We start from the raw sequence: 144,179 nt of genomic DNA on the forward strand, positions 1-144,179 counted from the left end.
ACACACACACACAGAGAGAGAGAGAGAGAGACAGAGACAGAGAGAGACAGAGAGAGACTGAGGCACAGACTATAAAAACTTATGAGAACGAAACAAAAACGTACAATGAAACCGGTGTTGTAAATTTTAAAAAACGGCAGAAGAAGAAGAGAGACATCATCATGCGACAGGGCTCACGTGGAGGGTTTTTCGGTTTGTTTGTTTTTTGTTTTTTGAGACAGGGTTTTTAATTTTGGAGCCTGTCCTGGAACTCGTTCTGTAGACCAGGTTGGTCTCAAACTCACAGTGATTCACCTGCCTCTGCCTCCGGAGTACTGTGATTAAAGGTGTGTGCCACGACCTCCACCCAGCCTGTGGAGGTTTTTTTTTTTAATTGGGGGAAGAGTATGGGTAAGGGGGGAGGGGAGGAGGGAGACTGGCCTCTGGAGACAAGAGCTGTTGAAGAGAAGAGGGAGAGAGAGAGACAGGAGGCAGGCAGGGCCCGCCTTTTATGAGGGGACATAGTGCATGTGCCATAGTTGATGTCGTTGATGATGTTGTCAGGTGAGCCGGTCAGAGTACTGCCTGAGTATGGCAAGTGCCTCCTGTCAGGTGCCAGGTGCCAGGCCAGCATAATGCATGGATGCTAACACATGCCAGAGTATCAGGGAAAACTAGGTTCCAGAACTTACTCTATTACCAGCCTGGCTGGCTGGTAAACTGGCTTTCTAGAGAGCTGCCAACCTTCTCTTACTAATTACCACCCAAGTATGCATGGTTTGGAAGAACGCCTTTAGTTTTCACCCATATCCTGGTCCAAATACAGTCAGTTCCTACAGAGACAATGCCAGCATCCTGTTTTTATGGAAGCCCCTTGGGCAGAACCTCTGAGCCACTACTTCAGAGCTGGGGAAAGAGGCAGCAGCTTTCTTTCGGTGCCTCTTCTGTCTTATGGGTACACTCTGAGAAGGCACCATGGTTCTGTCATTGTAAATTGGCTTACCATGTCGTCGAACTCCTAGCCTGTATGTGACAGCTGGGATCTAAGTAAATGAGGAGTTGCTAATTTCTCCAATCCCCAAGGCACACTCGCTTACTTCGCATTTAATTTCTCATTATGTAGCTATTTCCTTCTAAATGAAATATCCCCCTGAAAGGAATGGGCGGGGGAGGGGTCATAAGTCCCTGGAAACTAAAGGAACAACAGTCTCACAAAATGTGCAGAGACTCAGGAAGTGACATGATTCCCAGGCTCCTCCACGGCAGGAAATAAGCAATAAGCAATGGCTAGCACAGAGAGAGATGAGACTCTCTTTAGTGGAGATGACTGTAAGTCGGGCAGGGAGTTTGAGTAATAACCCATCCTGGGTTGTGGCTTTGTGATGTGGCTGCTTTGAGTCACTCGTGTTTTTGCAAACCCTTACTCATGCTCCTGTAAGTAAACCCAGTAAGCTACCGTTTCTCCAGGCTCCATTCAGGCGGCACCGTTTCTAAGGTCTGTCTCTGTAATCTGTGCCCTCTCTGCAATGAATAGACATTTATCACATCTCCTTCTGCATCTTCCCAGCTTAAGCTCAGGGTGATTAGTTATGTTGAGGGCCTGAAGTGTGTCAGTGGGTGTAGGCTTTGAGGTTTCTTTCAAACGTTATTCTCTCTTTCTACTGCCACATAGAACTCTTAGCCAGCTCTCCAGGCTCATGTCTGCCTGAGCGCCTCCATGCTTCCCGCCATGACGAGAATGGACTAAACCTCTGAATTGTAAGTCAGCCCCAATTTTATATTTAAGAGTTGCCATGGTCACGCTGTCTCTTCACAAAATAGGAACCATAACTAAGACAGAGAGTCTATCAGTGCCCAATGTAAGAAGTTGGTAAAATTTAGACCAATATAGATCTCAAGGCCTGGATGCGTAGGTGAGAGTTGGTAAATGTTGAGCAGGTCCCAGGTGACACTGGAATGAGACACCTTGCTCTCTCAGGAATGGCAGACACAGGAAGCCCATCAGAATGGTTCTCGGGTATCAGTCCTCTAGGGACTGTTTCAGTTCAGGAACTATCATGGCCTTGCAGGGCAGGCCACTATTGTGGAATATTTGTTTAAGTACACAGAGATGTGCTGTTGTTTCATCTTGCCTTCCTAAGGCACCTGACTGGTCTAATAAAAAGATGAAAGGCCAATAGCGAGGGAGGAGGCATTGGCAGGACTCCTGGGCAGCGTAAGTAGGAGGAGAAAATTGGGCTCAAGGGAAAGAAAGAAAGAGAGACATGAGGGAGACACCGGGGACAGCCAGCCAGACACAGATAAAGCAGGAAAGCAGGACATACAGAATGAAAGAAAGGTAAAAGTCCCAGGGCAAAACATAGATGACTAGAAACAGGTTAAATTAACTTAAAAGAGCTAGTGGGGCAAGCCTAAGCTAAGGCCAAGCATTCATGATGAATAATAAGTCTGTGTCTTTATTTGGTCGTTATTTGGAGGTCCAAAAAAAAAAAAATTCCAACTACCTTGAACATCCATGTTCCACGATGAATACTTAAAGAATGAAAAAGAACGGGATCAGACTGGGTGAGGTAGAAAGATAATGGTAGTAAGTGACATCCAGGGTTCCGGTTTCTGAGAATAAGTGGGGCTGCTCATCCTCTTCCTCAAGGGAGGGCTGCGAGAAGAGGGATTTGAAAGACACAGGACAAGGTAGCCTTGCTTTTCATTTCGTCGTCATCGCCCTTGCTATTGTTGATAGCAGCAGTACATGAGTGTGCTGTGGATATGTAATGTGTGCGCATGACTGTGGGTTTGTGTGTACTATGGGGCACATGAGGAAGTCAGAGGACAGCTTTTTTGTTTGTTTGTTTTGAGACAGGGTCTCTGTGCTGGCTAGTCTAAAGTAAACTTGACACAAACTAGAGTCATCTGAACTGAAAAAAACCTCAATTGAGAAAATGCCTCCATAAGATCCAGCTAAATGACATTTTCTTTTTTTATTTATCTTTTTTTTTATATTTATTGAGCTCTACATTTTCTCTGCTCCCCTCCCTGCATCTTCCCTCCCCCCCCTTTCAATCCTCCCCCAAGGTCCCCATGCTCCCAATTTACTCAGGAGATCTTTCTTGTCTTTTTCTACTTTCTACTTCCCATGTAGATTAGATCTATGTAAGTCTCTCTTAGTGTCCTCATTGTTGTCTAAATTCTCTGGGATTGTGATTTGTAAGCTGGCTTTCTTTGCTTTATGTTTAAAAACCACCTATGAGTGAGTACATGTGATAATTGTCTTTCTCGGTCTGGGTTACCTCACTCAAAATAATGTTTTCTAGCTCTATCCATTTTCCTGCAAAATTCAAGCTGTCGTTATTTCTTTCTGCTGTGTAGTACTCCATTGTGTAAATGTACCACATTTTCCTTATCCATTCTTAGATTGAGGGCCATTTAGGTCTTCTGTTAATTATTCCAATTTTAGTAGATGTGAACAGTCAGGGTTGATGATACTGATCAGATTAGCAAGAGGACAGCTCATGTAGACAGTGAGCTGGGACTTGCCAAATGACTACTCTACCCTCTGTCTAAGCTTTGCCTGTATTTGCTAGAGACTGTTGGGATAGCTTAGAGTGAAACAGCGCTCATTGTTCTTGCAGAGACAGGACCCGTGTTTGGTTTCCAGCATCTACCTGGGGGTTTACAACTGTCCTTTTCCTCAGTTCCTGGGGATCCAGTGTCCTCTTCTGAATTCCCTGGACACCAGGCATGCACAACGTACACATACACATATGCGGGCAAAACACTTAAACACATAAAAAAAAATCCTTGAAGGAAGGATTGGGAGGGAGGGAGGGATGGAGGGAGGGAGGAAGAGAGGGAGGAAGGAAGAAGAAAGAAAGGAAGGGAGGAAGGAAGGAAGAAGAAAGGAAGGAAATACAAACATTTGGTCCACTACAGTTGAAGGAGTAATCTGCTGGCCTAGTCTGTGACCTGGGTACCCTGTCCCTTTAGGAGACAGTGCCCGCCCATTCCCAATCTCCCTCTTCCAGTGGTCCTACCTCCTCTCTCTCTTTCTCCTCCCTCTCTCTCTGTCTGCCTTTCTTCTGGAGAGGCAGTTTCTGCCTCTCTTCCTTCTCCCCTTCCCTTTCCCTTTTCCCTCCATAACCCACCAAATAAACTCTATACCCAAATTCTCTCTGCATGGGGTATCTGCCTGTCTCCCACCTCAGGCCATCCGCCAGGGGACCCGCAGAGGCCTGGGGGTGATCCGCCTCCGTCCCTTGTGGGCTGGTACTCCACCATCTCTATATAAATGATAACAGAATGTACCTCATCCAGGGAATTAAGGACCCTGACAGCAGGCACCACAGTTTGAGATCATGTTCTTGTACAGTCAGTCAGTGAATGAAATGAGCTAGAAAATAGCCTCGTTCTCGCTACTTTGTTCCTAGGACTGGAATTCTTTCGGGTTCTCTCGTTACATAAGAAACCCCATCCCCCCCTTCAATCACGTGTTACCCCTCGTGTATTCCAAGTAGAAGGACGGTGAGACAATCAAGAACTCAGAGTTGAAGGGGTGAGGGAGGGGGACTGGTAATGTCCAAAAATCCTCTTAGGAGATTTGAGAGAGACGGGTGGGGGTGGAGGGGAAGGGAGTTAAAGAGGAAGGATCCAGATGTCCGCCCAGGTGACAGGTATATGCAGAGTAGCACCGGCCCATGCTGTGAAGTTCTCTCTGTAGGTTACAGGGATTGACTTCATTTTAAAGGTTCTGGGGCAGATTAGGAGTCGGGCCAGTTCACACTGCTCACCACACGGTTTGCATGCCTGTGAAAGATTTTGTGGTACTGCTGCATACAGAACCGTTTGAAAATCCGTTAAACAACAACAACAACAAAAAGCATTTGGAAAGGCTCCTCGTACAAAGCAGCGCAAATTAACTTGATTAATTCAAAGACTTCTAAACATAAATTTGACTTCACAGAATTCTAGCCTTCTTGTCAGGATGTATATAAAATTCATATATATGAACAAGATTCAGGTGCATGTATACACAGACACACGTATATATGTATTGATATAGATGCAATAATATATATTGTTCAGCTTTCAAAATATCATGACTTTGTGATAAATATTTCAGTAGACAATAGCCACTTTAAGATTTAAACATCCAAAAACCCAAAAGGTTCTCTTTAAATGGCGCCCACCTCTGCTGAAAAACGCGTGCTGCAGATCAGTTTTTATTAGCAAAGTATTTACAACACCTCAGCCACGTCTTTAAAAAACTGGACCCTTACGTCCAGTGAAGACACACGAACAATCCTAAAGGAAAGAAAATGCAAAGCATAGGGAGCAATGGCTATGCAGAGCCTGAGCAAGCTCACTTCCCAGCAAACTACAAACGCTAGGATTACAAGAGATTAAATTTAAATCCCCAAGTGCTTCCATAATTTGTAAACCCTTCTCGGTCTGTCCAACAAGATTCTCAATGATTAGCATAAGCAAAACAGAAGTGGGGGGGACCAAACCAAATTTAAAAATTTAACCAAACAAAACATACCACGTGGGGCAGCTAGAGTTTTCGTTGACTTAATCAGATATCCCAGTGCGATTTATTCAAAATAAGCTTAAAGGGCTGGGGCAGGGGGATGTTTAAGCAACTCATCTCTCTTGGTAGCCCAGACTGGCCTCAGCCTCTGGAGGGGCTGGGATTCGTGCCCGCTAGAATTTTTCATTTTTGGCTAGATTAGATAAAGACTCATTAAAAACTGCGATGATCCAACATGTTCAGAGGCATCGGAAATTTCTGTCCTTCAAAGGACAGCTGGCAGCCGAAAGCACTTGATAGGGACAGCCCAGGCCCCATCCCAAAGCGCCCTGGGATCTCGGTCGCCGCAGGCTGCGTGGGGACCGAGGCGCGGCTGCCCCCGCCAACCTAGCACATGCGCTCGTACACGTAGGCGGGAGCCGCGGGCGGTCCCGCGCCCCGCACACCGGCCGGCTGCAGCGGGGCGCTGCGCCCAGGCACGTACAGGGGCGGGGCCAGAGCGACCGAGGCCGCCTTTCCATCCGCAGCAGGTAGCACCGAGCTCGCCCGCCCGGTGCAGGAGTACCAGGCTCCCCGCCAGCCAGCTAGGGTCAGGCTGCGCTGCTCTCAGGCACCTGCCTTTCTCTGCTTCCCGGATTACAGCCAAAACGGAATAAAGGAAATTACATAGTAAGCGGAGATCGGGTGTCTGAACAGCGTCTTGGATAAAACCCACCCATGACAGGTAAGAATTAAATTATTCCCAAACCCCTGAAAGGTGTGAACACAAAGCTCCAGAAGGCTTTTAGAGGAGCGGGTGTAGTGAGGTGTCGCTTTTATCGGACAGGACACTATGTGGAATCATATTCTACAAATTGCTCGAACTCCTACTGGATAACAGGTTCAATGCTATATAAAGGGAAGAAACAAGAGCAAAATGGTCAGGGGGCAGATTTGAAACACTGCCATAGGTCTTTTACTTTTTTGTTGATTCCAGCCAGCAACATGTTTGTGGTTTTATTGAAGTAAACTTTAAGGCAAAGGCTCTCCACCCCGCACTCCCGTTCCCCTCTCCCCAACTCTTGCTTGACACGAGTTTAGAACTTTGAACTTTTAAAACCTCTTATCGAAGCTTGGAGGAGGAAGCTAGGATTCGGAATGGTAATTACGAGGTTTTAACCACGTCTTTTATGCCATTAATTCCAACAGCTCTGTGAAAGCCACATGCATTTTTAATAAGCCTTTTATATGTCAAGTGCTCTGTCATTCGTTACACATCGAATCACTTCGGTGTCTCTTGTATTGAGAGAACTTAAGTTTTAGTTCAAGCTCAAAACCCAGTAGTAGCTTTAAGAACACGTTGGTTTGTTTCTTGTCACCCCTCTTTGGACATGCCACTTTAGTTCTTCTCAAGTGACATCCAACCTCCATTTTCTACTCTCATTGTGTTTTCCTGTGTGCTAATTTTAAACATTCAGCAATGGGAAACCATTATGTTCCGCGGACTGGTGGTTAGGACTGTAGGCTCCGGGTTTCTGATGGCCAGAATCTATAATGTATAAAATGAGATACAAGCATAATCCATAGAGGTTGTGAATTAACGTGCAAAATGGTAGCATTAAGTCTAGCATGTGGTACCTAACAGACATTAAGGGTCATTTAGACGCAGACTTTCCAAAGCATTTTAGCAACAGTTAGTTAGCTATGGTAATGGTGACCATTTTCAGTTCTAGGCCTAACAGGCACTGAACAAATGAACAGAATATGTCAATTCCCTTTGCTATACTTTCGTCAGGGAAAAGTAATACTAGTCATGCATTCACAGCAGCACCGGAGAATGGGGCAGCATAGGCGGCTTAGGTCTCCTTGAGGGAGAGCAATGCTCAGGATGCTACAGCAGGGTTCTAAAGGCAGTGTAAAGAAATTCAAGATGGTGGGCAATGCTGGGACGGAGTGGCAGACTATCTGGAGTCTTTTCTGAGAAATCACATGTAAGTACTAAATTTTTCCTTCCAGCTCCCTTCTGAACCACTGCTCACAAGTCATTTCCTGATTTCTATTATATATTAATTGACAAATTTACAAATATTTGAAAACTGTACATAAATTTCAAGTTTTCAACTGAAATTAATTGGTTAAACATTTTTAAAATCTTGTGAACTGGGAATATTAAAGCAACCACTTTATCCTAAATTGTCACCTCTATAGCTGTCTATAATTAACTGTGGAAGCACGTTGGCTCATGGTGTGCTGTGCCCCAATTTTGGAACAGTTTTACTAAAGTGTTAACATTGTTATTTGCAATCACAGGTTCATCCTAAGATAAAGACAGCTCACTTTGGTTAGGATTTATACACAGCTAGAGGACAAGGTTCCCCACTGGTTATGTAAGTGTCAGCGAGGCTATGTTTCTGGGCTTGTAGTAGTTCAATGCTATATAGCGTTTGCTTGGTATGCATGTGAGGCCCCAGGTTTGACCCACAGATGTTCTCATGTAGCCCACACTGGCCTAGAACTCAGTGTAGTCAAGGCTGGCTGGAATTCCTGATTCTTCTGCCTCTGCCTCTAAGTGGTGGGATTACAGGAGTGCACCAGCAGTCCCAGATTCCATCATTTCTTACGTTTAGACATCTCTAAGACTTTCTGATCTTTTAAAACTTAGAATGCGAAAGCAAAACAGCTCTATTATAAAAGAAAACACAGGGGGAAAATAAAGCTACTTAAAAATGTTTTTAGAATACTAAAAGTGATGCATGATATAGAAAGATAAGCATATAGCTGGAGGATTTGTGGTGTTTATTTGGAAGTTTCTAAAATTCACAATTACAGGATACTGTTTTTTGACCTAGAAAAGTCAGGTAATGTACAATTATCTGTAAAACACACCTGCATATTAATGTGTCATGTACCCCTATCATTGAAACCAAACCTACCAAGATAATGTCCTATGACGTAAGATTCTTTGACCTGCCACTTAGGCTGGGAAACGGTCGTATTTCAGCTCTAGCTTTGTCTGCTGATGGGAACAGGTTAGAAACTCAGAGGACCCGAGACCCTTCCAACAGTGCATGATTATGATGTTTCATGGTTTGCTTCGCTTATTCCATTCATACTGAAAATATTGAAGTTTTGTGTTTTATATTTTAATAGACTATAAATTTAATGGCAAATTTCTAAAAAATTTCTCTTTACAGTGCAATATTATGATTTGTCATTATTTAACATGACATTCGGGAATACATCATACATTAGATAATGGCAATAATGAATGGAGAAATGCACAATGTAATTTTTATAAAGAACTTAAACTTTTGAGAAATGAGCTGGAAATGTTGAAACAAATGTTAATTTGAACATAAAAGCTGACCCAAGGGGGCCTGGTCCACAAAGGATGTTTATTTGATGTAACAAAACAGTACAGTTAGTGTTAGACCCAACCACAAAGAACAAGGGAATGGAAAATTTATACAATGTACATAGAAAAAAACAAGATGTTTGCTATAACAACTCTATATTCCTAAAATAATGCTTCTAAAAAAAAAATCACTCAATTATTGAAATCTATATGAAAAAAAGATGTTAATAGCGACAAAGTGCATAAAACCAAACATCATATTTTGAACAAATTAACAGACTAGGCAATTTTACTAACAATTCATGATTTTTTTGTTGTTTACAGTATACTCAAAATGTCTTTACACCAATAGGGTGGGCAGAACATTTATGTTTAATATTATTACACAATATTAGCATAAGCTTCCACAACTACATAGGGAATTGTTTTCTTTTGAGCTGGTAAAGTAACTAAAGAAACATCAGATAATTTCTCTGAATTGAGAATTTTATCCAAATAAATGCCACATACCTTCCGGATATATGCATATCTCTCTATATCATGTAAATGGCTTTACCCATATAAAGAAACCATACAGTTTAAGAATCATTACAAGATCAACAGTGTCATGATCCAGGCTTAGCAATTTCATAGGCCAAAAAAAATTTCTTCTTAAAAACTAGTTTTATAAATGCAGAATATATTGCATGATTAACTGCTGGTATTTTTAAGAAAATATATTGTGCAATTGTGGCTACCATATACTGCTGACAAAGCATTATTTTCATGTAAAACATGAAAAAAATGAGTAAAAAATTTTCAACTGCCTATGATCATGATGAAGAGTTACTGCCTTTTTAAAAAGTTATATTGGCATATCATTAAAAACAATTCAATAAGGGACAAACTCCCTCACCAAAAATAAATAAATAAAAGGTGCATTTTAAATGACTACTGCATTGCAATGGTGGAAATACTGCGGAGATGTGAACGCGCTGCGATCTGGCATTAAAAGAACATACTAAAAAGGGCATTAATGAAAATTAAGTAGAAAGGGGATCAAAACTAAACTATCTGAGTTTGTGCAGTATTGTAGCCAGGCTTCTAAACTTAGATATAGAAAATATAAATAGACTGCTGAGCCACCAGTGTCCAAAAATAACCAACAGAAACAAAAACCCAAACAAACAATAATAACAATAACTGAAAAAAAAAGAACACAAAAAACAATCAAAAGGAATGAGATTATAAAAAGCTCAGTTAACTTGATCTAGAGCTCTGAGTAGTTCTTCACCCTGCAGTAGGTTTCTGCTGCCTTGTACGGGAGCATTAACTTCACAATCATAACTGGTCAGTTGTGGTAATCCACTCTCATCCATTGATTGCCCCAGCAGTCTACATGCTAAGTCTGAAAAACAAAAAGATAGCTAAGTATCATTAAATTGATATTGTGTAGTAGGTATTGGGTAAAATAAAACAAATTTCTGGAAAGGTTTTTAGCCTATGGGGTAAACCCTTCACTAGCAGATAAGTGTAATCAAGTTTATTTCTGCTGTCAGAATGATTATATGAAGTCTGCTCTGAAATACCCAATCCCTGAATTTCAAATGTGGCCAGCAGACAAAATGCTACTTACTTCATCTTTCTTTCTTTCTCTTCCTTTTTCCTTCCCTTCCCCTTCCCTCCTTTCTGTGCTCCCTCTCTCTTTCATTTTGAGACAGGGTCTCAGTTTGTATTTGCAGACCTTACTGGTGTGCCACCACCACCTGACCAATTTTTACTCTTCCTAAGGAAGTGGAATCACTATCACTTGGGGACAAACTCCTAAAATCATTTCATATTTAAGCTCTTCCTTATGCTGGTTAAGAACAAATTATAAACTAACCAGAGGGTATTAAAATAATTGTCTTTTGCTCCATCCCATTCTGTTCACTAGATTTACATCCTTTCACGCGTTTCCAAGAAAGTGACGTAGTAGGAGCACGGTCACCTGGCTGCTGCAATAAAGTTCCCTATAAAAAAATTAAGTTAATATTTAGTATATTGAATTTTTTACAGTAAAAAAATCTTTGTAGTCAGTATACATTTAATACCAACCAATAAGCCAGTGTCTTAAACAATGCTCTAGAATTTAAAATTGTCTTATTAATGTAATTTTTTATTTATTCTTATAATACTATGATAAAGTTATTTCCTCCCCATTATTGTTAATGTGTTTTTAAATACTTTACAATCGATTTGTTCTGACCATAAGCTAGCCTCAACTGTCCTTAAAACAGTGTGTCTCTTAAAATTATTTTAGATTTATTTTTATTTTATGTGTGGACATCATATGTGTATGGTGCCAGCAGAGGTCAGAAGAGCGTATTGAAACTGGAACTGGACTGACAGAGGGTTGTGAGCCTCCATGTAGGTGCTGGGATTTGAACTTGGATTTATTGGAGGTGCAGTCAGTATTATTGACTACTGAGCCATCTCTTTAGCCCAGTTCTTTAGTAGTAAGGAAAATAATTTACTGAGATGAAAATGAGAGTGCTGTTGATACTGAGGGCGGAGTGATACTGCCATGTTTAGGTTTTTCATACCAGAATTTATTTATTAAATATAAGGGTCTTTCTTTGTTGTTTTGTTTTTTGTTTTTAAAAAAATGGGGCTGGAGAGGTGGCTCAGCGGTTAAGAGCACTGACTGCTCTTCCAGAGGTCCTGAGTTCAATTCCCAGCAACCACGTAGTGGCTCACAACTGCCTATAATGAGATCTGGTGCCCTCTTCTGGCCTACAGGCAGGATACTGCATGCATGCATGCATGCATGCATGCATAAATAAATAAATAAATATTTATTAATGATAGCTTTTGAAAATACAATTTTAGTATTTATTCAGAAGACAACACACCACTCACACTTACAATTCCTGATGCTTGGAAAAGGGAACCATCATTTTCCATTTTCCGCTTCCTCTGGGCATTCTGCAAAGCTATTATCTTTGGGTTTAAGTCTTCCTCAGTAACAGTATTTCTGGAAAAGGAAAAGCAAACCATTCTCGCTAAGACCACCATTGTTCACTGGACTACTGAAATATAAGACAACATTCATTTCTGTATAGTATTTTCAGTTTATAAATGTTTCAGCTGGACACAGAGCTACACACCTATAATCCCTGTTTGAGTCCAGCCTGGCTACATTTTAAGTTTAAGGCTAGCCTGAACTATATATTGCGAACCTGCAACCAAATAAAATTTATGTTCATTTAAACCTCACTCTAGCACTCGAGGATAGATATGACAGGTACTTTGTACCTTTCATAAATTTTATAAATGAGAAACTGAGGCCAGTTAGGTAGCTTGCTCTAAGTCCCACTGCTAATTATTTGTAGCTATGGAAGCAATGCCAGCCTTCACGTATTTATCTCCTCCACAGTGACCTTTGCACTCTGCTGGTTTGGCCTCAGTACTGACCAATATATACTCAATATATATCTGAGTTGCTGTACCTGAAAATATTAGGCAACAAGGAACTATTATAAAGTCAATTAAGCTTGTTGTATTTTCAGTTTCCAACAGAAAGCCAAATGGCTAAGTCATATATGACTCTTCTATAAATATGGGTTCTTAATTTTAAAATATTTATAAATCATGTCGTATATAAGCAAGCTAGTTTAAAATTTTTATCAAGTATGTTATGTTTACAAAATATAATTCAGTCTATCATGTAAATATCATCTGTAGTTGTGCTTCTGTTAGGTTTATTTGGCGTGTGTTTACACCACCACACTCAGCCTTGGTCTTAAGCTTGTAATTCTCCTGACTCAGCTGCCTGAAAGCCTGGACTAATGGCATATTTTACTATACCCAACTGAAAATACTGAATTCATCTAAAGACCCAAGCTTTTTTCCTAGGTCAGGAGAATGGCAGGCTTGTCCTAGTACTTCAGGTGAAGGGGTGATAAGAGGGAACAAAAGTCCCAGTTACAGCAGAGTTTTTTCTTCTGCTATCAGAGGCAGCTTGCTGACTAGGCCCAGAACAGAAGGAATCATTTTTCTTCCACTAACTAATTAGCAAAAATTACTTTCCTGTAGGTGTGGCCTCAAATTTAAAACACATCAAATACCATTATATACTATATACAGAAATTCTAAATATTTGCTCAAAGCAAATGAAATATTTGCTTCATTCCATAGAAAAAATAATGTAAATCATTCTAGGACTCTTGGTAGATCTAAACAAATCTAATTTTTTTTATAATAATGACAACACAAAAATATGTAATGAAGAATAGAAGTTTGAGACTCGCAATTATATGCAAGATTTTAAAAAGGTCTGCAAACATCCATATTTACCTGTGAGAACTAAACACCACCAGGCTCAGTTTGGGATGGGAAAGAACCATTTAGCTAAAGGGCTTTCCTTCACGTATAGAAGGATCTAAGCAGGGAAGAAGCTATTTACCATTCTAAATGGAACACGAAGAAATGCCTGACATTTATAACTTACCAACTGAACTTACTTTGATGTTCCTTAAAGTATATGTCAGAAAGATGGCTGTATGTTTAGAAATCATTTAACATCACCTATGTACTAGAACATGACTGAATGTTCCATATAAATACCTTTGACTCAAAATGACAGACACATTAGGGCTCCTTGGATGAGCTTTCTCTGCCTGTTCTCTGACTCTCTTTCCTGCTCTGTCAGGTGAGGCTGTCCGACTGTGAGGAGCACTGTATGCTGATGCTGTAGCAGCTGTCGTTTCTTGAGGTACATGGGCAGAAGATGGAGATGCAATCAGTATTTTAATGTCTTCTATATTGTCCTTCGTCACTGTTTTTAATTCATCAGTGGTGGTGGCAGTGGTGGTGGCGGTTGTGGCGGCAGCGGCAGTGATGGTAGGTTTCTGCAGCTGGGTCTGCTGGAACACTGTCACTGTGCTCACACTTGGAGGACTTGAAGAACTGCTCTCTAATGGTGACAACTGGTCAAAGGACCGCAACTGGAAATCATCATCCATCGGGATGTAGGGGGCCAGCATCTCCAAGTCTAAATCGTTGTCCTTTCAAACAATAAATAAATACAAGAGTTTTTTATAATGACCACACTTTGTAAAAGAAAAACAAGTTAAACTCGGTCATTTCAGCTTAAAAATTAATAAAATACAAAATAAGCAAGGCAACACACCTGAGTTGAAAATGGGTTCTTTGCTTCTGTGTCTTCGGCAAACAGTTTTTCCACCAGTTCCAACTTGAAGACATTGACCATATCGCTATCCACATCAAAACAATATTCACTGGGACTGTTAGGCTGTGAAAAGAGTTAGGAGTGTTTACTTTTTCCTGAAGAAGTCGCTAGGTTTGCTTGTTAAGAGGTTTCTGGCTCATACAATGGAAAGATATATTTGGTAGGCTGAGGCAGAAGAATCTCTGTAAGTTCGAGGTCAGCCTGGTCTACAGAGTGAGCTCCAGGCCAAAAGGGCTAATAACAGTAAGATCCTGTCTTAGAAAATCAAAAACCAGCCGGGCGGTGGTGGCGCACGCCTTTAATCCCAGCACTCGGGAGGCAGAGGCAGGTGGATCTCTGTGAGTTCGAGGCCAGCCTGGTCTACAAGAGCTAGTTCCAGGACAGGAACCAAAAAGCTACGGAGAAACCCTGTCTCGAAAAATCCAAAAAAGAAAAAAAAAAAAAGAAAGAAAATCAAAAACCAAAACAACAACAACAAAAAAAAACCAAAAACAAAAACCAAACCCTGCCCCTCAAAAGAAATTTATTTATTCTAAAGAATAAAATTGACCAAGCACTCAAGTTCTACAATGGTACCAATTAACTAGATGATATTTTCCCTGGAATCTTAAACGTCTATTCTATTATGTTAGGAGTTATAGGCAAGAATTTAATACTGTAGCTTGGTATGCTAGACGTAACACTTTGCTCTTCCTCATTTTTCATTAGATTTACTTTGTTACCTCAATGACAAACACTTCTGTGCTGGGCAAACCATCAAAGCAAAAAACATATTCTTCAAAAGGCTTTGAGATACCATATTGCTTAACTTACACATGCCAATTTTAATTCCTAACAATTTAATGCAGATCCAGACTTATTGTGCTTCACTAAGCAGGTTACAAAGTTCAGATCTAAACTGTCCTGCTCTGAAGTTCAGTGTTAATAGTAGAAAGCTCTGAAATGAATTGTTCTGGATTTGGAAACAGCTGTTTGTGACACTTTCAGCCCTGGTCCAACCTAGAAACCATTTCTGTTGGGTTTCAGAGAACTATCAGTGCCGGGCATATTTCTCCTTGACCTTCTCCTCTGTCGTAGTACCCACCTCAGGTGAACTCTGTCTGGTGCTTCCATCAGAAGGACTCGCTGGCTGATCTTGAATCTGGGGCATCGTAAAGGAGAGTTCCAGTGACTCCGGACTTGGCTCTAACTTTAATGCCACCTCTTGATTTAGTGCAGGATCAGCACTACTTCGAAGTGGCTTTGGAGTTTCAGAAGCAGGTAATGGAGACATTGCCAGATTTATATTTGTTAATTTTTCATTAGAAGAGGGGAACATTACATCATTATATAATGGGACATCTTCAAGTTGTTGGTCTTCAGTTTCTGTGTCTGCAAAAGAAAAATCTCTTCATCAATCTGGAGAACATTAGGATTTTAACAGTCTTTAATGGAAAAGTTTACAGACATTAGGGTATGACCATTAGGTCTGAGCTATCTTCTTTGTCCACACTGACAACTCCTAGGATGTGTAACTAATCTTTTTATATGCTAAAAGTTAGCCTAATTTGAAATAACATTTTTCATTTTCATGTTTGTTTTATGGTAAGACTGCTTTTTTAATCCTTTATCATTTACCCAATTATATCTACTGCAGTTTAACTCTACTGAATGGGTGCAGTGAGGAGGCAGGGAGGCTAGTAGAAGGTATCGAGAAATACCTTCACGATACTCTTAACTACAATTCCCAACAGAACACAAAAATAAAAGCAGGAAGGCTATGAAATTTCAGAAACAAACATTAAATACTTTTGAGAAACTATACAAAAAGTGCAAGCATCATACAAATGCTTAAGTCAAGAAATGTAGCACAGTGCAGGTCAGCTGGGACAGGAAGCAGCAGACATAGCTGAAGAAATGGATAGACTCACTAAGCACCCACCATCACTGCCAAAATCCAGAGATATAATCGTGTCCCCAGCAGCTGGGGCCAGCAGAGTTAGAGCATCAGGTTCTTTCTTAAGCTTATCAAAAAGGCAGCTTGTATCCTCTGATTCAACTTTGGTGAACAGCTGAGTCATTTTCATATCTGAAGATTCAACTGGTTTGAGGACACATTCTGTTTGTTGAAGGGAGAAAATCAAGTCGTGCTGAATAATACCACTGTCAAAAAAAAGGAGATTAGTATTTGTAAATTAGCATTTGACACAATGACAGTGAAAGGGACTACAAAATGACCCTGTCTCTTAAATTATATTTTATATGAAAAAAGGATTTTTACATATCTTAAGATGAATAATCTCTCATGCATATTTGTCACATTTCTTTTTTCCCCGGTGTTGATGACTGAACCCAAGACCTTGTGCATGCTAGGCAAGTATTCTAATACTGAGAAAATGTACATTGTTTTGAAACACCAATATGAAAATATAAAAATTTAAATAAAATTTACTAATTAAAACATTGAACTTCTTTGAGAACACGAGTAAAGTACATGAAGGACACAAGCAGAGTAAGACGTGCTGACGCACACAATGAGAAGGACACAACATTCTCTTCAGCACTAACACACGAGGTATGGTCTACAGATACTAGAATATAACGATAACGACCACAGTCTTTATGCAGGGAGTCATATTTTTTTTTTGGTGGAAATGATATAGTGATGTCATGTACAGGCTAGGAAAGAAGAAAGAAAGGGATGAACAACCACCCAGCTTCATGTCTGGCATCAAGGTACTTTTAGCTAGCATATTACATGTTTAATATGTGAAATGAACAAAGAACATAAAGACTGACATATACAACCCGTGCCTTCCAGTAGTTTATAATACAATTACAATACACTGATCACTCCTAAAATGGAAAAGGGGTCTTTCACAGAAAACTGAACAAGCTAAAACTTGAGCTCAAGTAACATTCGTGAGGCAGACTGGGGAGAGGAAGAATAGCTTTACACAAAGGCAAATATCACAGAACTCTTTAGAACTAAGATGATTCTTTGGGGTTAGAAGTGGTAAGGCATGGAGTTTGATCCTAGCACTAAAATCATCCCCCGAAGGAAACAACAGAAAACTAAAAGTTGTAAGAACAAAACAATGGCCAAAGTCTTCATAAGAGGGGTAACCTGGATTTTGGTGGCACCTGTGAAAGCTGTGCTGGAGACTGCGGGTACAGCCCTGCAATCCTACACAGGGCAGCTGAAAATTCAAGGCTGGCCTGGTCTAAAGTGTGTTCCAGACCAGCCAGGCCTACTCAGTGAGACAGGAAAAAAAGTAAAGGGTATAGAACATAAAAAACGAGCTATCCACACTAGAGAGCTCTGCCTGGCAATTAAATTAGAATGTTTTGGTAATGTTTTAAGAGTGACTGAATGGGGCAAAGCCCACTAGAGTAAGTTCCATAGTTCATGAATGTAACAACAGCCCCCGTGTCACAGCATACAGCCTGTCATTGTGCCCTCACAGAAGAGTCATTTAACCTTCACAGAACCTTCTTGGCCATAAGATAGTATCTGCTTAAAACTGAACTACCAGGAAAACAGATTCATAGACTGACTAAAAAATAGATTCTGTTTTGTGGGATCACTAGAATAGCTAGTTTGGAATAGTGGGCCAGAGTATAAATCATAATCCAGTAGAAAAAGGAAAATAAAAATAAGTTTTCATAAGATTATTTCTTCTTAATGAAGTCACATAAATGTAAAAGTGTCTCTTCCCCATCTCACCTCACAACGTAGTTCACACACACAATGCACTGTGGCTGAGAGTTCTTCGTATTATATATGACAGTGGCTTGAGTTTCAACCCAGACATAGCCACCTCTTTTGGCAAGCATCCTGTACTGTCCTGTGGTGACTTGTCCTTTTGTAAACACTAGGGATAAGAAAGCATCACAAAAAAAAAATTAAATAAATAACTGAATATTCAATCACAGAAGTGTTGAATGTAGATTGTTGGTTTTTATTTTCTTTGTTTTTTGAGGCAGGGTTTCTCTGTAGCTTTGGAGCCTGGACCCTGTCCTGGAACTAGCTCTTGTAGACCAGGCTGGCCTCAAACTCACAGAGATCTGCCCGCCTCTGCCTCCCGAGTGCTGGGATTAAAGGCATGTGCCACCACCGCCCTATGGGTTTTGTTGTTTTGTTTTAGGACAGGGTCTCTCTATGGAGCGTTGGCTGTCCCTATGTAGACCAGGCTGGCCTCAAAGTCACAGATCTGCCTGCCCCTACCTTCCAAGTGCTGAAGTTAAAAGCTTCCACTGCCATGTGTGACTGGATCATTGCTTTTTGTTTGTTTGTTTTTTAAAGGAGAGATATTTAAATAAAATTGTCTGACTGTTTAAACTGATAAACAAAGGCCAAACACACTTGAAAATAAACTCCAAGCCGGGCGGTGGTGGCGCACGCCTTTAATCCCAGCACTCGGGAGGCAGAGGCAGGCGAATCTCTGTGAGTTCGAGACCAGCCTGGTCTACAAGAGCTAGTTCCAGGACAGGCTCCAAAACCACAGAGAAACCCTGTCTCGAAAAACCAAAAAAAAAAAAAAATAAACTCCAAAGTAAAATTCCTATCTTACTATAAAAGAAGGAAAGCCAGGAATGAGGGACAAAGTAGTTGTAGTTCTTTTAGTGACTTATGGTCAAAGTGTCAGACTAGAGACTGATCACATGGTACATTCAAGAAAATGGTATTATTGTTTCCTTGTTCAGATAATCAAATCACTAAAAAAAGCTATATAGAGAACATTTGAATGTATAAGTTCATATCACACTGTAGTCTTGTAGCAATTCATGCAGTATAAATTAATTACTGACTTAAGAGAATATAATAAATCAACCATAACTGCTATCACGAATATCCATGCTCTGATTACGGTGTAGGCATACTCTGTAGTTCAAGGCCAGACTCTGTAGTTAGGTCCAGATTAAACAGGCAAGTGAGAAATTGTGACATTTGGCTTACTTTGGTATCATAGACTTCATTTGAGTAAAATTCAGAAGCCTAGTCAGGGTGACAGCAATCATGTGTGTATGATACTAATCCCATTCACTGATGCATGAAGAAATGCTTCTTACCTCCTATTGACCAACCACTGATTTCAGTATATAGACAGATATGTGGGCTAGATAATCTATAATATTTGACTTTTATGGGAAGCTTTATGTATCATTAAATGATTTTTTTTATAATATTTATAACAAAACAATAATTTCATGATCAAGACATCTTATGAGGGGCTGTAGAATGTTCTTGGTCTAAGGAGACTGGGTAGTTACAAACAGTAGAGACTGGAGGACTTGAGCAATGAAACTACCTCTTTGAGTTCTTCTACTGTACTTACTATCATGATGAGTTTTTGTCAGATGATCAGAGTCCAAAGCATGATAATATTCATAAATTGAGCGACCCAAAAGTTCTTCTGGCTCATAACCCATCAGCTCAGTAATTCTGTTTAAAAAAATTAAAGATTATTTTTTGCTTAATAAGTTTATAACTCACCCTTAACAATTCTATACACCAGCTAGGCGGTAGTGGGGCACACCTTTAACCTCAGCACTCAGGAGGCAGAGGCAGACAGAGCTCAGTAAATTTGAGGCCAGCCTATTCTATAGAGAGTTCCAGAACAGCAAGGGCTATGTACAGAGAAACCGTGTCTTGAAAAACAAACAAAAAAATACCCTCAAACCAACCAACCAAACAAACAAAAATCCCAATTCTATACTTAGTATAATAGCGAGGTTTCCATGTCATTTAGATCCATCCTTGATATTTGATATTTCTAAAAACACATTTAATTATACATAGTCACAATACCTTAAAATACAGTTTAAATCTATAGCAGTTTATTTTTCATTCAGCCAAATTCTTCACCTTATAATTTTTAAGCCCCTGGTAAGGTCTCACTTAAATATCAACTATAAAATTCACTTTCATTAAGCCAAGGACATCTATACTAAATGGAAAGTAAAACATTAACTATTGTGATGTTTTAAAAATAACTCTTAGTTGGTTTCCATATTAATTACCTGAAATTATAAGAATTAATTTCAGATGAAAGAATGGTATCTACATGAAAATGGGCTGAAAACTAATTCAGGTAGCCTGACTGGTCCCTGGCAGTTCCTTTAGGGTGGATACTCGACTCTCTGTATCAGCCTAGAAACCATGAGGACCCACTGTGTGCTAAAGAAGACTGTCCTCAATCACACAATGCCAATCACAAACATTTTCCTCTGAAGTCTTTCTGGGAACAAACATGAACCAAGTGTTAAGACTGTTCAGCTTAGATTTCAAAGGGCTTAAAAACAAAACAAAACAAACAAACAAAAACAAAAGAGAAAACCTGAGGCACAGGTAAGAGATACTCATGCCCAAAATGTAAAAAGAAAGCCCCTAATTACAAATGGGCACAAGAAAGGTAGCTTTGTTCTAACAGTATGTTAAATAAAATGGCTTGTGCTGTAACAGTTTAAGATCTGCTATTTACTCTAAAACCAATAAAACAGAATTTTTAAAACATAAATCAAACTCTTGCTTCTTCAAAAAAGAATATACCAAAATACACCAACACTAGGTGGCAGCATTACAAAAGGAAAATAAATTATGCTTCCCCTCCATCCCAGAATGGTAGGTAGTAGGGATTGGACCTAGAGCAGTAGTTCTTAACCTTCCCAATCCTGCCACCCTGTAATACAGTTCTTCATGTTGAGGTGACCCCCAACCATAAAATTATTTTCATTGCTACTTCATAACTGTAATTTTTCTACTGCTATGAGTTGTAATGTAAATATCTGTTTTTCGATGGCCTTAGGCAACCCTTGTGAAAGGGTGGTTCAACCCTCAGAGGGGTCATGACCTAATGGTTGAGAACCACTAATCTAGGGATTCACAAATGCTGGACAAAGTCCACCCCCTTCTCTTTTTTTGGTGCTGGTGGTGATGGAACCAAGAACCTTGTGCATACTAGGTTTTCTGTTTAAAATGTTTTCTAGGAACTTCTTGCTCAATAACACCTCAGAATCAAGAGGTAGAAAACATTTTGTTCAGTTTTAAGAAAATATTTATATCACACTTCTAACATCCAGGGCCACCAAAATGGGCTAGCAGGTAAGGCACCTGCTACCAAACTTGACAGCATAAATTCGGTTTCTGGGACCCACATGGTGGATGTACAGCATCTTCGATAAATAAAAAAGCAACTGATGGATTTCTAACAAGAGAATGGCATGATCTGATGATCATCACCCTGGAATGCCCTCTTTGGGCACATTGGATGTAAGAGTAAAAAAAGGCACAAATCTGTTGGTAGAAATGCAGCTCATAAGTTTATGCAACAACTCAGGCCAAAGGTAATGAAGTAAAGAATTAATGACAGGAGCACAAGGTAGAAAGAACGATGGGGCGGACAGTTGGACAGTGCATTTACAGAGACAACTAAGTATAGTTTATGAGAGTAAGGTATCAACAGAGCTATGTCAATAATGCTAGGCATCACAAGAGGAACAGCGAGTTGTGCTGTCGGGAGCAGCAGTGGTGCAGTTCAGGACAGAAGTATTTACTTCGTTATACAGAAAATGATCGAGACAGAAACATCAAGTTGGCAACTACATGAGCAGTAACAGATTTAGGAAATGGTGACAGGAACCATGGGTGGAGCTGAAGGTGCTCGAAGGTTAAAGAACAACATTTCTTTAAACTTTGCCTTTGAAATCTATGTTCTCGTTTCATTGTTAAGCAAGATTCTCAAAAGCAAAAGGAATGTCATGATTTTTATGGTTGCTTGCAGTACCAAGGTATAAACTCAATGCCTTTTGCATGAGGGACAAGCAATCCATCTCTGACTTGTGTCCCTAGTCCTTTACTTTTGTGAGACAGCTGACTGTGAACTCACCTTCCCCTGCCTCAGTCTCCCAGCTGATGAGATTATAGGATTGTGTCACCAGATCCAGCTACAAGTCTCATCTTAATAGATTTGTGTAACACTTGGCAGAGTATTTATAGTATACAGTCAATGCTTAATGTGAATTTACAAAGCTAATCTTATGTTTTTGTATCCCAGGAGGCATCTTCATATTCAGCTTCATGAATACATGCAATATACCATTGAGTTTTTACTAAAGGCTACGGAGAAATTTAAATTTTAAAAGTATAAAATAGAATTAATTTACCTTTCATCACAGTAAGAGAATTTCATATCCAGGCTGTGTCGACTGAGAAAAGTCTTGCTATCTAAAGGAATCTCAATATTTGATGGATGAGGAATGGGTTCACAAATCAGCACCAAGCATGTCATGGGTGGTTTCTTGTACCCACACTGAGATTGGTTACTGTTGGTGTCATATACATGAATATGGCCTGTGCAGTGAAGCACCTGTGTATGAGCAAGAAAATAAGCAGTTACCTTTTTCCTTTTTTAAAGGGGGAAAGAAATGCAGGTCAGTAGTTGAGTTAACCTGACAAACTTTATAAAAGTGTATCTTTGAAATTGAAAAGAATGTTTTCTCCATGACACCATCTATGATCTAACCTGTGTACCACAGTTATTATAAAATAAAAGGGGGTAGTGGGGAGCTGGAGAGATGGCCTAGCAGTTAAGATATAAGATAATTAGGTAGGTTTTTTTGTTGTTTTTTTTTTTAAAAAAAAAAAAAAGGCATTGTGAGGGTGGTGTTCTGGAGAGATGAGGCAGTGGTTATGAGCACTGAATACTTTCCAGAGGACCAAGACTTGATTCCTAGCACCCACATGGCAGCTCACAACCACTAGTAACTCTAGTTCCGGAGGACCTGATGATGCCTTCTCAGCTCTTCAGACAACAAGCATGTATGTATATACTGATATACATGGAGGCAAAACATCCATGCACATGAAAGAAAAACTAGGGCTCATTTATAATCCAGAGTATGGATCTAATGCCCTCTTCTGTCCTCTGCAGGCACTGCAAGCACATGGTACACTTACATACATCCAAGTAATACACAGAGAAACAAAAAGGTTCCCTGTGTAAGTCTGAGCTGTCTTTCCTTCTACAGTCATCATTATAGTTGACTTTGCTATGGTGACTATGGTTCAGTACTGAACAGGAAAATGAAACAGTGATGGATGGAAAAGTAAACTTAAAACAGGATTTAAATACTAGTTGCCAAAGCCAGCTGACTAAGTTAGCTTGGCATAGAAATGCTACATTTATATAATTTAAATTTATATTCCAAGCTGGCAAATTACTATGCTGTTTTGAATGGAGATTGCATAGACTGGATGCAAGTGCAAATATACAAAAGGGAACAAATATAATTAGCCACTAATAAATTTTTTATGTGTGTAAGTGTTCTGCCTGCATGTATGTGTGTGCACTTTGTGTGTACCTGGTGCCTGAAGAAGAGATCAGAAAAGAATATTGGATCTTTAGGAATTGGAGTTACAAATGATTGTGAGTTGAAACATGGGTGCTGGGAACCAAACCAGGTCCTTGACAAGCAAGTGCTCTTAACCACTAAGCCACTTCTCCAGCTTCCCCTCATACTGTAAGACTCCTTAGAGGGTTGAGACAAAGCACTGTTTGCTGTTTTCTGACATAGGGTTTGCTGTGCTTCCCTGGCTAGCAGGGAACTTGCCATGTAGACAAGGCTGCCATCAGACTTATAGCAGGCCTTTGCTTTCCAGGTGCTAGGGTCACTTTCGCCCCTCTTGGGGAAAGCTCATGATCTATAAATCAAGTGCCCACTCAGCGGACTTACCTTCCACGTTGCAGACTTTATGTTCATTGTTCTCCCCCGGCTAGTTAGGGTGCACTTCATTCTGAGAAAAAAGCTTCGCTGTGTGTTTTGTTCTTTACCTTTTTTCACTGGGCCTAATGAAAGCAAGAAACAAAGTTTTAAGTCATAGCTAAACAGAAATTTGTTACAAGAGTAGCAAAGTGATGATCTCAGCATTAATGTAACATAACATTTGCTCCCTTTTTTCACCCACTCCAACACATCCATTAGGTCTGACAGCTCCACCCTGAGGCAGTGTTTATAAGACTACAGAGATTCCTTAAACTGCAGGAGGAAAGTCCACACTTTATAGGATTAGATGACTGTTATTCATCTGTGCTGGTATAAAGAAAATATGAAAATGGTATGAGCTTGCCCTAAGTGTGCTGTCAGAATATAAGCATGTCCCCCACAAAAGAACCTGAATACTTCATGTCCTTTACCAAATATGATAATTCAATTTTGAATAAGCAGCAATATATTTATGGAACTTCAAATACCTTTTGGCAGTAAATAGCATCTGTGTGTGTGAAACCCAGATTATCGAAAGTTATAAAAATCATGCCATAGTGATACATGTCAATACTCTCAGAACTTAAGAGGTTGAGGAAGGAGGGTGGAGAGTTCTAGGCCAACCTGAGCTACACAGTGAGACCTTGTTTAAATTTAAAGTTGCAGAAATGGGGCTTGGGAATGTTGCTCAACGGAAGAGTACTTCCTTAGCACATACACGGACGCCCTGGGTTTGATTCCCAATGGCACAAAAAGAAAAAGTCACAGAAATAAATCAATTCAAGTCTATTTAGTCTTATGCCAAACCTTGTAATTGAAAAATAAGCTTACATTTAGAAGACTAAACAGCATCTTGATTTTCTACTTTCATTGCTTAGTTTGGTTCAAAACAAATGTTTCATTTACATGAAATGTCCAGAGAAGGTAGATAAGAGGTTGCTTAGAACTGAACAAGAAGTAGAAGGAGATAGATGACATAAAGGTATAGAATTTCTTTTTGAGGCAATGATAAATTTCTAAAATTGCTGAGTACAATGGTACATGCCTTTAATCCCAGAGGATGGGAGGCAGAGGCAGGCGGATCTTTGAGTTCAAGGATAATTTGGTCTACTTGGATTTCTAGGCCAGACAGGCTTAGATAGTGAGATCCTACATCCTCAATGCAAACAAAAAAATAAATTTTTATTGAAATATATCAAATTTAGGGTACATTTAGGGTATATAAAACTAAAATCTTAGAAAAAAATCAAACAAAATACTCATTATTCAGAATCTAATGTGTATTCTTTGAGTGATGCAAAGATAAATAATTAGATGTAATACCTTTAAGCATGTAATAGAGACAGTAGGCTCAATAGCAATAGAGTGTAAAGTAGTCAAGGCTTAGTAAGAATGCTTTCAAAGGGATTAGACGGTGCCAGGGGGAATTAAGAAGAGACCATCATACTGTGTAAGAAGGCACTAGATTGAAAAACCTTACTTCACAAAACTCAAGAGTTACAGGCCTCTCTTATTACTTTTGTCAATGTGAGAGCACCCACAATATAACACCTTTTTTAAAAAAAAAATATTTATTTATTTATTTATTTATTATATATACAATGTTCTGTCTGTGTGTATTGCAGGCCAGAAGAGGGCACCAGACCTCATTACAGATGGTTGTGAGACACCATGTGGTTGCTGGGAATTGAACTCAGGACCTTTGGAAGAGCAGGCAATGCTCTTAACCGCTGAGCCATCTCTCCAGCCCAACACTTTTGTTTTTGAGATGGGTCTCACTGTGTAGCCTTGGCTGGTTTGAAATTAGCCACATAAACCAGGTTGGCCTGGAACTCAAGAGACCTGCCTGTATCTGCCTCCCAAGTGCTAGGATTAAAGATGCTCAACACCACATGTGGGCCTTCCAATTAGTCTCAAGTTATTGAAAACATCCTGAGAAGGCAAAGCACTTAAAATTCTGGTCAACTCCCCCACCCTCCTTTGGCCATTGAGAAAGCCTGAACTCAAATTACTACTGTGTTTTCAGTTAACTGTCTAAAATCCTATTACCTGCCATTTGTACTATGACTTCTTGGCTTAATACTGTATTTTCTTTTATAACTGTCTTGGTCTTGTTTTTTAGTTTATTTTTTTATTTTGTCTACTTATGTAATTACTTATTAATTCAACCAGTTTTAAAACTTTTTTGTGGATTTTCTAAAATGTAGAATAACAGTTTTAACAAAGAACAAAATTAACATCAAATGTAAAGTAACATTCTCTCTTAAATCAGTACATTACCAAAAATATAAAATTAGTAACAGTGTCTGACTGACTGTCATATTAAATCAAACAATAGACTTTCCTTCTCACCATTTCTGTGTGTAAGCATTTCTCTCATTTCCTCATGGTCACATGGATGAGTAAAATCAAACACACTGTGTCCAGTTAGTTCAAACTGTAAACACATTAAAAAAAATTAGATCTATATCATACAATCATAAAGTACCCAGAAGGGTTCTTCCTATATGGGCACTTTACCTGAGTTAACCCCATGTATTTGTTCACGTTATCAGAGATGTAAATCATGTCACCATCATCTGTTAGCACCATAACAAAGCCATCCAGGGCTTTCAAATAAAAGCAGTTCATCTGCGCTTTCATTTCATCTTCAATGTCCAGATCGCCTACAAGGGCACAAGAGGAAAGAAACAAAATGAGGCTTTATTTAAGATGCTTTTAAATATCTATAGTATAAACATTTATCTCTGTATATTTTCATGAGATTTTTTCCATTGTTTTGCATGACTGTTTAATTTGCAAACAGGCATATCACTAAGGAAAAAAGGATATTTTAAGAAGAAGATAGGCATGCCTTTATAGTCAGCATTAAGGGGGAAGAGAGATAGGTAGATCTCTGTGAGTTTGAGACCAGCCTGGCTTACACAGCAATATATAAACCAGCCAGGGTTACATGGTGAGACTCCTTTAAAAAAAAAGGGGGGGGGGGGTACAACAGGAGGAAAAAGGTCAGTATCTTGAAAATGTCTGAATGAAGCTTCAAAAGCTAATAAGAAAAAGGATTCTGTCATGTGGAAGAATCGAGAACATGTTCTAGAGGATGAAATAGTGACAACTTTATTGGGTTATATCTATTTACTGATTATGTTAATGTACCAGGAGCTATAGAGTTATAGTTGCATGTTTAAAAATAAAGGGCAAATCAAAAGAACTTTTAGTACAAAAAGAACTATTCCCACAGGTAACTAAGAAAACCAAAGTTTGATTAAAGGTGTAAAGAATACTGAAAAGATTTAAAGTATACATATCACAACATAATTAGGTACTTTAAAAACCATTGTGTGTGGCAGCAGTTAAAAGCACTGAGGTTCAATTCTCAGACTCACAGCTGTCTGTAACTAGTTCCAAGGAATTTGACATCCTCTTCTGGACTCTGGAGGTACTAGATAGGCATGCAAATGTTGAAGGTCAAACACTCACGCACATAGTAAAAATTCAACTATATATACAGCATTGTGGGGCCAGAGAGATGGCTCCAGTTAATAATGGCTCATAAATACCTGAAATTCCAGCTCTAGGGGATCTGACACCCTCTTCTGGCCTTCATAGGCACCTTCATGAACATATTAACACATGTGCATGAACATGTATGCACACATAGACACATACACACAATCTCTTACAAATAATTTCTATTTGTCTTTAATTTCTAATTTTTAGGTCTATTATGTCCCTGTAGAACTCACCAGCATCCAGAAGCTTCCTCACACGTAAGTAACTGATGGTGAGCCTCATAACAGAAGCTTTATCAAGATGGGAGCTCACATTGTGAGGAAGTGGCAGCTGATGAGCAAGCTCATAAAAAACTTCCGACTCTTTGCTTCGCCGAGATCTTGCTGCATCTCTGGACTTTTCTTTTCGACGTTCAGAACTCATCCTACTTAACAGAAAAAAAGAAAAAAAAGGAAGAAGAAAGAATGTATATGTTAGTTTGCCTTAACTTGAATAAAACTAATTTGCATTTTTGTGTACTATATAAGAATTAGAAGAAGGCATGTAATTATATAAGACTTGTATGGGAGATGAACAAAATTTTATATAAGAAAGTTATACAAATTTTGGATCACTGAAAACATAATAAATTCTTTTAAGATGTCCAAGTTATGAACATTTCCAAGCAGATGTGTTCACACCCAAATTACAGCAACCTATGTATCTAATGTCTCACACTTATTCCAAAGTATTCTTAGCATAGAGAAACCCTAAGTAAGTTTGAAGAAACTAAAGTTGTATATAATAGTTTGAAAACAGGTAATAATTTTATGGGCAGTAAGATATCAATAGCTATACATGATTTTATTAGTTTCTTTTGACATCAATACTTTCCCACCTACTCTCTGACCATGAGATTTTACATTAGCAGCTATAACAAGCTACCACTTTCAGGTTACCCATATTCCTAAAAACTCCTTAATCTATTGCTGGCATAATGAATATCAAATAAATGCAGGAATGTGGCAGAAATAAAGATGCACCGTAATACCAACCCATGGGTGGGTGTGCTAGTAAAGGTGACAGAAGCATCAATACAATGAATGATACACATTGAGGAGTCTTCCAAAAACAGATTACCAGGTAAAGATATGTTACATTTGTTGGTGGTGTGGAATATTACTTTAACTGCGTGAAGGCATGTCACACTCATTTCTACTGCCTTTGTTAAGGAGGTAAAGATGTGTTATATTTGTTTGTGATGCATTTGTTTAATTATGTAAAGACGTGTTGCATTTGTTTCCACCTTGCCTGTTTACTGCACCGGATTTGTCTAATAAAAAGCTGCATGGCCAATAGCTAGGCAGGAAAGGGATAGGTGGGGCTGGTGGGCAGAGAGATTAAGTGAGAGGAGAAATCTAGGCTCTAGAAAGATGAGAGAAGGAGAGAATGATGAAGAAAGAGAGGGACACACCTGGGGCCAGAAGCCAGACAGTCACCAGTTAGACACAAAAAGCAGTGAAAACAAGATATATAGAAGGAAAGAAAGGTAAAAAGCCCTTAGGCAAAACACAGATTAAGAGAAACAGGGTAAGTTTTATATAAGAGTCAACAAGAAAAAAGACTAAGCTAAGGCCAAGCATTCAAAACTAATAATAAGTCTCCGTGTCATGATTTTGGAAGTGGTTGATGGGTCAAAAAAGAAAAGCCTGGTAATTTGTTTAAGTCATATCAAGCAGAGCTGTCTTCTTTGCTTAAATGTCTTCTTACTTGAATGTCAGGCTAAAACCTGGCTCTGTTCTTAGCTGCTTCTTTCTATACGTCTGCCACTATCAAATATTACTCTGAACAAAGTGCATATTTATCTCATAACTACTTATAAAGAAACTAAACAGTGTCCCCATTTTAACAAACTGGGGCTCCATAGATTAAAAACAGCAACTGTGTAGCAAACAGGATAGGAACACCAGTGTTTGTCTTTATTCTTCTACAATTTTCTCTATTAATGGAGGATGCTGCCTCAATTTTACTCCTAAGCTCCATTCTTATTAGGTCAGATATTTGCTAAATGTTGAAAAAAGCTCTTAGAATCTGCTAAACATTTAGCCATATACCAGGGACTTATTTTACTCAGTTCTTCTTGTACTCTGTGAAGGAAGCACAGAATCACCTCTTCTTCAAGTCTCCTTCCTTTGAATGTGAGGCTGAAAGCTACAAGCATAGAAATCACCTTCTTAAGCAACTGTCAAGAGCTCTCAGCAACTCTTGTTATACCAAGTTTCCAGAGTTTAATGAAGAATGTATATTTGTTATATTCTAAACTGTGATACAAAAAGTTCAATTCAGACATTTAATAAATGTGTCCAACTTTTTGACAATGGGACACAATATTGTCATGCTATTCAACTGAGCTACAAAAATTTTCAATGAAAACTCTAACTTACATTTTATGTAAGTTTACAATTACTTGAGTTAGCCACATTTATAAATATTGTGGGGGCACATGTAGTCTGCAGGCCACTAGTTGGACACACCTGGTTCTAGAGCAATTTCACTCAAGAACCTTAAGATTTTAAATAGGGCTATTAAGAAACTTGTCACCAATAGGGAGTGGATATGATTAAAATACACTGCATACAGATATAAAATTTTGAAAGAATAAAAATATTATATAAAGGAAACATCACTTGGAGCTACTCACCTAAATAAATCAGTATATTCTTAGAATTCTACAATAAAAATATACTGAAGCCATATGAGAGTGCCACAATGTCAACAGTTCGAAAATTTTTGAGTGCATTAAAAGTACTTTGTTTTCCATTTGAATTCTGAAATAAAATGTGTAATAAAATAGCTTTTGAAACTCATTTCATTGATATGATACTCTGGGAGGGGGTAAGGGAGTTAGCAGAGATCTACTGGGTTATAATGGACACTAACAAATGCTGTTCTCTCTCTCTCTCTCTCTCTCTCTCTCTCTCTCTCTCTCTCTCTCTCTCTCTCTCTCTCTCTCTCTCTCTCTGTCTCACCGTTATCCATGGCTGACTTGGAACTTGCTATGCAGTCCAGGCTGACCTCAAACTCAAAAGATTTATCTGCCTGTGACCTTCAGCTCTGGGTTTAAACATATGTGCCATCACCTCTTTAAATTCATATGTAGTGGTAGCTGTGGGAAGCAGTACTCTATTTGAATGACCAGCAATCAACCTAAGTATTAACTCAGTCTAGGCATAGAGAACCTTATAAGCAACTTGAAACACTTAACTCCGTTTCCTTTCCTAAACCACTTAACCAACCTAAACTACTGAAAACCAGCCACTCAAATCACTCAAATCAAACACTTGAGGGGAAAAAAAATGATAAAAGCTTCCAGGATTTTAGAATCTAAACTACATACCTTCTTATCTACTCCCAGGAAGGCCCTGTATCACTCATCTACAGCAGAACTGCAGGGCTCACAAAGGAAATGGGCAGATTTGCAGCATGCAAAGTACCCTATCCAGCAAATGACCAACTCCATTTATGATGTTTTTTTAAGTACAGATCTTACTTCTGCTTCTTCTATGTCTGTTTGAAGTAGTATTTCAGCCAAGGATATAAAGTTCTGTCTTTTGAATAATTTGCTTATCAGTTTCCACAACTATTCTAGATATAATATAAATTAGTAAAACAGCTAAGTCTTTGTAGCATTGTGGTTTCTGTTTTTAAAAAATTATTTTGTATAGAACTCCAGGAAGTATTTTAAACCACTGCCTTTTTAAGTTTACATACAAAGTTTGTGAATAAATTTGTTATATTATGATGAGACCCTATTACTCTTTAGGCTAAGAACACAAAATAAGTACAGATGTTTTAAGACATATACTTGTATTGTCTATTAGCTACAAAATGTCTGTTGGCTTCCTTACTATAAAAGGATGTGACTTTAAGAACTGAAATTAGGAGTACTGGGTTAGAGTGAGTGCTGTTCTTGTGTTCTGTTCCCAGCACCTACGGAAGACAGTTCACAACTGCCTGTAACTCTAGCTCCACAGGAATACAACACTTGTTTCTAGCTGCCCACAGGCGCTTGCACACATGCACACACACACACACACACACACACATAAAATAAAATCTTTTAATGAACTGAAATTATGGAGACTGGGCCAGAAGATAACAAGTTTGCTGTCAGCCTGAGCTACAGAGCAAAAAATGTCTCAAAAAACAACAAATGAACAGTAATAGAAACCCTAAAGCTGAATCACAACATTAAAAATATTGGCAGATGATGAGGCTTATTACTAAAATAGTTGATGTATAAAAATTTTAAATTATCCATGAACTCTACTATTTGACATGAACAAAACAAAACGCTGTGCCTTTGAAAAATAAGTTGTTCTTTCTGTTTTGTTTTAAATTGTGTTTGTATTCCTACAGGACAGATTCTGAAATAAATGTTCAAGATAATGACTACTTCACTTAAATGAGTAGTAGCTTTCCTAAAAGGTCTGTACCCATTTTTGTTTCTGCCAATCCACAAACATACCTATGGATGTGTACTCACAATATACAACTTTCCTATGCACTCTGTAGTATCATATATTATGAATTTAAAATATATTGTTTTTTTTAAATCAAACTGATGTGAACTATATCTCATTTCAGTTCTCATAACCATGTATTTATGTGTGTAAGTATCTGTCTTGAGTGTATTTACATGTGTGTGGTGGATATGCATGCATGGAGGCTTGAAAAGGGTATGGAAACCCTTGGAGCTACAGTTATGCGTCTTGTGAAATGCCTGCCTTGTTATGTGGGTTTTGGTTCCTGAACTTCAGTCCTCATGATTGCAGAAGTGTTGTTTACTACTAAGCCATCTCTCCAGCTCCCTTCCCATACTTCTTAAAGTCTCAGTCTGAAGAAAATCAAGGAATTTCCATATTTCCTTTTTGGAATGCTTGCCTGTAGCTTTAAACTAAAATTCTACCTTGGTATTTATTACTTATGTGATGGTATTCTAAATATTTTCCAACTATTAACTTATTTAATCTTTACTCTCACCATCAGGTTACAGATGCACACTACACACACCCACACACAGAATGAGAGCTTACTAAGGTTACAAAGTTAATAAATTGTAAGACCTACCTATTCCAGGTTAAGCAGTCTGGCTGAAAATCTATATTAATAACAATAACTAAGACAAATTATTCATAAGTCTAGGCTATTATTACAAAGTTTAAACTCTGTTGACTTAAAAAATCCAAATGCAAACAATGAGGACACTAAGAGAGACTTACATAGATCTAATCTACATGGGAAGTATAAAGTATAAAAAGACAAGATCTCCTGAGTAAATTGGAAGCACGGGGACCTTGGGGGAGGATTGAAGTGAGGAGGGGAGAAGCAGGGAAGAGAGTAGAGAAAAATGTAGAGCTCAATGAATATCAATAAAAAAAGAAAAAGAAAAAAATCCAAATGCATAAATAAGTTACGGGGTTAGCTTTGGAGTATAGGACTGAACACTAAGCTATTCGGAGGGATTCATTACCAGACTCACAACCTAATTTGAAAAGCACATACTCTGATGGCAATCAGAGTGGCTCACTACTGACCACTCTTCAAAGAAAGACAGCTTTTAAAATGGGTACTGGCCAATATCTATGAAGAGAGAATCAGCTGATCTACACTATGTATTCCTGCATACAGGTATCGTCACAGTAAAATAAACATCTTATTTTACTAATTATTTGTTTTTTATTTGTTCAGTATCACTCTGTTACAGCAACGTCCTCATTCTGTTTGCACTAATTTTAAAGAGTTTTTCTTTACTATATAAAGCCAAAAGAATAAAGGCTAAGGTTTTCTTTCTTCCTTCCTTTTTTTTTTAATCCCAAAGCAATTCAGACCTTAAGATAATGAACACAATATAATTAAAAATACATTCGCAAATGAAGTGTATCCCTGTATCCTAAGTCTGGTATTTAAGCAAGGAGTCTGCTATTTTAACACCGAAAGGTTTTAATGCCATAATTTTCATAGAACAAGGGGAGTTTACCAAGTCTTTGGTCTGTACTTTACAACACATTTAAGGGGATTAAAAAAATACCACTGGTACTAAAGAGATGGTTCATGGAGAGTGTTAAGATGGTTAAGAGAGTGTACTGCTCTTGAAGAGGACCCGAGTTTGGTTGTCAGCACCCCTATCAGGCGGCTCACAACACCTGTAACTAGTAGAGAAAAGTGATCTGATATCCTCTGTAAGCACTTGCATTCACATATCTATATATACTCCCCCATACTTAAAAATTAAAAAGGAATTTAAAATAGTTTATATTTTGGGTGCATGTCTATGCACCACCACCTGTGTGCTGTGACCCACCCCCAGTGGCCAGAATAGGGGGTCGAATTCTTGGGATCTGGATGATTGTTATGCCTCCATGTGTATATTGGGAACCAAATCAGAATCCTCTACAAAAGCAGAAAGTGTTCCTAACGGCCAAGCCATCTCACCAGCCCCAAATTAAAAATAAACCGTTAAAAAAAATCTGAAAAAAAAAACCTGTAACAAAATCACTACTTGCTATATAACACCTCACAATCCATATGAGAATTAGTCAGCAACTGACTGAATTTGTGTTGCTGTTTGCATAGGACTGTTTCCTGACTTCACTGTGTGCTCTCTTGTAACAGGAAAACCAAAGCTTTGGATGATCCAGGAAGTACTCAATTTGGCACAGCATGACATGAAGATAAACTTGTTTTTTGACAGCTTACAATCTGCTCAGCTAATTTAACTTACTTTAATTGATTTTGGGTCTTTTATATACATTTCCATATTTTAGAAATATTAACCATTTGTCATATTAAAGTTAATTTTTCCAGAACCTATTTTCTCTCATTTGTTTCTTTTTCTCTAACTAGGCAGTTTGATCCCTTTTAAAAATTAAACCTTTTCCTTGCTTACTTTTGATGTCAATGTATTAAACTGTCACTTGCTTTTGGCACACATTATTTTGTTCAACTTTTTAAATGATTTTATTTAAAATTATTTAAATTAAATTATTTATTTAAAATTATTAAAAATTCTTACTTTGTACAGGTAAAATGATTTAAATATGTGGCAAGAAGCAGCAATAATCACTAGTTGTCTAATAAAACTATTTACTGAACACTTATATTTAGGCACTGTCTTAAGTACTTTCCATGTTATTAACTCATTTAGAAGCCTTCCTCCCCACCCCACCCCCAAGGCAAGTGGCCTTCTTGAACCTTGGAATGATAGAAATTGCTCTTTCATTCAAGAAATACAGAGAAGGGCTGAGGGATGGCTCAGCAGTTAAAGAGTCTCACTGCTCTCACAGAGGATCAGAGTTCAGTTTCTAAAACCCACAACTTCCTGTAACTCTAGTTCCAGGTATCTGATGCCTTCTTCTGGTCTTGGAGGGCACTGCATAAACACGGTACAATTACATACATACACGCAAACAATCATACACATAAAAACACATCTTACTAAAGTAGAAAGAAAACAGACCAGAAATTTAAAAATTATATGTATTCAATATACTACAGAATCTTATTATATAAATCTATTATTCCATCGCTCGAGATAGATAGATAGATGGATGGATGGATGGATGGATGGATGGATGGATGGATAGATAGAAAGATGCCAGTATTAGGACTGTGCTTAGGGACTAAGACTATATAGTGATAAAGGTTTATTAAGGTGATTTAATACAATATTCCCAAATGCTAGTCTAGCTATACCATCAATCACTTGGGAGATGATATAAATTTCAACTACCCTTTCCCCATCTTTATAAATTCTGACTCAGTACTAGATCTGAGGCAGAGATAATTTTTTATTTCAAAAAATATATATTTATTTGGGAGTAACCAACCAATTTTTGTCACTGTTAATTGACATAATTTTGCACTCAAAGTACCATGGCAAGGATTCTTTAAAACAAAGAAAAAATATATTATATCCTGTTTAAAGTCTAAATTATTTTAAAAACACACCTTTTCTAACTCCCTATTTGTTTAACTGCTTGCTATACAATTCTCAGCACTCAAACAGTTACTGAAAAGTGCCTCATCTCATCTCTTTGGGCTTGCTCTCTCTACCCTCTGCCTGGATCCCCTTTCTAACAACACATGACTGGGGAAATTTATGTGAGAAACTTTCAAGATTCAATTCAAACATCAAAATTGTTTTTAGTTTGGTATTTTCCCAAATTGCTTCTCCCTTGTTGACCTCTAGTTATTTGGGTATCTTCATTCATATTCTTCATAACACTCAAGCTTCTTCCAGAAGAAAACTTCTGTGTTTTGTGCACAAATATGCACAAATTTGACTTTGATTTCAAGCAAAGAACTAACTGCCTCTTCAACATTCCTTTTAAATATCTCGAAATTTGTGCTCTGTTAGTGCTCCTATGATCTTACAGCTTTGTGTGTGTGTGTGTGTGTGTGTGTGTGTGTGAGAGAGAGAGAGAGAGAGAGAGAGAGAGAGAGAGAGAGAGAGAGAGAGAGAGAGAGAGATCTCCTGTCACTCAGGCTGGCCCTGAACTACTGACCCTTCAAGCTTCAGAGAGAGAGAGAGAGAGAGAGATCTCCTGTCACTCAGGCTGGCCCTGAACTACTGACCCTTCAAGCTTCAGAGAGAGAGAGAGAGAGAGAGATCTCCTGTCACTCAGGCTGGCCCTGAACTACTGACCCTTCAAGCTTCCATCTCCTTAGTGCTGGAATGACAGGCATATGCCACCATGCCTGGAAGTCCAGTGCAACAAAGTCAGTACTAGGAACAAAGCGTTTTTGACTGGGATTCACTGGTATCATCTACTGATAAACCTTAAAGTCTTTCATTTCCTTTTCTACTGACTTTGTCTTCTTTTTTTTCATACAAGAGTTACCAGAATAATTCTTCTAACAGTAAAGTCATAAACTCCTTTGCTTAAAATTGTTTGGCCCTTAATAAAAATCAAAGTCTATATAGCAGCCCTGTGTGCCCCATGATTTGTTCCATCGCCTCTGATTTCACTTTCCACCTACCTTAGCTCCCTCCTTCTTTACTCTGCTTTGTCTCTTTTCTTTTTTTGAGACAGGGTCTCCCTATATATCCCTGAGTGTCCTGGAACTCACTCTGTAGACCAGGTTGACTTGCAACTCACAGATCCGCCTGCCTCTGCCTCCCAAATGCTGGGATTAAAGGTGTGTGCCACCATACTGGCCACTCTGCTCTTAACTACACCACAGTGGTGCTACTCACTAAGTAATTTCCCTAGCCCTGAAATTTTTATTATCTTATAAGTACACCTCCTAAACCCAGCCAGAAACATGACTGGATTTTGTTTTCTACAATCTTTTCCCAAAAGTGTTGCTAGTGTTCAGTATATTGATTCCATATCAATTTTTCACTTTAAAAAAGGGATACAGGTTACTCTTAAACAAGTATTTTATATTTGTTTTTAAGAGTATTTTTATTAACAGACTATTTTCATCTGTTAATGAAACTAGAATATCTCAACCTAATAACATTTAATAAAAAAAACATAAATGGGAAAATCTAGCAAACACAGGTACAAATTATAGTTTTGGCACTAAATTCTAATCAATAAACTTAAAAATGAAACCTTCATTGGGTATGGTGGTACATGCCTTTCTTTAATCACACACTGTCAAGGCAGAGGTAGGTGGATCTCTGTGAGTTTGAGGCACTGCAAGTCCCAGGCCAGCCAAGGGTACACAGTGAGACCCTGTCTCAAAAACAGACAAAGAGGGGGTGCTGGCTGAGTTTATTCTTTTTCTCCTCTTCCACTGCCACAAAGTAAAAAGAAGGCTAGAAAGATGGCTCAGCAGTTAAGAGCTGTACTTCCAGAGGATCAAAAGCCTGTGACTTCCAAGGGCAACATCATTCACATATAGCTATACCTACATGCACACACAGACAATTAAAAATAACAAAATAAATCCTATGAAGGGAAAGAGTGAGACATAATAGAATACTTCTCTAGTTATATGAATCATTTGAGTCCAAAGTTGGAAAGTCAGTCAGGTGACATAGTAAGACCCTTTCTGAAAAATACTCAATTAAGTAGTAACTTAACCTTTTTCATCTTTCCAGACAGACTAGAAATTTAGTAATTTTAAGATCTTGAATATATTGTATTATTTGAAATTAAATCTTTCAGAACTATTTGAATAAAAGAAAAATAAGTTATATATGCCAAAGGTCAATCACTGGCCAGACTTCCTATACTGGAGACTGAGGAGTAAGGTCCAGAAATCTTTTAAAAGAATTCCTTCAGGGGATTGTGATTCACGTTAAAAATCTGATTTCTTGGGCTAGTGAGATGGCTCAGTGGTTGAGAGCTGTTCAATTCCAAAGACCTCACAAGGCAGCTAACTAACCATCTGTAACTCTAGTTCCAGGGGATAAGTAAACCAGGGATCAAAGATTTGTTGAGTGATTCAATAACTATGGATCAAGAGGTATTTTGTGTCGCTATTTAGCAAGAACCTAAAAAAGATAATCTAACAAATCAAATTTCAACAGGCATAAAACTAAAAAGGTTGTTATTAACTAGGTAAGATAGTTACTTGCTGAGAACCAGTTTAATAGCAAATTGAACAAAGATAGACCATTAATTTTTGAAAAATGACAAAATACTTTTTACTATGGCAACTAAATATAAAATACTATGTAGTATAAAATTTAATTGCTGGAAATACACTACAAAAACACTCAATGATAAAAACAGTTAAGAATGTATGTGTATTTGATAAAATATATGAGGCAGTATTATTTTAAAAGTAGGGTTCAAAGGCAGTAAAATACATAATTTTTTTTGGGGGGGGGAAGATAGGGTTTCTCTATGTAACAGTCCTGGATATCCTGGAACACGCTTTGTAGACCAAGCTGGTCTCAAATTCACTGAGATTCACCTGCCTCTGCCTCCCAAGTGCTGGGAATAAAGGAGTGAGCCACTACCGCATGGCCTCAAATAAATAACTTTGTGGGTTCCTCCCCCTATTCTTTGAAACTCGTGTGTGTGTGTGTGTGTGTGTGTGTGTGTGTGTGTGTGTGTTGTTGGGGATGGAAGAAAGGGCTTTACACACGAAGATTTAAATTAACAACAAAAAAAAAAACACCTTTAAACACCTTTATGAAGGCTGCAACTGTCTAAGAGTTAGTGGCCCATTGGTAACAGCTGTGTTAACGGTTCTCCAGCTACTCCCCACTGAACAGTGGGAGCTCAGTAGAGATGCTACCTGTCCCCTAGTGTTTAAATTCCTGGCTGGTTGAATCTATAGATGTGCACCCAAGGCTACATAGTGCAAACAGCACCACCTTGTATAAGTCATCCTTCTATTAGTCTAAGGAATTGCTTCCAAAAACCCCTTCCACCTCCATATTAAAGATACCAATATCTGCAGAATTTCCTGCCTCATATAAAATGTTAACATTCTCTAGATGATTTACAATACCCACTAGTAGGTATCTAAATCTATTTAACTAATTGCCTCACTGTAGGATGACCAATTCTGTGTTGTTCAGTAGAAATGCTATTTTCCACCCAAACGTTTCAATCCCTAGTTGGCTGAATCTCTAGATACAGCACCCAAGGATAAAGAGAGCAAACAGTTTCTTTCAATTTATTTGATTATATACTATGACACAGTAATGGATTCAAATACAGATAAAAGAAACTAAACTTTGTGTATATATCCAAAAGGTATGTCCTTTAAAATTTCTTTGAATATAACGATGTTAAAAGTATACACACAGAAATCATGCCTTGAAGACCTCCCCCGCTTTTTGGTTTTTCGAGACAGGGTTTCTCTGTGTAACAGCCCTAGCTGTCCTGGAACTAGCTCTTATAGACCAGGCTGGCCTCAAACTCACAGAGATCCACCTGCCTCTGTCTCCTGAGTACTGGAATTAAAGGCGTGTGCAACCACCACCTGTTTCCCATTTTAGTTCTAAAAGTTAACCATGATGAAGATGTTATAAATGACGACAAAGAAGTTCTTATAATACAAGAGTCTCTCCTCACCGTCTACACTAATTGTTCCAAACCAATGTTAGTAAATTTTCTGAGTAATAACCCTCTAATCTCATTTCCTTGACTGTGAAAATGGTAACATTATCAAATGTAGTAGTCTCAGATTCCCTGTGAAAAACAGATGCTTCCACTGGTAAAGTGGTCTATGCCTTTCTACATTTCTGATACTTAATATGTAATTTTTTAAGTTAAAAGATCAAAAAAAAATTAGATGACTTCCCCCCTCCTTTAGCAATAAGGAACACAAGAGTTACCTTCAGACATTTAAAAGACAGATCTGATGACCTATGCGACTTCAGAGAATAGTGGAAATTCCAACATGTCAGGACTTCATTCAAAGAAGTTAAAGCAGTGTTAAAGGTGAATTTTATGAGAATTGCAAAACTGCTTTCATTTTGGTGGCAATTAAGTATATTCTGGATTATAAATAATCCCTATTTTTTATTTTATGTGCATGGATATTTTGCCTGCATGTATACATGCATGCCTGGTGCCTGAAGAGATGAGAAGGTGTCAGATCCCCTGGAATTGGAGTTACAGATGGCTGTGAGCCACTATGTAGGCAGTGGCAATCAATCCCAGGTCCTCTAGAAGAGCAGTCAATGCTCTTCACTGCTGAGCTGATGTGGGATTCCTCCTCTGTAAACTGTGAATACCACTGATTAATAAAGGACTGCTTTGGATCTGTAGGACGGAGCTTAGCTAGGCACGGAAGACTGAGCTGAATGCTGGATGAAAGGAGGAGTCGAGAGGAGGAGAAGCCATGTAGCCCTGCAGGAGACAGACACCAGAACTTTAGCCAATAGGCTACAGCCATGTGGTGATACACAGATTAGTAGAAATGGGTTAAATTAATCTGTAAGAGTTAGCCAATAAGAAGTTAGAGCTAATAGGCCAAGCAGTAATTTAAATAATATAGTTTCTGTGTGATTATTTCGGGACTAAGCGGCTGGAAACTAACTAGCAGCCTTCCTCCAACACTTAGCCATCTCTCCAGCCCGATTTCTACATAGTTTTATATCCCTGCCTTAAGTCTATTTGAGGTGATCTGACTAGTATCATTTACTAAGAAGGCTACTTTGTTTATTTAAGACAGGATCTCATAAGGATGACCTGAAATAGACTCTGCAGCCCAAAGTAGCCTTGAACTGGTGGCAATCCTTAGCCTCCCAAATTCTGGGATTAAAGACATGACCACCAACATCCATCCAGAGACTTTGAGACAGTTCCATGCTCTAGCCCAGGTTAATCTGGGATCCCCACCCCCATGCCCATACTTTTGAGATAGGGTCGCTTGAACTTGAAATTCTCCCAGCTCAGCCTCCTCAGTGCTTGGATTACAGTCATGCACCACTACACTCAGCTCAAGATTACACATTTTTTAAAATAAAGTATACTTAGACTCAGGGTCCTGGGCATGTATCAAAAATTCACAAGGATCATTTTTCTTAGAGAAGACAACTGAACATTCGTCAGAATTGACAAATATGGGAATAAACTTCATAGTAACAGCTTCCAAAAATGAGACTTGTCATATTAGAAAGCTTTTAATGTCTCTAAGAAAATTCTAATAATAGAGTCAACAAATTAGTAAATATGACTATTGACAATGCTTAGACCTGACAAATATATTTTGAAAAATCTTGAAAAATAATGTCAAAAATCTAAATACAGGTCATTATGTTTCAAGAAACTTAAGCTTAAAAATCAAACTGTGCTAAAAAGAACACAGTATAGTAAAAATAACTATATCAAAATTATTCCATTGTGGCCTGAGCCATCAAAATTATTAGTTTAATTATTAACTTAGTTTATCAATGAATCTGATACACAAATATCTGTAATATATGAGTAATTACATAGCTAATTACAGGCCTTAGTAGTTCAATGCTAGTTTTGTGATCAACAGCTATAGAAAACATTTGTTTAAAGATATGTGTCTGTGTGCACATGTGTTTGTGTTTAGGTGCTTGTGGAGGCCAAAATAGGATGTCAGAATCCCTGAAGCTTGAATTATAGGTGACGTGAGTGCCGGTAATGTGAATGCTGGGAACTGAACTCAGATCTTCTGAAAGAGAAGCAAAGCACTCTTAACTGCTGAGTCCCTAAAGAAAAATAAAAACACACAACAACTTATTCATATTTAACAAGATAGTATCTCTTACTCCATTCTTAGTGGAGACGGACTTAAGAATTCATTTAAAATACTATTGTAATTGTGTTATCTATAAAGACAGGCAATTTCCAACTTTACTATTAAGTTTAAAAGCTATTTGATGGGATTCTTGATACTAAAACAATACGGAAATATCTTTCTAGTTCCTGCCCTCTAACAGCCAAAAATCCACTAAGAACTTCCCTCCTTATTTTTATCACTATGGAAAATATTTAGGATATATTACATAACAAAACAAATCTTCATTTAATACACAAAACCTAGATATTTATGGGAAATGAATACTTTACCGTGGTTACAGTTAATTTTGACTTGGCTCAAAGAACCTCATTCTTTTGGGATTTGGGGGGGGAAAAAGCTTAATAATTTCAAACAGAATCATCAAAGTTCAAAAGAGTGAAACCCAAGAGAGACGAAGCACTGTATGCCATTGTCACTTTATTTCCGAAGAAGATGGAATAGCAGTAAAGGCTTGATAAGTCTGCTAATCATAAGAAAAAAATATTTAAAAAACCAGCTGCAGAATACTATGCTTGACAGACGCTTCGCAGAATATAAATTTGGCTCATTTGCGACAAAAACCCACAGCCCATTTTTGCAATGCCAGTACTGGTCACAGTCTTGCCCTATGTATGAGGTGATAATAATCTTACAGACAACCAAAAACCTACACTGAGACACTTGACTCATGTAGTCGGAAAATCCCATTCACACAGTTAATAATGAATAACTCAAGCAGGGCAAACTGGCATTCTTCCAAGAATCTGATATTCAAACACTAGGGAAGGAGTCTTTTCATTTTTTTTTAAATCACAAACTCTATGCATGTAGATGTGAGAAGGCTACGTTCTTTAATTCTACATAAGCAGTCTGTGAAGGGCAGAGTGACACTAACATGCAAATACAGAAGTAGTACACACGCCAAGTAACAATTAGATAAAGCCAGGGATTACATTCTGAAGACTCAGAATTTGAGATTCTCAGAATTTGAGATTCTCAATTTAACTGTTTCTTAAACCAAAGCTAAGCTGCGTTGAGCTACAACTTACATTAGCCCCAACTGCATTTCATCAATTCAATAAAAATACTGCTAAGATTTCAAATTTAATATTAAAGATGATAAAGTTCATGAAAATGGCATTCTTAAAGCTAGAGAGATGGGTTCCACCGTTAAGAACAGTCAATGCTCTTAGAGGGGGCCTGGGTTGGACTCCTAACACCCATATGGCAGCTCACAACCATCTGTAACTCCTGTTGTAGGGGATGCAATGCCCTTTTCTGACCCCTGTGGACCCTGTACATACATGGTATACTTAAAATATATACAGACAAAACACACATCAAAAAAAAAGTAAAGAAAGAAAATGGCATACTGGGGAAAGTGTAAACTAGTTCAAACTTTCTCAGAGGTAAATAGTGCAATTGGAACTATTATAAAATGACATGTTTTTGATCCAGTAATTGCACTTCTTAGAGTTAAGAAATGTAAATTAAAGGCTATTATTAATCCTACCTCTGTTAATAACAGGGAGCTTCAGATTTACTTTAAATATGTCAAACAGGGGAATATAAGGACATTCATACAATGTAATGACATTCATCTAGCCTTTCAAACAACACTATTTATTGGCAGTATTTGTTTACTATACACATCAAAGCAAACATTTTTAGTTAACCTTCAATAATCCCCTGTAAATTACATCCTAGCTACGGTTTTAGGAAGCATCTACCGTTGCAATGTTCTTGTCTTTGTTTTTTTTTTTTTAGAATTAGCTTTGCTATAAAGGTGATAACGATAAGCAGACTATATCAAATATCAAAAGAAAAGTGAGAGCCATATACTTGGCTACATACTCAACCTATTATCCTGTTTAACCCCCACCATTCCTACACAATTCTAAAATCTTCTCCAGTTTTAAGACTGAAAAAAAAATACAGATTTTTTTAAAGCAGACTGAAACAACAGACACACTCTTATCCTACATTTTAAACTCATATATGCACACACGTGAGCAAGGGTCTTTCAGTAGAGAAATAACCATAATTTCTGTGTATTTGTATTGTTCTCAAATATTTTCTATCCACCAAAACCTTTTAAGTTTCATTAAATATCCTTAAAATGGGTTAACGAAATCAAGTGATTTTGAATATATCCAGAGAATTCCTACTTAAATGTCAAAGGGAATAATCAAACCCCAACTTTATGACTTATTATAATATACCTGTACCTAATGTCCAGAGTTTTCTGTCTGTGTGTAGGTGCACATGTACGGGAGTAGACATGTGTGTAGAGGCTAGAGATTAAACTCATGTAGTTCCCCAAATACCATCCAACTTTTTTCTTTGAGATGTGGCCTCCCACTGACCTGGAACTCACCAAGTAGGAGACTGGCTGGCCCAGCAAATATCAAGGACCTTCCTATCTCTGTTTCGCAAATGCTGCGACTACAAGTACGTGCTGTATATCATAGCCAGCTTTTTATTTATTTATTTTATTGATTGATTGATTGTCGAGACAGGGTTTCTCCATAGCTTTTTGGTTCCTGTCCTGGAACTAGCTCTTGTAGACCAGGCTGGCCTCAAACTCACAGAGATCCACCTGTCTCTGCCTCCCAAGTGCTGGGATTAAAGGCACGCGCCACCACCGCCCGGCCATAGCCAGCTTTTAAACAGGGGTTCTGGGAATTAAATTCAAATTCTCTACAAAGAGTACTGACTAAGTTATCTGCCTAGCCCAAAGGCTTTTTTTAAAATATTAATTTTAATACCAAAGTATGGCTAGGGTGACAAATAAGTATAGTCACCCCCATGACTGGCTTAAATGCTAGCACAGTTTACTGAACAAAATCCTGAAACCAGCCATGAGACCACTGGGAGAAAGTAATGCTAATATCTGCTATGAATATAGGAGGAGGCGGTAGTGCTAGCCTTGCTATTATTTGCCACCCTTATCAGGGCTTAAGTAAATTTTGTAGAGAAGTTAGGAAGGAAGAGAACTTAAGTAAGGTCCAGCAGTATGCAAGAACTCCAGGCTGGGAACAGCTTGTGGACTTAGCGTGGTGATAGACAATCAATCAAAACAGAAGAAATGTTACACTTCAGCAGTTGCTGAGGTCATGTGCCATCATCTTTGTCTTTAGATAACTACATTACAGGTCTGAAACATGTAACTAATGTTCCCGAGTAGAAATACCACACTCCAAAGGCATTCAAAAGATTTATGTTACTATACACATTTAATAGATCTTAAGAAAACAGACTCCAATAGAGTTTAAAGCTTTATTCACAGTGGGTTATGTTTACTCATTGATAGAAATGAACTGATCTCTAGCTAAAGGTCAATCATGCTTCAAAGTAAAACTTCAACATTAAATATGCTGTATGGTTTGAAAGCTCAAAATTAGGAGTATAATCTCATATTAAATATTAAATGATATTTATTTGCACCATTTAAAAGCACATGTGCTTTTAAAAGTATAACTTCAAAATTGTATCATATTTACTCAAGAAGAGAGAAAATTCAGTGGATCAAATACTGAATATTAATTTTTGGGGGTAAAAGGTAAAAACTATTAAAGATTGTATATGCTTTAGGATAATGATGATGATATGTTAGTCTCTACTAAACATTTTTTTTTCTATTTCATGTCTTGATTTCCTGAGACAAGGCCACTAGATAGCCCAGGCTAGCCTCAAGACTTGGCAATCCTCTTGCCTCAGCTTCCAGAGTGCTGGACTATATAGGCTTGCACCACCACTTCCAATTTTTAAATAGTTTTTGGTAAATAATTTTATTCTCAACTTTTTCATAACTCTAAGTCAAAGTCTTTCTATCCTGTAAATAAATTTATAGTCATCTCAAAGACCTAAAATTAAAGGAAGAAATGATTAGGGGATTATCTCAAGTCAATTTAGTCTTTGCAGTCCCAGTTATGAATTACAATTACATTTAATCAGTTAATAGTAACACAATCTAGAAACAATGTCTAACACAAGGAAACTGCTCCTAATACCAAAATACCATCATACCACTATTAGGTCACACCAACTAGTTAGTAATAAAACTGAGTTTTAAACTTAGGCATTCTTTTTGTTTTGTTTTGCTTTTTTGAGACAGGGCCTCTCTCTATAGCTCTGGCTGTCCTATGTAGACTAGGGTAGCTCCCAGAGAACTGCCTGCCTCTGCCTCCTGAGTGCTAGGACAGGTGTGCACACCACCCTGCATAAACCCAGACACTCTTAACTGGAGGGCTTTAACTCATAAGAAATACCACCTCTATAGCATACCTACACTACAACATAAACAGGAAATGCTAACAAAAGTGAAAAAGGATATGAAAGTATATCAAATAGCATAATTTTAGCTAATGAAATCTTTAAAGAAAAAAAAGAGATTGGGGAGGGCTGGGGAAATGGTTCAGTCAGTAAAGTGCTTGAAATATAAGCATAAAGACCCAAGTTCACTCCCCAGAAGAGTCAGGCTTGCTTGGTATTGCATACTTGTAACCCCAGTGTTGGGGAGGCAGAGATGGGTAGGTCCCTGGAGCTCATTGACCATCCAGCCTAGCCTAATCTGTGAGCCCCAGGTCCCAAGTACAAGACCCTGCCTCATAGTTCCTGAGCTATGACTCTGGAGGTTGGCTTTCACATGTACACATACATAAATACAATAGCATACCTGCATTTGTGTATACACACATAAATATACATGAGACAAATATTAAGTGTTAACGGTAATATTTAAGTGACAAAATTACAAGCATATTTTCTATATACTTTTTAGGTATTTCACTATATTTTGCTATGATTTTGAACAACCATTTTAAGATTATATATTTAAATTTGGGGCTGTTCACTATGCCTTGTTCATAACAGCAAAACAATAATGGTACATCCATGCTAACTAAATATTATGGTAGTTAAAAGGAATAAAGTAGTTCTTATAACTAGCAATGAAAGATAGTTAAGATATAGTATTAAAGGAAAAAAGATTAAATGAAGGAATACATATAAAAAGCTGGGCAGAACAAATATTTTAAATTATGTAAATAGAGAATTATGTGAATTAAAATGATCTATCAGAGACACATTGAACATATTTTTTTTTTAACCCTAACCCAGAGACACACTGAACTTTAGGGGCAATTGCTTCATCAAGCTGGTAGTACTGGTAGTAATGAAGGGAATTTTTAGTTTTTCTTCTACTCTATAATTCTATATTTATATAATTACAATGAACACGAATAAATAGTAATCATGTAATTTTTTTTTTAAAAGAAAAAATGTTCAAAATGTTCTCTGAGAAGGCTTGCATTATAGTATGGTCATAAAAACCTAAAGGCCAGATCTGAAGTCTTACCCAAATTCTTCAAGACATTCTGGAATGTTCTTTGTTTACTATAGCAGAACTGAATTGATTGCCTTCTTGATGGCAGTAAACAGAATCCAATAGCAGCCTGTTAATTTTAAGCCTGTAACACTAAAGTTGTCCTATGGATGACCCATAGATGAATTTTTTAAAAGAGCAATTTTATTTTAGTCATTGTATTCCATCAACAAAATACTTGCACAGTTAGTAACAATCACTAATATTCTATTTATTATGTATCATATTTTCATAAGGCTATATATGTTTAATGCTTGTAATATGGCAAAAAGAGGCATGGGAAGTTAAATATCACTCAGTGGCACAAAATGGAATCCTTGGCAGTCAGGATCCAGAGAATACGCACTTATCCACTTGAGATGGAGGTGTACCACACATAACAAATGTCTGCTAACGATGAGACGAGAGTGACTACGTTCCACATGTTTACCTGGCAGACAGTCCTCAGCCACACACAGGTGTCTTCTTTACTCAGAACGCAGAGAACAGAGAGACATTTTTAACATACTTTAAAGGATACTAACTTACTTCCCAGGCCTTGGACATAATGCACATCTATGTTTATTAACAAAATATGTTCTTTAGTCTGGGTTTAATAAATAGAAACAGTATCAAAAAGGTGAGAGAAAACTAGAATTCAAGATTGAAAAAGTAGCATGAGGATTACAAATCATAAGAAAGGTTCCTATGAAAAAATAATCAAGGGATATAGGAAGACTTCAAAAAAGAAAACAAGCACCCTTTAAAATCCTCTGCATTCTTTTTGCTCATTCAATTATTCACTAGCTGTTTTATTTGTTCATTCAAATACTTAGGGCTCATGAATGACAGTATTTCCTATTAGATGTTTTTCAAACCTAGTCTATTTAAGATTTTGCCTATAGAAAAATATACCCAATCTTACAGTGGATAAAAGAATAGGTCTGTTTACAGGAACTTGTTTAGTGTCTACTTTTATAAGACCCATACAACAGATCAAACAATTTTAAGACTCCAATTTTCCACCCTTAAACTCTGCTTACTTTTACCAGTGTTTTTTAGCTGGACAAACATATCTTCACAAGCTATTAGGAAAAGGGGAGAAATAGAGAACACTTGTCACTCCTCAGTGACAACAGCAACATTAAAGAACACTTTTGATTTGTCTAAGTATGATAGCTCTAATCAACCAAGGACAGTAGACAGAAGCTATGTTCCACTACTAGCTTTTCCCCCATTAAATAAAATTTCAACATGATACCTTAAAATAATCTTTATATTAAGTATTCTAACCAAGAAGAATTTAATGGGAAAACATTAATAAACGACAGTGGAGATGAGCAGAACAATTAAATGAGAATATTTTGTTTTATAAAAATGGTACCATTTCAATTACTATCTTAAACGAGGCTTTATTTTCAAAAGAACAAATTTACACTAGTTGACACTAAATATTCCTTTCTGAGAAAACTCTAGTAGACCAACTCTTTCCAAGCTACTAGAAAAATTTCACTCCCATTTTAAAAGTATTTAACATTATTCTTTAAAGCTTTCTCTGTGCTCTGACATTTTGCTTTATTTTGTTGTAAGTAGAGTCATGTTTACTGACCATTCACAAGCCAAAAACAATCTCTTCAATATATTTATTTGGATGACCACCACAAAGAACAAATGTCCTGCCTCCTCTCCAGAAAGAAACAAAAAAACAAAACAGACAAAAAACCCTACAAAGTGCTAGGGAGGGACTAGAGAAATAATGTTTGTGCACTATTGAAAGGAATATTAAAAAGGTAGAAACTACTATTGAAAAGGTACGGAAGTTCCTCAAAAACTTATTTACTGTTTTATAATTTAGCAGACTGGGAACAGGACCTTCATGAGATATTTGCATATATGTTCTCAGCAACACAGCAGAGGCAAAGGAGAAGTAATCCAAGTGTCAGTGGACAAACAATGCAGCATAGTTATAAACAGAAAGTCTTCAAGGGAAACAGAGGACAAACCACTACGTGAATGAAAGGACATCATCAGAAATAAAATTCACAGAAAGACAAAACTCATATGACTCTAGTTTCATGCGCATTCAGAGCAGCCAGGTTTGTGATTCAGAAAGAATGGTGGCACCAGTGTGGGAAGCTGGGAGTTGTAAAATGGCTATAGATCCACTTTTGCAAGACAATTGGTCATATGACAAAATTTGCCATTGATAAATTTTATAATGGCTAGAATAGGATATTTTATGTTAAGTCTTTTTAAAGAACTAAATAAAACATACACAATCACTTCAAAGGCAATAGGGAGATTGTCTTGGAGTAATATCTTTAAATTTGCTTTAGAATTTTGAATTCTATATTTGTCTAAAAGATTATGCCTAGCAAACAGATGAGTTTGTTAATTTTTATTGGAGAAAGCATGAATGTTAAATCAAATTCAATGCACATACCAAGTATTTCTGTTTTTTTTCACTTCAAGAGATGGAGACAAAATTGTTATAATTAAAACCTATGGTTAGTTGAAACATTCTCACTACACTTTTATCAAAAAAACGCTGAGCAATGACAACATTGGCTGGTTAAATTCCTTTTTAAACCCTTCAGAATAAAGCAGAAAACATGCAAATAAGTATCTATACCACAAGCAACAAAAAACTAGATAAAACCCACCTGTTGCTATCTAGTCCCAAAGGGGGTGGGGGACTGAAACAAAGTACCTTTTTCCTTCTGAGTTAAAATCAGTTTCTTGGTAGGAAGGCAGTTCAGCCCCACATCTATATTTGGATTATTTTCTCCTGATAAGGAAAGGGACCTTTGTTAACAATCTTAGATAAAAAAGTGATGCAGTGCTTCAGATACCCATCTTTTTAAAAACTATTTTAAGAGGTTTAACCTAAAGCTTTAATATTCATGTATGGGAATAACATCTTACAACCAAACAACATAAACTATTCTAAATTCTTATATATAAAAAAGTCAAGAGACTAATCTGCCTTAGCCTCCTATACACCATCCTTGACATACAAAAACTTGGAATGTAAGCACAATATCTAAAAGCTTGAGCATGGACACCAGAGCCACAAGGACAACAGAAGCCAACCCACAGAAAGCTGGGGCACTCTCTAGACTGTAGTACAAGGTGCTTATAGGAGTGAACAGGAGTGAATGTCCAAATACCCTGTCAGCTCAGTAAACACTAAACGGGAGAGTGTATTAACCCACATTTCATACAAATGAGCTGCACGCAACTGACGAATACAAACTCAAAGCCTTGCCTTGAGACAAAGGCCAATGGTCGTAAATATTGAGGTAGGCTAAGCAAAGCACCTTATTGCTACTGAGTTCCTACAGAAATCAGCATTTATAATTGTCTACTCAAAACTAGCGCATCAGAACAGACAAAAAAAAAAAAAGGTTACCAGTTCTAAAACCTAAAGCTACATTACCTTGGGACTCTCTTGCTGAAATAAACAGCACGGCTAGAGTATGTGTTATGTCTAGAGCCCAGAGTAAATTCAAAATGACCTATTTAGGGAGGAAACACTCAGAAGAGGAATTGTGATGAGAGTATATCATATGCTCAGTGAAACAACTGATGATAGTTGCCATGGCCCAGGGATACTGCTTCAACAGGAAAGATCCCTTTTCAACCTTTGAATTCAATACTAGTCTTTTCAGTTTTTGAGCTATAGGGAAAAAAATACATAAAGGCACAGAAGATATATATATATATATGTACACACACACACACACATATATATATATATAGAGAGAGAGAGAGAGAAAGAAAGAGGGAGAGCGGTCTAAAGGTTATAGAAGTCTGAACTGTAACAATTAACACATATTTTGAAGTATACAGAATGTTACAAAGACTCCCATTCCATGTTGGCCTAAATACTTTAAATCCATTACCTCATTCCAGAAGGGTAGTATTATCACCTGGAGGGGGGGCATATAATCCAAAAATATTTGCTAACTTGCCAGTGATCAAAAAAAAAAAAAGAGTTGGGACTCCAACTTGTGGGTATCTATCCCTACCCTCTAAATCTTCAGAATGCTGATTCTTCAAACAAGGGAAAAAGCTAAATTGTAATAAGAAAAACTATGACTAAATGTGTTTGATTTTAAGTGAGCAAAGCTAAAAAAGGAAATTAAGAAATATTTTTCTTAGAGATTTTACTTTAGTGAGCCAATAACTACTTGAAGTTTGAAATAGAGAATGAGTGTGACGTGTTTTCTGAAATCTAAGAATCCATATGCACGCTAAGTGAGTCAAGTGCAGTCCCAACAACTAAGAAGTCAACACCCCATACCCACTGTTAAATCCATCGTGCAGTTTTCTGTTCTGTTTTCTTCCAAATATTCAAGGTTTATGTTTTCAATACCTTCTATTAAAAAAGCAAAATTCGTTCTCCCAAGTTTACTTGGGAAGCTCATTTAAGATGAAAAAATTGCAAAAAGAAAATCTTTACCTCCCAATATTTCAATTATGTTTCAAATAAATTATGATTTCAAAAGCACATCTTTAAAAAACAGCACCTAAAAGTTGCTGAGTGACCCATCACTTATATGTTTATTATCTTTTAGCGATATTAAGAATCTCTATATTAAGAAATATAATCCCATCTGATCTAAAGCAGCTAACATCTTCAATGAAAAAAATTAACAGATGGGTCTGGGGAAAAACCATTTAGAACTGTGCCCAATGCACAAAAGCTAATTCACTCATTCACTATAAAATTATTTTTGATTAAAAAAATAACACTGCATATAACCAGTGGGTGTATAACTGTGTACTGTATTAAATAATTCAGCACTTAATAAGGCCAGTAAGTTGGCACTACACAATAGCAATCTACCGAACGTTTAGAGCATAGCAGCCCCATCATTTCATCAAAATCATTGTAGTCACTTCTGCAAAATTAATTGCAACTAATTCTGGTAACTCGTGGTGCTTCGTCTCGACTTGTTGGCTCACTTTAAAACATTTTCAAAGTGCTTCCTTTGGTGCATACAAACTTTCTGTGAACCTTCTATGGAGTAAGGACCAAGATAAGGGGCCCACAGAACAGCAAGAAGACGAATCAATTCTCTTCTGCTGCTATGGATAAGGGGAATTAATCTCTTCCTGAAGACTGGAAGGATTTAGCAGTACATTAAGCCAGTCTTCTAACCACAGTTCTTACTATAAACCTTCACCTCCTTACACTGATTTCCTCAAGGTTAAAATCCCGAAGAAGACAGAACTGTGTGCTGGCGGCAGGGGTCGATCTTACTACCACTAGCTGCACTCTTCATTCTAGAAGGTGCTCCTCAGACTCCAACCACAAGATGTTTCATAAACTTACAGCAAGTTTTCACGGACAATTTCTCACTTCGGATACATTTCCTGATACAATTCTTTTCAGGTGTTCCAACACATTTGCAACATTGTAACTGATGTGCTTCATTTGCTCTTATTATACACCCCCCCCCCTCCATCTCATTAAATTACCGGCCTAAGTAGAACCAAAACTAACAGTAAGCTGTTTTCAGGAGTGAAAGAGGCATATACATATTCACAAGCAACGCCCGGCCTCTCCTGTCAGGCGATGCAAGGCACAAGTTTGTAAAAACTGCAAGTTGTTTAAAATGACGCCGTTTCCCCAAATTCCCGTTACTCCGGAGGCGGCAAGTTTTCCCAGATCACAACGAGAGCCGCACGTGCAAACTAGAAAGTTAGCATCTTCGGGCCCCCGGAGCAACTCCCTAGCGTACAAAGGCGGCGGCGGCGGCCGCGGCTCAGCCAGGCGGCTCGGGGGTGGGCGTCCCAGGTCGGCCTCGACCCCAAGAAGCTGGCAGCGCGCGCAGGGTCCGCCCGGGGCCGGCTGATCGCGGCGACCGCGGAGGACAGGGGCGGCGGGAAGGCGCGGAAGCGAGAGGGGCGTACTCGGCCCTGGCCGGCTCGGCCGGATAGGCGCGCGGGGCAGGCTGGGCTGCGACGGCGCGGGGCGGGCGTCCGGGGCGGAGACCCCAGCCCCGCCGAGCGCTGGGCCCGCGACTCCCACCCCCCGCGCCAAGATGGCGACGTGGACCGCGGGGGAGCCCGGCGCGCGAGGCTGGGAGGTTGGGGGGGGGGGGGGACGGGAGGGGAGCGGAGACAAAAAAGGCCAGCCCCCGGGAACGCGGCGGCCCGGCTTACTTTTTCTTCTCGTTCTCGCCGCCGGCGCCCTCCATGGCGAATCGGTGCCCGCGGTGCCTTCCCCCGCCGGCGGCCCCCGGGCTCGCTCACGGCCTAAGCGCTGGCTCGGTCCGCACGCGCAGAGAAAGGGGCAAGTCCAGAGGCGGGGTGCGAGGCGAGACGCCCCCCCGGGACGGCGAGGCGGGAGCTGCAAGCTGCGCTCGCCGGGCTCCGGCTCGGGCTCCCAGGCGCTCCTGGGGCTCGCTTGTCAGGGCCTGGCCAGCCACTGCCCACGACGGCAGCGAGGACAGTCCTCGCGTCCCCTCAGACGAGGAGGCTCTGTGCACTGAGGCGCTGAGGCAGCGGCAGGGGGCGGGCAAGGGCGGAGGCGCGCTCGGGCGCGCGGCGAGGGGAGGGGAGCGGAGCCCAGGAGGGCGCGCGCCTCAGCCGCCGAGCCCGACGGAGGCGCGCGCCCGCGGACCCGCCTCACCTGAGCAGAGGCGGGTTCCTCGAGAGCCAATGGCGAGCGACGCAGGCGGCCAGGCCCCACCCCAGCCCACGTTGCCCTCAGCCAATCGGCAGGCGGTCAGCTGAGCCCCAGCTGGGACGCGCTGCCCCGCTCACGTGCTTGTCTGTGTGCGGCTGGGGAGGGCAGAGAAAGGGGCGAAGGGGTGCGGCTGATCCCGGGGCTGGGGACTTGGCGACTTCGGCGGCGGCGACGTCTGGCTTTGGGAGGCGCTGCTCGGGAGAGGGGGCTGCCGAGGTCCGAGCCTGGCTCGCACCGCCCTGCTGTCTGGAGTCATCTGAGGCTGGCTCGTTCCTCAGCGACGGGGCTGGACCCGGTTGCCGCCCAAGCCCTCTTGAGTTTCCAGTTGCACAAAAATTAAAAAACCCGACTTTGCGTCGTGGCAGCCAGTCCCCTAGTGTTAGAGTGGGGTCCCTCCTTTCCAGGTGACCCGGAGGCGGCTCAGGCTCTGCGCCCTGCCACAGAACAAGGGAAGTCTCCACGTCATTACGATTTTTCTGGGCCGACGTTGGATTACTGAGCGAATACAATTAAAAATTTAAAACAAATCCTTCTTGCCAAACCTCTCAAAGGAAGTGAAGTTGCAGGGCCATTTTAAAACAAACCGTCTTAAGCATTAACAAACAAGTAACAGCTTTAATAAGTGACGCCTAAGCCTGAATTGGAGTGAAAGAGGAAAGGCTTTGAGAAGACTTACTTTGTTTCCACGTTGCTTTCAAAAGAGACAAAGATAATCTTAAATGGGTACAGAAAAGGTGCAAGAGTCCTTTGAGACTGCCTTTGGTTCACTGTTTAGACTACAGGAAGGAACACCGCGTCCCCTAACCTGCAGACCTAGATAGGGGACCGCCTACCTGCTATGCAAGGAGCTATGAAATAAAACAAGCACTTTTGGTCGAGTTTTGGGAGCATAATTTAGCTAGGCCATGTCAGTATGGGCTTCTATTGTTTTATGTATCCTGAGCTCAACAAGGAACACTGCACACACACACACACACACACACACGCACGCACGCACGCACGCACATGCATGCGCGTGTGCACACAGGTATTGGGGGTACATCTGAGCCTGGATGGGGCCTCTGCTTGAGACTCTCCACCTGACACTAAATTGTTTAATACCTCATCTTTGCCTTATTAGTACATTCTTCCAATCTAACTTTGGGTTGCATATTTATGTAGGTATCTGTGGTAGATTTAAATTATATTCAAATCTAAAAGTAATGACCTCTATAAATATACATAATGTCCAAGTCTAGTAAGACAATAAACAATGCATAACGCGTCTCAATCGACCCATGAAGAGACGATTAGAGCTGGGAATATATCTCAGGAGCTCAGCAGTTTTCTAGCGTGCACAACGCCCTCCCTGGCTTCAAACAAAAAGCTAAGACTATGTAGATTGATTTTAATACTATTTTTGTTTGAAGTCTAAAACACTATACCCTTCCAAAAGAGCTATAGGAAGTATCTGAAAAGAGGAAAAGACCAAAAATATTTACTTGTCTTCCATTTGTTTTTAATCATGAAACTATTTTTTTAGCGGAACACTCTGGACTCCAGAATTCAGAGTGAGTTTGGCTATGCACGACAGTCCTCAAAACCTGATAACCCTCTTTGTGCCCCGGTTTACTCCCTTGTGAAGTGGGGATGGTATTTGGACGGTTATGGCACACGGAAAGTGCTGGAAACAATAGATGGCAATAGGAAGCCATCAAGGGATGCTGGTGGTCTTCTTTTTACCATCCCCACATTCACGTGTCTGCTAGCAGCAATGAGTTGGGCTTCTGTACTTTAACCAGTTTCGACTATTCAAAAATGCCAATCATGTTAGTGGAAATGCTTCTAGACTCTCTGACATCATAGCTTCCCGGAGCATTTCCATCTGCAGAAATGACAGTTCTAAAATCCTCAATCATTTTCTTCCTTATACTCTTAAGCAATTGTCCCTGGCCAGGGAGCATAGCTGTAGAATATAATGTTTTAAAAATAAAAATATGGACATTGTGTATTAGCAGGTCTAACTCACTTAAAAGTATTTTTTATTATTTCAAAAAGTTTAAACTGATAATTCAGTGAACAAGATATTTCTGAATATATATTACATTTTCCTCAAGCTTCCATTTTCCTGTATAAAAACATATAAGATATGATATTTTGTGTGTGACTATAAATAGATACAAACATGAAGACCAGTAATATTTAACCAAGTAGTTTAAACACAATTACAAAGATGCCGGATATGATCTCCTCGTTCAGAAAATCCTACTAACAACAGAACCCTAAAAGGCAAATTTTCTTATTGAATAAAACTAAGATCACTCTTTTTATAAACTACCTATTAACGCACGCATTTAGGTTGCTACCAAATAAGTACATGTGTGTGAACAGTCTCATTTCATCACTTCACAATCTTTACCAGTGTCCAAGGTCCACTCCAACTCACTTTGCAGAATTTGCTAAGGAGTTTAAAAGAACATTGCAAAATGACTTCATTGACCTTTAACCCGATTTGCAGTGATTCACGAGGAGTCAGAGTAAAACTGGAATTTAAATTGCTACAAAAATATGGAGCAATGAGCCTTTTGCAAGTGACATATACCAGGAGTCCACAGTTTAAAATAAAACCAACTGTGTAGGGAAGATGAGCTTTACCGAATGATTCCTGGCTTAGCATTGCCCTTTGGGGCCCTTTTCCTCCTCCTCTAACCCCTCCCCTTTTCCTGCTCCTCCTCCTCTTCTCCTTCTATGTATTTGTAACAAGAATAACAATGATAAAAGTAAATGATTCAGAAGGGATATGTTTAGAAAATTGAGGCATTAAGCATTTTTTTCTTTACGAAAATCAAAACAAAGGAAAAGATGTATTTTGTCTGAATTTATAAACAATACAAATAGAACATATAGAACAAAGAGTAACACTTCCAAAGTAACGCTTTCTAATTCAGGTAGCGACTCTCATGGAGGTCAGAGGACAACTTTCAGGAGTTGGTTCTCTCTCTCCGTCCAGAGTCACTGGGTTTGCATAACAAGTGCTTCCCCCCCCCCCCACCTGAATAGCCCAGATAGGTTTCTTTAAAAGAGAATTCACTAAGAAATGCTAAGGGTATTTCCAGTTTTCTGCTCCAAGGGAAAAGGGCATAGAACCCATGCTGGGGGTGTAACTCAGTGGTAGAGCTCTTGCCTAACTGTCCTGGGTTTGCTATTCAGTACCACCAAAACCAAACAACACCGAAAGATAAAACCCACAACTGTCACTTCCATCTTCGTGACAAGGAAAATAGTTAATCAAACTGAAATCTTTAGTTATTTAATCACGATTGAAGTCACAGAGGAACAACTGTCGGAAAAGGTTCATTTGGCCTACACTTCCAAATCACTGCTCACCATTGAAGGAAGTCAGGACGGGATCTTAAGCAGGGCAGGAACCTAGAGGCAGGAGCTGATGCAGAAGCCATGGAGGGGTGCTGCTTACGGCCTTGCTCCTCATGACTTGCTCAGCCTGTTTTCTTAGAGAACTCACAACCTCCAGCCCAGGGATGACACCACCCACAATGGGCTAGGGCCTCTCCCATCAATCACTAATTAAGAAAAATTGCCTTACAGACTTGCCTACAGGTTGATCTTAGGGAGACATTTTCTTAATTGAGTTTTCCTCCTCTCAGATGACTTCAGCTTGGGTCAAGCTGACATAAAACTATACAGCAGCACACTGGGAGCTCACAGTTTACCTGGAACCGAGCCAGAACCACAAGCCACAGGAGCACTTGAAACTGGAGTCCAGGACTCGTCCAGGCTCAGTGTAAAGCAACTTGAGAACACAAGTCCATACGCTCTCACCTATGGACTTTCCTTAGTTTTACTGTTTCAACTTGGCTGAGTTTCCCCCTAGGAACACAACCAGATCCTGATACGAAAATCTGTGAGCAATATCCTTTTGCTTTTGTCAAAAGGGGCAAGCATGCACACACACACACACACACACACACACACAGTGTGTGTATAGGAGAGAGAAGAAAGAGATTTAAAAGGAGTCCATAAGGGACAAGGGAGGGCAATGCAATATGTGCACCATGGAAGCAGTGGGAGGATCTAGTGGGAAGGAGGGAAAGCAGCTAGGGAAAGGCAACGAGGTGCTAAACAAAGCGAGATGACGCATATGTACAAGAGTGTCACAATAAAACCCCTAGGTTGTATGCCTTCCTTTAAAACACAATAGAAAATAAAGAAATAAAATAAAAATAAGAACCAAATAATTCTAGGTTTCTCCTCAACTAGGCTCAACAGCCCTCCAGAAAAAAATGATTTTATCAGTCCCTTCCCAACTGGGGCCTACAAAGTCAAACCAATCTAAGCAAATGAAAACACCAGTTCTAGTCAGTTCTGACATTGCATGTTGGAGAAAGGGAATACTCAGCTCAGAGTAACAACAGGACTGAGACCCAAGCGCAGGACAGCAGGAGAGCACACCTAGAGGAACTCAAGCCTCTCACCCTACAGTAGAGTGTTCAGGGACACCCAAAGACATCATGGCAAATGAAAACATAGATACTGGAGGAAATTTTAGTCTCTGATTGCTACAGCAGATAGTAATAGCCTAACTCTCAGTCAGACTGAAACTGTAAACTATAGGCCTGTCTACTATGTTCCTAATATAGCACATCTGTTTTAAAATAAGAAGTGCCAAGGCAAAAAGGGGAAAAAGAAAGAGGAAGGGGTTGGACAGATAGCTCAGTTGGTAAAATGCTTATGGCTCAAACATGCGGAGTTGTCTTCAATCCCACAGCCCATGCAAAAAGTGGCTTCTGTAACCCCAGAGCTGGAAGGTGGAGATAGGAGGACTCTTGGGGTTCGCTGACTAGCAAGTCCAGTTAAATTGGTGAGAGACCCTGTCTCAAAAAATAAGGTAGAGACAGCCCGAGGGAGACTCCTAATGCCAACTCATGGCCTCTGCAAGCATATGCACACCCATGCGTGTGCATCCTCCACATGTATACACACACATGCACACACACACACACACACACATGCACACACACACACACCAGCCATGGTCTGAAATGACAATCCAAACAACAGAATCAGGCTTAAACGTAAAGGAGACCAGAAAGGTAAAATAACCTGTTAATACATTAAGGACTGTCATGGAAAATATGTACAGTAGGTAATATCAGATGAGCAATGCATGCACAGTAAAGAAAGCTTAGAATAACTGCAAGTTCTGGCGATAAAAAAAAAATGCCCAAGTTGGGCTCATCAGTAGACAGACTGGACCCAGAAAAACAAAAAAAAAAAGAGAAATCCATGATTTGAAGAAGTTTTATCAATACAAACTTCTAGAACGGAAATGCCACACCAAAAAAAATAAAAAAGGAATAATTCCCAACAACTAGGCAATGACAAAATATGAAACCAAACAATGAACAACTAGAACAATGACAAAATATGAAACCAAACTGTAACAGAAGGGGGATATCGGAAGCTCGGAAATTTCAAAACCTAGTGATAAAAATCAAAACATAGATGCTGGATTCTCAGAAAAATTAACCACAAAGATTGGGAAAAAAACGCTTTGCATCCAGGAATAGTGTTTTTAATCTGGAGAATCAAAAGAAGATAAGCTAGAAAGAAAAGACTGGGAATAAAGGATGTGAGAGGAGACAGCTTATCTACACAGAAGCAAAGATGACACCACACCAACCTTTTTGTCAAAGCCATTCTAGCAAGAAGACAGTGGAATGAAAGATTTTAAAACATTGGGAGAAAAAAAAAACTCCCAATAACCCCAAATCCTATGCTTGATGACATTATCCTTCAAAAGTATAGAAGAGTCTAAGTACCTTCCTTTCTTCGAAACGAGGTCCAGGAGACCTCCTTAGGCAAGCAAAACCAAGGCCAGCTGTTGCCAGCAGACCTGCCTTGTGGGAAACGTGGAAAGATTTTGAAAATAGCACGAATCAGAAACTCGAAACCTCATAAAAAGAAAAAAGAAAAAAAACAGCAAGGCAGGGAAGCACAGACGGAACCAAGGAAAGGAAAAGAAAAGGCTTTTTTCCCCCTTACCTTTAGTTGCTCTAACACCAGAACACTAATAGGGAAAAGTATTCTGCTTTCTTGCTTTTGGAAGAGCGAGTGGAGTGAGCGCCACTGTTGTGAAAATGGATGGAAGAGAGGAACAGGAAACTGGTACAAGCTGCTCGCGTTACCAGTGAGGCAGGATAATATTTGCAAGTGGACCCAGATTAGTCATAAATGTATGTTGCAAACTCTAAGGCAACCACGAAAATTTTTGAAGTAGAATATTGGACTGGGGATATGGCTTAGTGGATAAAGAGCTTGCCGTGGAAGCATGAGGACCCAAGTTTGGGTCCCAGAACCCATGGAACAGGCAGGCAGGGCAAGGTGACACACACCTGTAACCCTAGTGTAACCCTAGATTAGGGAAGCCCAGATACTTGGATCCTGGGATCTCGCTGGCCAACTAGCCTAGACAGACAGAGATTTCCGGGCTCAGTGAGAGTCCCTGTCTCAATATTCAAAAAAATAAAAGCATGGAAAGTAGTAGAAAAAGACTCCTGGTGTCAGTCTCTGGCCTCCAGACATGCATGCAGAGGTGGGCACACGCGTGCACACACACACACACACCACACAACACCACACACACACCACACACACCACACACACATACACACACCACACACACATCACACACAACACCACACACACCACACACACACACCACACACACACACACCACACAACACCACACACACACCACACACACACCACACACACACCACACACACACACGCACACACACACCACACACACACACACGCACACACACACCACACACACACACACGCACACACACACCACACACACCACACACACACACACGCACACACACACCACACAACACCACACACACACACACCACACACACACACACCACACACACACCACACACACCACACACACCACACACACACACACCACACAACACCACACACACACTCACACACACACCACACACACACCACACACACACCACACAATACCACACACACTCACACACACACACACAACACCACACACACACTCACACACACACCACACACACATACCACACACAGACCACACAACACCACACACACACTCACACACACACACCACACACACACACCACACACACCACACACACACCACACACACACTCACACACACACACCATACACACACACCACACACACACCACACACACACCACACACACACTCACACACACACACCACACACACACTCACACACACACACCACACACACACTCACACACACACCACACACACCACACACACACCACACACACCACACACACACCACACACACACCACACACACCACACACACACCACACACCACACACACACTCACACACACACACCACACACCACACACACATACCACACACACACACCACACAACACCACACACACACACACACCACACCACACACACACTCACACACCACACACACACCACACACACACACCACACACACTACACACACACCACACACCACACACACACACTTGAGCACACACACATATAGAGAGACACCCAAAACATATTAGCCATTATAACAAGGTTACAGAATACAATTAATATAAAAAAACAATCTCTTCCATGCATAGAAAAAAATAAGCAATTAGATTTGAGTTTAAAGCAGTATCATTTATGCGTGCACTGAAGCACGGAGCTATGCCAGAGAATAAATGTAAGAAAACATGTCTATGACTTACAGGAGGCAGGCTACAAAAATCTGATGATGTAAGAAAACAAAGGAAATCTAAAGACATGGAGAGGCGCTTCACCTTGATGAAATGGGAAAATCCACCATTATTAAGAAGGCAGGTTGTTTTACCCAGCTGGTCTGTAGATTCAGGGCAGTTTAGTAAAACCTCTGACAAGTTACTTCGTGATTATCAGCAAACTAGTACTAAAGTGAATGCAGCGAAGGCCAGGACAGATACGACAGGAGAAGATGAGCAGATTCAAGAGAGTGACGCTACCTGACCAGGACCATCTATGAAACTACTGTTATCAGGACAGTGCGGTGTTGGCAAAGAACGGACAAATAGAACGAGAAGACTTGACAGCCCAGAAACAGACCCACATGAATTAGTCACTCCTCTCTGGCAAGGGAACCAAGACAACTCAGCAGGGTTTGGGGCATATGAGAGAGAAGAGGGAGTTTGTAGGAACTCCACACTTTCTGCTCAATTACTGGGTAAGCTTACATTTTCTCTATGAAACTGAGTCTAATGATTAAAGGAAAAAAAGTGAGATATTCTTTCGAGGCCAGGGTTCAAATCTTGGTTCTGCATAAAGCAGAAGACTTAAATTTGCCAAGATGAGGTCTAATAAAGCGTTTCTTTGACTGGAGATGTAAATGGTACCTGGATATCATTCTGACCTCACAGTCATCCAGGGGAATCTCAAAAGCCACAGCTAGAGAGGATTCTAGAAATGGGAGGCATAGAGAAAGGGGTGAGCGTTCCATCTTTGAAAATCATAGGTGACGGCCCTCCTGGCCCAGACACTTGCAAGTTTTCGCCATATTTCTTCACTTATAGGTTTAATTTTAAATTGCTAAGTTCACCCATTTTAAAAGTAAACAACTTCACCGTCTATCGGGTAGCATGTGAACAGAAGGAACATGTCTGTGAGTCTCTTTCCCACTTTCTGTCCTCTATCCCATACCACACCAATATGTAGATTTAGATTATGGTCTGCTATTCTAGTAAGAACCTGTTCTATTATAATCAAACGTAAGTTTAGTTTAATCTGCAAGCTCACATGCCATTTGAGAATGACTCAAGGGCCAGAACACCCTTAGGATTAGTACCGGATACACAATGCAATCTTTTTTTTTAAAGCTTTCTAAACGTGGGGTATGCATTTTGCCCATCCTGTTTTTCCACCCAAGCTCCATGATAACCCTAGGAGGTAGGAATTATGATCAGAGTATGCATCAGAAGTTAATGATTAAGCAGGTTAAAAAAAAACTAAGTTGAGGGTTAGGGAGCAGGAGAAGCAGGGTTCTGGACCATGCCACACCCTTTCCTATTCAAGCTACTGTAATAGCTGTGTTGGAAAAGTTCAAGGCTCCAGGATGTGGGGGTGTGCCCTAAAATGGTTTATCAACTATTTGACACCACTAGAACAGCAGGGTGTATTTCTGAGTGTGGTGTGCATTTGGCTAGCGGCAAATCAAAAACAGCAAATGAACAAATTCTTTCAGGAAACCAATCCGGACCTCTCTAGCTGCTATGTCCAACTCATGACAGCCCAACACAAACTCAGTTTTTAAATATTTATTTTGTTTCATTTGTGTATTTTCCTCTCTCTCTCTCTCTCTCTCTCTCTCTCTCTCTCTCTCTCTCTCTCTCTCTCTCTCTGTATGTGTGTGTGGTGTGTGCGTGTGGAGATCAGATGGTAACTTTGGGTATTGGTCTTCCCTTTCCCACCTTGTTCAAGTCAATGTCTCTCTCTGTTTATTTGCCACTGTCTATGGCAGATTGGCTGACCTGCAGGTTTCCAAGGATTGTCCTGTCTCTGCCTCTCACTTGGCTATAGGAATGCTAAGATTATGGACATCCAGTATCACGTGGGGCTTCACAAGAGTTCTGAGGGCTTGAACTCGTGTCCTTATGCTTATCTAACAACCACTTTACCACTGAGCCATCTCCCCCTGCCCCACCTATGAAAGACTATTTTCCATTGCAAGCCACAATCCGCTGCTCACATAGAGATAGTTATCTTCACATAGCTTTCTTTCTTTTTTTTTTTTTTTCTCGAGATAGGGTTTCTCTGTGGTTTTGGAGCCTGTCCTGGAACTAGCTCTTGTAGACCAGGCTGGTCTCGAACTCACAGAGATCCGCCTGCCTCTGCCTCTGGAGTGCTGGGATTAAAGGCGTGCGCCACCACCGCCCGGCCACATAGCTTTCTTTAATTGGACACTTCTGACACCAGAGCGCATGTCAGCAGCAGCAGGAGGCTGCACAAGGCTATGCCAAGACCATATGTGCTTCTGAACATTGTATGCAGATTTGACTTCATTTTCATCTTTATGTTTATTTACATTTCTCTCCACTGTGGAAGGAGCCATGCATGGTGTCCATACTTGTTTAGGTTCATATGCTTCCATTAAAAAGTTACTCTAACTTTTAAACAAGATTTATACATGTGTATGGTAATACGTGATAAAATAGATCTTTGCTTAATTGTACTTTCTGCACTCATGACATATCTTTTGCTTAATTTCTTTAACATCTATGCAGTCTGTAAGTTTGTTTAAATTGTCACACATCTCACAAGGAAACATATACATGTAAGTGGATCTGAACATCAGGCCTGTGCTATGCAAGATTGATAGCATCTGTGAGTTGATCTAGAGATAGCCTATTAATCTGAGTTTCCTGCTCTTTCCTTTATGTACAAACGATAAGGTAATACACATCATCCACATGTGAACTGATTACACAACCATATTGTTGGGTATTATCTCTTATAAGTTCACGTACGAATATAATAATTTTTAGATCAGTTTCATGTAGTTCAGGTTAGCCTCAACCCTCTGTATAGACCAGGTTGACCTTGAACTCCTGATTTTTTCACCTCCACCTCCCAAAAGTTAGGCTCACAGCCTTTGCCTCCACACCTTGCCTCTGATGAAGTGAAGTGTGGAGCTTTGAATGTAACTGGCCCACATAATCTCGTAGGGAGTAGCATTATCAGGAGGTGCGGCTTTGTTGGAGTGGGTAGGGCCTTGTTGGAGGAAGTGTGTCATTGTGAAGGCGGGCTTTGAGGTTTCGTAGACTCAGAATACCTCTCATTGTGTCAACTGATTTCCGGTTGCTTGCAAAATGTAGGACCCTCGGCTATTTCTCCAGCACCATGCCTGCAGGCATGCCGCCACGCTCCTGCCGTGATGGACTGAACCTCTGAGCTGTAAGAAAGCCCCCATACTTAAAAGTTTTCTTTATGAGTTGCTGTGGTCATGGTGTCTCCTCACACAATAGTAAACCCTAACTAAGACATCTTGATATTTATAAACAACGATTGTTTGAATTTAATTTCAAATTAAAATATGCTCTTCTAGCTGGATTTTTACATAAGACATTTTTACGGAGAGGCAAAGCTGATATAGTTTCCTCTGGGCAAGCCATATCAATTTCCTTATCTAGTTGTGAAAGCTTTCAACCTTAAATGAGTTACAAATAGAGAGACTTGCTTTCTGCAGAGTTTAAAAATTAGCTTTTACTTTCTCTAGTCTTCACTGTCCATAGAGCTAAGACTCCGAGTTTGCATCACACACAATTTTTTCAGCTGAAAAGATGCTAAATTTTTTTCATAGCAGGTGATTGACAACTTCACAATGCAGTCTGAGTCAGCTTAAATTGAATCTGAGTTTTCTTACAGTGAATTGTAAAAAGCATACTACCACGCTAGGAATCCTTTTTTAAAATTTACTTTTATTTTATGTGTATAGGTGTTCTGTCTATATGTATGTCTGTGTATTCTGTACGTGTCTGGTGCCTGCGGAGGCCAGAAGAGTGTACGGGACCCCTGGGACTGGAGTTATAGGTTGTAATCCACTGTATGGGCTCTAGGAATTGAACCCCGGTCCTCTGAAAGAGCCACCAGGGCTTGTAACCACTGAACCATCTTTCTAGCCTTCCCTTCTAAAATTTTATAATGTAGGAGGAGTTTTAAAGAATCCAATCCATCTGCTAGAATCTGAAGATGTCACCGCCATTGTACAAATTAACATTACGTAGTTGACACCAACTTGAAGCCAAACTTGAAATTTGTTCCTGTCTGTAGAGGAAAAGCGTCTTCAAGCTTTGCAAACAGTCTGCTGAACATCTGGCCAGACAGCTCTGAAAAATAAACTCCTTGTTAGATGGTGCCTGCTCCAGGACGCCTGCGCATTTTCATCCATCTCTGTTTCCATGGTACAGAGATAGCCTCCCCCTCCCCCACTCCACGTCAGACGTCAGGCAGTCAGGGGATGAAAGGTTAATAAGGAAAACTCAGAAGGAATCTTAGGACAGAAATGCTCACTTTAATAAGCTGTTTGTGTGACATCATTACTCTCCCCAAAACAACTGTGGTTTCCCATCAGGGGGAAAAAAATACTACCCAAACATTAAGAATGCCAGTGACAAGAACATCCTGAAATATCTTTCCTCTAGATGCTAATTTCCACGGCAAGTCGCATCTTTTTCTTTTTTCCAGTCATCTGGGATTTTAGAATAAGCATTTAAAATAAAATTTGTAATAGAATAATTATAGCAGAAGTGAAAGAAGGGTCTCATATTGCTTAATATTTATCTTAGCTTAGTTTTCTTTCCATGCGCCCCGAGCCAATGGCAATTCATATTTTCCAAATATTGGGTGGATAAAGTTTCTCTTTGATTTTCTTCTTCTTTTTTTTTTTTCCCCCTTTTAGGTGGGTAATGCAGCCCCATTAGCTGTTTGGCTCTTCCGTCGGAAAACTTAAAAAGTTTCCTCTGGTTAAGTGTGTCAGAACTTGCCTGTGAAGAACCAGAGTCGTTCACAAGAACTTGATTAATTTTATACCAGGACTTGCAAAGACAGGTCGGTTCCTCCTGCGTAAGTGGCTGTCCCGAGGAAGCCAAAGCTCTGCAGAGTTATCTTATGGTCTTAATATTAGGATAGAGATAATAAAATTAAGAGTACGCTGTGTGCCGAGCTTGGGGGTGGACCTTGGGAATTATATACACTTTTAGCGAGTGCTTTCTAAGTTCTGGCTTCAGCTCCACATCTCACCTTTGGTCTACTCTTCTGAGGCCGAAAGTGACGAACGGAAGGAAGACTAGCCTCTGAGTTACCGACGTTTCTTGTTTTGGTTTTGCATTTGGAAGGTAAATGTCTGGTCCCTTGAACTGACTTGTCCTTTGTGTCACCAGGCAGCAGAAGCTCTGACTCCATCTGTGTCACAAACCCTGTCAGTCTCGTATCCCATTAACAAGGTCTTTGGTCACTAGGTTCAGGGTCAGGCGATTGCCTCTAGGTCTGGCTAAAGTGCTTCTTTGATATTTACAGCTGGAGTAAAGACAGTCCAAGAGTGTAGCTAACCTAGAGCCTGTAGGAAGAGGGAACCGACAAGAAAATGTGGTGAGGAAATGAAAAAGTGTTTCAAAATATGGTAATATTGGTGCTGTGATAGTAAGGATGTGCATACCTCAAATGCTTCAAACTCACATAAAGTAAAACTCGTTTTATCACATATAAATCCTTGCCTTCTCCTCACTGAGTGCTCTCCTAACCTCTGCTCTTATCTTTGATGTGAGCCATCAGGCTACATTTCGACTATGAGTTTGTTGATCACCCAGAGTTTGTCTACGCCGTAGCCTTTAGTTGTATATCTTGGTTTTGTCTGTGGCAGATTGACTCCTGGCACTCAGCATTTTTTTGTTTTTGTTTTTTTTTTCTTCAGAGCTTTTCAAACCCTGGTATAGTATCACTACACTAACCAAAATATTCAACTTGAATGATGTCAACAAGCAAGACGGAAAATTTGAGAGGATAAGCTAGCTGGATGATTTCTCACTGGGCGGAAACAGAGAAAACAGAAAGGTCAGACAGAAGAGGCTAGAAGCTGGCTCCTCCCTGCTCAAATGCTGGTGAAACCATATTGAGGGAGTGATTGCTGCTAATATTCCAAGGCAAATGGTCTGAATTGGATGTAGACACCTGAGACACACGGGAGGTTCTCCTGGTGTGTGTTAGCATCCATATAGAGAGACATGTTCTTTCGTGGTTTGAAAACCTGGCAACCACCTTTTGGAAATGTGAAGCTTGCATATTACCTCAAGATGGAGGAAAAAAAAAATCAGACCAGGCCTTAAAAAAAAAAGTAAATTTCAAAATGCTGTCACATTCAAAATGTTCTACACCAAGTACAGCTCCTCGCCATCCACTGCAGCTGCTTGTGATCTTGTTGTTTGCTTCATTGTGCTGCGGTTATTCAAAACTGGGCTCCACAAACACTATAGAAGCTTAAGAAATAAGGGATGGTGTAAGGATGACATAGTTTCCTTGGAGGTCTGATGAATAAGCACGTTGGACAACTGTTGGCTATCCCAGAACGTGAGGGAGAACGTCTTGGAGAGCACTAGTCTATGAGATAGGAAGTGAGCACTTGTGTGGACCAGGAACTTGTGTTCTGCCAATCACAATCTAAATGACCCTCCCTCCTTCGGGTCTCATTTTCCTCATTTGAAAAATAAGAGAGTTGAGATGAATCACTTCTAAAATAGTTTATCCTGGGTTAAAGGTGTGACTCAGTGGTAGAACACTTGTCCAGCCTGAGTGAACTCTGGGTTCAACCCAAGTAGCACTATATGAATAAGTACAGCAGTCAATAGATAGAGTAATCCCACATAGTCCTTAGAGGGACAAGACATAGAAACACACAGTAAAAAATCAGAGCTAGATAGGTGGACACGATTTCTTTTGTTAACCTACAAAATCCCAAATCTTTCACATGGGATCATAATACTTAATATTTTCATATCCTTTCATATTCATCACCCTGTTTGGTTTTCAAAGCAGCCTTGCTACAGTGTTTGACAGAGTGCACTGAGAAGTCGGATCACAGAAAGAGAATACCTGGGGACAGGGATTCTATATGTCTGGATCTTCTGCCTATTTGTTACAGTTTGTTTCCTCTTCTAGACATACATCATGCAAGACTATGAGAATGTAACAATGCAATCTAAGTAGGCTAAAGTTGAGATTCCAATACAGCTATGGACAGATATAGACAGCTTCCTTGTCACCTAAATTTATTTGCGTCTAGTGCATTTAATTTGATTTACGCAGACACTGATATTATGCTTTCAGGGAAAATAATTGGAATAATGCTAATTGTCAGATTTTAGACATAGATAGGTCCCTACATGCTAAGAAGAACCCAGTGGGAGCACCCAACTGACTCTCTAGGCAATTTATCCTATAGGGGAAAGTCTTGGTATAAACAGAATGCAGCTACAAAAGCTAAGGACTTGAGCAGAGTAATTCTGTTTCCTTTTAAAATGTGTTAGGGCTTAAAAAGCCTTGCTGAGGGACTCTAACAAAATATGATGCAGAAGAGATAAATTGTTTTCCTGTTTCCCTTCCCACTTTGTGGTCAGGACTGCTAAATAGTTAGTTACAATGAAACAAACAAGATCACAAGCAGCTGCAGTGGATGGCAAGGAGCTGTACTTGGTATAGAACATTTGAATGTGACAGCATTTTGAAATTTACTTTTTTTTTTTTAAGGCCTGCTCTAACTATGGAGATCAGGGCTAACCTGGAATTCACCACGGAATTCAGGCTTCCATAGAACTTTTGAGCCTTCATGCTTTGGCATCCTAAATGTTAGGATTACAGGAGTGAGGGAGTGAGCTGCCCGGCCTGGGGCAAGCAACACTAGAACCTGCTTCCAGCTGATAATATTTAGTTTCAGCAGAGCCCCTGCCTGGCCGAACTAAGGGATGTGAGCCATGCCTCTGCGGTTCTCAGGAATCCTTTGGAGGGTGGCACTTCTGCTAGTAAAATATTGTACTGGGTTATAAGACAGTGGGCACTTTTTAAGCCTTGCTATTCCAGCATGCTTTCTGATTAGAAATTCCTAAATTATATTAGCCATCAGCTTCTTCTAGTTTCTATACAGCATAAAATACTTTTCTCATCTGATTACTTGAATAGTTTTCCAATGAAGGTTGCTATTATGTACTTTCTCAAAATTCATTTTGCTTAAGTACTTCATTAACTGGATAAGAAATGCAACTGCAAACCTAAATGGTATTTTGTATTTGCTAATTTCCTCTGCTAAATCTGCATTTTCTTCACTGAGTAAAAAAAATGAATTATATCAAAAGATTTACAAATCTTGCTGACAATTGGTTTCATGAATTTATTTGACTTCTGTATGTTGAACAAGCATTGGATGGTGTTTTCTGCCAACACTGTATTTTCTATAAAACAGTCATATTTTCTGTCTACAGTACAAAAGTGACCGAGTTGTGAATTAATATTTTTTTCAATGAGTTGATGTACAACAAAGTTTAGTGCAAGAACTTTAGAGCACAGTCCCCATAGTTTGTTCTGGAACCATCTAGTTCCCTAGTCGTACTTCAGTTTCATCAAACCAAAATTTTGCTGTTGTCTGAGACAGGGCCAAGCTCAAGCTGGCCTTCAGCTCACAATCTCCTACCTCAGCCTCACAAGTGTTGAAATCACAGGCCTGTACCACCAAGCCTGGCTAAACCATACAGATGCTGTAGTATTGTTAGTTTCAAAAGAATTGACAGGACCCCATCCTTGTGATTTCAGCCATCTCTGGGTTAACAAACAGTTGTCATTGGAAAGCTTTTGTTGTCAGGGCTCTTTAATTGCTCTGAAGGGGACATTTTTCGTTGTTATGTTCCAGTTAGTTGCTTTTCTATGTTATCTGACAACTCGCAGACATATTTCCAAAGTCCGTTACAGACCAATGATGATTCTTTCAAAATACTGGATTTGCTTCATGATTGCATACTCTACATTCATACGGCAGTCTCAGCAATTGTTTGAGTATTAACAAGATTTATATTGATTTCTAAAAAACGTTAAGACCCATTATTCCAAATCATCATCATTGTGTGTGTATGTGTGTCTTTTAAACTAAGGAAATAGTGTTGCAATCTTTAAAATTATATCTAAAAATTTTGAAATTTTAAAAAAGATTTTCCAAGATCATCAGGATATTTTCATTTCAAAAGTTCCAAGAGTATTTCTTTCATCATTTTTTTTTTAAAAAATTTCTTGGTCTTTTGCCTGTATGTATTTCTGTCTGTGTGAGGCTGTTAGATCCTGGAGTTACAGATAGTTGTGAGCAGCCATGTGGGTGCTGGGAATTGAACCTAGGCCCTCTGGAAGAACAGTCAGTGCTCCTAAGCAAAGGCTATTTCTCCAGCCCAGATCAAAGCATCTTAGTGACTTGACAGGGTCAGATCAGTTAGCAAAGAAGCATCACAATATAAAACATACACAGTATCTTGAGCTGAATGTGCTTGCAATAAAGTCATTTGTTGATAGCAAGTTACTTTGAAAAGTTCCTTTTAGTACTTGACATAATTAATGATGAGTTAAAGGACTTACAGAATTAAATAAAACTTTTTTTTTTTGGAAACAGAGTTTCATGTAGCTATGGTTGGTCTTGAACTCTCTGTCTTGTTGAGTCTCTATGACTTTGAATTCCTAATCCACTGTGTCCCAAAGTGCTGGGATAGAGACATGCACCACCTGGCTAAAAGTAGTCTTATTTCGTCCTCAAAATCCAGTCCATGAGAAACAGCACAAAAAATTATGCATAGCGTCCAATAGGCAGCCAATAGTAGCCAACAGGCACACAAGTTCCACATCTTGCCTTCAAGGTCACAAACTGAGGCCGTAAGCAGGAGGAAGTCTGCTAGTCACAACCTCCTTTCGTCAGCTTCCCACACTGATTCTTTGTGCCTGTGTGCATTTTCCATGAGGCCCATGTCAATGTTGCTTGCTAGTCTGATGCTCAAGGAAATCCAATAAGAGAAATGAGATATGAAGAAATAAGATTATCAGATAGAGTTGCATTTTGGAGAGAATCACACCGTTATAATATTGAGAGCTATCTTTTTTTTTTTCCACTCAAGAATCTACTTTCGGCCTCTTGTGGTCAATATCACTATTAAAATGCCTACGTCAGAAATACTTGGGGTGGAAAAAGTATGATTTGAAGTTTATGACAAGTTCTGAAACGAAAGTCACAGCATAGATTTCCGGAGGCTCTGGCACAAGGCTGTGAAGAATTCAGGCCGTCTGAAAGGTTGCTTGGTAGGCTCGTGGCCACCGAGAAACAGACCATATGACCACTAGGCCTCAAGGGGTACTGCACTTGGAGCTGCCCACATGAAACTCACGTGGGAACTACTTTACACGATGCCCCCACCCCAACCTTCTCCATCCAACGATGGCACATTCAACTGTGGCTGCTGAGAATACCAACCGGAGGCTTCTGGCTGTCTCTAGCCATAGAAAGGAGCCTTGCCAAAATTTGCACCCCCTCCGATGGGGTAGACTGCAGCCCATAGCTAGCTGATGGCTAGTAGACGGCACAGCACAGCCTCCCTGGGCTGAACCAACTGGGAAAGGTCAACCCAGCCTCCAGCTCAGAGACAAACAGGCTGTGCTGTGGCTTCTCCCACTCCCCAGATCTGCCTTCCTCTCTTTGCAAGTACATCTCCTTACAGCTCTCCTAAGAAATCTTTCTTCCGAAACTTTCGAGCTCAGAGGATGCTGCCAGGAAAGCTAATCTCTGGAATTGCTTTAGCGAGTAACCCAAATTTCCAGACTAAGTGAGCTCACCAGCCTGGTGGTGGTTGTAAGTTTGTTGTCACATCTTAGTTGTTGATCTCAGGCAAATAAATGTCTATTGGTTTTAAGAAGTTTTTTTTGATATATAAACATACATAGAAGAGTTGCAGTGGGTAAGTGTAAGTATTTACTTCTAAGAGCAAAGTGGGTTGATTGCTTTTTCTCTCCCAGGAGGAAACTGGATGAAGAAGTGGAGGTGGACATGAAAGGGCAGATAGGTCACAAAGAAAAAGGTTTCCTTCACACGAAGAGAGATCTCTCGGAAGTTCTGCAGGCCTGAATGTCACCCACAAAGACTCAAGTAGATTAAAAAATTTTTAATACATTGCTACTATACATTTATATTAAGTGAAACTTTTAACTTCATATTTCAGAATTATCCACGCTAAAGAATTTAACTCACAGAAGAGATTACCCTAAATCCAATCCTTCCTTGTTTAGGATAGGGTGTGCGTGTGTGCGTGCGTGCGTGCGTGCGTGCGTGTGTGTGTGTGTGTGTGTGTGTGTGTTCTGCAATGAGTTCTTTGCCCTGGGGTTTTTTATGGCTTAGAAGGGGAAGCTGTGTCAATTAAAAAAATTCTTTGAATACTTCTCACAAAAACATCCTCAAAAACACTACTTTCTGACCAGAATTTCTAGCATACTACGTAGGTCCACGAAAAACCTCTTACATGTTAATCATAAAAATTAAGACCCAACTGATTGTGGCCAAAGCTGTTCTTTACACTTGGGGTTCTGAAGCTTAAGCCACGGGAACTCCAGATTCACACCTGTGAACAAGGGACTTGGTTACATAAAATATATATCTGGCCTCTGACCAGGTTCCCCTGGCAGAACTCCTAAAATCCCTGTAATTTCCTGAGTGATTAGGATCCTTGGTAGATCATTTGTTCTACTGTTTGGTCTTTGACCCTGGTGTCTGACACAGAACCACCCATCTCTTGGAGTTTCCTGGATCTCAGGAACATCTTGTATTCCTAAAACGTGACTCTTGTTGATGGTCCAAAGAAATACCAAGCAGTATTAGATAGAAGTCTGGGGTTTTCTGCCCCATACTCCTGGAAGGGGAGGAAGGGTAGAGGTTGAGCAAGTAACTGACCCTGCCGATGGGAAGCCTCCCCTAAGTCACCTAAAGTATGAAGTTCAGAGAATTTCACTGTGGGTGAGCACGCCCATGTGCCAGGAGGGCACCACACGATTTCAAGAAGCCCCTGCCTTGGGATCCTTCTGCACCTCGCTTTAATATACCTCTTCATCTAGCGGTTCATCTGTGGCACTCAAAGTATCTTTTGTAATCAGTAAGCAATAGTAAATGAGCCATTTTCTGGATTCTCTGGGCTGCTGGAACAAATTACTGAGCCAAAGGAGGGGGTTGCAGGAACCTCTGATGTGCTGAGGAGCGGCACAGATGCTCTGACAACCTGGGGACTGATTGCTTGTGGATGAAGTGGGGAGTGATCTTGTGAGGTTGAACCACTTCATCTCTGGGATCTGACAGCATCACACGGTATCCGAGGTGAGTGCAGAACACCCATCTAGTGACCTGAATCCGGCTGGCATGGGTGCATTCTCAGGCATTTTGGTCACAGATGTGTTCTTTGTAGGGTGTGACTGTAGAGAAGAGAAGCGGTGTGTTTTTCCTACATCTGATGTCAGAAGCAGAGCGCTGAGAAGAGTGGAGGAGAAAAGCATTTTTTTTTCCTATTATACCGGATGTCATTTGCTTACCGTGGAATGGTATGACTCTTTCACCCAGAAGCTTCCACAACCCGCACTTCCTGTCCTCCCTTTGCTCTTTCAGGCCACTTAAACTGTCATTGTGTTGATATTTGTAAAAATAAAAATGACCCACAATGACTTGACCCAGCTGTGTTTTGATTTTACAAAGTAAAATGTGTAAAAGTGATGCATATTCCAGGGGGTAGGAGATGGCCCAACAGTAAGAGTACTGGCTGGTCTCACAGAGGACCTGGGTTTGATTCCCAGGACCCACATAGTGACTCACATCCATCTGTAACTCCAGTTCCAAGAGATCTCCCTCTTCTGACCGCTTGGGCATCAGGCATGCATGTGGTACACACAAGGACATGCAGGCCAAACACTCATACACAGAAAATAAAATTAATTAATCTTTTTTTAAAAAAGTTTTTAAAACTAATACATATTTAGTGAGAATCACGCTGAGAATTTTGATCTTTCCCAGGCTAGTGGTTTGTAATGTAGCACTCTCTTGTAGGACTAGGTAGCATCAAAGCACAATTGCCAGAAAACCTCCTGGTCAGGAGGGGAACAACCAACACTCTCCAGTTTACCATGCCACTAGGTGTGACACCTGGCTGGTTGTAGGTAATAAATGAATTTATAATATAGGGTACTTCCAATTGCAATGGGTTTATTGGGATATAATCTCATCATAATATGAGGAGCCCCAGTAATCTACAGGCACTGGAAATTTTTTTAAAGATTAAATTATGGTCCATGTCATCCAGTAGAGCATTCATTGTATTTTACCTTATGGTTTTGTAATTCCAAGGAACTTGGTCAACATTTTCAGTATATAAAGAATTTATACTGTCTGAGTGGTTCCAGCCTCTTCAGTTACTGTCTCCGCTATCGTGTCCCGATTCCTATCAGAGGCCATGAGTGTCCGGGCGGTGGTGGCGCACGCCTTTAATCCCAGCACACGGGAGGCAGAGGCAGGCAGATCTCTGTGAGTTCGAGGCCAGCCTGGTCTACAAGAGCTAGTTCCGGTACAGGCACCAAAGCTACAGAGAAACCCTGTCTCGAAAAACAAACAAACAAACAAAAAAACCAAAAAAAACAGAGGCCATGAGTGCCAACACTTCACACAGAGACTTGAGCCATTTGGAGAAGAACTCACCAGACTTCCTGAAATCCTCTTGACAGAGCCAGTGCCATCTGCATCCATCCTTATCTTCCTTGGTCTAGGTAGAAACGCCATTCCTGCCCTCAGCATGTAACTCAGCTCTTGTGTTTGGACTTTGTCACCTCCCCTCTTTTCCAGAGATCGGAAACCATCATTCCTCCTCCTATCCCACCTTTTAAACCCCAACAACTTTTCCTTTAACCTTCAAGATCGAGTTATTATCTTCTCAAAGAAGTCTTCTCCAACCTTCCTACTACTTTACCACCACTTGGTCCAGGTGAGACATCCCTCACAGGGCATCTTCTCATCCAATCTTACACTTATGAGTTAATTAAATTAATAAGAGTTTTGGAGCATATGATATGCCCAGAACTATGTTAGGTGATTAAAATACACCGAATAAAACAGAGCTCCTGCTCTCAGGAAATTTATATACCACTTTGGGGATTAGGCAGTAAAAGCAAGCTATAATAAGGCTCAGTTAGCTCACAAAAGAGGTATGGATGAGGTTCTATGGGGACACAGAGAAGGGACACAAGTCCAGACTTGAAGAGTGACAAATGACTCCTTGGAAGAAGATTCATCTTAGATGCAAAAAAAAAAAAAGACTACATTAGGAGTAAGTAGTGAGAGGGGAAGCAGGTGTCTAGGGAAGAGGAAACAGGGAGATGTGAATTGGGCTGCAGGGTAATGACAGCACAGCTATTCAAAGTAGGGACCATCCCCTCACTTTTCCCAGGCACTACCTGATAGAGCAGGCACTGCATGAACACTTCTTTTTTTTTTAATTTTTTTTATTGATAAAAGGAGAATAAAGAAAAGAAAGAAAAAAAAAACAAATTTCCACCTCCTCCCAGCCTCCCATTTCCCTCCCCCTCCTCCCATTCTTCTCCCCCTCCTCCCACCCCTCTCCCTTTCCCCCCACTTTTCTCCCCCTCCCTCTCCAGTCCAAAGAGCAGTCAGGGTTCCCTGCCCTGTGGTAAGTCCTAGGTCCTCCCCCCTCCGTCCATATCTAGGAAGGTGAACATCCAAACTGGCTAGGCTCCCACCAAGCCAGTACATTGCGTTGGATCAAAACCCCGTGCCATTGTCCTTGGCGTCTCATCAGCCCTCATTGTTCGTCATGTTCAGAGAGTCCAGTTTTATCCCATGCTTTTTTTGGTAACAGTCCAGCTGGCCTTGGTGAGCTCCCAGTAGATCAGCTCCACTGTCTCAGTGGGTGGGTGCACCCCTCGTGGTCCCGACTTCTTTGCTCATGTTCTCCCTCCTTCTGCTCCTCCTTGGGACCTTGGGGGCTCTATCCAGTGCTCCAGTGTGGGTCTCTGTCTCTATCTCCATCCATCGCCAGATGAAAGTTCTAGGATGATATGCATGATATTCGTCAGTATTGCTCTAGGATAGGGTCATTTCAGGTTCCCTATCCTCAGCTGCCCAAGGAACTAACTGGGGGCCTCAGCTTGGGCACCTGGGAGCCCCTCTAGGGTCAAGTCTCCTGCCCATCCTAAAGTGGGTCCTTTAACTAAGAAATGGGGTTCCGTGCTCCCCTATCCAACCTTCCTTTATCCCGATCCTCCTGTTTCCCCAAGTCCCCCCTCCTTTCCTTCTACCTTTTCTCTCTCCATCTCCCCTTACCCCCATCCCACCCCACCCCCAACATCCCACTTTTCTCCCCGACAATTTTGTCTACTTTACTTATCCAAGAGGATAACTATATGTTTTTCCTTGGGTTCACCTTCTTACTTAGCTTCTTTAGATTCGCCTATTGTAGACTCCGTGACCCCTATTTATGGCTAGAAACCAATTATGAGTGAGTACATCCCATGTTCATCTTTTTGGGTCTGGGATACCTTACTCAGGATAGTGTTTTCTATTTCCATCCATTTGCATGCAAAATTCGAGAAGTCATTGTTTTTTACCGCAGCGTAGTACTCTAATGTGTATATATTCCATACTTTCTTCATCCATTCTTCCATTGAAGGGCATCTAGGTTGTTTCCAGGTTCTGGCTATTACAAATAATACTGCTATGAACATAGTTGAACAAATGCTTTTGACATATGATAGAGCATCTCTTGGGTAAATTCCCAAGAGTGGTATTGCTGGGTCGAGGGGTAGGTTGATCCCGAATTTCCCGAACACTTCTTGAATGAATGAGCAAGCAGACAAGGCTGAAAGAAGGGAAGAACTTTAAGCAAGAAGCTGACATCACCCAACTTGTTTTTTAATAAAGATCTCTCTGGGCAAATGAACTGTAAGGAGACTAAGAGGTGATCAGAACAGTGGGGGATGGGCAAGGAGCCTCTTGTTAAGATGAAAGTGTGGGATGCAATTCTGCATCTGTGTTGCTTTTATTGGTTAATGAATAAAGCTGCCTTGGCATATGGCAGGGCAGAATATAGCCAGGCTGAAATAGATATATATAGAGAGTAGACGGAGTCAGAGAGATGCTATGTAGCTGCCGAAGGAGAAAGATACCAACCACCAGCCAGAACCTTACTAGTAGGCCACAGCCTTGTTGTGATTTACAGATTAATAGAAATGAGTTAAAGATGTAAGAGTTAGTTAGAAATATGACTGAGCCATTGGCCAAACAGTGTTGTAATTAATATAGTTCCTGTGTGATTATTCAGGAGAATGAATGAGCAGTCTCTATATACAGAAGGTGACCTGAGAGGAGACTGTGGGGTTTAGAAGGAAGACAACAGACTGTTTCAGATTAAGGACACAGAGGTTGAAGGACTTGATGGCTCACTGTTAAAGTGAAGCCTTGAAGGAATCAGGGATGATATCCATGCTTCTGACTTGAGCATTGTTGGCAGCAATTTTGGAGCAGGGTCCGATAAAGAGATTTCTGGAAATAAGGCAGGGCTATGAGGAAGTAGGCTGCATTTCTGATTGTTGTGACTGCTTACCTGAAAGAACAATGTAAAAGAGAAAGTATTTCTATCAGCTCACAGTTTGAGGACTCCAGTCCATCACAGTGGGGAAGGCACGGTGGCAAGTGACTCCAGGGAGGAGGACCCACAACAATGACTTAAGTCATGGCACTCATTAGGGAGCAGAGACAGAGAACAGAAGCTGAGCTGAACTAGGAAATCTGAAAGCCTGCCCTCCAGTGACCCACTTCCTCCCACTAGTTTCTGCCTTCTGAAGGTTCACAACCTTCTAAAAGAGTACCAGTAGGAACCAAACATTCAAAGTCATGAGCCTGTGGGGCGGGGGGGGGGGGGGGGGGGAAGGGGGAGGGCATTTCACTCTCAAATGGAACACTCACATTTTGAATGTTTGAGGTGAACGTGAGGCTTGTAATGGCTGGGCCTGATGGCTGCAGATTATTTTCCTGGCTTTGCCTCTGCCCTGAGTGTGTCACTGGAAATCACTGCCTAGCACCAGGTTCTCATGTCAGCTGGCAATGAGAAGTCCTGGCAAGGGATCAGAGGACAGAAGGAAGGGAAAGCCCATGCAACTCCTCCCTTTTGACCTCAGGCATTGTCTGTAGCACTGCACGTCCCTTCTCTGTCTTTCCAGCTCTCGGGAGCAGCCACCCTTCAGGCTCCTCCAGGGACTCCTGATCTTGTGTTCTAGGGACTTTCAAGGTCTTTGCACCCTAGCTGCTTTTTTTTTGTCCCTCCACTCTTGGGGTGGTGATGACTCCTTGCTGTTGCTAGAGTGAGGGCTCCTTGGTGTTTCTTGGTAAGATTTTGAGCTCTTCTCTCCCCTGTGTGACATTTTATTTTATCATATATCTTTTGATTCTATGTTTGCTGTGATGGTGTGGGTGTGATTGTATGCACATGTGTGTTCATGCCCATGCGTGAGGAGGTCAGAGGTCCATGTTGATTGCTTTCTATTTCATCATTATCATCATCATCACTGCCATCATCATTATTTGATATAGTGTCTCTCCCTGGATGTGGTTCAAGAATTCGACTAGATTGGATGGCCAGGGAACTCCAGGTTCTTCATTTCCCAAGTCCTGTGATTACAGGTATGCATCACAGTGCCTGGCTCTTTAATGTAGGTCCTGGGGATCCAGGCTCACACCTCACACTTTCATGGCAGACACTTTACCAGTTAAGGCATCTGTCCACGCCATAAACTCTGCAGATACTCGAGTTTCTTCCATTTTGCTGAGGAACATGGCACATGGAAATTGTGGTGGTGTATGCTGGTAGGATTTGATGAAGGAGGTGGAGGCAGGAGGATCATGAGTTTGAGGGCAGCCTAGGTTACATATTTTAAAAAAATGCTGGGCGGTGGTGGCACACGCCTTTAATTCCAGCACTCAGGAAGCAGAGACAGGCATATCTCTGTGAGTTCAAGACCAGCCTGGTCTACAGGGTGAGTTCTAGGGCTACAGAATAATCCTGTTTTGACAAACAAACAAAAAAAATTGTGAAAATAGCTGAGTATGTGGAAGAAAGTTGGGGCCTGGGAGTTACTGGCACCAAGTGAACAGGAGCAACCATCACAGCATTTACTTCCTCAGAAGACAACTGTTTCCTCTGCTGTCCGTAGCCTACAACAGCCCTAGAGGCCCTGAAGTATATACACAGTATCTTTTCTACCTGTTTTACCAGAGTTTGCTTAGCACTTGGCACACAGACATGATCAATACAGTTTATCCAGAAGTCAGTGTATAAGCTCTATGCACTGCTTTAGGTGGCAGTAATTGGTGGAAGCATTTTTGTCATAAAACCGAGCTTATTCAATGTGAGACATGCCTTGTCTGAATCACTGAATACTCATTAACACGTGCGGCTTTATTACCTCCAAGATTGTTATAAGGCAAACAAACGGACAGCAGCAAGTCTCCTTGGTCGTTAAATCATTTACTGGGCAGATAAGAATAATCAGAAGTTATTGCAATTGTTTATACAGCTTCACACAAGGAAAGTATTACTAAATGAACCGTAGTTAAACGGGTTAAACATCACCCTGGATACCCTCATCTTGGGTATACAATGAACTCCCCCTGGCCATGATCTTCAGTGATAGCCTCAGCTAGTATCTATATTGTCATCTCAGCTGTGCCTAATAAATCAGGCACTGGGAACCGGGTGCTGGGAAGCATAGGTGTCTGCCTTGGTCAAGAAGAGAGTTTGGTGACCCTGAGAGATTCAGATGATGTACTCTGCTTTTGTCACCAGGGAAAGAGTCATACTGGACTCCAAGACTGTGTCTGTGTTGGCTACAGAGTCTATAGGTACAGAGGAGAGGCAGGAAGCCAATACAGCTCCCATGTATCTTCTGTCCTCTCCTGGTTGACATTTTCTCCCATTTCCTACTTCACAGAGTGGGGGCCGTCATGAGGCAGTAGGCAAAGTCAGTCCCCGGGACCCTACTTGGAGAAGCAGGGACAAATATTACTGCAATTTAGAGACATTATTTTACAATGCGAGCCTGCACGGTGTGTCACAAAACTAACTACAGATATGGAAAGAAATGGTAATAAAATTAAAGAATTCTTAATTTCACACTGTGGAGGCCACCCCTCCTGATGATTTGGAATAAAGCTGTCTTAAGTCATGTCCATGAAAATATGTATACTTATAAATGCCTTTGAATTAAGCATACCATCTGTAACCCACTTTTTAAAAGCAAAAAAAGAAAAGTCACGAATAGGCTTTCGTGACAAGAAGCAGACATGTGTTACATGGCCGTATTAAGGTATTCCACTTCATGAAGTCATCATCATTTATTTAACTAATCTCCCACTGAAAACCATTTGGATCAGCTCCAATTTTTCACTGCTGAATGCACACAAGGAGCCACGAGCAAATGACTTTTAAAGCAAATATTCAAACACTTGTAATGAGGTATTTTGGCACTAAATGAAGAAAAGTGGATATGAAAGGCGTCCAGGGGAGAGAAATATTTTCTAAGTGGAGGTTTCACCAGAGTGGGATGAGAGAGGGCCAATGTACAGAAGGAGAAAGCAGAAGGTATTTAATGACTGGCTCGTGCAGAGAGATACGTAAAGGGGGAACAGCCTGAGAGATAAGTCAATAGCATCAGGGGTGAGAGGAAGAGGGAGAGACTAGAACCAATACAATCAAATTGTCTTGTAGGCATCTTAAAATCACCCCTCCGCCCCCCCCCCCCCACACACACACAGAGAGAGAGAGAGAGAGAGAGAGAGAGAGAGAGAGAGAGAGAGATATTTATGGTAATCACCAGAGCAAACAGTAGTATTTATACAATGTACGTGATGATGTATCATGAGTGGTTCTTCTGTGAAACAATGTTCCAAAACCCAAGACTTTTTTTTTTGTTGCTGTTGTTGAATAGGGTACAATAGGAATAACTTGAATTTTCAAACAAAGAGAAATAGTCTAAAGAAACCCTATGCTCCATCACTTAGTACACACATGTGTGCATACCATGTGCTGAATATCATTTTTTAAAACATTTAGAAAATACTCTTTTTTTTATAATTCTGGCCATTAATGCTTTTAATTGCGTGTTCTTCTAGGGGGAGTGACGGGGTTTAAAATGCTTTGCATCCCCGCCTTTCATCATAGCTTCAGAGAAAACAAAAGGGGAAGGCGTTCGCTTCCTGTTTCTGCTACTCTGTAGCCTAGTTCCTGTTTCGGAAAAGGTGTGAGCGTTCACTTTCTCTAGACTATCATTCTTCTGTATACTTTGGAGTAGGGTGGAGTGTCTATTTCTGGGGATTTAGAGGGTGGCTTCTATTGCAACATTTCTTGTGAAGAGTTCTATCCACACCAGTGAAGAATAGTGAAAACTATTTAAATAGAGAATAATCCTGACTCATCTGATACAGAAATGATGAGACTAATATATAGCTGGGCATGGTTGTACAAACCCTTTAATCCTAGCACTCCAGAGACGGAGGCAGACAGATCTCTTTGAGTTGAAGGCCAGTTTGGTTTGCATAGTGAAACCCTAAATCCCCCACCCCGCCCCCCCAAAAAAAAGCCGGGCGGTGGTGGCGCACGTCTTTAATCCCAGCACTTGGGAGGCAGAGGCAGGCAGATCTCTGTGAGTTCAAGACCAGCCTGGTCTACAAGAGCTAGTTCCAGGACAGGCTCCAAAACCACAGAGAAACCCTGTCTCGAAAAAAACCAAAAAAAAAAAAAAAAAAAACAACAAAATAAAACCCAAAACAACAAGTTATTTATGTGAATGTGTTTGGTTGACGCTAAAGACTTAAATTAAGTTCAAGGTTTTGTTTTTGTTCTGTTTGCTTTGCTTCAAGATAGAATTTTGCTATATAGCCTAGGCTGCTCTAGAACTCATGGTCTCCTTGTCTCTATCTCTAGAGTGTGGGGATTATAGATGCCCTACAAGTTCAAAGCCTTATTAAGTCTAGAACTTTCTTATACTCTGGTATCTATAGGACCAATTCAAAGACAGAAGTAGCTAAGATCTTCCCACACCTAGAAGGTGAGCTGAAGGGTATGGTTATTGGCTTCCCCTTGGTTACTTCCCAGCGTTCTCTTTGGCATAGAAAACTTGAGTAGTTGAGTTTTCCTCTGTCAAACCTATAAAAAGTGGCCTCTCCTTTTACCTAAAAATAAGCAAACAAGAAACTACTCAAGACTGTCTCATACTAATCACATCCAGTGCGGAGCCCTGCCTGTGTCTCTGACACCCAGAGCAGAGAAGAGAGAGGGTGGGGCCTTGCTTTAAACACTCCTGAGGGCACTTTAATTAAATCAGTAATTCAACATGCCAGGCAAGTTTGGGATGACTCAGCAAGGTGAGTCACTTGGCACCATCCACCCCAGGAGTATATAAGTATATCCAACCACCGTGTGACCTGGGAGAAGGGCTAGCAAAGCAGAACATTCAGGTCTGTCCCTGAGCTGAGCGAGGCTGGGGGCCTCCTCAAGACATGAGCAGACATTCAGGGAGTTCTAAACCACAGGCAGATTCAAGAATGAAGAAAAGAAAGAAGCAGGACATAGTTTGTCAGAAGTGTTTTTTTAATGTTAAATACTAGATCAGTGTGTGTGTATATGTGTGTGTGTGTGTGTGTGTGTGTGAGAGAGAGAGAGAGAGAGAGAGAGAGAGAGAGAGAGAGAGAGAGAGAGAGAGGTTCTAATACAACAAAGAAGAGACTTGAATATGAACAGAGTTAAACCCCCTCCACATAGAAAGTGCAAATCCAAACATTTGGAAGGGTTAGACTCAGCTCCCTCTGCAGAGGTAGTTAGCAAACATTGAGTTAGACATCCAGTTTGTTTAATGAGCAACGCCAACTTAGTTACTGTAATAAAGGTACTTTTTTTATTCTTCTGAGGAAAAAGAAAACCAAATACCAAAGACACTTTTAAGTCTCAGTATCTAATACAGAAGATGCTGAGAAACCTGTTGCCACAACATCAGGGAATTTCTCAGACTCACTTTTCTGGTGTATGTGTTCTGGTTATGTATAGTTATAGACATGATGTTGCTGTAGCAGAGGGCAGCAGGCTATGTTTGGGGATCTGATTGACCATAGTCTCTTCATTCACTTTGAGAGGTTGAAAAGTGTCCAATTCAGATCAAGAAGAGAGTTAAGAAATGAATATTCGTGGTAAATTGCACATTCGTGCTCAGTTTTGTGTTTCAGGGATTTAATAGCATGAGATTTTAAAATGCCTGCAACTACCCTACAAGTTCTGATATGTGAAGTTTTTATTGATTTTCTTTTTATAATTGCTTTAACCTGCATGCTATTCACGGCAAGTCTGTAGGTTCTGCTTTGAGTATGAAAAACACGCCACTTGGCTCAACATACAAGCTTTATTTTTACTTCTCAGCATCTTTTTATTTGTTGCAGAAATCGTGAAGAACGCCTTTCGGCTGGCTCAGGCTGGGCTTGAACTTGGTAAGTAGTAGAGGGTGACCTGGAACTTCTGGTCCTCCTGTCCCCACTTCCCAAGAGCTGAGATTACTTCATGGGTGCATGAATCCACTGTCCTGTGTGACAGACACTTGCTTGATTTTCCCTAGGCAAAGAGCACACTCTCTCCCACTGGGAATGATTAGGCGCTCAGCAGGGCACTGCAGCCTCAGAATGCCTGCAGCTCTGTATCGGAATTGATTTCTGACCCCTTTACAATACAAGCCCGGAGAATTCTATGCTCTGTCAAGAACAGCATGTTCTTAGATTCAGCATGCTTTTTTGTTTGTTTGTTTTGCCTGTTTTGTGTTTCTTTTGTTTACGAAGCTGTTACTAGGAAATCATTAAGATGGTGACCCGGTCGTCACCATCTCCTGGTACCTCAAGAATGATCCATGTCTTCCTGTAACTTCAGACACAGCGCTTCCATCCACGGCTTTTCACTTTATTACCTATTTGCTTCCCAAGTAATGGAGAGTTGAAAGGAATCCTGTTTAAAATGTCTTCGCATATAGTCATCAATGGAGGGAACACAGTCTTTAAAAACAGGTAAGTGAGCTCAATTTTTCCTCCTGTCAAGTGTGTTCCTCACAAAAGCTTTTTAGAGCATTTTGATCCCCAAAGGACACCTCCAAAAGTCATTTAATCCTTCCTCAGACATCTGGAGAGACCGGCTAGCTCTATGCTTATCTTCGACATTTGGGGCTAATGCTTCTTATTCAGTTTATTGTGGCTTGGTTTTATTCTATTACTATTTTAGGGGTGGTAGTTTTTATCTTTTTTCCCTCTCAGTTGAACATATCTTATTCAGAGTGTTAAGTTAATGGTAGCTTCCACCTAGAGTAGTGTAGTAATAGGAGCGGCGTGGCTGTGTTCCCAGCACCCCGGCTGCCTGCTCAGCTAGCTTATGCCCCAAAATAATTACACGAACACTGTATTTTTTTAATCTCTGCTTGGCCCTTTATCTCTAGCCCTTACTGGCTAATTTTGATATCCCGATCAACCCATCTCTAATAATCTGTGAGCACCGGTCTTACTGGGAAGATTTTAGCCTAAGTCTATCCTGGGTCGGAGCTGGGGCATGGCGTCTCTCTAAGGCATCTGCTCCGGAGAGGAGAGCTGTGAAGTCTGAGCTCACTTCCTCTTCCTCCCAGTGTTTTGTTCTGTTTACTCCTCCCGCCTATCTTCTAACCAATGAAATGGGCCAAGGCAGTTCCTTTATTAGCCAATGACCTTCCTCCATCAGAGTAGTCAAAAAGAGAAGAAGATGAGCCAGGGCAAGTTTTATGGGAGCATTCATAATATTGAATTTTTAATACCATCTAATATATAAGCAGACAAGCAAATATTTATAGCACCAGCCAATTATGGCCCTCAAATCCTTTCTCCTGCTTCTGTCTCCTAGCCGTTGTTCTCTCTCCCACTTTCTAGAAAAGTCACTCAGAAGTGGAGTTTTCACTGTCCCAGCCTAAAACCTACACTTCTTGATCTCAGTTGAGGAACGTGGCAACACCCAGCACAAGCCACAGGCACCTAGACCAGGTGCTTCTTTAGGACTGGAGATGACAAATCATTGAGCGGGCAGCATTCTTTCTTCCTTCCCTGGTTCAACAAGTTGGGCTCGCTTGGGCTGTGACATCTGTGCACTTCTGAACTCACGCGTGTGGTTTCTTCTTGTCTGTTTCTATCCTTTCCAGCTTTTCAAGGTCCACATGTACTTTAGCACTTCCCTGGAATTATGTTCTTTGGAAAAGCATCTCTTTCACAAGTGTGGCTTCCTGGACTTTAGTAGTTTGGTCTATCAGATCCTTTCTTCCACTCCGAACCTAGAGACAGGGTCTGTTTAGGGTCAATTTACTTACGTTGGGGAAAGTTGTTCTTCTTGCAAAGAACTGTGTTTTTGTTGTGGGGAAAAAAAACCTATCTAGTCTATTCCTTTCATTTCAGGATTGAAAAAAATTAGAGCTCAGAGAAATTAAATGACCTTTTCAATTAATAGTAACAGGGACCATTGACAAGAGTTGAGACTAGAAACTGAATCTTTCTGATATTCAGGCCAGGATTATTTCCCTTTTGTGTTTCTGGGAAGGAGACCATTTCATCCCTTATGTTCACTGTTACCAAACTTTTGAAAATTATAATTAATTACATTATACCAACAGTCCTTTATTGATTTATGTCTTTACTTATTTTATTTTTTTTCTGAGATGAGGTCTCATATATCCCAGGCTGATCTCAAACTAATTATATATGTGAGGGTAGCCTTGAAACCCTTCCCTCTGTTCCATCTCTTAAATTCTGGGATTATGGGGAACACATAAAAAAAATTTCCAATTTTTTTTTTTCGAGACAGGGTTTCTCCGTAGCTTTTGGTTCCTGTCCTGGAACTAGCTCTTGTAGACTAGGCTGGCCTCAAACTCACAGAGATCCACCTGCCTCTGCCTCCCGAGTGCTGGGATTAAAGGCGTGCACCACCACCTCCCGGCTCATTTCCAAATTTTTAACAGCCTAAAAGGAATCCCAAATCTAGTTATTAAACAGAGGCAGTGCTTTTGCTTCCTTTCCACCCAGTCCTGAATAATCACACAGAATCTTAATATTAATTACAATCTGTTTGGCCAATTGCTCAGGCTTATTTCTAACTAACTCCTACTTTTAAATTAACCTGTTTCTATTAATCTATATATTGCCATGTGGCTTTACCTATAGTCTAGTATATCTTGCTGCTCTGGCGGCTGACTGCCATGTCTTTGACTTTGCCCCCTTTCTCCTAGTCCTCAGTTTGATTGTTCCACCTAACCTTATCCTGTCTTGCCATAGGCCAAAATAACTTTGATATCGACCAATGAGAGCAACACACATTCACACCATACAGAAGGACCAGCCCACAGCATTTACCCTTTTCTGTCTAATCAAAAAAGAAAGTTTTAAATTAACATAGTAAAATTACATACAGCAAAACAGTTATCAAGCAATTGTAATTTATAATATCCAGTCTATTTGTATTTGACAAAATCAGAGAAAACACTCAGTTATCTATTCTATGCTGGTGAGTCTAAAGTTTTATATCTAACTTACCTTTTATCATAACTAAGAAAAACTATAACTATCTAATCTTCAACTCCATCAAAGACCTGAAGCAGGAAATACAAGCAAATGACTTCCAAAACCTCTAAGAAATGAAAGAAAACTTCTTGCTCCCTAGACAGTCACCCAAGGTTCCTCTGTAAAGTTAGGGCATTCATCTTTGGCCTACAGGGCTAGCATATCTGACAGACTTCCTGTGAATCAGGAAAGTTGAAGGATTATCCTACTTTGTCTTGGCAAAGCTTGGCAGTTGCTTTACTTTGTGACCTGCTGCTCCAGATTGGATAATGTACTTACTGTCAGCAAATGAAGCAAGAACAGTTTCTTGCTCAATAGGTTAGTTTTTCCAAAAGGAAAAAAAAACTCTATATAGTCCTCAGTGCTCATCATTCTCTTGGGAGTAGATCGATGCTGCCAGGAGAAGATGTGTCTCACATCAAAAGATTTCTAAGCTATGAAAACATTTAAAATGTCATATTCTATAGGTCATTAAAGTGTTTGAAGATCACCTATTTGGAACATATCTCTGCATACCTAGAAAACCTAACAAATATGACTATAAGTTTGACAAACATGGGTGATTATTACCCTATGATTCTTATTAACCTACATAGCTTAAAGACTAAAACTTCACATTATAAATATATAATTTATATTACCTGTAGAGGTAATACCTTATGAAAAATAGAATTGTGTTTCTCAAGTACTCACTGATTACTATTATGATTTACCTCCTCTACACATTTATATATTCCTGTTCTTCCTCCTCCTCCTCCTCCTCCTCCTCCTCCTCCTCCTCCTCCTCCTCCTCCTCCTCCTCCTCCTCCTCCATCTTCTACATGGTGGGCATCAGATCCAGGGGGCATCTGTATGCTAAACACACTCCTTACCACTAAATGATGTATACCCATCTCTGTTTTTCTGTATGTCAAATTCATTAAAAGCATAAATGTGTTTCTTTAAAAAGAAAACCTCCCTCACATCTCTAAAGGAAAAACCAACATCATTTGCCACAAGTAGACAGTAATTGTAAAATAAGAATCATCCTTACCCATGAGGAAAATGAGAACTAAAACCACTTGGAGATTCCATCTCATCCCATTCAGAATGGCTATCATCAAGAGAGGGGAAAAAAACCAGCAAATACTTATGAGGATGCAATGGGAATGTGGGGGAAGCAGGACACACTTCTGCACTGCTTGTGGGGATAGACATTTGTGCAGCCATTATGGCATAAGTATAGCAATTCCTCTAAAACCTGAAGATAAAGCAATCTTATTGTGGAGGGATTTAAAAAGAAATATCCCCGCTCAGGCTGGTGACCTGGCTCAGTGAGGAAAGGTGTTTGCCGCCCAGGTGCTGACCTGAATTCAATCCTTGGGATCCACGTGGTGGAAAGAGAGAACCCAGTAGCACAAGCACACACACACACACACACACACACACACACACACTCATGTACACACACACGTGTGTACCTGCATGCGTGCACACGCACACCTGTACACATACAAGCACATACATGAGCAAACCTGCATGCTGAACAAATACAATGTAGCAACTAAGAGAGAGAGATACACGTGCAGCCTTGTTTATTGATGCATTATTCAAAACAGTTAAGAAGAGGGACCAGTCTGAATGTGCATCAGCACATGGATGGATAAGGGAAATGTAGTACACATGCAATGGGATTTTATTCAGCTGCAAAGATAAATGAAATCATGACTTTGGCAGGAAAATGGATGTTAAACAAAATAAGCCAGTTCCGGAGAGACAAATACTGCATGTTTACTCCATATGTGGAACCTAGATATGAAATTATGTATGTTTGCATTATTTATAAGTGCGTTTTAATATTCATAATGTTATATATGTGTATATGTACATGTGCTCACTCTATCTATCATCTATCTATCTATGTATCTATGTATCTATCTATCTATCTATGTATCTATCTATCTATCTATATTTGTGTATATAACAAAACTAGAAGGGGTATTCTGAAGAGAAGGAAGATACCTTAAGGGATGAGGCACTGGGTAATGGAATTCATGCGATGTGAGAATAGACAGGAAGCAGAATGTGGGAAGGGTACCAGCCAGAGGAGTTCAGGGAGCATTGGGGAGGACATGGGAGAGAGGGATAGATTGAAACAAAGTATTATAGCTTATATGTATGAAAATGCCATAGTAAAATCCGTTAGTTTGTATGCTAACTTAAGGATAACTAATAAAGCATACAATGCTATTATGTTATAGTTAAATACAATTATCTCAAAAGACTGTAATCCCCAAATCTATCTCCATGAAAAGTTAGAAATGCAAACTAAGAAGGGTTGAAAACTGGGAAAGAAAAATTTCCATTGGCAGTATCACCTGCAGCCTCCCTTGTCCATAGTGTCCTGTGCTGGCTCTTGGGTTTCCCTTGCTGCTGTCCAACCCTCTGGGCTCACTCCTGCCTCAGTACCGTTGCAAGTGTGTCTCCCTTCCAATCCACAGGCATTTTTCTCTGGATTCTCGCAATAATTCATCGCTGACTGGTCTCTGCTCCCATGTTGGTTTTTCAGGTAGGTTGCAGAACTGACTGAAGTTAATGAACACATTAACCAATTGTCCACCAGTCAGCCATTCTGGGATAGCATCCATTGTAGTCTACCCAATTCGCTTTCTTCTTTGTCTTGATCCTCTTTCACTTTGAGTGGCTGGATTCTCTTTGATACTCAAACAACTAGACAGTGTAACTTAGCTTTCTCTGGTTTCCGAAGCAATATGATTTGGAATATGTATTAGGATCATTTCTTTTTTTTTCTCAAAAAAATGACTATAAAAAATACAGAAGGGCACCCAGAATGTCTTAACTATTTGACCTTCAGGGAGCAATCACAGCGATTTTTATTTCCTTTGCTATCCTCTTCTGTATTGACTGATTTTATTTCAAAGACTATAAATCAGAGAAAACATTTGTGTTAGTCCCCTTGTAGAAAAAAAAAGCACTATTTAGTTTAAATCCTCACCATGTGACACCAGAGAGCCAGCAGGAACAAGGACACAGGCTTACTGTCTGTTTAAGAGAGTAAACTCAGCAAGAGAAAGCCTGCTATAGACAAAACAGACAGTTTAGATCCTCAATTTCAGGCAGCTATTCAGTAATGATTTTCTCTGGTCACTCAAGGAGGCGCTGGGTTAGTCAGAATAATGTTAGAAATACACATCAGAGTTTCTGTTCTGCCATGGGGTGGGGGTGGGGGGGTCAGATGTCTTCCTTCCCCGTGAAAGAGAAGAGTGTTCTAGAACGCTACTAAGCTTGCCAAGTCTGCAGCACTGAATACTTCTCTGTTCTCATCCTGAATTTTGCTTGAATCATTAGCACACAGACTGATAATCCAACAAAATGAATAATTTTCCCATCCAATGAATAAGTCCATCTTCCTTGTATTTTACATTCAGCAAATGGAACAAAAATTTTAATGCAGGAAAATATTAGTGAAACAAACTTATCATCTTTGTTTATATAGTTTGGAATAAGGTTCATTTATACTCAGAGAAATAATATCTTTCTTGGCAATCCCTCCTTTTCCTGGAACAGAAAGCTTAATCTCCCATCTGAAAATGATTCTATTTGGGCATCAAATCTCACATTGAACATTGCTCCAGATCTTGACTTATATAAACCCAGCAGATGGCATTTGCCTGGCATTGGCATGCCAGGCTGCGATCTGAGGGCATGCCGAGCAAGCAGCCCTGAGCCTTCCAGATGGGCCGGCAGATCACATGTGTGGGTGGGTCAGGTAAAGAACTGTCCTCTGACTCAGCTTCCTATGGTCTTCACCAAGGAGCAAATTCCTCAAGATCTTGTGAGAGTTACAAATGGTCCAGGTGAAGCTGGTGTGAACTGGACTGATGACCAAAATCAACAAATCTCTCCTGCGGGAGCAAGCCGAGATTCCAGGGACCGCTATGGAGAAGAACGGCTTAGATGACGGCAGTGGTTGGAATATCTTAGGCGGGTGAACCTTGACCTGGATGTACTCTGATTGCACTTTGGGCCATAGCATAAAAGAGTAAGAAGGGGAAAAACAAAACAAGCAAAAACAAACAAACAAAAAAAACCCCACACCAAACCAAGCAAGCAAGCAAACAAAAAGCTGTCTTCTTAGCTTGCAGTTTACTTCAGAAGAAAGATAATCTGTCACTCCATCAGTAAGCATATGAACACACACATGCACACACACACTCACAGGCACACCCATGCACACATACAGGGTGTCAAAGAGAGAAATAATGTCAAGAAAGAGTATTAAAAGTCTATATGAAAGTTTAGATTTTTTTTTAAATAAAAAGATGACATTTGAGTAAACATTCCCTCTAGGGGAAGCAGGATTTGTGTATCAGGGGGAAAAGCTTTCTAAAGACAGTCTATGGGGAACCTAACTGTTTAGCCCTTCAGTCCAAAAAACAGATGACACCCAGTGTGTCCGAGCCAGAGCGTTCAGGGAAGAGTCTTGGAAGATGAGGACTGGTTACTGGTCAAGCTTTTGAAGTCCATCACTTGGAAATCTGCCTTTTTTCAAAGTAAGATGGAGTACGTTAGGAGCAGACAAATGAGTCGATTTGAATTAGCGTCATCTAGGACCATTCCTTGTGAGCAGCAAGGGCAGAAGCTTTTTGAAAAGTTCCTGGAATTATCTAGAGGAGAAATAATTGTCTGGACCAGGGTTTGTCTGAGTGGAGGAGGCAAGAAATGAGAAAATTTTTCATGTATTTTGAAGGTAGAATCAATATTTCTGACTATTGGTCATGGAGAAAAAAAGAAACCCAAGAGGAGTTTGGGATCCTAGGGGGATGCAGTAGACCTGAGAAGATTGGTGAAAAGAATCTCGGGGCAGAAACGTGCTTAGGTATCAGGAAGTTAGCTTGGGATACATTGGGTCTGCCTTGACTGTTAGGCTGCCAAATGAGAGTACTCGGGAGGCAACTGGATGTGCAGGTGCCACGTACCAAGAAGAAATCTGGCTAAAGATATAAACTGGGGAGATGTCAGCATGTCCCTGGTTTCTCAAGCCACTAGGCCTCATCATTCCCCAAAGAATGACAATAAGTGTCAAAGCCAGAGGCACGTGGCTGGTGCCGCCTTTGCGACAGGGGTGGCACAGACAGAGAAGAGCTGGGACCAGGTGAGCTGTGTGGTCGGATGGGGAAGCAGCAGCAGCATCCCGGAGACGCAGCACATTTAGTGCAGCAGGAATGAGCAGGCAGTGGGTTTATTACGCACAGCTGAAGGAAGAGCCAGGCTAACTGCCCAGTAGGAGGTCTCTGAAGGTCCGCACCCTCAGGCTGCAATCATCCTGGAGGAAGAAGCTGTGGCTGATGTTTTCTGTACACACTATCAACATCTGTTCGCAGACCGGGGGAAGGTCTTGCCAGTCCCGTGGGTCTGAAGCATTGGAGTCCTTGACACGACATTGCTCAAGTCTATAACAAATATTCCCTCAGGACTTCATCTGCTCCCTGTGGACTAGCTGCCTTGTGGTCTGGCTGCCATGACTTCCCTGACTCTACCCTCAAACTGTGACCAAAATTAACTCTTTTCTGCTATAGGAAGTCTTACAGCTAGTGGTTACCCGCCCACTGGGGCGTGGCCTCTTATACTAGATATGCTGATGCAGAGCATGCGTCCAGCCTCTTTTCCGGCCTCTCTGTTCCGGTTGCCGGATTCGTTTTCCGGTCTCCATTCAAACAGAGGATTCTGATTTGTGAGTCTACCCCTAAATAAATAACCATCTATTTCTCAATTCTGAGCTAGTATGGGTTTCCTTTGAGCGTCCTTCACTTTTCCTCCCTTTGGTTTCCTCCCTTTTATCAGATATTTGATTATAGCAACAAGAAAATTGCCAACACAATATTGTTTGGTATCTGACTTCTTTGTCTCCATAGGGTACTTGTATCAGCCACCCATATTGCTTCCTGTAGTTATGGTTTTAATATTATATTCTTATAATAAACCCTTTATGTGAATGTGACAGGATGTATCTATCATTACACTATTGCAGGACAAGTGAGCACGTTCTAGGTTCATAAATAGTGCTACTATGAACATTCCAGTATATGCTGTTTTATGAACAAATGTGCATATTTTATTGAGTGTATTTCTATAAGTGGAATTGCTGGGGCATAGAATAATTTCCCCTCCAAATTATTAGACTAATATATGCCTTGTTAGAACAATAACAGATGCTATAGGCACAGGGATATTACTTTTACTGCCCACTCCTTTGTTTTTTTGTTTTTGTTTTTTTTTTTTTCAAGACAGAGTTTCTCTGTAGCTTTGGAGTCTGCCCTGGAACTAGCTCTTGTAGACCAGGCTGGTCTCGAACTCACAGAGATCCGCCTGCCTCTGCCTCCCAAGTGCTGGAATTAAAGGCGTGCGCCACCACCACCCATCCCACTCCTTTGTTTTATATCTCAATTTGTAGAGCATTACAGAAGTGAAAGGGGATAGTGCTTTTACAAAAATAGCTCTCTCTGTAACTTCCACTGCCTCCTTCTGTCTCATCTGATGTTTCTCAGGATCAAGATTGTGTGTGTGTGTGTGTGTGTGTGTAAAACATTTTCTTAATGTCTGCTACTACAAGACTCACCAGGATTGTCCTATGCACATGCTGACCCAAGAATCTGCAATTTCCCTAGGAAACCCTGTTTCCTGTACCTGGAGAATAGCATAAGAACTGAGAACCTCTTCTTGCTGGGGTGGCATTGCTTTCTGAATTCTCTCATTGACATAATGAGAACACACACACACACACACGTGTATATTAGCTTCTGCACATACATAAGTGTGTCTATTGTATACCTACAGGGAACCATATGCGTTAACATCTAGCTAATGTGAGTTCACACTGATATCTCCAGTTCTAATCATTTTCACGTGGACCAGGGTAGCCTATTCTCATTGCTCATCCATGCATTCTGTGAGAAATCTGCTTCTCAACTCTTCACCAAGCACACCTTTAGCTGCTCAGTTCCAGTATGAATGTGGACCAGTATTAGAAATGTTAACTGAAACAGGGGAAAGCAGCTGCGTCTATTCAGATATCTTATACGTCTACTCCTTGAGCTTTTCTGACTCTGCCTCACATCCCTTTCAGCAGTGTTGCTCCCTGCATCTTAATATCATTTGATGATGCTGTCGCTCTCTGCCTTCTGTCGTGGGAGCTCTCAACCTCCTACACGATTCTTTAGATGTGCACATAAGACAGTTGCTGCTCATGCTGTAACAGCCTAAGGGGTCTCACAGGTGCCCAGTATCAGCTATCCACAGCCACATATTCAACGTTCCTTCCCTCTTCCTGGGCTCTGGGAAACCACTGACTTTTTTTTACCACCTCTGTAGTTTTGTATTTTCTGGAATATCTTGAATTAGGAATCAAAAAGTGTGTAGCTTTCAGACTGGCCTCTTCCCTTTTAATGTCTCTTTGTAACTGGGTAGCTCACTTTTTAAATCATGAAATGATGTTTTATCATCTGGACATAACACAGTTTCTTATCCACTCCCTTGTTGAATGCTAGTTCTTTATTTTTGGCTATTAGAAACAGTTACGTGCAGAGGGTCTGTGTGTGTGTATGTGTGTGTGTGTGCTTATAAATTCTCAAATAAGGTGGGTAAACACCAAGGGGTTCAGTTGATATATCACATGTGAGACTGTTTAGCTTATCGATTATCTTTTGCTGGCACATCCAACTCCTCAAAATCAGGCAGACAGCTCATCCAGTCCTCCCTCTTTTCAGTTTTGAGCACACGGATATGTCCTATGTAAGAATAATTCTTTATATTCCAGTCGTTCTAGACACACTATCCCAGTAACAAACACTGCTGTTGAATGGAGAATCTTAGCTTTGACCCTAATCCATGGTCTCACCCTGGAAACATGTCCAAATCCTTCACTTACAAAAGTAGGTGCACCTATCCAACCTACCACTACATGCTGAGGAGAGCCAAGCGGGCTTAGTGGGGTGTCTTCTTTTGAACAAGCTATGCCTTTGTTTGAAGGCTCAACCAAGGTTAGAATTGTTATCTATCAATTTCTTTTCCTATGACCCATCTACTAAAGATGAGGGGTCCTCAACCTACCCCAACCTCAGAGTTGTACTGCCCAATTCACCGTGTGGGCCTCGTTGACATCCAAACAATTGATCAGGCTAGTTAGTTATGGAGAGGTTCTGGCCGGGCGGTGGTGGCACATGCCTTTAATCCCAGCGCTTGGGAGGGAAAGGCAGGCAGATCTCTGTGAGTTCGAGACCAGCCTGGTCTACAAGAGCTAGTTCCAGGACGGGCTCCAAAACCACAGAGAAATCCTGTCTCGAAAAACCAAAAAAAAAAAAAAAACAAAAAAAAACAAACAAAAAACAAAAAACAAAAAAAACCCCCAAAAAAAACAAAAAAAAAAAACTCAGATGGAGAGGTTCTGGTAATATTTTGGATGTACACATGGGATGTGTTTTTAATCAAATAGCACAATCCCAGAACCATTAGCAGAAATAGCTTTTTCTCTTCTTTAACTGAAATAAACAACAGGTTTGATTTTAACAATGACACTTGTGACTCTTAGATCAATGAATGGCCTAAGAACCAAAACAGTTTAATGAACCATGGATTGACCTGTAAGAACATGAATTAGTGTACTAAACTCGACAGACATAAAATGGAACTGTTCACAAACAAGTTTGGGCAGTCTTCATCAGGAACAGAGTGTTTCCAGAGTGAGGTTTAATTATTTTAAGATGTTTTAGCATTATGTATTCCCAGTCAGAGAATGCTTATCTGCTTTATGCTAGTTTTTACCTGCAGAGGTTTTGTCTCTGTGACATCATGTATTATTAGCTCCTGTGTTTTTAAACGCATTGTGCAATGTTGGGAGCTGATCTCCTGAGGTTAATCATACTCTGGCAGTGTTGAGCACGCTGGCGGCAACCAAGAAAACTTCAAGAAGGCCCTTAATGTGGGATACACTAGGTTTTCTTTTCTGTGGGTCAAGTGTTCAGCTGCTCATTCAAACAGAGGAAGAGGGAGAGGCCTGCAGAATTGACTGACAGGCAAAGGCTAATACTGTCGCAATAAGATAAGCAACACCCCAGAAATCCACATTGCTCACACGCGCGCTCACACACACACACACACACACACACACACACACACACACACACACTCATGCGCACACATGTGCATGTGCAAACACACCTTTGCTGCAGCTTAATTTGGCGTTGGCTAAGTGTATGTGTGAGACGTGACTGTAACTATCATTGAAGATCATCAGATTTTCTAATGACTCGCAAAGATGTCAGTCATCAAAATGAATTACCTCATTGATCTGGGCCACGGTAGCGTTTGGAAAACAGTGCAGACAAAATTGCATTCTAGTCATGGTAAAATTTAAAGATAGATATCTGTATAAAAATTTTCAGCTAAATGTTAATTACGGCAGACAAGGACAAAGAATGTCAAAGTCATGCGGCATTCTGTCTCCAGTGATAATCAGGGTAGGTGGGCCATGCTTGCAGGTTGAATAGGGGTGTCAGAATATATAAACATTTAATGACACACATCTCTACTGAAAAAGCAACAAACAACATTTTTTGCTCCTCGTTTCATTTAGTGCATTCATTTTACAAATGTTCAGCATTTGCTATGTACTTAGTGTTGGACTTAAGACTGCAGAATGGAAAACTCTCCTGAGTGTGGTAGGCACATCTGTAAACCCAGCACTTGGGAAGTTGACGTAGAAGTAGGGTTACCATAAGTTCAAGGCTGGTCTAGGTTACAGAGCATGTCCCCATCTCAACAAAGCAAAAGCACGGGTTGTGTAAACCAGATGTGTAACTGAGGTGTTGCAGATGTGGAGTTACCTGCATTTTAAGAACAGGAAGGCTGAGACAGGAGGATCACAAATTTGAGGCCAGCCTAGACTACACAGGAAGATCCTGTCCTCCAAACAAACAAACAAACTAATGTAAACTCACAAAACAAAAAACAAAAAAAATCAAAAAATATTTATTGAGCAAGAGATCTGACTGACTTATTAGATGTTTTTATTTAAATTTAAGATTTGATCAATTAAAACAACCAACAGTTTAGGCTGGTTTTTTTTACCTGTACACACTCAGTATGTTTAAACATCTTCCTAACCTTTCTTGTATCCTGGCCTTTTTTCTAACCATTGCCTATGGGCTCTTGCTCTAAATATTGCCCGTAGCTGGCCAACTTAATGCTGTACAAATGCAAACAATCTTCTGTTGTGCTCTTTGGGGCCCAAATAGAATGAGAGTCAAGTGTGGTAGTGCACTGTCACCCAAACACTTGGAAGGCTCAGACAGGAGAGGTACTGCCTTGAGGCCATTCAGGGTCACACAGCAAATTCTTGTCTCAAAAAGTAAAGCTATATTGAAATTTAAGTGAGGTACGAAGTTTTAAATTTCCACTTAAAACCATCAACTGGACCCAGACTTGGCCAGAGCAGAAACAGATTCCTTAGAACTTAAAAAAAAAGAAGTGTCCATGCTTCTGTTTCCTCATGCTATTTCTCTGGAACTTGTTCCTTCATTGGGATCACAGACAGCTGCTTGCTAAGCGCGTTCAGCTCTTCCGCAGTTAGGTTTGCAGAGTGTGGGATTTCATGCTAATGGAAAGGTTTTTGGATCACAGCCAAAATGCTGTGGGACAAGCAGATTTTGTTTTCTGGTAATTTCATTAGGAAAAAACGAGACTAGCAATATTGAAATGTCACAAATACAGAATTTTAAGTCAGACATCTGTGGTCCCTTAAAGAAGAATGTCATTCCTAAAGCCCGGGAGAGTGCGTTAGTGAAGAAATAAATTAAAGACATTTGTAATGGAAGAATGCCTATTAGTTTGGTCGACATCCCCTTCATCTTATTGTGGGTTTATTTCATTATTAAAAAGAGAAACATACACAAAATTATAGAAAAAAAAGAGAAAGGGGGATTCTGGGTCCACCAGTCAAATAATTGAGGTATGCTTCACTGAACACATGATTTAACCTGTGCCCCCAAGAAGCCAGTCACAACTCCTGGCTCCATACAGCACCTGCTTCTCAGAGATGCCCCCCAAAATACCCAGCCCCAGTGGGTTGTGTGGGTTCACTTCCGGTCATTGCATTACCGTTAGCATATCGTGCATTCTCTTCGCGAGGGATGGAAGTCTATGATATATTGTACATACTTCCAGTTGTAAGTATGCCCTTGGATCAATATTTAAAATCATAGTTTGGGCCTGGAGAGGTGACTCATTGGTTAAGAGCACTTGTTATTCTTGCGGAGGACCCACGTTTGGTTCCTGGAGCCCATAAGGTGGCTCATAACCATTTGTACCTCTACTTCAGGGCATCTGGCTCCTTCTAAACTCCGCAAGCGCTAGGGATGAACGTGGTACACAGACATACATACAGGCGAAACATGTACACAAAATAAATAAATCCATGACTCATGTTTAAACAAACAAGGAATAGCGCATCCGGTAGTTCAGAAAATTAATTGGAAAACAATAATAGCCTCCATTTTAATAATAATAATCAGTAACAGAACATACAATCCCCAGACAAAGGAAGGGACAACCGGTCTTAGCTCTGAGGACAGTTAGCTTCAAGAACTTCAGAAAAAACACTTGCGAGCTGAAAGCTTTCCCATTTTGAACACACAGCCTTTGAACGACGCACTCAGCAGAGGAGGCGCGCAAGTAATTGCTGGGCGAATGGAAGGAGACCAAGCAGAGGTGAGGAGCAGTTCTCAAACAGGACTGAAACAGGGTCAAAGGTTAAAGGAAATGAAGGGATTTATCTGGAGAGGAAGCCGCAGGGGACACAATAGTTCCGCCAAACGTATTTGAGAGACATTTTTATGCAGAGGATGTTATATTCGCTCTAAGTCACTCTAGGGAACAAGTAAGCAACTGCATAGAAAAGAACACACGACTGAAGCCGCCCTAAATGGGAAGCCCTGTATAACGCAACCATCCGCATTCTTAACTGGAGCCCTCATTTCCGTCACTGGAGGTGCCCATTCACTCAGAGACACGTTTTAGCACGCGGTTTGCTTATCTCTAAACTCAGCAAGTTGTAAAGATTTGAGCACGCCCAGCTTTTCCAGGTGTCAATCATCCCTGCATAAGAGCTTAAGAACTAGCACAGCCAACAAACACTATCAACAACCGTATTGAGCATTTTGGGGAAAAACAAACAGGGCCCTTGTCTCTCATTCGGTGTCTGAGTTGGTGAAGGAGAGACAAGGAAATCAGACACGGCAGAGCCAACCGCTTAAACTAACATTACATGGGCATTTGAAGAAAAATGGCAAAAATGGAAATTCTGAATTGCAGGTAAGGGTTGGGCAGAATGTGTAGTGTGGGAGGTCCTTCTTGTCTATGTGTTGCTTTTATTGGTTAATGAATAAAGAAACTGCTTTGAGCCTATAGCAGAACAGGGCATAACAGAACTAGGCAGGGGGGGGGGGCAGGGACTAAACTGAATGCTGGGAGAAGGGAGGTGGAGTCAGAGAGAAGCCATGGAGACACTGCTGGAGACAGACATGTTGAAACCTTGCCGGTAGACCACAAGCCTCATAGTAAAACATAAACTAATGGAGAAGGGTTAATTCTAGATGTAAGAGCCAGCTAGCAATATGCTTAAGTAACTGGCCAAGCAGTGATTTAATTAATACAGTTTCTCTGTGGTTATTTTGAGAGTCTGGGCAGCTAGCAGGCAGCCTCCCCACTACAGAATGTGTTCACTGGTCCTTGCATCATTTGAGAACCCTGGGCTATCACTTTCTCCCTACATTCCCACCTTCCTCAGTGGCTTTGTGAGAACCACAGGATAGCCTCCTCCTCACTTCTGCCTTCAGATCACCACTGGGTTTTAGTTTGTTTGTTTATTTGACAGGGGCTTGTGTATCCCAGCCTGGCCTTAAGCTTTCTATGTAGCCAAGGATGAGCTGGAACAGCTCAGCCTCCTGCCTCCACCACCACGCTCAGGTTTTGCAGTGGCAGTGATCAAGCTCAAGGTTTCCTGTGTGCTAGTCAAACACTACCAAGAGAGGTACATACATCCTTATCCCTCACCACTGACTTTAGAGCATCTTAATTCTAATCACCACACCCACAAGGTCATTGGTCACTGACAGCTCCCGACCAGGCCCAATCACATCTAGTAGTTTGCGGATGATAGGGTGTGACATTGCATGAGATCTCAGCACCGCTGCGGAAGTAAGATGAGTCTCAGTAGCAGGGTGAACGGCGCCACCCCCTCAAAGACATGTCCATGCTGACATTCTAGACACTGTGAATGTCGTCTTATTTGGACAAAGTCTACAACGTACATAATTAAGGATCTTAAGATGAGATTGCTCTGGTTTGGCCAGGTGAGCCTTCACTGTAATAGCAAACATCGTTATAATAGCAGGAGAAAGAGAAGCAAGGAGAAGGTGACGCAGAAGAGGAAGCAGAGACCGAAGGGATGTGCTCACAAGCCAAGGAAGCCACCAGAGGCTAGAAGTGGCAGGGAAAGGTTTTCTTCTTAAGCCCCAGAAGGAGTTGATCTCAGATTTCTGGCCTTCAGAGCTCCGAGAAAATACATTTCTGTTGTTTTAAGCCAACCAGTTCGTGGTGGTTTGTTCCCACAGCTGCAGCCAGGGGACAGCCCCAAGACTCTGACCCCGCCCCCACCAGGTCACCTTTGCTGTCACTCTCTAGCCTTTGGCAGCATTTTGTTTCCGTGGGTCCACTTGAGGTACGTGTGAAGTTCTCTGTTATTGTCTACCTCTCGAGCTTAAGAAGAATTCCTCTCAGGGTAGAACTGAAAGGGAACTACATAGGGATAAACACCCTCGTGTAATTATTGAGCAAAATGAACAAACAAAAACCAGAAAAGAGCCTATTTTGAACCTACCCCATGCCATTAGATTCCTCTGGAAACAACCTGGTAAAGATCTCTCGCCAACTGTTGGGTGTCACCTGGTCCCTGCCTGCTTTCCATCTTCTCCCCTGGAAAGCTATGGTTCAGCGGTGCCCGCTCATTTCCCCTTCCTGACACACTCACTTGCTTGGACGACTTTGCCTACACATAGTGCTTTCTCTTTACTTGAAATGCTCTCCCTGTATTAGCTGTCCTATGGATTCTTCTTTGCTGTGTGAAGCCAAGTTCATACCCCATTTGCTTCCACTCAAAGTCAGATAGTGGGTTCTCTTTTGCAATGACATTACTTTTTTAAAAATGAAATTCGAAGTCTTACTTTATTGTAATGTGCTGTTTTATAATTCTTTATATGTATCTATTTCTTTGAAGATCAAGTTATTTTAAACACATCTTATTGTTCTTAGTGCCTTGTGCATCAGGCAGTACCAGCCTACTGAAATATATTGATTCAGTTTTATGTTCTCAAATTGATGACCGTATTTAAGAACTTTGTTACTTCTTTCCTGATGGAAAGGTCATAAATATCAATACTTAATGAAAACTTCCATCATTTTAGGGAAGAATGCATGAGAAATTGGCAGAGAATATGTACTTATTCCTCAGAGAAGGCCACTATGAGGGGGCCATATTGGATTTCATGGAATGGGTTTGAGAATGGAGGCCATGACTGTTTTACCCAAAGCCCGTGCTGAAAGGGAATATTTTCATTTCTACAAGGAGAAACGAAAGTGACAATGAGTCCAAAAGTTCACTGGCTGTTTGTCATGCAGACTTGTCGTGGCCCTCCATGTAGCTCTCCAAGAACTACTGAAATGTCTTGTTTTTCCTAGCGACAGAGAAGGGTACTGAGGCGCAGGGTTCCTCGGGGGGTTTGGAATAAAAATAACACACTGGGATCGTGTCCACGGGTCCTCTAAACGGCATGGAGGAAGCCTCTTGCTAAAAGCAGCGCTCCCATCTTTGTCCTGAAACTGGGATTCTGCCTGAGCTATTTTCAGCCTTGTTTCCAGGTGCCTCGGGGCAGTGACAGGATTTCACACTCGGCTGCTGCCTCTTCTCATTATGGCCCCCTCCGCTTCTCCCCATTCAGAAAGGCTTCTCCCAGGCTGATGAGCTCACACTTCCAAACATGCTGGTGCACCAGGCCTGCCTCGCTCTGCCTGGGAGGCACTTAGGGCAGTAGGATGTGCTTGCATTTGCAGACAGGGACTCCTCTTGCCTTCCAGAGAGTTACTTCCTACCTTAGCTACAAGAACAGAAACTTCCTTTCTTAGGAAACTGCCGTCTGCAAATTTATTCAGCTAAATGGCAATGTAGCCAGCTCCCCCCGCCCCTTTTACTACATCAGTTCTGAGAAATGAAACCATGTAGACACTTGGAGAGGTCTCCATTGCACGCTGACTCCATCCTAGTATGATATTGGAAGAGAAAGGCTTATGGCTGGCTGTGGCATCACCTCGGGCCACTTTGTTCTCTGGTCTAAAACACTGCCTCTCTGAGACTAGGGTCACAGCTCTCTGATTCTGTGTCCCAGTCATATAGGGAACAAAGTGGTATTTCCCTTTAAGTTTTCAAGGCCAGGAGTAGCCACCCACCTCAGATTTGATCCTCAAGCTATTGCCCCCTTCCCAACGTTCTACCACAGCCCACGCGCACACACACCTGAACAAACAGGACCTTGTAAATCTTCATTATCCGAAGTTGCTCTCCATTCGCTGTTGGGCTCTTACTGACAGCTCCCGGGATTGCAGGGACGCGAAGACTCTAATTAACAGGATCTGGAGAGGTTTCAGTGGATTATTAGATTCAATGACTAGAGGCTTACTCGGAATGTCAATGAAAACAAGAGACATGGAAAGGACACAGGAGAATTCAAACATAAATGATGGACAATAAAGGCGAGGGGTCCCTTTGAGAGCCCGAAAGACTCCCTTTCTGATCCGAAGCATGGCAGCTTGCTGCCTGTAGCATCTGCTCTGCTTCCTCTGCCCAGCATCCTCGCCTGTTCTCTGATCCTTCCTTCACACACCTCTCCTCCTGACTTAATCATGCACACGATTTTGGCTTTGAAAGAGACTGACTTCAGACTTCACCTCTCACCTTTGCAGTTTCTCTCGCTAATTAAGTAGAAATTACTGAAGAATAAAGCAATTAATAAGAAAACTGACACGAGTGTCGTCGTTAATGAGCAGCTGAAAGCAAACGCAAATCTCTTACGGGAAACAGAGCGCCCATGAGCGTTCGGCAAGGGTAGAAAGGTAAATTGGCTAAGGTACCCACCTACCTATCTCGATAGAATTACAAATGCTGATTCTTCGAGTTAAGTTTCTATGGCTGTGATTAAACACCATGATCCAAAGCAGCTTGGGGAGGAAACGGTGATCTGGCATACAGGTTCCAGTCCATTTCCAGGAGAAGCCATGGCAGAAACTCACAGGAATCTGGAGACAGAAACTGAGGCAGAGACCACAGAGAAGTACTCCTGGCTCAACCCCCATGGCTAGCTCAACTGCTTTCTTATGGCACCCAGGACCACCTGCCCAGGGGTAGCCCCTTGCCCACTGGGCTGGACCCTCTCATATTAATCATTAACCAAGAAAATCCCCCATATAAACTGGGTGTGGTGGAGTACACCCTTAATCCCAGCACTCGGGAAGCAGGGGTCAATCTCTGAGCTGGAGCCCAGTGAATTTTAATTTTAGGACAGCCAGGGCTACATACACAGAGAAACACAGACTCAAAAAAAAAATGGAAAAAAGAATGTCGTACAGGCATTTTCTTGGTTGATGTTCTTCCTAGATAACCCTAGTTTGTATCAAGTTGACATAAAACAAACCAGGACAGTACTGGAAGTCTATTTATAAATCTGCAGTTCTTGGGAATGGGAGTCAAGTCCCATAGGTCATTGAAGAGGACAGTACTGTTCTTGGGAACAAACTTGGATGAAAAATCAAAGTTGTTTTTTCTTTTCTTTTTTTTTTCCCTTTTTCTTTTTTTAGTTTTCTGAGTCAGGGTTTCTCTGTAGCTTTGGAGCCTGTCCTGGAACTAGCTCTGTAGACCAGGCTGGCCTCGAACTCCACTTGCCTCAGCCTCCCGAGTGCTAGGATTAAAGGAATGCACTGTTCTGGAAGCTTGTGATATGATAACAAAGTTTTAGTCAGCCAGACATGGTGGTACATGTCTATAATTCTTCTAGTACCTGGGAAGTAGAGGCAGGAGAATCAGGATTTTAAGGCCATCATCAGTTACATATCTAGTTCTGTGTCAGCCTGGATATCAAGAACCTTGTCCGAAAACAGACAAACAAAATAGACCCCATGGGTACTACAGAACAGTTAAGTTTATTTGCCTTCAAAAAATGCTTAAGTAGACTGTAACAGGACCTCTGACCCTTTGTGCTGTGCCGTCATCCTAAGAAAACCTTCAGACCAAAACTCTCCTTCTCAGATAGACCTGGTGAATGGAAGTAAATCTGATAAGAGTAGAGGACCAAAACCTGGGTTGATTTCAGCTAGGATGATTTCAGCTAGGTTTTATTGTTAAAAACCGTTGACTTTAATGTCCGTGCTCTCTGTTGTAGCAAGCTTTCTCGTGGGAATATCTTTGGACCACCAGCCTGCAAATGATGACTCAGAGACTTATTACTAATTATGAAAGCTTGGCCTTTCGCTTAGATTCTTATAACTCAAATTAACCTGCTTCTGTTAATCTGCATTTTGTTACATGGCTTTTACCTTTCCTCGTACAGCATGGCTCCAATCCTCCTCCTAGTTTCTCTCCTTTTTTTCTGCCTGGAAGTCCCCCCTATTCTCTCCTGCCTAGCTATTGGCCATTTAACTCTTTATTAAGCCAATCAGAAGGTGCCTTAGGCAGAGATACGTCTTCACAGTGTAAACACATATCCCTCAAACACTCTACGAGCCAATTGAGGTACAGGAGAGCCAAGTAACCTCCTCAGCCACACAGAAAGCTGGAGGAATACACACACACACACACACACACACACACACACACACACACACCTCAACTGCTCTTTAGTTGATTAACTCTATTAACCAACTGTTTTCAAATTTTGGATGTTTAGGATAGAGGAAGATCTCAGTGCTCATAGAAAACCCTGGGGACAATGAGTTCCACAGGAGGTTGGTAAGAGCTAGAGGTAGTAGTAGCACTTAGTGACTAAACTGAGATCGTTGGGAGGATGAAAGACGTGTCATGAATAAATTAGACCAGAACTTTGTATCAATATGGGACTGTCTCTAGATAAGGGGCCACGGCACGGAAGTGGTAAAGACACGCGGCAGTAGTTCTGAAGGAACCCGGAGTGGACTGGAGAATGAGCGCCTGGCGCAGGTCTTTGTCAGTTGTGTTTGCCAGGTTCTCAGCCTCTGGTTACCAAACCATGTAGAAGGTGGGAAATCTGGAGCCTCGGGCTGAGATTCTTGGTATAATTGGGGGGTTAGCACTCCCTTTGATGGGAAAGGGGAACCATTTATCTCTCTAATTATAGACCATTAGTGTGTTGGACAGTTCTCAGAGGCACACTTGTCTCTTCAAATGATGGGGTAAAGCTTTTCAGTTTAATACTCGCGTGAGGAACAAAGAGTTTATGGGGTCAATTCCACCACTGGCTTTTCTCTGCTTGCTTTTAATTTATCATAAATACACAAGAGATCAAAGTCCTTTTTAGTACAGATCAATCTCCTCATTTGTCATTCTCATAAACAGAGAACGAAGCTATAGTCTCTGGCTTCTGGGTCACTGACTGTTAGTATTCGTTGTCATACGGCACCACCGCCAAAGGTATGGTACTACCTGAAGCTCTACGCCTAACTTATCAGAAGCTGAGATGAGAAGTCCCACTTAGACTCTACGAATAGGATCCGTGCTTCCAGGTACAGCAAAGGAAGAGTTTCTGCTGATGACTTAATCCCCCTTCTTTTCAAATGAACCTACAGACCAATAGTTTGTAGGAAGTTTCACAGCTACAGAGTTATAACGCTAAAATCTTTCCGTCGGTAGTCTTCCTCACTTCCTGGAAATGGGAAACAGCTATCCCATTGTATTAGCTACTTCCCTGTCGCTGTGATAAAAACACCCTGACACAGGCAAATTATAGAAGGAAGGTTTTGTTTGAGCGTATGGTTCCTGTGGTCTAGGAGTGGTGGGGAGCCATGTTGGCAGGCAGGTGTGGCAGCTGGAGCAGGAGGCCCAGAGCTCACACCCTCTATGAAAAAGGAGGAGTGGAAAGAGGGAACGGGAAGTGGCATGGGAATTTTAAACTGTCAAAGTATATTTCCAGTGTTAATACCGCAATAATCCCGCAAGGCCTCATCGCCTACCCTTCCTCAAACAGCGCTGCCAAGGACTGGGGACCAAGTGTTCAAATATCTGAGCCTATGGGAAAGAGTTCATTCAAATCACTACAAACAGATGGGTCTTTTATCCATTCACTTGGTTTTTTCCCCCACGAATAGTTGATGAATTCCTTTAGTTTGTTCCTTAGCATAATTAATTACCTCAGTTTGGGCACATTTTTTTCTAATGCATTTTGCTTCATTTTAGCAATAAATATCATGGAAAACTAGATATTTTTTCGGAAGACTTAACAAGGTTGTCAGTGTGTGTGCATGTATGCATTCATTCTGGTGTGTACCTGTGCTTTTACATGTGTGTGCCCATGCACACGGTGGTCAGAGGTTACCCTCTGGTGTCATTCCTTAGCAGCCATTCACTGTTTTTGTTTTGTTTTGTTTTTCTTTTTAAGATCCAAGGCCCACTTATTGGGCTAAGTTGACTGGCTAATGAGTACCAGAGATTTGCCCATCTTGCCTTCACCAGTGCTGGGACTACAAGAAGCGTACCAAAACATTCGCTCAGGTCCTTGTGCTTATGTAACAAAAAACCCGCACCCTAACCTCCAGCTCAGGTCCTTGCACACCAAAAACGTCCGCTCAGGTCCTTGCACTTGCGTAGCTTCACTGGCTGAGCTGTCTCCCTAGCCAAGTCAGTCACTTTTTACTATCTATTATTTTGTAATTGAAAGTACTTTCCCCTATACAGTATATTCTGAACACGGTTTCCCCTCCCTTGTCTCCACCCATCCAACTCCACCTCTCTCTCTCTCCTTCCAAAACAAGGAGCCCAATAAACAAGCAAACAACCCAGAATAAAACAAAGCAAACAGACAAATGGAAAGGAAAAAAAAACAAACAAAATCACGGATACACACAGAAAACCATACAAACACATAATTAGAAGCCATAATAGCTAAGCAAAATACAAGTAGGATTTTAAAAATGCCCAAACAAAGCAATATGAGACAAAATATCTCCAAAAATACCACTGAGTTTGTTTTGTGTTGGCTGTGTACTGCTGGACATGGGGCCTCATTTAAATGTGACTTGTATACCCAGTGAGACTCAAAATGTTTCCTTTGTGGATTGATGGTCAACTGGAGATAGCTTCTAGGTTAGGGATGAGGGCTCATGCCCAGTTCCCTTCTCATCGCCAAGACCCATCTGGCTTGTACAGGCTCTGTGCATGTTGTCACAGTCTCGGGTGAGGTCATATGTGTTAATCCTGTTGTCTGTAGAAGACACTGTTTCCTTGGTGTTATCCATCTCTGCTAGCTCTTCCAATCTCTCTGCCCCTTCTTCTGCATAGCTCCCTGAGCCCTAACAGGAGGGAAGGATTTGATGGAGGCATCCCATTACGGATTGAGTGTTCCAATTGTCCAGCTGCGGGTCTCTGTATTAGTTCCCATCAACTATAGAGGGAAGCTTCTCTGATGATGACTGAGTGAGGCATTGATCTATGGATATAACAGAAACAGAACATTGTTAGGACCATTTTATTGCTATGGGTTTTTTTTTTTTTAGCAGAACAGTAGTATCTGGTTCACCACTGGGATCATGGCCTATCTAATCTCACATCCTTGGGCATGTAAGAGTGCCAGGCATAGGTTCCACCTCATGAAGGAAGCCTTAAGTCCAATCAGATAGCTGTTGGTTACTCCTACAATGCTTGTATTACTATTGTACCAGTGTATCATGCAGATTGGTCACCACTGTAGGTCTTTAATACCTGTTCTTAATAATTGTTTTTAAAATAGGACTTTCTATAGTTGTCAAACCGAGTTCTACTCTAGATGCACAGCTAGATTCAAAGGATTTCTTTAAAAAACAGTGGATCGATATTTGTCTGATAGCCTCATAGCTCAGATCAACATGGAAGAGTAATAATTCTCTCTCTCCAACTTAGAATTACTATTTTCACTTTATTCCTGATTTCCCAAGACCCCAGTTAAGTTTCCTTAGAGGAAAAACTGTGACTCCACAGTTACAGGGTCACAAAATGCCTGTGAAGCATCAAAACTTTGAAAGTGGCAATCCAAGAGATGTTATTTCCTTAGTCTTCTAGAATCTAGACTCTAGTTAATTCCTAATTAATTTGTCCCTGGGCTGAGATAGCCCAACCTTCAGTCACAGTGCATCCACAAACCTCTATGCCTTCTGTGTAGTATGAGAGAGAGAGAGCCTATTTCTACAATATGCTTTTCTACTCACAAGTAGGACTTTTCCCCCTCCTAATCCTCCTAAGTCCAACACCAAAGGAGACTGCATCAGGGGAGACTCTGCCGGGAAACGCCAGGAGGGAAGAAGTCAACCAGCTGTAGACTTGGGACTTTTTGTGACGTAGCGTAGTAGTGTGATGTATTTCTGAGCCATTCCACTCCTCCGGGTTTGGTGAAATAGAGACTTATATTGTGCTACCCATTTTTATCTTAATGTTACAAAAGCTAAGTGGAAGATTCTACAAAGTCATCATTGTCATTGACCCTATGCGAAGGTTCGGATAGAGTTTAAGCTAAGAACCTGCCAAGGTATGGAGAGTCTTGACGGCAACACGTTTCTCTTTCTTCTTGAGGAAACACAAGGTTTGTACCAGTGGATTAAATTGGTAATGCTCAACCGTAAGTTATTCTGTTCCGCTCACATGAGCATTGAACATCAGCTCTCTAAGTGGTTCGATATTAAAGTTGAGAGGAACTCATGGAGATAGACATGAGTCCAAGCTACAAGTAGCCTGATACCAAAACTAAATGGCAAAGCTTTGCCAATGGCTTACAGCTTTCTAAATAAAGTCAACAACAGCCATAGCAATGCCCCCTTAATTTGCATTCTTGTGTGCTTTCTTGATTGAAAGAGAAAAGAAGGAAGGAGACAAAGAATTAATTTCAGGTGATTGTGAAAGTTCTGTGGCAATTTGTGAGCGTACACACACACACACACACATATCTGTTTTTGCAAAACCACAGAATCAGATCACCAATAAATAAATAAATAAGGGCCAGGCAGAGCGCTATAGACCTTAATTGCAGCACCGAGGAGGCCAGCCTTGTCTACAGAGCAAGTTCTGGGACAGTCAGGGTCACACGGAGAAACCCTATGTTAATGATTAATCAAGAAAATTCTCTATATGGGCTGGGTGTGGCAGTGCAAACCCTTAATCCAGCACTCAGGAGGCAGAGGCAGGTGGGTCTCTGAGTGGGCCAGCCTGGTCTATACAGTAAGTTTCAGGACAGCCAGGGCTACACAGAGAAACCCTGTCTTGTAAAACCGAAACAAAAGAGAATCAGTTTCACACAGTCTTCCCAATTAAATGTCTTTATCTAGTTAGAATTCAATTTTATGCTTTCAGGTTTTATATAAAAGGCAGAAGAAGTCCTTAGAATATGCTTAAAATATTAAAAAAAAATCTAGTTGACATTATGTTCCATTTTTTTAGGACAACGGAATAGTTCATCCTTAAATCTAGATACAATATTTTATGGTAGAGCAGTTTTAATTGCTTCCTTCTCTCAGACAAGGAGCACAGCACATCTTTACACACAGTCCATTATGTTTCTATTTTTGTCCCAGCTCCTAAAAACCTCCACATGAGGCTCAGTGACTAGCTGCAGCCATTGATTTAGCTCAAGTATGCAATGAATTTCATCTTTCTAATTTAAAAATAATTGGAAATTTGTTTTTTAATTTTGATAGCTTATGTTAATCAAAATGAAATAGGAAAGGCATCCATAGGAAATAGATTAGGGCAGGCAGTTGTATTCATAAACTCTGCTTGATTGCTGTTTTAAAAGTTCCACTTATTTGTGGGGCTGGAGAGAAGGTTCAGCAGTTAAGAACACCAGCTGCTTTTCCAGAGAATTAGGGTTCAACTCCCAGCACCCACATAGCGACTCACAACCTTCTGGAACTCTAGTTTCATGGGATATGAGGCCCTCTTCTGGCCACTATGAAAACTGCATGTATATGATGCCCAGACATCTAGGCACCCATACAAAAAACAAACAAACAAAAAACCTAAATAAGTTTTTTAAAAAATTGTCATTATCCAAGAGTTGTGAGACTCAACTGTTTTGGTTTGGATAGATGGGCATTATTTATGAGGCTGAAGTAACTTCTTTGATATTGAATGTGGTAGCGATTTTAATAGCAAGTTTAAAAACTATCTATTTTTTTAGCCAACAATTATGAGTAGTTATCACACAATCAATTTCCCTAATTCTTTACAAATAGATCAATCAATGGTCAAAATTATTGACTGTTCTATTAATGCTTTTTTTTAATCTATATGGTTATAGATTTTGTTCAATACTTCAGAGTTCACCTTAGTAAATGAACACATTCTTCCCCACCATGCCTTGGTGGGAAATGGGAATATATTTACATGAAGTATGTAGCATATTGCCTGGGGGAGAGATGAGCTTGAGTTAAAAAAAAAAACAAATCAGATTTACGTGGCAGCAGCTATGTTATGATATATGCAGCAATAGCGACCAATTTTGATTTTTGCAATAAATGTTTCCTCTTGTCCCAACTGAAGTCATGCTTAGGTAGGAACTGTAGTTCATCAGGACGTGCGCGTCATCCAGAATCCATGGAATAGTTACAGCTACAATACATGTGCCGTTTTACGATTTATAAAATGGATAGGCAGGCAGCCAAAACTTTTGTCAAATTCTACATCAGTCAAGACTACACTGGGATAGCTAGAACGGTATGATAATAAAAAAAATATGACCATGAAAATAAAACTAATACCATCCATTAAAGGTAATCGTATCACAGATGACAAGCAGATCTAAGATCAGCTGCTTTTGGTTCATGTGGCACCTCCGCCATCTCTTGTATCTGTTGTCCTGTGGCATCACTTTAATACAATAGCTACTTGCGTCCCTACCTTCATGTCTACACCTCAGCCAGGAGACAGGAGGAATCAGAGAAGAGTCTGCCTCCCTGGAGTCTAAGGAAACTCTCCAGCAAGGACCACCTGCAAGGATTAGTCCGAACTTACAGGATCACACCTGTCAGGGAGTGCCCCCATTTAGCTGGGGACACTGACAACTCAAATAAGTGTAGAGTTCTTTGCCTGTGACGGATATTATACTAGGCAGTGTTTGCATTCAGGAGAAAGAGTGTCACGTGATAGTTAAGGGCATAGACTTGGAGACAAGTCCTGTAGGTTTAGACTCTGGCTGTGTGCACACTACCTTTGAACCTGAATCAGATAATGGGGCTCAGTGACTCTGTTTATAAAGTAGAGGTGATGTTTTATAAACCTCTAACGCTATTGGAAAACTGTAAGTCACTTAATGCCAAGACAGATAATCAGCTGTTGATGTGTTTTCAATGTTCATTACTTTTTTGAAAAATCTTTTTAATGAAATTGTTTTCATACATTTTGATCATGTTTTCCCTTCCCCCAATCCCTTCAAGATTCTCTACACCCCCATACCCACCCAATTTTATGTTCTCTCTCTCTCTCTGAGTGTTCAGAACAACTCTGTGTTGTACAGATTCTTACCCCTGTTTTACAGAAGAGCATGCAATCCATGGAAATGAAATGTTTTCTCAGTGGCTTCCACCCAGCAAATGGCGAGGATCTGAGCAGAGCAAGGCCTCCTTGACTCCATATCCCCAATCTTCCTACCACACAGAATAGCGTGATTCCTGGATGGTTGCTGTGTGGTGTCTTAGTTGGGTTTTCCAGAAATTGAACTTCAAGTAAAATACAGATGTCACTTGGAATCAAGCACAAATGATTACCCAATCTCCATAGTTGTCTTATGGAAATAATATGACCTCACGTTGCTGCTAGTTTGAGGGTATCAGGGAGGAAACTGCATTCGTCACCTCCTGTCTGCCACTGATTTTCAGCTAACTTGGAGGTTTCAGGAGGAACTGTATTCACCGCCTCCTGTCTGCCACACTTTGCTTCCTGTGTGGGCAGCAAGTGAGTCTCGCGGCATCACAGTTTAAAACAGTGGCTCTCCTCTTTTCCACTGCTGCGACCCTAATATCATCCTTCATGTCACAGTGACCGCCAACCCTAAAATTATTTCGTTGCTACTTTATAACTAATTTTCTACTGTCATAAAACATAATGTAAATATCTGATATGCAGGATATCTGATATGTAACCTTTGTGAAAGGGTCATCTGGTCCCCAAAGGGGTTGTGACCCTCTGCTGGTTTAGAGCAACAAGCGAGCTCTAAGGTGGAAAGTGAGCCGCATGCATTGTAGACACCAGGTGAGCCATGGTCATTCTTCTCTTTCTGCAAAACTGGTGGAAGCCACAGGGTAGGGTTGGTGACACAGAAGAGGTGCAGGCACAAACAGACCAAGGGTTCTAAGGAAAGGGACGTCAAGGAGATACAGGAGTCCATAAAAAGTGTTCAGCCAGCACGGTAACCTTTACTCCCTTAATACGTCTTTCCTAGTTCAGAGCTTGAAGTGAGGCCAAGCAGGATATTGCTTAGGGGCAATTGTCTAGTTTATGCTTGCTACTTAGGGTTTAATAGCAATTAGACACAGACAACAGTAAGTGTACTATTGGCTAAGGCACTATGCCACCGGGGTTATCAGATAAGATAGGGGACACTCAGTTAACTTTGAGCTACAAAAAAACAAAGAGTAAGTACTGTTTCAAATATTTAGTGGGCATCATGTAAAATTTGACTTCTAAGGAATCAGTGATTCATTCTTTCAGTATAAATATGACTAGAAAATTGTATAGGTTGTGTGTTAATTTTTAAATATCTCCATTGTTTTCCAGGAATTTAAGTTTATGGCGGTATCTCATTTAGTTTTCTTATTTGTCACGTGACACAAGTTAGAGTCATCTGGGAAGAGGGAACCTCAAATGAGAAATGCTTCTATCAGATTGTCCTGTGGGCAAGTCTATAGGAGATTTTCTTGCTCAATGATTGATGTAGGAGGACCCTGCTCACTGAGGGCAGTACCAGTCCTGGTCAGGTGGTTGTGGGTGGTATAAGAAAACGGGCTGAGCAAGCCATGGGGAGCAGGCCAGCGAGCAGCATTCCTCCATGGTTTCTGCTTCAGTTCCTGCTCTGGGATCCCGCCCTGACTTCCATCAGAATGGATTACACTGTAAGGCCAAACAAATCCTTTCCGCAGTAAAGTTGGTTTTGGTCATGGTGTTTAATCACAGCAATAGCCACCTAACTAGAACATTATAGCTCGTTATTTTTTCTCCTTTAGCCTGACAACCTTAACGTTGACTCCTGTAGAGAACTGTCTGAGATTGACTGTCCATGAAAGTAGGCAGACAAACAGTGATTGCGATTGAAGAGGCTAACGGACATCTTCTGCTTAGAAAATCTTCCCTGGGGGTTTGCAATATAGGAGACTGTTCCACCTATTAGTATTTATTTAGTGGGCACTAGGGAGAGTTGGAGAGAGAAGGAGGTGGGTGGAGCTGATCCAAATAGATCATACAAATATATTAAATTTTCAAAGAATAAATAAAAGTATTGCTAAATAGCATGATTTATTTTAGGGCATTTTGTCTGCAGAGATTTTCAATTAAAAGGCAAGTTAGGTAATTTAGATGAGTTCCTTGTAAGCAGAGATTGTTCTCTCATTTTTCCAGCCACCAAAACCTGAATAATCACACAGAAACTATACTAATTACAACCCTGTTTGGCCACTGGCTCAGGCGCATTCTTAGATAGCTCTTATATCTCAAATCAACCCACTTCTATTAATCTGTGTATCACCAAGGCTGTGGCTTACTGGTAAGGTTCTGGCATCTTTCTCTTTTAGCAGCTATATAGTGGCTCCTTGACTCTGCCTACTCTATCTATCTATCTATCTATCTATCTATCTATCTATCTATCTATCTATCATCATCATCACCATTATTATTATTATTATTATTATTATTATCTATCTATCTATCTATCTATCTATCTATCTATCTATCTATCTATCTATCTATTTCTGTTTGGATTTCCCACCTGGCTTTACTCTGCTAAGCCATTGGCTGAAACAGCTTTCTTCGTCAACCAATGAAAGCAGCACATATACAGGAGGCCATCCCAGGTCAGTTCCTTACTGTTCAGTTAGAGCAGCTGAGTGACAGCTGCAACTGTGCTACCTGGAAGGTGCAGACTTCTCAGACCCACAGTAGGGAGTAAGAGATAGGAGACTGCATGGCCTGGTACTGTTCTGCCTCTCATTGACTAGAAAAGCCAGGTGGCTCCTTCCAAGAAGGCTACACCATACAGTTTTCCTTCATCCACACAAGATGATTGGACACTGGGGATGTGTTTCTCATAGCGCACTGAAGAAGGAACACTTGAATTTTGATTAAAGACTATTAGGAGCAATAGTAAGGGACCTTTACAACAGATGACTCCATAATTTGTGATACTTCATTATAAAATGCTAGAAGTTACACAAATGTGAGTAGTCCCATTTACTGATTAAGGATTTGAGTTGGGTGGTGGTGGTGCACACCTTTAATCCCATCACGTGGAGGCAGAGGCAGGTGGATCTGTAATATCAAGGAAAACCTAGTCTATAGAGTGAGTTCCAGGACAGCCAGGGCTACATAGAGAAACCCTGTCTTGAAAACAAAACAAAACACAAAACAAAAGAATTGGAGGCTTGCTGGGCAGCGGTAGTGCACGCCTTTAATCTCAGCTCTTGGGAGGCAGAGGCAGGTGGATCTCTGTGAGTTAGAGGCCATCCTGGTCTACAAGAGCTAGTTCCAGGAAAGGCTCCAAAGCTACAGAGAAACCCTGCATTGAAAACAAACAAAAAGAATTGGAGTCTTAACCCAGTCTTGGAGCTGTTGAGAGGATTGGATAGGCAGTTCAGTCTATGAAGTCTTGCTACAGAAGTCTGAGGAATCGAGTTCAATCTTCCAGAACCCATATGAAAAAGCCTGCAGTAGTGGTACTCACTTGTAACACCAGGGCTGGGGAGGCAGAGAAGGGTTAAATCCTGAAGTTTCTGGCCAGCCATGAACCCCAGGTCCCAGAGAGAGGCCTTATTACAATGAACAAGATAAACGAGTTCTGAGGAACAACACCAGAAGTTTTGGCCTCTGATCTCCTCAACTACACACACACACACACACACACACACACACACACACACACACACGAAAAGAATTAGAGGACAGATTGAACATGTATTTTGTAACTTGAGAGTTCCTGCTCAAATGTATTCAGGAGATAGAGCCCCTAAACATTCATTTAGGACATCTTTTATAAGACTATTTAAATGTAGTAGGATATGAAACCATGATCCGTCCCTATCAAAACCTGCTAAGATAAGAGGGAATCATTTGTAAGATTCCTGTGAACTCACTAAGGGCTTTAAACTGTCCTTTAATTAGTAGAAGAACACAGAGCTGTTGTAATCTGTCAGGAACAGCTCCAAGCTAGAGTTGAGATGGCATCTGATAAGCGCTTTACAACACTTCCGTGGAAGAGTCTAGTCTTACCCTCGATTTGAATACGGGAAATGGTTTGGAGAATTTAAATTGCTGACCTAATGGTGATGGTAAGATGGTTTCTGAATAATTTACACACACACACATACATACACACACACACACACACACATACACACATGCACACACACGCATGCACACACACACGCGCAAGCACACACACACACACATTGTCATTACATTTTCTCATTATATTCACCATCCCAGTGCCTTTGGCTTTTCTCATTTGTTTTTGAAACAGGAACTTGCTGTGTAAGCCCAGCTGAGCTCCAGACATTTGAGATCCCCTTGCCTCAGCCTCCGGAGCCCTGGGATTACTGTACAGGTATGGGCAGATACTCATAGGTCTCCCTTTGTTTTTATCCCCAGGGGTGTTTTAATCTGCTTTGTTACTAGCTCCCCCAATGAGGCTTTTTAATTCAGTTTTAGCCAGGGGCGGGTGTCTTAGCTCCTAGGTCTGTAAGTGTCTTGCTTCCAGGGGTTGAGAATGTTGTGCTGGAACTAATTGGGAGAGAAAGAGTGAAAAGCAGGAGGTAAAGCTTTGCAGTTCTTTCAAACCGTTCTCCTGTTACTGTAACAGAGGTCCTTCTGCATCCACAGGCAAAAACAATTACGCAAACTAAGGTGAGAGTTGAAGGTGGTGGTCTAAGTACCTTAAGGCTTTTATCATCCTCCTAAACAGCTGTGTGTGTTTGCCCAGCAGGAACCACACCAGATGGAACCTAGCTAGTTGAGAGCGCTTCAGGAAAGGAATCCAGAGAAGGGACGGGGTAAGACTGATGGTGAGGGTCCCTTTGCTGGCAACCCAGTGGATTACCACTGAGTTGTTCTCCAGTCCTAAAAGGCAACAGAAATGAGAGATAAAGCCCTGAAGTCCCACATGGGAACCTGACATTGGCTGGGAAATGCAGCCGTCATCAATCATGGCTAGTAGAAGAAAGCAATCCCTCTCTCCTTCCTCCTCATCCTTCCTTTGCTGATGGCTCTTATCAGTCAAACCCAACCAGAAACCTCTAACAGCAAGGAGCCCAAGACTTCAAGGAGGCAGCCTCTCAGGCCTCCCAGAGCAAGGCAGAAGAAGGTGGAGAACAGCTCTGAGTCAAATAAATGAAGATCAGCACATCACACACTGTAACAAAAGATTATCCTGTTTCAAAAACAGTGGAACGGCTCTCATTATGTTAAACACAATGCGTATGCTGAGTCTAACAATCACAGGTGCTATTTGTAACCAGATCTTACCTGTACAGCATGATTGAAGTCATCCCATAAAATTTCTAAATCCATCTTTTAAGAACTATGTTTTTATACATCCCTTAAAGAACCACATGAAAAACACCAGTATATTCATGAAAGGCTATAATTAATTTTGGACAACTTACGGGCTTTGAAAGGCTGTGTTGAAAGCCCAAAATTTCTATCATTCTTTTTTTTTTCCTGGAAGGAAAGTTACCTAACAGGCAAGACCAAAGATGAATTAATAGATATCTGTGTGGTATGATTCACCAACATCTAGAGAGTGCCTCATCACTGCACCCTAAGATGGTATATCAAATAATCAGAAGTTCATTTCCACGCCTTAATGGGTTAATGTTTATTGCTTCATTTTTTTTAAACTGAAAGTGCTCGAGAATTAGAACACCAATTCATTCATTTACTTAGTTTCTCCACCATGAAACATTTATTGCTATTATCTGTTAGGAGTTTATTAGACACCAGAGTAAAAACACAAACATGAATCCTTGTCTGCAAGGCGTTCAGAGTTGAATAGAAAGTGGACAAAGTATCCTAGAACTCTAGAACTGGATTATGAGAGAAGAATGAACAAGACCCTATGTGGGGGACATCTAACAGTCTCGGAAGACAAAAAAAGAGAAGGAGTCAGCCAGGGTCAAGAGAGATGGTTGATGGCTGCCTACCTGAAGATAAACAGAAGCGTACCAGCTGGACACAGTAGTGGTGACCAGAGAAGGCAGACTTTGCAGGTCACCTAGGTCCTTCATCATTTGACTCTAGCAGATACAATGCCATGAAAGGACCTGGGCTCCAGTGACAAAGGGACTTGAACTCTATCCTAGGAGGTCAATGGAGGATTAGGTAAAGGAGAGATTTGCTAAGATTTGCTCTATGGAAAAATTACCCCTGAGGAGTTTGTAGAATTAAACGAAGGAGGCAAGACGAGAAAATGAATCTGCTAAAAGGGCTTGGTCATTTGTCTAACAAGAGATGGGAAAGCTCCACCTAATGAGGGGCAATGAGAGTAGACAGGGCAGAGGTACTCAGAAAAATACCGAGGAGGTTAATGAGCATGGTTTTATTATCAATCTGCTGTGGTAAAAACTAGAAGAGGGTCTAAGAGAGTTAGAAAGTTGTCCATGTTTTGCCTTCAGGCCCGGGCAGAGCTTTTAGCCCCAGCTGACATGAAGAAGGTGGAAGAGCATGTTTGCATAGGGAAGTGACTGGGTTTTATTTGAACATCTTGAGAAGGAGTCTGTCTGTGAGAGTGGACTGAGTGACTGGTCAGACCATGGGTGCTGATGAAGCAACGGGCTGATAGGAATCCTCTTCAGAAACCGTGTGGAGCAAGCAGAGAGGAGATGTGTAAAGACCCAATCTTTTCATCTGTGTTTATTAGGCAATGGCATAAAAATGCATGAAGGCAGAAGCACGCTGAGATCTTAAGGATGCAAGGCCTGCAATAAGATGTGTACAGAGACAGGGCATAGAAGCTGGGCTTCACTTGGTGGTAAGTACCAGAATAAAGTGGCACAGGGTGCAGAATAAATGTCGTATCAAGAAGTCTGAAAAGTTGGCACAGAAATTAAGGAACGTTAAGGAGAGTTGGGACATTAAGGTCCTCTCCTGTGCTTTATTTCTTTTCCTGGGGGAAAACTTTCCACAGAGGACCCCATCAGATTTTTCCTGAGGTGTCCCTGACAAGGCTCTTACACACTCTCGTATCAGTGGCTAGGGCTGAACGTGACCATGGTCGTGGTGTCTTACTTGGATTAATCATGACTCATCTCTGAGGACTGGACACATAATAGGAGTCCTGTCATCAAGGAGGGTGTGAAAATAGCTACTTTGATGCTTCCTTTCATAGGAGTCTAGTAAGAGAAGAGTGAAGATTGCCCTTTGAATTTTGGGTGAAGGAGCGTATTGGCAGATGCCGTGAGTGGTTCCAGGAGGCATTTGTTAGGGAGAGACCAGTGTGCGGTGGGTTGAAGTCAGAAGGAGGCTACAGACTACTTTCCAGTTAAATGTGAGTATGTGGTACCAATCTCTTGTTGGAAAGAGTTTCTGGCCGGGCGATGGTGGCGCACGCCTTTAATCCCAGCACTTGGGAGGCAGAGGCAGGCGGATCTCTGTGAGTTCGAGACCAGCCTGGTCTACAGAGCTAGTTCCAGGACAGGCTCCAAAGCCACAGAGAAACCCTGTCTCGAAAAACCAAAAAAAAAAAAAAAAAAAAAAAAAAAAAAAAAAAAAGAGTTTCTGATGCTGATGAATGAAGAGGAGGTGTAGGCAAACGGAGGGACCAAGAACTAAGCAACTGAGCTAGAAGTTCAGACCAGGAAGACAAGCCCTCTTTGGGGCAGTGCTTTTGGAGGATGACTTTCTCCACTTTGAATTTTCAGTGTTGGCCTTGGCTACAGACTGGACTTTTCAGAAGTCTGACTCAGCAACAAGAGAGAAGTGCAAATGAAGCCTTCTTCCTACACCCACTGTGTACAGCTGAGGGAGAGCTGTGATTAAAAGGTTTCTACAATGCACTTCAATTACATTCGCTGGAAGGGATCCAATTTTGAACTCCTTCCAGGATTTTTAAATGAGAGATTATATATTTCATAGAAAAAAAAATAAGGGTAAGGTGGAGGGCGGGTGAAACGTCTAATTGAATAAAAGTGTAGATCTTCCGCCAAAGCCTTGCACTGTAGGTTTCCCCTGGTTCTTAAGAACAGCCTGTGTGCGCCCCTGAACACACCTCTCCTCTGCCTGTTGCTGAATGGAGTGGAGGACAGCCCAGTCTTCAGGAGCCATTCGCTTGAGGACAGTTGTATTCAGCTAATCTCTTGGCTCATGCGTTGTCTTGTATGCTGTCCTGGTCACCAGTCTCAGCTCTGGAGTTTAAGGAAGACAACAGCAAGCAGTAGGAGAGAGGCTGTGACTAGAAAATGGTAAGTCCCGATCAGAGTCATCTGAAGGCAACCATGACCTCTTTCTGGGTTGCCAAGCACTATCTATAAGCATGCATTTTCGAGAAAGAATTTTAAGTACAGAGAAGTTAAATACAGGGTAATTCCGTCTGACTCTATCTGGCTGGCGCCTTTTTGAGCTGCTTTACCCAGTTTGGAGCAGAATTCCCTCTGGGCTTTACCAATTTAGAAGCAGAGTATCAGCGATGAAGGATTCCAGCAATCCTCTGATTCATATGGGAACAGAGAGATGGGCTAATCCCTGTCAGGATACCTAGCCCCAGCCTTGCTGTGCTAGAACCGTGCAGTTACGCTTTTATAAAATCTTAGTAATTAAAAGAAAAATCCTAAACAAAAATAATCCCCAAACCCTTTGTATCTAGATTGCTGTCAACACTCCCTTTACTTTCCAGAGCTTAAAATAACTTAAACCCTGGGTTGACCTTGCCGCTTTTCTAGGCAGCGATAAGCTGCCAGCTCGGAAAAGCTTTCTGTGTCTGGAACTGCCAAGGGGAGGTTAAACTGTGATTTGCTTATGTGGTGGTTTGAATACAAAATGTCCTCCACAGGCTCATGTGTTAGAACACCTGCTTGGTGGCGCTGTTTTGGAAAGCGGAGGAATCAGTCAGTACACGGTAGAGGAAGGGAGGCAGGCAGTGAGTCTCGAGGGAGAGACAGGAGGTTTTGGTAGCCACGCCCATCTTCCTGTTCTCTGTCTCCTGAAGGCAATGAGCTATCTCAGGCTCCCGAGGTGACTGCTTCATGACAGTGTATACCCTTTAATCTAGAATATATATCCTTTTCTTAAACTGTTTTTTATAAGGGATTTGATGATAGCAAGGAGGGGCATGAAATAACTTATCTAATTCCTCAAGTGCTGCTCGCCGCTCCCCGCCTCTGCGCTCTATGTGCTAGAACCTAGTTCGCGAGCTTTGGGCAAGGGCTGAAGGTTGAGAATACACACGCAGAGACAGACCAACACACAGACCCTCCAACACTAGTACCAAAAGCCCCCTTTTTAATAGCACCATGGAGGCTTAAATATACTGCAGTCAATGGCCACCAGGTGAAAATCCTATCCTCTGATTCTCTAAGCTAGGCACAGCTTCTAGTAACTTCAATTAGAAGGTTCTAGCAGGGTAGAGCAGCTGAAGGCCAGGACTCAATTGGTCCCAACACTCAAGTTTCATCTTTTACATTGGGTCTGGAAAAGCCTGGGATAAAACCGGACTCTCTGAACATAGCGGACAATGAGGACTACTGAGAACTCAAGAACAATGGCAATGGGTTTCTGATCCTACTGCACGCACTGGCTTTGTGGGAGCCTAGGCAGGTTGGATGCTCAACTTACTAGACCTGGATGGAGGTGGGGGTTCCCTGGACTTCCCACAGGACAGGGAACCCTGATTGCTTTTCGGGCTGGGGGGAAGACTTAATTGGGGGAGGGGGAGGGAAATGGGAGGCGGTGGCGGGGAAGAGACAGAAATCTTTAATAAATAAATAAATTTAAAAAAAATCAAAAAAAAAAAGAAATTAAGACTTCTGTAATAGTTTAACAATAAAAAAAAGAAAGAAAGTTAAAGAGCATTTTATCTGGTTCTTCTACTTTCTTGTTATAATAGGGCAAGTTAGGCATTGTGCTGGTGAAGACTCTCAGGTTCAAGCAACAGGCCCTGAACTGGCTAATGCAAAGAAGCAAATAAAATATAATCAAAAGATTATTTTGATCATTCTTACACTCTCCAGAAGAGGTGGGCTCAACGTTAGAGCCTACATAAATAAAAAGTGATGTAAATACAAATAGAAAGTGATGAAAATCCTGTCGTATTGTTAGTTTTATGAATGCATAATGCCACTGTTGTTGGGAGGCGGGCACTCTGATTGGCTTTCCTAGCACGGCCAGCCCTGGGAACTGGCAGTCAGCACTCCCATTAGCATGGATCACATTCAAGGATTTGTTCCGTACCATCTTTGTACCTCTAGAGTCCAATGCATAATCTTGTGAAAGTACATCTGTTGGACAGAAATTGGTCAGACAGCCAGTGCTCTAGTAGCAAAGGAAGGAGGAACAGAGAGTGTGTATCTGGAACAGGTGGGTTCCACAGTAGAAAGTTTAACTGGGGTACTCAGGTAGCTAGGCTGGATGGGCAGCCAGAAAAGACAAAAGTTGGCTATGGAGACCTCATTTAATATTTTTACCATCTTCTATAGTTTTTAGATGATAGGTTAATAAGTTGCAAAATCCAAAAGAACAGATAAGATATCTAGGAAAAAAAACAACAGTAAATCCCTAAGTTGTCTTCTCTCCGGACTCCCAGCCATCTGTGGCCGAGCATTTACTGCCATCAGCATTATCTTTCCCTCCCTGGAGGAGGAGTTTATTTTCTTACCTATTGTAGTCAGGTTTGGTTGTGTAATTGGTAGAGGTCAATGATATGTAATTGTAAGTGGCCATATTATTTCTGGGCAGATAGAAACAAATTTTTGCTCAGCTTTGTTTTCGTTCCTTATATGTTGTTGAGTGTCATTGTTTCAAAGGACGTCAGTCTATGTTCCAGGATGTGTTAAATAGTTCACATTTGCCCAGGATCCGTGATTTCTATGATGCTTTTTGCTTTGAAGTCTTTTGCTTATGAACCCAATCAATAATTGTTTTTTTTTTCTTTTTCATTTTGTTCTCTGCCGTTCGTTTGAGTTCCACTAACCAAAAGAAGTAACTAGACCCGAATCCGGAAGGCAAACGAGAACAACTCTGGGTTATACCCACTGCCTTTCACCTTTCCCTTCCAAGCTGCCATAGTCTGGTTGCCTTCCTCTATCAAAGATCTCTAGTTCTTGCTGAGTGGTACCCACTCTTAATTTCTGGTCACTGATGTTGATTATCCTCCCCTTTGTAAATAGCCCATCTATCAACAGCTCCTATACCCCTCAGGTGAGTACGTCATCTGCTTCTTCCCAGGACCTTAGCACACAGAGCAAAAGACAAGAATTATAGCAACAGGCCCTTCACCCAGTCAGCTTTACTCATGAAGCGTGAACACTGGGACTTGGTGGTTATTATTACCATGGCAAAGCCTTGGCTCTTTGGTCTGATCTGAAGCCATTCTAGTTTCTTATAGTAGAGTGATCTCCGGCCAGCTGTTGGTGTCTGTCCTAGTCATTTCTTCTGCTGTTGTGATGAAGTCGATTGAACGAGGGAAGGGTTTATTTTGGCTCACAGTTCTAGGTGATAGTCTGTCATGGTGGGGGTGTCACAGTGGCAGAGCCTGAGCAAGCCGGTCACACTGCATCCACAGTCAGGAAGCAGAGAACGGTGACTGCTCATGCTCCGCTCACTGTCTCCTCTTTGTACAGTTCAGGACCTCAGCTTGGGGAATGGTGCCGCCCACAGTGGATGGATCTTCTGACCTCAGCTGACCTAATCAAGATCTTTCACAAGAATGCCCAGGCTCATCATCCGGGACATTCTGGAGCTCATCAAATTGACAACTGAGATTGACCAACACGGTGCCACAGTATGAGACTGAACAAAAATATGCTCGCCCAAGTTATATTCCTGGAAAATCTAATTTGGTAAGTTTGAGATAGAGCCTAGGTTTATCAAGCTTCAATAAACTTCAAACTATTGGCTTAAGATTTGTTTATTTACCTATCTCTGTTTCTGTATATGCATCTATCTGTGTTTATGTGTGTGTGAGTGTGTGCCTGGTACCTGCGGAGGTCAGAAGAGGGTGTTGGATCCTGGAACTGGAGTTACGGATACTTGTAAGCTGCCATGTAGGTACTGGGAATTGAACCTTTGTTCTCTGGAAGGAGTGCTCTTAACCACTGAGCCATCTTTCTAGTCTACTCCCCATTAAACTTTGTCTTTGGTTTTCTCATCTCTATTATGTTTTCTTTAGTATGGTTAAGTTGGAAATTGTATATAAAATACTTATGATAGAGCCTAATGCCTAGAAAACATTCAATATAGGTATGATTAAATACATACATTCAAAAAAATTTGAGTGGAAAACTTCATATCAGTTCATATAATCATGAAGAGACAACTGTAGTCTCTTCAATTAAAACAAGTTTTTTTTTTTTTTTTTGGACAGGCTCATTATGTTGCCTTGACTGGCTGGGAGGTCACAAAGATCCCTCTGCCTCTGCTTCCATGTGCAAATGCTCAGATTAAAGGCGTGTGCCACCATACCAAGAGTCTTTGCAATTATATATATGTATGCATATTGATGAATTAGTATCTGGGGAGATGGTTCATTTGGTAAAGAGCTTACCAGAAAACCATAAGAGTCTGAGTTTGCTGTCCAGCACATATGTAAAAGCTGGGTGTCATGGCACATGCCTGTAACTTCATGGCTTGGTAGGGAAGGGGAGGAAAGATGAGCAAGACTCCAGAAGTTCAGTGGTCATCTAGCTAGCCAATCAGCGAGCCACAGGTTTAATGAGAGACCTTGTCTCAAAAAACAAGGTGGAGCTCTACTAAGGAAGACGCCAGACAGACAGCAAACTTGGACCTCCACATGCGCGCGCACACACAGGAACATACACACATCTCTCTCTCTCACACTACACAAATAGAAAACAAAGTTGAGAAATGATGGTGTTCTAACTCATCTCTTCCAGACTCTCTTCCGACACACATCTGCAGGGGAGAGTTCCTGGAAGTGATGCAGAGTAAGGGGTGTGGCTGGGAGAGAAGAACAGCACAGATGTCAGCCGCACAAATCTCCCACGTGGGAACCGTTTCGGATTCAGAATTATTGTATAGCTGTATTGGCAAAGAGCTCAACTCTCTTTCAACCAGCGTGATGACTCATTTTTAACCTTACTGAGAGAAAAAAAATGAGACAGGAAGTGGAAGCCCTGGGGCTGGCAGGCGGTCTCTAAACACACTGCCTTTCACCTATCAGCCATCCCATCTGCGCTGCACCATGGAAATAAAAGGCTCTCTCTATATATTCTGTTGAGTGTAAGATAGGAGCACGGGGAGAAGTGACAGTCTTTCCTAGGCAGAGGTAGCCAGAGGAAGCCTCCCCAGTTCACACTCTTAACTTTGGACTCTTGGTTTCATTTTCTGGAGCATTTTCTGATAGGCAGCAACAAGTCCAAACTCATTAGTCTTGGGTGGTCACAAACTTTATCTTTGTTGAATTAATATCACCGGATTCCACTTAAAAGATAGCGGCTCTGAAACAGTCTTCTGTGCATGTCTGTGTACACACAAGTGTGCGGTGTGCTCACCTATGCACGCATAGGTGAAGCCCAGAGCGCTATCATTCTCCGGGTTATGCTTTGAGATGAGGTCTCTAACTGAACCGGGAGCTCTCTGTTTCAACTAGGCTGCCTGACCCTGGGAGTCCTGCTGTGCCACCCCACCCCCCAACCTCCCCAATGCTGCCGTTCCAATCTGTATCTCCACATCCAGATTTTATGTGGTAACTGGGGGTGCAAACTCAGGTCTCCATGTTTGCCCAGTGGGCACTTTAGCTGCGGAATCAGATCCCCAGCCCTAAATCAGCCTTGAGACATTTTAGGGTCATTCTCCACACTCCCTACAGTGCTCCGCAGCAGCCTAGAAGATCCCCCACCCTCCATATGCAAGGCCTGGCCCCTTTGCTTCTTTGTTTTGTTCTGTGGTTGCCAAGGTCTTGGTACCACAGGCTCTGGTGAGGTGAGTTTTGACTCTTTTGAGTACCTGGGAATCTTTGCCAAGTGTTCCATCCATGGACAGGATATTTTCAGTAACATTCCCATTTCACCACCACCCCATTCTTAAATATAGAAACACAAAGTGATGATTGCAGGAACTTATTGCAAGAGACTGTCAGTTGGGTGCAAATAGTTTACAGCTATATAATAGTCTATCATCTTTGAGAAGGTAACTTTTTTTTTTTTAAAGAAGTACCCTCATAAAAACATCAGCACTTCAAGTTTGCTTTTGCGCTGGAGTCTTTCTTCCTTTTTCCTTTGTTTGCTACCCATCACATCTCCAAAGACAATGTGATACAAGGAAACAAACAAACAAAACAAAACCAGGATGGGCCAGTCAATCAAGAAGGCTAGGAAATCAGGAAGACCCAGTTTTTATCATTCCCATGGTCTGTTATTTATACTGTAACTGTGACAGGTTTGGGGTGGCAAAGCCCTTCCTGTCTCTCTAGCTCCAGATTCCAGGACTTCCTGGAGTTATAATCAAGGGTTCCACCCTTTTCAAATGCAGACATGCCTGGAGTACATCAAATGTTTTATCAGCCTGGTGAGATGGCCCAGCAGGTAGAGGCGCTTGCTACCCACCAAGCTGGCGGCCTGAGTTTAATCCCAGCAAGCCATGTGAGAGAAGAGAAAGTGTGTGACCTCCACGTATGTGTTGTGACATGTGTGCCTGAACTTGCACAGATATACATATTATCTAAATAAATCAATGAATATTAAGGGAATGAATGTAATTTTCAATATTCTGTCATCTAAGGTGAAGATTTTCTTCATGGGACATAATTTTATCCCCATGTCGAACAATTGGTTATAAAGTAGCACTTTTAAAAAGAACTATTTAAAATATTGATATATAAAATGTCATTATATTATAGTAGTATCTTTTATTTACTTTTATTAATAGTAAAAACACAAAATTTATCATTTTTCCACTGTAAGTGTCCATCTCACATTGTTATGGAAGAACAAGTGTACAGAGCACATTCATCTTGCAAAACCAAAACTCTAGGTGTGTTCAGCCACACCACCAAAATCCCCATCCCGTCTTCTTTAAGCTCAAGACTGTTTCTGTGAATTTGACTTTTTAAGAAGGACCATATGGTAGCTCTCTTTCTTTCAATGTGTATAACTGTCTTATTTCTCTTAGAATAATGTTCCCCAAGCTTTAGTCATACTGAGTATATGACAGAATTGCCTTCACTTTTTAAGGTGGAATAGCATTCCACGGTTGATATATGACTCATTTTCTTTTCATCCATTCTTCCATGTTAAGATGTTAGGATTGCTTCAGTCTCTTATTATTATGATATTTTTGTGGTTTTAATATTAAAATTCAACTCCTTTTTGATTCCTGTAATGGATCTACTATAATACTCCCAGGAAGGTGATGCTGCAGTGGGGGGAGTGTATAGCATTAAGAGAACCGAGGTAGGAAGCGATGCGATTTTAGTTTGGGTTTCTATTGCTATGATGAAACATCATGACCGAAGCAACCTGGGGAGGAAAGGGTTTATTTGGGTTACGTGTCCATATCACTGTTCATCTTCAAAGGAAGTCAGGTAGGAACCTGGAGGCAGGAGATTGTGCGGAGGCCATGAAGAGGAGCTGCCTATATGACTTGCTGGGCCTGCTTTCTTTTTCTTTTTTCTTTTTTTTGGTTTTTCGAGACAGGGTTTCTCTATGGCTTTGGAGCCTGTCCTGGAACTAGCTCTGTAGACCAGGCTGGCCTTGAACTCACAGAGATCTGCAAGCCTCTGCCTCCCGAGTGCTGGGATTAAAGGCGCGTGCCACCACCGCCTGGCTCGGCCTGCTTTCTTATAGCACCCAGAATACCAGTCCAGGGATGGTCCCACCCATCACAGACTGGGCCCTCCCCCGTCAATCACCAATTAAGAAAATGCCTTACAGGTTTGCATATAGGTCAATGCTAGGGAGGTATTGTCTTAACTGAGGTTCCTCTTCTCAGATGACTTTAGCTTGGGTCAAGTTGACATAAAATGTATCTGACACAGAAGCCAAAGGAATGTGGATTATTTAAGATGAGGAGACAAAGCAACGCTGAGCTGGGAGGCTCAGTGGGAAGGGAGAAGCACAGGGGAAGGGCTTGTTCCCAGTGGAGACAGATGCATGTCAGGAGCTTTAGGGAGGCCCAGAAAGACAAGCAAAAGAACGCCAGCAGTCCCAGGCTCTCAGGATTTCTCTTTGCAGAGGAGGCCAGCAGGCTGACTCAAGTCATTGGGGGAGTGAGAGGAAGGACATGGGCGCTTGACCAGCACTCAAGATTAGATGTGAAGCCAAGACGAGATTGGGTGTCACTGTGGGGAGGACATAAAAGTTTCCTTTGGGAGTGTCAGCTTCTTTTAAAAAGTTATTCTTTGGTAATTTTGTGCATGTATATACTAAATTTTGGAGCATTCCACTCCCCATTACCCTCTCTCATCTTCTTCCCTTTCTGGCTGAAAAGCTTCTTTTCTAACAAGTTCCCCTCTCCCTGCCTGCTTTGATGTATTTGTTGCTGTTGGTGGTGGTGGTGACCCAGTGAGTTCAGTTAGGGTCTCTGGAATGAACATGGGGTTACTGTTCTTTCTTTTTTTTCTTTCTTTTTTTTTTTTTTGACTGGGTATCACCATGAAGACTTGGAACTGGCTATGTAGACCAGGCTGGCCTTGAACTCACAGACCTCCACCTGGCTCTGCTTTCTGCCGTGATGGTATTAAAGCATGCACTACTATGCCTGGCTATTGTTTCTTTTTTTAATTTAAATTTTATTTTATGCATATGAGTGTTTTGCTTACATGTATGTCTGAGTACCACATGCGTATCTGGTGCGCATAGAGGCTTGAAGAGAGTATTGGATCTCTTGGAACTTGAGTGGCAGATGACTGTGAGCTGGCCTGCAAGTGCTGTGAACTGAGCCTGGTTCTATTGGAAGAGCAGCCAGTGCTCTTAACCACTGAAGTATCTCTCCAGCCCCTGTTGTTTTGTCTTTTCTTTTCTTTTCTTTTCTTTCCTTTTCTTTTCTTTTCTTTTCTTTTTTTCCAAGACAAGGCTCTCTGTGTAGCCCTTGCTTTCCTGGAGCTCATTTTGTAGACCAGGCTGGCCTCGAACTCACTGAGATCCACCTGCCTCTGCTGCCAAGTGCTGGGATTAAAGACGTGCACCACTACTGCCCAGCCTTATTGTTCTCAAGTATTGATCTTAAGTATGTTTAAATTATTGTTTCAACTTAACTGTTGTTACATAAAACTATCCAGCCACTAAATTATTTTAATAAAAAAAAAAACACTCCTGATGATTTGTAGGTCAGGATTCAAAGGCTTAGTCAGGCCGTTTGGCTCTGAGCCTTGAGGAGTTACTGGTGGTTGGTATAGCACAGCCGGCCTGTTTCCAAAATGGCAGCTCCACAGGTATGTAGCACGTCAGCTCTCCTCGGGCAGTTCTTCCTTCTCCAGTGATCCTTATAGGAAGGCTGGGAACAATCGTACTCACTACATTGTGATTCATTTCTGAGCTCTCCAGATGGAGGGCACAAGGTTTTTATGTCCTAGATTGAAAGTCAGAGCTGTCACTTCCGCTACTTTCTATTAGTCCTGCACATCATGGAGGCTTGCACAGAATCCAGGGAACTGAACGGAACGACTCCAACTCTTGAAGAGTGACGTTTTGACCACTGAGGGGAAAGGACTTGAGGGCAACTATCTTGGAGACAAGTAAGGAGGAGAAAGCAAAGTTCCTGAGGTACCTGAGGTGGTGGGAATAGATGAGACCTGAGTTTAGAACAGCACCTGGGTTGCTTGCAAAGTCTCTGGCAAGAGGACGGAGCTCCCTTTATACTACGCATGCTCAGACCTCAAAGGCGACCTGAAATATTTTGCGCTGTCTTACAAAGTCCCAGTGACTTACCCAATTCCTTCATGTACCTGGCTCCTTCCGGGAGGAAGTGCAGGAGAAAGCTTGGGAGAGCACTGTGCTAAGCCAAAGGACACTACAGTATACATGGATAAATAAATAAATAATAAATACGGTAGGTGGTTCACTGAGGTGCGCTGGTCTTCTGGACTCTTCCGTCTGAAGTACACACCGAGGAAAGCTCTGGTCAAAGGTCTTTCTTTCTATCTTTACCCACCTACTTTTATGAGAGATCAGCTGCTGCCTTTAATGACCCCATTGTTCTGGCCCTTGGAGAGGAAGTGTGGGTCCCTGCAGGTAAGCCACCGATTAGACTGCTCCCCCTACTTGCTGTGTATGACCATTGTGCAAAGTTACTTGAAGAAACATTGATTTCCCCATCCATCGCAGAGGCACCATTAAGCTCCCTGTTACTTCTGAGGGTTGTGCTGAGAATAAAATAACATTATTCACACAAGGCGGACCTAGCTCTCGGGAAAGACGGGGTGGGTTTTTTGGCAGTCGCAACGCTGCATCTTCAGGGGCACCCCTCAGCTTCATCTCTGCATGGGAAGCAGAAGTTCAGCTTGGTGTCATCCCAGGGCTCTTTCTAAGAAGCTGGAGATGGTGGTGACTCACTTCCCACAAGCGGGGCACCTAGGGCAGGAGTGGAATTTTACTCCGTGCTTCACGTGGGTTTTACAAGCTGCTCTGGGTTTATGGGGAGAAAGTACCTTGGGCACTTACACAAGACCATAAAGTTCACTGAATCAGAGGTGAGAAAAGGGACTTTGAGCATTTATCTGCTTTGCCTAAGCCCTCCTGACATGTTATTCTGTCCATGTGAGCAGCTCATGGGACTCCTCATCTGCTCCATTTCCAGCCACCTCCTGTCCCAGCCAGTGCTGTCCTCTCTGGACCCAGATAGGTACCTGAAGCCTGGTCTGGCCTGATTTAGAACCTGGCACTTCCCTTTTACCCAAGAGAAACTTTGGAACAATGCTATGTATCTTCCTTTGCCTAACACTGTGAGTGGCTTCTTTGGGACCAGCTCAAGAATTCGGGGTACCACGATGGCAAGCACAGGGATGTGGGATGTCCTTCTGCATATGTGTTGCTTTTATTGGTTGATGAATAAAGATTTCTCAGCCATTGGCTTAGCAGAGTAAAGCTGGGTGGGAAATCCGAACAGAGATATAGAAAGGGAGTAGTCAGAGTCAAAGAGAGGCCATGTAGTTACCGAAGGAGACAGATGCCAGAACATTACTGGTAAGCCACAGTCTTATGGTGATACACAGATTAATAGAAATGTGTTAATTTGAGATATAAGAACAACGTAAGGATATGCCTGAGCCATTGGCCTAATAGTGTTGTAATTAATAGTTTCTGTGTAGTTATTTGGGTCTGAGTAAGGAAAAGAAAACACAGTCTCCACTTACCACACAGATGAAGAGCTGACATGATCTCTTTGTTTGGGCTGCCAAATACCCAGGCTGGCTAGAACCACCTTCTCGGTTCCTCCGTCTGCTCTTTGCCCTTCACAGTATCCACCCTTTGCAACGAGAATCAATTCCACCCATGATCTCTGCACACCCGCACAGCTGGTCCTTTCTCTGGAATGGACTAAAATAGCCTGGCCTCAAAGCTTCACACAGGGCCTGCTCTTGTCTCCCATGCTTTTCACGAAAGCACAGGGACTTGATGGATCCTGGATGTCCTCCTTCCAGCCTTCTCACGACTCTCTCTTTCTCTTTCTCCCTTGTCAGAAAGTGTCTCCTCAGCCATTCCTTCATCCTCACACTCCCCAAGCCCTACAAGTCTTGCTCTGTCCTTTCTTCCCAATTTCTGTGGGCCTTGGAGAATTAATTTACTTATTTGACAGGGTCTCCTGCAGTCCAGGCTGGGCTTAGAACTTGCTATAGCCAAAAGTGAACTTGAACTAGTGATTCTCCTGCCTCAGTCTTCAAAGTGTTGAGGTGTTGTGTACCACCATGTAATGTCCTGTGAATTATTGACCCCTCGACAACACAAGAAAATTGCGTACTCCATGTATATATTCACGTTAAGTATAAAAAAGTAAAGTTTTCCCCTCTATGCAATCAACTTTCCCCATTTAGGGATTATATCATGCCTATTGATTATGAATATCCCCAAACTAAATGAACATGAGGCACATAGTTTATTTATGAAACAAAGATAAAGCTGGTAGGGGGTGGTAAGAGGTAGTTGAAGCCTAGAGGGGAATATGGTAAAAGGGAGCAGTTTACTACCTTAGACAGCCAGAGTTCAGTCTAGCTGGCTTTGCAGGAAGCCCTCACTCCCAAGTCACCTGGCCCTGAGGGACCAATTACCCTTGGCCATCATCCTCAGTCATTTGCCTGAAGTCACTTGGAGGATAGTCATTCTCTAGAAATTTTGTCTTCCATGAGCAGGATGGACTAAAGAAGACAGAGAAGCCCTTAGTGGCTGTGTGAGTGTTGACAGTAGTCTTAGGTGCTGGCTGAGGACACAGAAATAATCATTGTGAGAGGACATGTCCCAGGGACATGGACATTCGTGACATTATTTCTTATGTTTCCTTCTCTTGCTTATCCCCATGACATACTATCTTTATGTAGCATTATTCCCAGAAGAGATGTGATTTTTATACTGTGTTATCCCCCCTGGAAGTATACTTTCAGATTGATACAGTTTTTATAACGATAACTTATTAAAGTTACATAATTGCACCTCCTGCATATTCCATAGTATCCATAACCATCCCTCCATCGACAAACATAATTTTATTTTCTGTTGTTGGAAATTGCTAAAAACCAAACAAAACCCAGCTAACAGAATTAGAATACAGCAGCGTGTTAAAAGTGGTTGCCTTGAAGCGACAGAATTATAGGCATTTTTTTGTTATTGTTCTATTTTCCTGTAGTTGTTTATATGGATAGGAAAATAATAGTTTCATGAACTAACTTGGAGAACTAGTTGTTCAGACTCTGTTCTAGGTGTTGCTGAGAAAGCATTTAATGGCTGCGATAAAGGTCTACAATCAGTTAACTTTATGACAGGGGGTTATCATAAAAAAACTCGTATTGCTGTGATCCAATTAGCTGAAAGGCCTTAGGAACGGAACCAGAGGCTTTGACTCCAATGATGCCTCATTTCCTGCCTGCATTTCTAGTCTGTGCTTCCTGATGACCTGTGCTATGGATTGTGGACTTGCCTAGCCAGCTTCCACGATTGCATAAGCCAGCTCCTTACAAAGAATTTCGTGTCTGTTTCTGTGGAACTCTTAATAAACCAACCCTTTTTCACTTTCCACCACTAGAGACTCCGTGAAGACCAGTTTAAAGTGCAGAGAACTTTTAGGGGGATATTTTTTTTTCTTCACGTCCCCGCCTTGCAAGATCAAGAAAGCCTTCCAGATGTAGCTTGAACATATCCAGTAAGTTCGATCTTTATTGAAAGTCCCATACAACTGGTGTGGAGCCAGATTAAAGGGTGAGCCAAGCGGGCATTTGATGAGGTGTCGATTTAAGACATGTCTCAAAACATAACCTGAAAAGATGAAGAGCAAGGTGTCCATCCAGAGTCCTCCCAGAAGATCCCCGAGTGTGAGCAGAAAGTATAATCTAGCAAATTGTTTGAACTGGAGTAATGAGACTTCCAAGGAGGGTGAAGGTTCAGAGAGAAGCTGAGTGTTCTTGACTTCCAAAGCGGAGAATCCAATGGTCACTGGGAATGTGGGATGTACCAGTTTGGGAACAGCACTGAACTTAAAGGGGGATCGAGGAAAAGCAAACTTTACCCCAGTATTCAGTCTTCTCCACGAAGTCGTCCTCCTTAGAAATTTAGATATTTAAACATATAGCCAACGAATGGAGCTCATTCCCTAGTCTTTTGTGCTGACCCTTGTCTTAACCATCCTTACTGAGGCTCAGCCGAGATCTACTGCACTGGCTGCTGGTTAAGTCTCAGGACATGTTCAGAGTTTGAAAGGGAGTTTGTATGGTGGTGGGGGTATGAACAGCCCCACCCCTTGAAGGTCCTCAAAGGCATGAGCTTTCAGTACCCCTTTGCCATTCATTGATAAGCAGTGAACTTTGAGTACTAGACATTACATGAATGCTAAGTCTCAGAATAAGAGAGACAGCTTGGATCACCTCCTGAGGGGGTCAAGATGAGAGACAGCTGGCGACTAGATTGTGACTACTTCCATACCTACACAGCGGCCTGGGAAAGCCAGCACACAGGCTGCCTGGGGACTGAGAAGGCAAACCAGAACATTAGAGTCAGCCTTGCAGAAGCAGGGGTTTTTGTGGGATTGAATGATAAGTTGCCTTTCTCATGCCGTCCCCAAGCTCATCTGTTTGTGTCCGAGTGTGTACGTTAGGGGTAGGAGGGAAGGGCAGGTGGGAGATAATGGGTAAGGAAGTCGGCCCCTGGTGGTTTTTCATTTTGGCACATAGAAAGACTACAGCCACCTCTCAGCAAAGTAGCAGAGAGAAGACAAATACCGTGAGGAGATGAGCAACCGCCAGTACCTCAGGTCCTCAGCCTTAGCAGGGTCTCCTTGGTAACTGAATGAGGGCTCGAGTCATAGGATCTAATAGAAGCCGCACAATGGCAGAAACCATCAGTAGGGAAACAGGGCCAGAAAGGCCCATGCTGCTAAAGTAGAGTTTACATCGAACATTTCCACTGACTGGGACTTATTTCTGGGATTTATTCCTGGGATGGGGTTAGTACATCCTACAGCTTCCTACTGGATGACTCATTCCTTTGTTCTGATAGGAGGGTAATCAACTAATAGAAAAAATAAGTGTTGAAGAAGACTTTTTTTTTTTTTTGAGGCAGGGTCTCATCATGGAGCCCTGGCTAACCTGGAACTCACTAAGTAGACCAACCTTGGCCTCAAACTCACAAAGATTGTCCTTGCCGCTGCGTCCCAAGTACTGGGATTAAACGCGTGGGCCACTTAATGTATCAGGCTGGGGTGGGACATTTTAACTCTTTCTTTACTGCTGGTTGGCTTTACTTTCTGTTTCTGATTATTTCCTCTTGACTACAACTATCACTAGACTTTTACTAATTTATTTTAAATTCAGCAAACTCTAAAACAACTCTCAGTATCAAAGAGATCCTCTGGATCTTTTCTGTTCAGATCCCTGTGATTTTGCCAGGGTGGTCAAGGACAAATGCACACAGGCTGGGGCCAGACTTCCGGCTAAGTCACAATGCTGGGTGGGAGGGTCTGCTTAAACATCCTTGCTCCTACTCGGGGACTTTGTTCCTGTGAGAACGATTTGCAAATGAAGCATGGTAACACATAACTGGCTACCCAGCACTCGGGAGGCAGACACAGGACGATTGGAGACTACATAGCAACACCAGCCTGGGCTAAACAGCAAGAATCTTGTCTTAAGAAATGACATCTTCCAAAATCCTTTGGCAATTTTTAGTCCTTATTCCAGATGCTGTGATAGAGGAGGAAAGGAGAGACTTGGATCATTTGCCAGAGCTCCAGCTCCTGACGCTCAGAGAGCGCGCACACACACACACACACACATACACACACACACACACACACACACACACACACACACACACACATTCTTTTTGGCAGCCACGGTAGGCAACACACCCAAGGGTAGGGGTGGGGCACAAAGAAGAGGGCCAACACTGGCTTTTAGTTTTTCAACAATGAGCAATTTTCATGAGAATGTAAGATTTAATTTTCGGGCTATGCAAAGTCAGTGAAATATTTCAAATATGAAGTAAAATTTGGGTATAACAAACGAAAGCATTGTACCCTGCAGTTTATAGGCTGTGGTACAATAGGGAGGTAATAACTCATATTCTGTCTCCTTGTCTGGGCATCTCCATACCGTCGCTGCTGATTCTGGACCTGTTTAAATGTAGCCATGTGTGTTGTCTCTGTGGCTTGAGACACAGTGTGTTGAGGAAGGACACCCCTGTGGCCGAGTCTTCCACCTGAGCCGAGGGCCACAGCCACTGCCTAGAACCTACAGGGTGGAGCATTTCAAGGAGAATCTTGTCCAGATTGTCAGCGTTTGACAGTAACTAGCAGCAGTTTGGCTTGGAATCGCTTTCCCTCGTTTTACTGACTTTATTTAGTGGTTCCGGGGATTGAACTTAGGGCCCAGTGCACACTAAGCAAGCACCCGGTCTCTAGGCTGTAGCCTTGGCCCTTGTTTTGAATTCTTAGCCTGAATGTGTGGGCCTGTACCCAGTAAGAGACACACACAGAGGAGGGGGATCAGAGAAGGGCTTTGATTTGGACCAGGTCCCTATAGTATATCCAAAAATCATAACAATAAAGCAAGATAGATGGTGTATCAGTAGTGTCACACCTCCAGATCCGTCTCATGCTGAGGTCCAGCATGCCCCAGCCATCAGGAAGGCTGTGAGCATAGAGCCATGTGGCCCAGTTAGTCATCCCTGCCTCAGCCCTGGCTAGCTGCCTTCAAAATGAATGCCCGTGGCCAAACTAATAATAAGGATGGGAGACTTTTCGGTTCTGTTTACAGGCTCGCTATTGTAAGAAAGACAAGAGAAAGCCCATAGTCTGCCACAATGTGTACACATGTCTGAAAGAAAGACTCTGATTAAAATCAAATTCCCGCCCTACAAGCAGAACTTCCACTCATTAGGCACATTTGCTTTGCGCAAGACTGGGTATAAAATAACTCCCATTTTCATCATTTCTGAGACAGGGCTGGGGGTGGTTCCAGGAGGATATGTCCCACATAAGAAAAGCAGCCATGCTGATGCTCCATCTAAGAGACATCTTATGGTTCTTCCGAAAGCATCCCTTGTGCACATCGGTGAAATTTTCAGTTGCGCCGACTCCTTAGAAGATGATTTTGTAAGCAGTGGGGTTTTTGTTTCTTTGTTTCTGGAGTTTGCATTTTTAACTGTGGTAGGAAACATAGGATTTTCCTAACCCTGCTCCCCCAATAAACGGGAATAATGAATTCCCAGACACACAGATTGGCATTGACTCTTTCCCCCCCGAAAAGGAGCACTTGGCACTAAGTGCTTCTGACACTAATGTTCATGCTCAAGCAAACACATTACTGCCAGAGAAGAATGGCTCTCTGAGCTTGCCTGGGATGCTGGGCACAACGGGAGCTGCAGTTGCCCTGGGTCTCATTAAAGTGGGCACAGGGTGATGCAGTCCTGGAGATGCGCAGGGGATCCTGGGATTTGCAGGCTTCTGTTCACATATCACACACAATTAGCATCAAACAGCTAGTTCCTGTGGAGAGAAAGAAAACTATTAATAAGTCTGAAATATTCACATCTCTGAACTCTCTACCCTTCTCCTTCTTTGTTCTTGTTTTTTTCCCTTGCCTGAAAATATTACACACATGCACGTGCGTGCACACACACGCATAAAAGAGTACCGTTGGAGAATCAGATGAGTTCTAGAGAAAGCTATATTGGTGGAATTATTTCTTAATCTTTTCCACTGTTGCTAGTTCCTTGGAGTGTCTGTGCTCATATTAGCATTTCTGTCTGGAGCTATGACTTACGCTGTCCAAAGGAGTTTCAAACTGGGCTTGTTACCTGGTTACCCGCAAATATGCCTGGTCTGTTTGTATAAATCTGAGAGAAAACCTTCCTTGTCCTTAGGAAACCAGACCATTCTGCATATTAGGAAGGGGACAGTGAGCCCAAGCTCCCATCAGTACTCTGGGCCGTTTGGGGAGCAGTGCCTGGATAAATAATGGTAGGAGCAGCCCACAGTCTTCTCCTGACTGGGGCGGTTGTATTCAGTTCACAAGGAGGTAGATTTATGTGGCCGAGGATGCAGCCCCGAATGTGGCATCAGACATTCCTCAAGGCGAGCCTCAGACCACATCCCATCTGCCTACTGTCACAGCAGTGGCTATTACGATGCCCCCCACATGGCGCACAATATGCCATAAAACCGCCCAGCTGCTGAAGCACCGAGCAGAAACAGAGACCACAGAAACAAGGGCAAAGCAGATGCTGTAGGGATGACAGAATTTTATGGCTCAGACCATCTGTACCTGAAAGAGGCTATTACATCTGCTGAGAGATGATCCAGCCGTTCTTCCTTTATCAGTCCAGGCGCATGCACTGGCGTCTGGCTATATCTCACGTGTGTCTTTTCATAGCTCCCCACCCCCCAGCCCCGAACTGCAGCCCAACAGAGAGATGGCGATGAATCAGGCTGAGCAAGGCTGAGTTTAGGACCCCTGAGAGCACCACGTCCAGTAGCAGCCTTGGGAAGAAGATGCCTCCAGTGGTTTCCTGTCCGTGGATATATTCCCCAGATGGCAACTGCCAATTCCTGTCATCCAAATGCTTCGGGCTGAGCCCTCTGAGATTGGCTCAGGAAAAGCGATGGAAGAGAGGCAGTAGGTGCTGACAGGACCAGCTGCTTGTGTGTCTTATCTTTGGAGCTGATGGGATGCAAATGCCCTGCGGCCACCACGCGGCTGCTCACGTCAGCACTCTGCTGATTTTACTTAGTTCACGGGGTCTCCGAGTATGATTCATGGTTTAGTTATGGGAGAAATCGTCTCTGGTGTTGGCTTAAAATGTAGGTTCAGAATCTCTGGGTAGGGGACTCGCTGGTTTTGTTTGTTTGTTTCCCTTTTAACAGTATCTTGAGTTGATCCTCATGTATGTTAAAATTTGAGAAGCCCAAGAGTTCTTCGGCCATTGGGGCTACATATTTATAATTCATTATTATCAGCCCTTAGGAATCTGGAGTAGAGCTTATTGCTCAGGTTTTAAGCTACCACTGCTGAACCATTAAACTTTGGAGCCAGTGAGATGTCTCAGTTGTTAAACACTTGCTACCAAGCCTGGCCGTGTGAGTTTCATCCCCAGGACCCACACGGCAGAAGGAAAGAACTGACTCCTGCAAGCTGTCCTCTGCCAGTGCCCCGGCACTGTGGCATGTGCCTCCTTCCTACAATAAATAAATAATGTTAATAATGTAAATTATGCATGCAACATGTATATAACATAAATCATGCTTTGGCAAACCATCCCTGTTACTATATGTAAGTCTCATTAGTCTTTGTAGTTTGACTAGGGATCCAGCTTTTTATGCTTAACCAAGCCTTTGTTTTATTAGCAAATACCACGTTGTTTTCAAATGCTTGTGTATAAAGACACACACACACTCACACACATAGTCACACACACACACACTCACGCACTCATATACACTCACACTCTCACAACAGTGACAGTCTCCTACACTCACCCCCCCACACACACACATGATGAATGCCCTTCCCATATATCCTTATGATCTACCTGCTAGCATGCACTTGGTTTTCCTGAGAGGACGGGCCACTAGACAGACCAGCTCCACCAGCTTACACGGCTACCATTTTGTCTTTCCTGTGTCTTGTTGCTATTTTCTCATGTTGATTCTTCAATGATCATTTTCTGACTGCAAGGAACACTGCACAACATCTTCCAAAAATTCACCTGCTGGGTTTTTGTGTTCTTTTTATTGAAAAAAAAAAACCAAAACTTTTTTTTTTCTTCTCTTTTCGTTTTTCAAGACAGGGTCTCACTATGTAGCCCTGGCTGTCTGGAACTCACTCTGTAAACCAGGCTGGCTTCACCAGTGATCTATCTGCCTATCTTTGCTTCCCAAATGCGAGAATTACAGGTGTGCACCACCACCTCTGGCTTGGAATAACTCTTTAATGTTAGTTTGTAGACAATTCTATCAGATTTTCATTTCCTTATGATGCTTTCTTCTTGCATTTTCTTTTTTTCTCTCTTTCTCCTTTTTTCTTTTTTGGGTTTTTAAGACAGGGTTTCTCTGTAGCTTTTGGACCCTGTCCTGGAACCAGCTCTTTTAGACCAGACTGGCCTCGAACTCCCAGAGATCCGCCTGCCTCTGCCTCCTGAGAGCTGGGATTAAAGGCGTGCGCCACCAATGCCCAGCTCCTTCTTGCATTTTCTTTACAAAATGTCTTCCTTTCCAAACCACAGGGATAACCTCCCATTTCCCCCTGTTACTCCAGAATTTGACCCTTGACATCAATGTCGTTAATCTTTTGATGTTTCTTTTGGGTGGTCTAGGGGTGGCTGAATCAGCCCAACTGGTAACAGATTCACCTATTGTTCCCTGAGAGACTTGCCTCACTTTCTACCACATGCCAGGTTCCCATAGACAGCTGGCCTCACTTTCTGATTCTTCATTCCCTTTATCTTTATTCATTTATTTTTTTTGCTTTGAAAATGATAGCTTTGCAATTGACCTTAATATTTGCTAAGTCAATCTCCTTTTTGCTGGTTTGTCCTTTCAAAGTGAGCTGCTTCTGAATGTTAATTCTCCTGTATAAAGTTCAAAATTGCTTTGTCAAATTCCTACAGCAAGCAGGATCTTTTACAGGAATTGCTTAGGACTGGTAATTTGGGAAAAAAAACTGACTCTCTGCTTTTCTTTTAAGACGTGGCCATGCTGCGTAGTAGGCTGGCCTCGAGCTCACCTTGCAGCCCAGACTAACCTCAGACTTTCTGCCTCTGGCTCCCAAGTGCTGGGATTTCAGGAATATGCCTCATTTTTGGTTAGGAACGGATATTCTTAAAACGCTAAGTTGCCCCACGTAACAGATATATTACTCCATATTCAGGTCTTTGTTTATATTCATTATTATAATTAAAATGTCCTGCAAAAAACCGGGCGGTGGTGGCTCACGCCTTTAATCCCAACATTCGGGAGGCAGAGGCAGGCGGATCTCTGGGAGTTCAGGCCAGCCTGGTTTACAAGAGCTAGTTCCAGGCACCAAAGCTACAGAGAAACCCTGTCTCAAACGCCCCCCCCAAAAAAAAATCCTGCAAAAAACCCATGTGTCTTTATTAGTTTATTTTCCAGCCAATAAAGAAGCTTAGAATTTCCTTTCTGGAATCCTTTGGATGCCCTCATTGTTGACTATTTGTTGACCTTTTCTCTCCACTCTGGTCTTATCTTTCTTGACAGCTTAAAAAATATTTAATTAATTGATTAACCATTTTGTATTCCAAGTTGGTCTTGAACTTGCTGTGTAGCTGAGGACGACCTTGAATTTCGGGTCCTGTTTCCACCTCCTGCACGCTGGGATCACAGTGTGCGCCTGCACACTTGCTTTATATAGTACCAGGGCTTGAACCCAGAACTGTGTGCAAGGTAGGTGAACGCTCTATCAATTTCAGACATGCGTGCACCCTTTGGTTTTCGTGGTCCCTTGGTTCCCTTTGCTTTTCTGGCTTCAGCCTTCTCTGCTCAGCGATTTTGGTCCTCTCTCCCCACCCTACAGCCTTGGCCTGCAGTTCTACCTGAGCCTCGCTGGGACCACTTGGATACTCTGTTCTGGGTGCTTCAGAAATGTCACATAAAGCTGTATCTGTCATTAAGCACAGGTGAAGTCCCTGTCTGAGAGTGACGGGATAAAAACAGAAGCACCAAAATGCTGACCTAGTTTTATTTGGTCGGCGAATGCAAACCGAATTGGATTAATGCCGGAGGGTGTCTGTTAAAGAAGACAATGGCTCCTAGCAACTGAAAACTGAAGTAACAGTAGCTTAAATAATAAAGACAATTTTGGTTTCACACAAGAAGTACGCTGCTAGTCCAGGGCTCGGATACCAGGTCGCTGAGGTCATCTTGGCATTTCTGCAGTGTTTTTGAGATGATGTCTAGATGATCCTATGGCTCTGAAGGCTAATGCTCATATCTTATCACATTGAAGGAGTGAAGGGCCAAGGCAGACAGCATAGAGGAATGCTCTCATTTTATATTGTCTCCCACAAAGTTTTCCAAAGCCTCCCAGAAGACATCTCTTTCTGTGGCATAACATTGATCCCTAGATGGCAAAGTGCATGGAACTGCCATGATTAGCTTAGACTGATATATGATTCTATCCCTGCGCTGAATATTTTTCCACCTGAGCAAAAACTGTTCTTGTACCAAGGCTACATATACACAGAAAGCTAATGAAGGCCTGTTGTATAGATGGGAAAGCTTAAGTCAAGATCAACTATGCTCTTATGTTGTTGGGCCCTGGAATTACAGGTTTCTCATTTGTTTGCTTAGGGTTATTGGTTTAGTCACTGAAGATACAATGGTGATCAAAACTGGACAGAGCTCCCCCCTCAAAGACGTAGTAGAAGACGTTACGTGAACGTTCCCACAAAAATACAGTTTCCAATTCAAGAAAGTGTTACCACAGACAGGAACAGGAATTGTGGAGTATCTGAAGAGGGCACCCACTCTGACACATGGATCATTCTTGCACAGCCCAGGAAGGAGTAAGAAGATTGAGGAGATGACAGAACCCTGAACTTGTCACAAACAGGGAAGAAGTCTCTGGAGTTAGAGGCAAGTGGCTTGAACTCTGGAATGCAGTAGACCCCATTGAGCTCAAATAGCCAAGGACCAGACACGCACAGCTACAGCACAGCACAGAGCAGACAGGGGATGGGACTCCGGTGTAAGAACTCCAGTCTCTCTGTCACAATGTCACTGACCCACAGGTCTTTTTTTCTTGTGTAGTCAAATGCTGTGGAAGAAAGAAGCATATGTCATTTTAAAGAATTAACCATCTGGGACTGGAGAGTTGGTGTGGTGGCTAAGAGCACTGGCTGTTCTTTCAGAGGATCTGCCTCCAATTTTCAGCATGAACACAGTGGCTCATGGTGTCTGTAACTCCAGCTGCTGGGGATCCAACACTCTCTTCTAGCCGCCAAGGCATCAGACGCATATGTGATGTGATGTGATGTGATGTGATGTGATGTGATGTGATGTGATGTGTGTGTGTGTATGCAGGCAAAATCCTTACATCCATAAAATATTTTTTAAAAAAGTCTTAGGGACTTTCTCAAAAGAGTTTATCTTCCTAAAAAATATTTATGGTATCAAATGGGTATACTGGACCCCCAAAATAATGTTCTTTCTATAATACTCAGCAAATGGAATTTAAAAAATTCAGAACAAATTATATTGCCATTGCAATTGAATTAGTATGAATGTACTTGAGTTCCTCAAAAATACCTTCTGAGGAAATTATTATTATAGGCGGCTAGAAGATAACATTAGGCATATTAAATCATGTTTCACAGAATGTGTTTGGTTAGGCAGACTTAGGGATTGAGCAATTCCAGGACCAGTTTGGAGCTCCACCAATGGGCACACAAGGAGAAAGCTTTTGGAGAGGGTGAATGTGGAAGTAAAGGAAAGAAAATATTTGGTTAGAGTAGAGTAGTAGGGGCTGGAGAGATGGCTCAGTAATTAAGAGCACTTGATACTCTTGCAGAGGACTTTGGTTTGGTTCCCAGTCTTATATTGTGTCTAACAAAGGTCTATAACTCCAGTTGGGGGGGAGATCTGGTGCCCTCTTCTGGACTCTGAGGGTGCTGCATGCACATGGTGCACATAACACACAGGCAGATCAAACACTCATACATATACGATAAAAACAGTTAAGTTCTTAAAGGGTAGAGTGATAGCCAGATTCAGATCATTCCAGTGAGGAGTTCCCTGGCCAAGCTAGTTAAACTTACGTTGCACAGGCTTACATAAGACCCAGGGTGCTAGAGTTGGGTCAGCCTAATTACCTCCCAATTAATTACCTTAATAACTCCATTTTATAGGCAGGGAAACAGGCATGTGCAAATAAGTTAAGTAGCTCTTGCAGGGTCACACAATTAACAAGTGGTTGGTCTTGAACTTGATTGTGACATGATTTTACAATCTCTGTGCTTTGAACCACACAGTAGTATTTCTATGGTGGTGAGCAGAACAACCCACGCAGGTAAACTGTCGGGATTATCCAGAGAAGAGGTGAAGTTCGCTGCAAAGGGGTGGTGGTAGAGGAAGGGAGTTTCCTGGAAGAGACAGCGACTGATTCCACCGTGTTCGCTTTCTTCTCTAACATGCAACAGTAGTCACTGTCGGTTCCTCTTAGTGTTGGCATCTGCTTGTTTCTGCTCTTCTTTTCTTTGGTTACTCGATCACGTGAGCCCAACTTGTGCTGTGCCTAGCCCATTTTAACTACATGCTAGTCATGGAGCACCTGCAGAACTGTAGAGACTCTCCCTTCCCTTCCTATCTCCAGCGCATCTGTCTTCCATGGTTTTAGACTCGGAAAGCCCTTGCAGAAAATAATTCATCAACTAAACGTAAAATAAAAACAATTGTGAGTGCCAACGGTAAAGGTAAAAGACAAATGGGGGGAAATAAGTGCAGCTAAGATCACAGATCACATCGCCAATTCCCCTACTGTATGAGGAACACCACTTACAAACCACATGAAAAAGACCAATGATATTTGAGATGAAGAGGATTCAAGGGGTGAGCAACTTATAAGACAGAAATACAAGGAAAAGCTTCTCAATGTCACTTGTGAGAAATACAAATTAAAACCATAGTGAGATGATACCGCTACCTATCGTATTAGCAAAGGCTTTTTAAGGCTGAAAACCCTCAAAAAGCAAAGGTGTGAGAGGAACAGGCATGTCCAGCATCACCGCGAGGGCGGGAACTCAGGAGTCTCCAAGTGGGGATAGTAAGCAATTTCTGTCAAAAATTACAAATACTTATGTTCTTGTATCCTTGATGTTCAAAAGTTTCTCAGTTATAACATCACTGTAAATTAAAACCGGGGATAGCACAAACATCCGGGTACTGGGAAAATTGTTAAGTGAACCATTTTTTATTCTT

At 41.4% G+C, this 144,179-nt stretch overlaps 1 protein-coding gene across 2 annotated transcripts; it reads right to left on the minus strand.

The window, feature by feature from the left end:
- Positions 1-8,858: 8,858 nt before the first annotated feature.
- Hif1a (hypoxia inducible factor 1 subunit alpha) lies at positions 8,859-53,383 on the minus strand. Of its 2 annotated transcripts, none has more exons than XM_075948265.1 (15): positions 53,057-53,383; positions 27,540-27,730; positions 26,314-26,459; positions 26,146-26,230; positions 23,764-23,876; positions 22,195-22,397; positions 19,368-19,474; positions 17,756-17,903; positions 15,971-16,191; positions 15,134-15,420; positions 13,990-14,112; positions 13,425-13,864; positions 11,724-11,832; positions 10,702-10,828; positions 8,859-10,224 (listed from the first exon to the last, which is right to left on the minus strand). In XM_075948265.1, exons 1-15 carry the CDS (start codon positions 53,089-53,091, stop codon positions 10,073-10,075), a joined length of 2,487 nt encoding a protein of 828 aa, XP_075804380.1. In that variant the 5' UTR covers positions 53,092-53,383; the 3' UTR covers positions 8,859-10,072. The 2 variants fall into 2 exon arrangements, with proteins under 2 accessions (XP_075804380.1, XP_075804379.1); XM_075948264.1 differs by having other exon boundaries at positions 27,540-27,733; positions 53,057-53,225.
- Positions 53,384-144,179: the final 90,796 nt, after the last annotated feature.

This window comes from Microtus pennsylvanicus, chromosome 14, assembly GCF_037038515.1.
Source record: "Microtus pennsylvanicus isolate mMicPen1 chromosome 14, mMicPen1.hap1, whole genome shotgun sequence".
In the NCBI taxonomy this organism is placed as follows: Eukaryota; Metazoa; Chordata; class Mammalia; order Rodentia; family Cricetidae; genus Microtus; species Microtus pennsylvanicus.

Excerpts from the sequence above, each read along its gene's own strand:
- Hif1a (XM_075948264.1), bottom strand. The coding sequence starts at position 53,091 with ATGGAGGGCGCCGGCGGCGAGAACGAGAAGAAAAA. Across the intron at positions 26,460-27,539 it reads GAGGAAGCTTCTGGATGCTG|GCGATCTGGACATTGAAGAT; the intron begins GTGAGTTCTACA and ends GTGCCCTTGTAG. Across the intron at positions 14,113-15,133 it reads CCAGACAGAGTTCACCTGAG|CCTAACAGTCCCAGTGAATA; the intron begins GTGGGTACTACG and ends CTCTTTTCACAG.